The following is a 101,205-nucleotide window of genomic DNA, read 5'->3' on the forward strand; positions in this document are numbered from 1 at the left end:
AATAACAAGTACATTTGAATTAGTTAATAGGTCAAAAAGCATGGTAAGTGCAATTAACAAAACATAAAGCAGGTAAGAACATTGGAGTATTAAGGAGGCAGGTTTTTATTTTTTGACAAGGTGGTCAGAGGAGGCCCCACTAAAAGATGACATTTAAGAAAAGGCCTGACAGTGGTAAGGATGCAAGTCATTTAGCAATCCAGAGGTAAAGGTGCAAACAGCAGAGAGGACAGCAAGTGCAAAGGTCCTGAGGCAGGAGTGACTGAGTGTTTTCAGATCCAGGAAGAAAAGCAGTGCGGCTGGAAAAGAGTGAGTGAGAGGGAGCGTTGGGGGTGAGACTCAATCCTGCAGAGTCCTGTCCAGAAGCTGGATTTTGCTTTCTCACTTTGGAAATGCCTCAGTTACACAAACTTGTAACAGTCTGTGAGAGCCGACTACTAAATTTGGGAGAATTTTGCAAGCCACTTGTCAAACATCGCCATTACTAAAAATTAAACAAACTTTCAACTAAAAAATTGTATCAAACACAAAGATAATAAGTAGTCCAAACTTACTGCTTCCTAATTATCACACCACATTTTACTGCATCTCTGCCCCAGAGATTTTACGTCTATCGTGTCTGCCTGGTAGAAATACTGCATAGTGTGAGCTATTGCGTTGTTTCTTCCAAACACTGCAGTCAATGATGTCACATTGATGGCTTCAAATTAGCCATGGTGGGAGTCTTTACACCACAGACATTGGCAACCCATTCAAAGTGGGGCTGTTTCCACCCCCAGAGAGCCAGTGATTATTTCCCAGCTCATGACCTCCGTAATGCACAGATTTGGCTCATTGTTTTGTAAAGCTGCATGGTATTCCATTGCACAGGTAGGCCATATATATTTTGCTGATGAGCTCTTAACTTGTTTCCAGTCTTCTGGTAACACAGACAGCGCTTTGGTGATCTCCCACACATACGACTGTCGCCCTAGAATAAACCCCTCCAAGAAGGGCTGTGTCAAAGGGTGTGGGTGTTCTCACATGAATGCCTGTGGCCTAATGCCTTTCCATGGAGGCTGTACCAATTTCCACACCCACCAGCAGTGAGTCAGGCTGCAGACGCTTCTCCTAAAGATGCAAATTCTGCTGCTTAAACCCTGGGATGGGTTTGTCTTGCAACTGGAAGTCTGCACCATGACCTCACCATGACCCTTCATAAACTCCACATTATAGCCACCTTGGTAATCTGCTGTCTGTCTCCTGGCATGGGCCACACTCCCACCCACTCTTGTTTGCTCATGCCTTTATTTCCCTTCTCTGAGAGCTTACTTCCCAGTGCCTATCGCCACACAAACTCCCACTCATTCACTTTGGTCCCTTTCTGTTCCAAGAAGCTGAGATTCCCACTGCAACTGTCTTCTGAAAAATCAGGAATTGATTGGCTCCTCTGACTGAAAAATCATCACGTTGGTCGGCTTCAGGCATAGCTGGCTCCAGGGGCTTGAATGACGCCATGAGGCCAGTCTTAGCTTGTTGACTCTGTTCTCTTCTGTGCCGGCACACTTCGGTAGCCTCTACTTTTAGAAATCCCCTTCGTGGTCACAGGAGGCAAAGAGCTGGGAGTGGAGGGAAGGTTCCAGGCAGAGAGAAGAGCCCACAGAGTGCCAGACCTGGAGCCAGATCTCAGACCCTGGTTGTGCCTCACCAATGACCCAATAGCCACACGCCACCCTGCAGGCCTAACTCCAATGAGGGGACCCGTTCTTGCTGACTTGCTAAATTCTTCAATTGAGAGGCAGAGTGGGAACAGAGTGGGCAGAGGGCCAGTGCTTGGGCTCTGGACGCAGCTGGGTTCAAATCCTGATTCTGTTCTTTGCGGTGGTGAAAGGTTTGGAGCTAGCACGTGGGATGGTCACGAACACTGTGAATGTGCTCGAAACTGCTGAATTGTTCTCTTTAAGATGGCTAAACAGCCAGTGATGCGTTACTTACATTTTACCACGGTACCAAGAGAATGAGGTTCACGATGCTAACAAATAATAATAAGATAAAATAAAAAGGAGAGAAAAGAAAAGTCCCGGCTCTCCCACTTCCCAGCTGTGTGGCCTGGGGCAGGTCGGGCTGCCTCTCCTGTAAGTCTCTTCGTTGGACTGTAAAATGAGGTTAACAATCATGAGCCCCTCACGGGCTTGCCTAGAGGCTCAAATAGGTTAATAGATGAACAGTGCTGGGAGCAGCAACTGAGATACAGTAAGTGTTCAATAAACGTTAGTTACTGCTATTAAATCAAAATAGTGGGTGGATTGCCAAATAAAAGAAACCAGAGGGAATAGGTCACTGTCTGGTCCTGCTTTCACGGAACACTACAGGCTGGGTGGTTTATAAACACCAGAAGTTTGTCTCGCATGGTTCTGGAGGCCGGGAGTTGGAGATCAGGGGGCCAGCCCCGGCAGCGCAGGGCCCTCTTCTGGGTTGCAGACTTGTACCTTCCATGGTGGAAGGGGTGAGGGAGCTTTCTGGAGCCTCTTTGATAAAGCCACCTGTGCCATGCATGATTTGATCACCTCCCAAAGGCCTATGTCCTAACTGGGCTAGGTTTCCACATGTGAATTTGGGCGGGACACAAACATTGAGACCATCACAGGCGCAGAGTGTAGGATTCCATTTGCATGAAATGTCCACAAAAGGCAAATCCACAGAGACGGAAAGCGGACTAGTGGTGGCCGGGGGCTGGGAGAGGGGGTGGAGAGTGACTACTTAATGGGTACACGGTTTCCTTGGGAGCGTGATGGAAATGATTTGGAACTAGACACAGTGAGTGTATTAAATGCCGCTGACTTGTACGCTTCCAAATGGTTACTTTTTATGTCATGTGACTTTCACCTCAAAAACAATTTTTTTTGAATTGGCACTTTGGAAAAAAAATATGGTGGACGGTATCTGGATGTTCTTCTCAGGCTGTGAAGCCTCATGGCTTGTCTTGTTCTAGAAGCCTTGTGCCCCTCTCTCTTCCTGGCCTGGTACCCCACCTCCTCCTCTCCACTCCCCAGCTTCTCCCCTGACTCTTTCAATGATTTGCAATGAGACTTTGTGACTTAGTGTCCTTGTCTGTACCAAGAGGGGCAGGACCCTGTTGGTTTCTCGTGTGCCCTCACATTTCATGGCTGAGGCCTTCCTGGAGCCGGCGGTGGCGAGGCCTTCGGGCCTGCCCTTCCCACCCCAAACTGCGGCCCCTCCCTCCAGCTCTGGCAGGACCTTGTCCCAGCTGTTAGTCAGCGCTCAGACTGCCCCCCTGTCTCAGGCTGAAAGGCAAGTTCTCATGCCCCGCAGAGCCAGACTGCTGGCTCCACACTCCTCTCAGAAAGCGAGGCAGTGGCCCTTTAGTCCCTTCCTGGGGGACCCAGCCGGCCGCTCACAGTGTGGGAATTACTCCACACCCGGGGGCGCCTCTGGCTTCAGATGGTCTGAGGTGGCCATGTCTCCAGACTCACAATGTCCTGGTCCTCCAGGCCAGCAGCCCTCAGAGAGGACACCCCCAGGGTCACCGTGAACCGGCTGTGGGGTTCTCTATACCTGGATTTGGCTCCTGACATCCTGATGGGGCCACGTCCCTTCAGACCCCCAGGGCAGGCCTGTATCTCCTCCCATCCTCCAGAGAAAGGCCTCAGCCTCGCTCATCTCTGACTGGGACCCTCTAAAGGGAATAGCGAATCATAACGGTAACAAGTTCCCCCCCTTCCCCCAAACGCACTGATCTTATTACATGGTGAGGCCCACACCAAACAAAGGCTTTTGCCTTATGATTCTGTTTAATCCTCCCTCCGCCTCTAGGGTAAATATTACTTTCATCTTGTTTCAGAGATGAGGACATGAGGCTCAAAGGAGGAATCCCTTGCCCAAGGCCAACCAAGAAGTGGGAGGGCCGTCTCTCTATCCCTAACCCCTGTGCCCTTGACCATAATCCTATCCTGCCTCCCTGGAAGCATCAAATATCTTTCTATCCAGGTCATCCAAGCCCCAGGACACCTGTGGGATCCCCAGGGCAGGGCCTGGAGTGGTGGCTGGGCAGCTGCCCTGAGAAAGAGCTCCCACAAACTTGGCAGGATCTGCAGGGAGGGTAGCACCCAACACCCCCCTCTGGGCCTCAGAGCCCAGAAACCTGAGTTACTGTTCTACCACAAGCCTCAGGGGCACGAGAGCCTGCAGCTGGGGAACGCCGGGCGGAGCAGCCCAGACAAGCAAGCTGTTAAATAAGTAATTAGAAAGGTAGGAAGGGAGGATCTGTGCCTGTCTCCATTGCTCCAGGCTGCAGCTTCCCAGCCAGGCCAGAAGACCTAAGCAAGGACTGTGCCTCTTTCCCTTGATGTATCCAGGCATCTGTTCCCTCCTTTTCTTCCTGTTTCTAAAATGTCAGCCCACATTTCCAGGGTTCCTCCTGTCTGCCTGGCCCCGTGCAGGGCAATGCGGGGGGGCGGGGCTTCACAGTGGTTGACACCTCCTCTCCCCCAGCCCATGGAGGGGACAGACCCATCCCCAGACAGTGACCACCCAGAGCGGACAGGGCTGGGATGGAGGGAGTCCAGGGGGCTGGAGGAGACTGCAGGGACATCTGACTCAGCCCGAGGTTCTGGAGGACTCCTCAGGGGGTCTCTGAGTCAAAATCTGAAGATCTTGGTTAGGTGAAGAGAAAGGTGTATGAGAAAAAGGGAGGAAGAGATAGGACTTAGAAGCTCTGGGTGGACCAGGTCGTAGGGCCAGTAACTTAAAGAGTTTTTCAAACTGTTTTGAATTAAAGACCCTTAATGCACAGCAGAATGTATATTTTCCTTGCAACACAGTACGTGCAAATTAAAATTTCACAAAACAATGATTGCTTTTGCAATATGCTCTGATATTTAATATTTTTCTAATTAGCTGCTTGACAGCCATTACTCTATTTCCTGTCCTACCAATAGGATGACGCCTAAAGTTTGAAAATATAGGTGACAGACTGTGCTAGGAACCCCTGGACTCTGATCAAAGGAGCGGAATTCTAGAATAAGCAAAGTGTGACCGCCTCTAGGGCTGTTCATCAATATTCCCATTCTCGTCTCCTACTGGGCAGGTGGTAGGATTTTTCTTCCCTTCCTTTTGAAGTTAGCCTTGGAGGCCAAGAATCTGCATTCTAACGCGGGAAGGGAGCTGTGAGACAGGAAGTTTGAGAAACAGTGACAGAGGTGATGAACTCTGAGAGGACAGGGTGGTGCCCCCCTTGGCCATCTCTGTAACCCCAGCAGGACCCCCCACAGGGCCAGGCACTTTGGTAAAACATGTTCAGTGAATGGTTTTAACTTCAGCCTTTTTATTTCTCCTACCTGATCTGGCTCCTCCCGACCACACCAGCCTCATTTCTTGGCGGATTTCCCCTTGAATTTTCCACTCCAACCAAATGGAACTATTCTTGGTTTCATACATTTCTCACCTGTGTCCTCTGCTTATACCCTTTTCCTCTTGCTTTCACTGATCAGTTCTGACATCCTTCAAAATTCAGCTCAGATGCTCCCTCCTCCAGGAAGCCCTCCTTGACCTCTCTTCCCAGGCTGGGCTTCCCCTCTGAGCTCCTTCCTCCCAGCCCTTCTCTGGGTCATCACTGTCTGTCCCCCTACTGGACTATGAGTCCAGGAGGGCAGGAGCTAGGCCTGTCTCAGTCACGGCTGGGTTCCCAGTACCACCCACTACAGGACAGGCCACACAGAAGGTGCTCAGAAAACGTTTGCTGAACACATGGATGCACATCTGAGGGAGGAGGAGAGGCCAAATCCTCTGGGATGGAGAAGGCTGAAGCCCTGGACATCACTCAATCCCCACCTGTTGTCAGACACCAGTCTTCTCCAGGAGGATACCTTCCAGAATTATACCCATTTCACAGGTGGCAAACTGAGGCCAGGAAGGGCCTCTCTGTGCTGTGGAGTCCAGGCTTCCCACTGCTCAGTCTGATCGCCTACTGGCCCTTTTCACCTCTTTCCTGGAGCCTCAGGCCTTTTTTTTCTTTTTCCCCAGTGATGAAATCTAAATCTGGGTAGGAGGTTTGGCCGAGTGGGAGGAAAGCTGGCTGAAACCAGTTGGTATATTTTCTCCTCTAAACCTGAGGAGGGCAGGGGATGGGACACTCCTGGCCAATCTGGGACCAAACCCCAAACCTTGACCTCTTGGCCCAGACCCATTCCACACTCCCTGCAGGTTCTGGGATTCAAGAGTCCCTGAACCCTGCAGCCTCCTCCTTGCATCTTGCCTCCCTGCCTGGGCTGCTTCTTCATACCCTGGGGCCTTGATCACTGGGAGGGTTGCCAGAAGCCTCCCTGACCCCAGCCGGGCCACCTGCTACTGCAGGCCCTGAAACCAGCTGCTGGGGCCCGCCTGGTGCCTCTCAGGCTGCCTCTGCCCTGTGGGCCCTGGGACTTGAACACTCCTGGGAGGGGAGCCCCAGGCTGTGTCTGAGGAAAAGTATGGAAAAGGCCTTTTTGATTTTGTTTTAGATAAAATGTTGATCTCAAAATAATCATCACTGCTTAAAACACCCTGACTCTGTGGTTTTCCAGGCACCACCGCAGTTACTTAACACACACAAACTTGGCTCACATCCCCATGATTTCTGAGGCAGATGCTGTGACTATTCCCATTTCACAGTTGAGCAAACCGTGGTGTTCACGCTGACCTGCAAGGCCACAGCTTTCCTCTCTGAAAGCAACCACTTTGGGTAGCATCTATGCATTCTTGTGAGATCCTCAGCACATTTGAAACAGAAGCTGCCACATATCCGTCCCCATAGATGGCAAGGTGCCCTGTCCTATACACTTCCTGAACCTTAAGTTTTCCTCCCTAACAATATTTCTTGCCCACCTGATTTATTACTGAAACAGGCCCTCAGCCTAGTTCCCCATCTATCTCATTCCATTTGATGTCTCTCAGCACTCTGTTCTGTGGATGTGATTTGTTAAATGATTGAGGGAATGAATTAGTGAAATAGGTGCCCAGCTGAAGCGTTTGGACTTTATCCCAAGAGAAGATGCTGGGGCCACTCAGTGGGGTGGGGTGGGGTGACTAGGTTAGATCTTGGGGACATTCCAGGCTCTTCTAAACTCTGGAGTGTTGCCCATAGTGTTCTCTTTGCCTGGAATACTCTGTTCCTGGGCTTGGTCTAACCCCTTCCTATCCCAGCTGCAATGCCACCTCTTCCAGGAAGCCCTCCCTGAACCCCAGGCCAGGTCAAGCATCCCTCCCTGGCTCCCCTATCCAGCCCTGTTCACGATGCATCATCACTCTCTTGGGATGGGTCTGTCTTGGACACCACTGGGCCCCCTGGCACCGCCCATCTGTGCTCAGAATAAATGAGGGTCTATTGAAGGAAATGTGTCTATGTGGGAAGGAGCCAAATGCAGGGGTAGCCATGGTATCCAATAGGGGTTGAGGGCCTGGGCCAGGACCACCCTCATTACCTCTTTCTGCTACCAAATCAGTGAAATGGGAGAGTGAGGTCCCAAGGCTTAGTGGAGACAAGATACCACCATATAGCACTTCAAACAGGGCTGGAAGCTCCTCCTATTGCTGCCTTTGCTTTCCCTGGAATGTTCTTCCCACACTCTCCCGGTGGGTGGGCTCCTTCTTGTCATTCAGGTCTCACTGCAAATGTTACCTCCTTAAAGGGGCCCATCCTGACCACACCATCTCTCTCTGCCATGCAATGGCCGAGTTTTCTCCAGCACTTACCCCACCTGACAGCCCCAGTCCATCTCCTTGTGTCTTCTCACTAGAACACTGGCTAGGAGTTTCGTCTTTTCTTTTTCTTTCTCTCACTGCTCAATCCCCAGCACCTTGAAAAGCACTTGGCCTTTAGTAAATGCTCAAGTAATATTTAGAGAATGCATAGAGAATTCAGGAATTGTGCCCTCATATTTTGTATCCAGGGTCACAGCGAGCATGATTGAATTTTTATGCTCATTTTGTCTCTAGGACAAATGGGGGAACTGATGTTCAGCTGGGAAGGGGTGAAGCTGGGATCTGCACCCATGGTTGTGCGGCTCTAGGGCCCACACACTCAGTGTCCAGCACAGAACCAAGCACACCAGGCTTTAACAAGAGTTTGCTGAATGAATGTGGCCTCAGAATTCAGTGTGGGATGGGAGGTGGGTGGTGTTGAGGATGGATGGACTTGGGAGGAGAGGGTGTCTGAGAGACACAGGAGGTTCACAGGGCTGCAGCCTGGCCCCAATGCCTCAGATTCCGCAGGGAGTCACCACAAGCTCTCTAAACTCCTTCCAAAAGGTCTGGGGCTGGCAGTGACCAGGAGGGAGAGCTCACCACTAGGGCCCAGTAGCGTCTGGAGCTGGTCCGGGCCTCAACCGTATTCTTCAATAGTAACAATAATAGCAGTAACTGTAGCAGCACTACTTAACTTTAGTAAGGGCTACTCTATACCCTGTCTAAATGTTTTGAACATATCTCATTTGACCTACACAGCACCCAAGGAGTTTTGATCTATTATTCTTCCTCCCAATTTACAGATGTGGAAATTGAGGCTCGCTGAGGTTGTGTTTTGCCTGAGGCCCCTTAGCTGCTGCAGGAGTAAGCTTCTGAGGTTATCATTATCTCTAATCTTGGAGCAAGTGTGAAAACCTGAAATGTTGTCAGATAACAGGACAGGTGGGGAAGGAATTAGGATTTCAGCACTGCTATGCAGAGCAGGGAGTCATGATTGATTCACTGGAAACATCCAAGTGACCAAAAAGGATTTAGAAAGGCAGCCCGGCAGGTAGGGTTAGGGCCTCGGCAGGTAGGCATGCAACTCCCAGCCTCCCCTCAACTGTGGCCTCAAGTGACTTCCTTTTGGTGTAAGCCCCAAGAAGATCCTCTGGCCAGTTTTACTCATCTGAAGAATGGTATAAATATCAGGCCCAACCTCACCAAGCAGTTATGAAGATTCCAGTGAAATCACCCAAATGCATTTGTCAAAAATCAGCGAATGGCACTTAAGATTTGTGCATTTATTGTATGTAAATTTTACCTAAAAAGAGAGAAGAACTGTGTGCAAATATTGAACTCTGATTAATAAATGCACACGGAGTGATGCGTTTAGAGGGAAGGCACACTGATGTCTGCAACTTTGGCATTCATCAGAAAAAGGTGAATGGACAGGCGGATAGAGAGATCAATGGATAGAAATACGACATAGAAGTATGACAAAGTAATAGTAGGCTCTAGGTGGTAGGTAAATGGGCGCTGTAAAATACTTTGCTTTTTTGTACGTTTGAAAATTTTCATAATGAAATATAAAAGAAATATTCGGTGAAAGCATTCGTAAATGTATTAGCACAGTCAATTTGAATTATAGTTTTTAATGGCTGCATTGCCAATTGGGTACCTTGGGCAAAGTGGATTACAATCCCAGATACAATAACTGCCATTAATTGCTGAGTCAGAATCTGAATTGGGAACATTTATTTTAAAAATTATTAACATTTAATCTGCGTTTTACGTTAGCGGAATTGAAATTCCTAGAGGCGACAGAAGATGGAACTCAGGGAGGAGTTCCAAGGAGAAGTACATACGCAAACGAGCCACCGGCGGATCACTTGCACTTCCTGGAGATCCTTGCGATTGGGTTTAACTGTACTTTAGCAGCCCCAATCCGCCCAATTCCTTTGGCGGGAAAAAGCATCCGCCCAACTCCCCGCCCCGGGCCCCGCCCTCACCGGGCCCCGCCCCTCCCGGCCCACTTCCCTCAGGGTCCACGCACCTCCCCGGCCCACGTCCCTGGATATGGCCATTGTTATCCTTCCTTGTACGGGTGAGTTTTCCCCTCTGGCCTCAGCCCCGCCTCTCGAGCGCAGGAGTGGGGGGTGGTCTCCAAAAGCGATGCAGCCAATCAGCGCCCTGGGCCAGCCCCCGCCTTCTCAAAACCTAATCCCTGCCCTTAATCTCGGTAGTTTCCGCTAACTCTACCCAGAGCCACGCGGCGCGCGCAGGAGGTTCCATTTCGGTTAACAGCCGATACCTCCCGGGATCCCGGGCCGTATCCTTCCACACCCAGGGGACTGGCTCTCCCCTCCCGGCCCCGGGGAATTGGCTCCGCATTTCCCGGACTGCGCCTCCCGGGCCCCAGACTCGGGCTCCCGAGCCCTTGGTTTCCAGGACTCAGGCACCCCAGGTCGCCGCCTCCCGGATCCAGGCGTCCCGGATCTGCGCCACCAGGACCTGGCCTCTTGAAGATCGCCGCCGAGGGGGCGCCTTCTGCAGTCAAGAACCCCAGGTTCCAGCCTGAGAAACTCCTGTATTCCTGACGCCCAAGAAAACCCAGGGGTTCCTATCTCCCAGCTTTGGGTCGCCGGACACAGTCTGGAAGATCAGAGAGCCCCAGCGCCCAGCCTAGGAATCTCAGACACTCCAGCTCACAAGGGCCAAGGATCTTAGGGGCTGTGAACTCGTAACTCCAAGGAATCCCGAGTTGCAGCCTCCAGGCTCTGTTACTCAGCTCAGTTCTAAGGAACGTGTACGTCCTGGGAAGAACCCCCAAGAAGCTCTCAGCTTCCGGGCGCTGAGGAGTCCCGAGGCATCCGTCATGGTGGCCGATCCACCTAAGGGAAACCCCAAGGGGTTCGCGGCAGCGGAGCCCACCTCTAACGGTGTCCCGGAGTTGGTCCCTGTAAAGGAACTGGGCAGGAGGTGGCTGCTGCGGTTCCCGGGACCAGGTGCTCCGCTGCCTTCGCGCCAACCTGCTGGTGCTGCTGACGGTGACGGCCGTGGTGGCGGGCGTGGCGCTGGGGCTAGGGGTGTCGGGGGCCGGTAGCGCACTAGCGCTGGGCCCCGCGCGCCTGGCGGCCTTCGCCTTCCCGGGCGAGCTGCTGCTGCGCCTGCTAAAGATTATCATCTTGCCGCTGGTGGTGTGCAGCCTGATGAGTGGCGCCGCGAGCCTGGACCCGAGCGCGCTGGGCCGCCTGGGCGCCTGGACGCTGCTCTTTTTCCTGGTCACCACACTACTAGCGTCCTCGCTCGGAGTGGGCTTGGCTCTGGCCTTGCAGCCAGGCGTCGCCTTCGTCGTCAGCAACTCCTCATTCGGGGCCACGGACGCTGTGGAAGGGGACCCCAGCAAGGAGGTGCTCGATTCGTTCCTGGATCTTGTGAGGTCAGACCCCGCCCGCCCGGTGGAGGGGAGACGGGGGTGCTTCAGCCAAGTTAGGGATGGCGGGAGGGACTACGTGAACAGGAGGGGACTTTGGGCCCTCCAGGGCCTCAGAGGAACACGACGGGATGGATGGTGGGGGAAGCTCTGGCCCTTTGAGGGGTCAGAGTACAGAGGGTGAGGACAGATTGGGGGAAGGAGGCTTATAAATTTGGGGTCCTGGGGGTGTAAGGGCCATGAGGCTGATAGGGAACAGTCTTGGAGGGAAGAGGAAGAGGAGTGCTCAGAAGGTTTGGGAGGACATGAGAGGGGCTCTCCTGAGGGGAGGGGACCCTGGGGGGAACTTGGAAGGGGATCTTCGGGGAGCTAAGGGCTCCAGGATGGGGCTTCTGGATAAAGATTTGAGTCTAGGGTCAGAGGGCTTGGGGCCCCTGAGTAAGAAGCCGCTGGAGGATCTGAGGACATCTGAGTGACCCTCCCCCAGTCCCAGAGCTCCCCGCACCGCATGCCACCTGGACATGCCCAGGCTCCCTTCTCAGCCTCCCTTCCAGCTTCAGCTGGGCCCTGGTGGCTTCCCCTTTATTTACTCTTGGTATCCTGCCCCCTCCACCGACTTTCCATCCTATTTCCTCCCTCTGCCTGGGCTCCCCACAACTAGGCTCCCCAGAAGGGGGCCAACGAGAAAGGGGCAGATCCTTTTCCTTCTGGCCTCTGCTCCCCGACCCAAGAAAGCGCCCTCCCCGCCTCCAGCCCCGGCCTCCCTGTTTTTAGGAGGGCAGACTGCTGGGCCCACGTGGCCTTGCCTTTGAGGCCTGCTGATTCAATGTCTCCAGGTTGGTTGGGGACTTCCTGGAAGTGAGGGGGAGGAAGTGATGAGTCACGGAACTGGGTTCCCCCAGCACCTTTGGGCATCTGTGCAGGCTGAGATGAGAGACTTGGGGCAGGCTTTTTCAGAAGTTGCAACAGGTGTTGGGGGAGCACCTCCTGGCTGGGGGTGATTAGCCGGGCCCTGGCCCAGCCCTGGCTAACCTGGGTGGGTACAGGCCAACCTGCAGACAGGCACACCCACCCAAAGGCTGTTGGCATGTATAGGCTTCCCGTATGCCAAAATGGATGCAATTCATTCTTGGCCAGCCACTCAGACTTAGCTGGAACATTTCAGAGCCACAAAACTTTATAACCAACTAGCACACAGCTGGACACAGTTCCACAGACACTCATCCACAACTGTGACATCTCACACTGACACATGGTCTTAGACCAGCTGCCACACACACACACACACAACATGTACTGGCTTCCCTTTACACAAACAGCCACGCACTGACGCCACTGACTACGTCAATACATTGAGCACTGCCTAAACCCGTGTTCGAGAGCACATACACGCACCCTCATCTGCATGCATGGCCATGTACCAACACTGTCCCACGTAGCTGAACACTGACCCATAGCCCCAGCCAGATATCAACACTGTCTACCGACCCACAGCAAGAGCTGTACACCCACGTCATTGGTGAGAAGGAGGATGCTGAGTGGTTAAGACTACGCAGCCAGTTGGCCAGGTTCAAATCCCCCTGCCGCCACTTCCTAGCCAGGCAGTTTCTTCAAGGCTCCCCAGTTCACCTGGGCCTCTGTAAAATGAGGGCAATAGTGCGAACCCCTAAGAGCTGCTGTGAGGATTACATGAGTATATTGATGCGAAGCACTTACTACAGCTACTGTAAATGCGTTTGCTGTTATTTCTGTCTCAGTATGAGATCCAGAAGGCCAGTGTCTGGGTGCATTACCCGCTCAGTGGGGTTTAACGAATGCTGTTACACACCGAGTCACACTCAGACATGGTCACACACCGGTGGCCACGGAAGCACAGATGCACATTCATCACACAAACAGCCCTTTGTCGTCATCTTTCACTACCTCTTTCTAGCACACCCAGATTTTCCCCCACACCCTCCCACCCACCAGCCAATCCCCAGGGCCAGCACTTTTCTCAGCCCTCCCAGCTCTCAGGAGGAAGAGGCTGATGCAAGATGACCAGGGTATTAGGTTTGCCTCATGGGGTGGAGCTCAGGCCCCTGGTGACCCTGCCCAGCCTGCCCTGTGCAGCCAGCATTCCTCACTCCCAATCCACAATCCCTCCGGGCTGGACCACCAGCCTACTGGGGCCCTGGGAGGCCAGCTCAGACTCCCCACACTTTGCATGACCAAAGCTGGCTCAGGCATGGGTGGGGGCCATATTTGGGTGCAAATGGGACCTCTCCCACCCCCAAAGGCCAAGCAAGCCCCCAGATACTCCCTGACCTCACCCTTTGGTACTAATAACCACCCCCATGTCTATCTCTGCAGAAATGTCTTCCCCTCCAACCTGGTGTCTGCAGCCTTCCGCTCAGTGAGTCCGAGGGGTGTCCCCAAGGGGTGGGTGGTGGGGCAGGGAGCGAGACAGCCAGATGCAGCCCTGTGGTGCCTGGAAAATCACACATGCCCACATATTTACAGGCCACACTGCAGGGTTCTTGGGTGGCCTCTGAAACCCACCCATGCTCCTCATCAAGAAACAAGAATGAGTTCTGAGGCCCTCTGGGTTCTAATCCTAGCTGTGTGACCCCAGGCAAGTGCCTCTACCTCTCTGGGCCTCGGTTTCTGTCTCTGGAAAAATGGAGGTGTGAAAGTCCTACCTCAGCAGGGTTGCTGTCAGGATGAAGTGAGGTCATGTTTAAGGGACGCTTAGGGCAGGCTTTGAGCATTGTTAGTGTCAACACGGGGTAGGAGAGTCCCAGTGGCAATTGACACTGACTTTTTGCAACCCCACCTGCAGTATGCTACCTCCTATGAAGAGAGAGAGATCAACGGAACCATGGTGAAGGTGAGAGCCTAAGGAGGGATGGCGGGGCACACCCCTTGGCCCACTGCTGGGGTTTTTCCATTTTGTGGTGTCCCCCTGCCTTTGTTTGCTCCCGCGGTCTCCGATATTTGGTGTGGAATTTATTTGTTCGAAACTTTCTGCAGTCCCTTGCCCATTTCTGTCTTTTTTGCCTTTCTGGAGTCTGCGTTTGGCCTCCTCTTCCCACTCCTCACGGCCTGGCGTTGGTCCAGGCATCTCTTTTCTCCCCTTCTTACCCTGGGCCCCTCCCAGATCTGCCCAGGCCTGCCCCTCCCTCCCCCACGACCCTCAGCCTGGCAGCCAGGGTAGTCCTTTCAAAGTACAAACCTGACTCTGACTCTCCCTTGCCCCCCAAAGCCTGGTCATGCTCCCTAGTGCCCTTGGAAAAAAGCCCAGGCTGCTCCGCACCACACAGTCCATGGGACCCTGCCCTTGCCCAGCCACCTATGTCTGGCTTATTCCATTCCAGCCCCAGTGGATTTCTCTGTGTTCTTTGAAAGTTCAAGTTTCTAGGCTGTTACACAATGTTACACACTGTTTCCATTCCAGCCCCAGTGGATTTCTCTGTTCTTTGAAAGTTCATCAGTGTTTCCTTTTTCCAGGACCTTCCACCACCCCTCTTTACCTGGTTCACCCTCCAGTTGTCCAGATCTTAGCCCCTTCCTCTAGGGAGCCCTCCCTGATTCTCCTCCCCACTGCCACCAAGCTGGCATCCTTCTCTCGGTTCCTATACTCCCTAGGGTTCCCCTGCCCACTCTGGGTGGTCCCTAATGACAGGTCTATTTCCCTTGCACCTGGACTGTGAGCCTTGGGAGGAGGGAGTCCAAGGAGCTGTCTTGTTTCTGCTGGGTCCTAGCAGTACCCAGGACAGGCCCTCGGTGACTGTGTAGGCTGACTGAGTGTTGCCGTCCCCTCCCCATCTGCTCCTCACCCAAAAGTGCCTTTTGGACACGAGGTGGAGGGTATGAACATCCTAGGCCTGGTGGTGTTTGCCATCGTTTTTGGCGTGGCCCTGCGGAAGCTGGGGCCTGAGGGAGAGCTGCTCATCCACTTCTTCAATTCCTTCAATGATGCCACCATGGTGCTGGTGTCCTGGATCATGTGGTAAGTGGTGGGTGGGGGCTGGGGATGTGGGATGAGGCAAACTTCTGTCCTCTCCTAGAAGCCAAATGGCCTGCATCAAATCCAGTGTTGACCATTCCCTGGCTGTGTGACTGGGCAAGTGGCTTACCTTCTCTGTGCCTCAGTTTCCTCCTCTATAAAAGGACACTGTTGTAGTCCATAAGAGCTAAGACTGATGCTAGCCTAGCACCTTCTGGATCCTACTGGAAGATGGCAAAGACAGCCAAGCTGTGACCACAGCTTAGCTAATGCATCTCAATGTCAGAGATGTAAATGTAATCAAATGTTTGCCTTGGAGTAACGGTCTGAAATAGGGCCTACTTTATAGGGTTCCACGAAGATGAAATGAGTGACTAAGGTATAGTCGGAGCACTTTAAAAGTGCTTTAAATGCCCGGCACCCGTGAGCATTCACTTCGGCTTAGCTCTGATCGTTAGCTATGAGTTTTGTTAAATAACTTCAGATAATGAGGGAAAAGACGACATGTGCACACACATCCGACTTTACCCCTTTGCCCCTTTCCCCACTTTCGTCTCCACACAGTCTCACACCGATTCTCAGGGCCCACCCTAGATCTAGAAGGTCAGAAATCAGGAGAGGGACCAGGGTTGCTGCATTCTTAACAAATTGCACACCCGCACCCTCCCTGGTTCCAGTGTAGCTAACATCTAAGAAGCTGCAGTGTGGAATGTAGCGCTCCTTGACGAGTAAAAGCACTTACCCAGAGAGGCTGGGTCGCGGAGGCCTGGGTTCCCACCATGGTGCTGCCACTTCCCAGCTGTGTGCCCTACGACAAGTCACTTACCCTGCTGTGACTGTTTCCCATCTGGAAAATGGGGCTGATTGTACCAGGCACAAACGAATCGGAAAGTATAAAGTCCTTGGGGCAGGGACTGACCTATATAGCATGTCCACAGTAAACAATATTCGCTACGATTTATCAAGTACTTTATTTGTATAACTTCTGGGCATATCCTACTGGCCAACCAAACCTTAGCTGCACAGGTGGCTGGGAAGTGATGCCTTTCTTCTGTTACTAAGGAGAAGCGGGTTGGGAGACAACTAGCCCTCGCAATTGAGCAGTCAGGGAGGCTGTCCTGGGAAGCCTCCTGTTTGGGAGGCACGAACACCCCTGGGATCTCATCCCAGCTGAAATTTATAGATCACATATTATATACAAAATGCTTTCAAGTCATTTCAACTGGCATCTCATTCTATCCTTTCAACGTTCCTATGAGGTTGGTAGCATTAATGTCCCGGTTTTACAGACCTATTAGATTCTGTTCAATTCAACTATAGCTGCAAGAAGCTAAAATAGGAGCTCCCTCATGGGGTTGTGGTGAAGATTCAATCATGTTCAAGGGCTTAGCACATCAATAATGCTTCATGTCTGAGAGCTGTTATTAAGACATGAGCCACAGCCTTGTTATTTTTCATGATGTGGTGAGAAGATTACATTGGTTTAAGTCATACTAGCTACTATAACAAAGGAAATTAGAAAATATAAATGGCTCCCCACATGGTGGATGTTTCTTTCTCCATCATATGTTAAGTCCAAATCTGCTTAGTGACCTTCCTCCAAGTGGTGATGAAGGTGTCTTTTATCTCCCTGCTGCCCTATCTTCAAGGCGAGAGAGCTGGAGGGTGGCAGGAGAGGTGTCAACCTCAGCACACATTGCTCTGGGCACCTCCTGACTATGAGGGAGGCTGTGGTCATGCCATGTGCTGGGCGCAGTGCCTGGCCCTGGGTGAGCATGTGGTCAGAAACTGCAATCTGTCTCCTGGGTAATTAGGTATGCCCCTGTGGGCATCTTGTTCCTGGTGGCCGGCAAGATCGTGGAGATGCAGGACGTGGGGATGCTCTTCACCATTCTCGGCAAATACATCCTGTGCTGCCTGCCATGGGCCATGCCATCCATGGGCTCCTGGTGCTGCCCCTCATCTACTTCCTCTTCACCCGCAAAAACCCCTACCGCTTCTTGTGGGGCATCACGACAGCGCTGGTCACTGCCTTCGGGACCTCCTCCAGGTGTGGCCTTGGGGTAGAATAGGACAGGATTTTTAAGCCAAGGGGCCTGCTGTGAAGAAGATCCCTGAAATTTTGTATTTAGGAACATTGGATCTGGGTACAGGGACCATACTGCTCATAAGTTTCTCATAAGGTCCTGCCACCCCCAACCTCCACCCCAACCCCCACCCCAGCCGCCATAAGGAATTTCTAAGGAAGCCACTGCCTTAGAGATTTTGTCCTTCCTGAGAGCCCTCCTCCTCCCTGCCAAGGCCTGGTCCTGGGACACTAGTGCCCCACCCTGCATCCAGCCTCTGGGAGCTCCTTCTACCTTCTCTCCTGGGTATTTCAGGAGACCTGTCCCCCCAGAAACTTGGTCCTCCCCGGCAGCGACATCCCCAAGACAATAGTAATTCTTAGCTGAGGTCTGAGGTGGAGTGGGAAGGGGGTGTGGGCCAGTGAGCTCTCAGGCATCAGAGGATTTAGGTATGGATATTTGTGTGTATTTTGAAGGGTAGCAGTCTACTCTATCCCAGGGAGCCCAGGACTCATGCATTCTGGGGGATCCCTGTTCCGGCCCTGGAAAGGGAAGGCTTGGAGAGCTAGGGAGGGTTGTGGGTGGAGGTCTAGGCTGCTGGGCGGAGCCTTGGCTGGGAGCCAGCCCTGCGGGGGCGGGGCCTGGCTCCCCGGCGCCTCCCGAGGTGACTGCAGGGTGGTCCTGTTCCTCGCAGCGCCGCCACGCTGCCGCTGATGATGAAGTGCGTGGAGGAGAGGAATGGCGTCGCCAAGCATATCAGCCGCTTCATCCTGCCCATCGGTGCCGCCGTGAACATGGACGGTGCCGCGCTCTTCCAACGTGTGGCCGCGGTGTTCATTGCACAGCTCAACCACCAGTCCCTGGACTTCGTGAAGATCATTACCATCCTGTGAGTGCGGGGTGGCTGCTGCTAGTACCCCCGGCCCACCTGACCCCTCCCCCGAGAGTGGACTCAGGCTGAGCGGAGCAGGGCTCGGGTGGCAGCTTCTCCCACTACCGAGGCGTCTCCGTGACCTTCCCCGCCTCCCCCAGGGTCACTGCCACAGCGTCCAGCGTGGGCGCTGCGGGCATTCCCGCTGGAGGTGTCCTCACGCTGGCCATCGTCCTCGAGGCAGTCGGTCTCCCAGCTCATGACATCTCCTTGATCCTGGCTGTGGACTGGCTTGTGTAAGTGTGGGTTTGTGGTTCAGTGCGGGTAAGGGGTACCCCTGGGAAAGGAGAGGAGCAGGAGGTTCACTGAGCACCTCTGGGCAGCAGAGAGGAAGGAGGTCTAGAGAAAAGGGAATGAGAGCTTGGCTGTTCCAGTCAGAGGGATGAAAGTGATCTTTGGGGTTCTAAGAACCCCAGAAAGGACACACACCAGTTTTTAATAAAGTGGATACTTAGGCCAGGCTGCTTGTGTTCAAATCCCATTACCACCCTTGCTAGCTATTAGTGACCTTGGGCAAGTACTTAATCTCTCTGTGTCTCAGTTTCACCATCTGTAAAATGGAAAGAATAGTCTCTCCTTGAGGATTAGATGACTTACTACATGCGACTCCCTTGTAACAGTCCCTAGTCAGTAGTAAATGCTGCATAATTGTTAGCTATCACGATTAAGCTGTTAAGCACGTAAAAGATTAGAAAACAGTTTGGTTTCTTTCAAAAGTTAAATATAGAGCTACCAGTATGTCGCAGCACTATCACTCCTGGCTATATGCTTGAGAGAATTTGAAAACGTTCACAAAAACTTGTCCATGAAGGTTCATAGCAGCATTATTCATAATAACAAATAAACAGGTGGAAACCCTAATGTCCGTCAGTTGATGAATGGGTACATAAATGTCACATATCCATATGATGGAATAATATTCAGCAGTAAAAAAGAACGAAGCTCTGATACATATGTACATTCATGGATGACCCTTGCAACTACTATGCTAAGTGAAAGAAACCAGACACATAGGACCACATACCGTATGATTCCATGTATGAGATGTCCAGAGTAGGCAGATCTATAGACAGAAAATAGATCAGTGGTTACCTAGGGCTGGGAGAATGGGATTGGTGGGGTGGGGGTGGGGGTGTCAGTTGCTTAATGGGTTGTGGAGGTTTCTTTCTGGAGTGATGAAAAGATCCTGAAATTAAATAGTGTTGACGGTTGTGCAACTCTGAATATATTAAGAAGCACTAGATTGTATACTTTTAAGGGTCAATTTTATGGTATGTGAATTATATAGCTCCATTTTCTAAAATGGCATGCACACACTCACGCACGCACGCACGTAGTATAAAAGAGAAAGCAAAGGAAAGATCCATAGGATTCCAGTGGGGAGAAGGGCCTGAGGGAGACTTTAATGTTTCAGGGGGAAGAGGAGAGGTAGATGGGTCACCTGGGGCCTCAGCAAAAGAGAGGGACGACGTAGGTCCCAGAAGGAACAAATCTTGTGCTTTGTTGGGAGAAGGATCGTTTGGGGTCCAGGGAGGGTGGGGGGATGAGCTTCTGGGTCCAGGAGTAGAACAGGCTTCATGAAGGAGGGTGTGCTGGGGGGGAATTCAAGATTCCAGGGAGCGGGGGTGGGGGAGGTGTTGGGCCATGGCCTGTCCCCTCCCGCTCACTTCCCCATCACTCCTACCCCCTCAGAGACCGGTCTTGTACCATCCTCAATGTGGAAGGGGACGCCTTTGGGGCAGGACTCCTCCAGAGTTATGTGGATTGCACGCAGTCCCGGAGCCCGGTGCCTGAGCTAAGCCAAGCAAAGAGCGAGGGGCCCCTGGCTCTGCTGCAAGTCTCCACCGAGGAAGGGAGCCCCCTCCTCAGACCCTGTGGTGCAGGACCCGGGGGCAATGCTGACACTTACGAGAAGGAATCTGTCATGTTAACTGTGAGGAGCCTTCCCTACGCTGACCAGGGGCACTTTGAACACGGGGCTCATGAGGAAGGGTGAATAAACGGACAAACTAGGCTCTGGGAGCCCTCCCCATACACTCCAGGGAGCCGGGGTCTCCAGCCTGCTCCCTGACATCAGATCAGAGAGGTCTCATTGCTGGGATGAATGTGTGTGTGTGTGTGTGTCCAGTCTCCCCAGTCCTCAGCTCCCGTCTGCACCCAAGGGTGGAAACAGCAAGATGGAGCAGTAGTGCCCTCCATACCCCATCCTGGGAGCCTACCTGGCCTCCTGCTCAGGGCACAGGGCGCAGGGCACCTTATGGATTTGAAGGATGTTCAGACTGGTTGCTGGCTCCTTTTCTGGTTCTTTTGGTGACTGTAGCTGGTGTGTGTGTGTGTGTGTGTGTGTGTGTCTGGTTCTGTGTGTGTGTGTGTGTGACTGTAGCTGGTGTGTGTGTGTGTGTGTGTGTGTGTCTGGTTCTGTGTGTGTGTGTGTGTGTGTGACTGTAGCTGGTGTGTGTGTGTGTGTATGTGTGTGTGTGTGTGTGTGTGTGTGTCTGGTTCTGTGTGTGTGTGTGTGTGTGTGACTGTAGCTGGTGTGTGTGTGTGTGTATGTGTGTGTGTGTGTGTGTGTGTGTCTGTGTCTGTGTGTGTGTGTGTGACTGTAGCTGGTGTGTGTGTGTGTGTGTGTGTGTGTGTTTTCTGTGACTCTCTCCGCGATACTTCTCCCCCCTCTGTCCCCAGGCCTTCTGTTCCCTCCACTGTTTTTAACAGAAACACTCCCTGGAACTCTGGGGCACCTGGGGGAGCAGGACAAGTACTACTGTAACTCCAGAGGACATTTTGAGTAATAAAATTGTCAAGCATATCTCATCAGATGTTTTTAAGAATTTGACTAAAAGCACCTGCCGCACAGAAAAAACAAAACCCAAACACGATAAGTTGGACTTCATTGAAATAAACTACCTGTTTATCAAAAAACACCATTGGAAACCACAGTGAGATACCACTACTACGCACACCTATTGAAATGGCCAAAAAAATAACCAATACCAAATGCTGCTGAGGATGTGGAGCAAACGGACAGCCCGCACGTGGCTGGGGGGAATGCAAAGTGGCCCGGTCATTTTGAAAAATCACCAAGCAGTTGCTTATCAAGTTAAAATACACATGTGCCCTACAGCTCAGGAGTTCCACTGCTGGGTATTTGCCCAAGAGAAATGAAAACCTGCTCGTAAAAATACCGATCTACTACTATGTATAGCTGCTCTCTCCATATTGCCAACATTTGGAAATGAGTCAATTGCATAAACTTGGTACAGTCATACGTATGACGGAAACTGCTCAGCAAAAAAATAGAGTATTGATGTACAGCTTAAATGTATCAGATAATATTTTGAGTGAAAGAAGCTGGAAATAGTACATACTGTACATTTCCATTTATATGAAAATCTTACAGATTATAAACTGTCTATGGGGAGAGGAATCGCAGCAATGGTGACCTAGGAGGGCAACTTACTGACTTGGAGAGGGCACAATGGAGCCATCAATGATAAAGCAAATGTTCAATCTCTTAATATGGGTTCTGCTTACACAGATGTATATATTCAAGAGAATTACCCCATACACTTAAAATGTGTGCATTTTATTCTATGTATATCATCTTACAGTTAAAAATTCTGTGCAACTCGTGGTGGGAATTCATTTCCCACCATAATCACCTATGTGGAAATGTAAGAATCCCTTGGTAGCTGAACTCTGACTCCCACATCATCCCCAATAATGACGTGCTCTTTTTTTAAATCCAGAATTTGCTATTTGAATTTAAAAAACTGCTCTGCAACTGCTGTAATCCTATAGATATCCAGGATATGGGTGATACCAGTTGCAGCTCACCCATCCAAGCAGGGTCCTGCCTTGTGCACTGCTGCAGCGTGTCACACACTGCTGATACTGTCGCCCCCCATCCTCAGTCCCTAAGTAGACTTCTGCCAGGTGCCTGGAGGCACCACCAATTTCAGTCCAATTATAGATGGTGTCTTGGATATCTGTAGCATCTTTTTTCAGTTCATTTAGTTACATCTCATGATCACTGCAGTGTGGAAGGAAAATATAATTCATATCTGGTTCTGGGCAGAATCGTGTATTGCACACAAACATAGCCACTAATGAGTTTGTTAAGTGTTGAATAACAGTCATTGAGATTTCCAATGCTTTCTAGTTTTGCAAAGTCCTTTGTTATATAAGGTCTATAAGATTGTTTTAATGATGCGTGGGGAAATCAACTGGGGTTTTGGGTGGAGCTGCGAGGGCATTGTTTTCCCTGTGTAAGATACTTTCTATTTAATGCTTCCTTGGAAGTGCATTAGATTTAGATTATGAGGGATGCCTGTTTAAAAAGGTGCATACCTGCAGATGTAATATATTGCATAAATCTGTATACATAATATCTGTCCATATGAAGATTCTGTAACTGGGCTAAGTTCCACCAAACAGTACCTACCCACTTTTTTCTATGCCATTTAAAAAATTTGCTGGGCATATGCCACTAATTTGCCTAAAACACTGATCTAGGTTATACAGAAAGATTGGAACCATCCCAACCTTCCCAGGGTGGACCAGGGCTTCAGTGGCTGCCAGACCTGGCCTCCACTCAGATGTGATCACTCCATGAGGGAGCCACCTTTGTCCTGTTCACTACCATCCGCCCAGCACAGCGTGGGGCCCCGCATATAGTAGGTACTCAATATTTGCAGAATGAATGAACTGAACTCCACCTACAGAGCTGCCTGGCTTTAAGAGGTTGTCACTGTCCTCCTAGTTCAGATTCCACTTCTATCTGCCAACTCTGTGACCCTGAGCATGCACCGCTGAGTCTCACCCTCTGTTGACAATGCCTGTGTGTTACCCAAAGGCCACTGGTGAAGGTTACCTAACAGAAGGAAAACACCTGGATGGCCACTCTGGGCGGGGCTCCCACCTCTCCCTCCCTTCCATTGCTCCACCCACTCCTATTATTGCAACACTTTTCTTGCCCTTTTGAAGGAACCTGACTTGGGAGGGAGGGCGGCTCTGGCTGGTCTTGGGTTGGGCTTGGGCCTGAGTTCTGGACTCAACAGTATGGGGGGCAGGCAAGCAGAGACTAATGACTCAGCTTCATCTCTCATAGAGGAAGATCAATATATCTAGGCCTGTTGAACTGCCCTCCCAGTCTACTTTCTTTGGCAAGGGGTTGGGGGTGATCAACCCTATTGAGGTATAATTTGATACAATAAACTGCATCCATGAAAGTCAACAATTGGGTGAGTTTTGACAGATTCATAAGCTCATGAAAAACCACCACCACAACTTAGATACACAATATTCCCACCACCACCAAATTTCTTCCTGCTCCTTTGCAGTCTGTCCCACCCCCCACCCCCGGCCCAGGCAACCACTGAGCTGCTTTTGGTCACTAAGGATCAGTTTGATCTCTTCTAGAATTTCACATTACTGGAATCATAGAGTATGTAGCTTTTTGCATTCTGTTTCTTGTACTTTGCACGATGCTTTTGAGATCTAGTCATGTTCATTCCTTTCTTTTTTTTTAATTACCAGCGTATTCCATTGTCTGGATGCACCATTTGTTTACCCACTCACTGGTTAATAGACATGGGTGGGTTCCGGTTTGGGGCCATTGTGTATAATGTGTGTTGTACATAGACCTTTGAGTGGCATTTACTTTTCATAGCAAACGTTGTGTGATGACCACTACGTGGTTAGGCTATCAGTCCCCCCAGCAGCATCTGGGACACGGTTCCCCTTTCCTCCCGCCGTGCCCATTGTGAACACCTTTGTCTCTGGGTGCCAGGAGGTCCAGTGTGTCCCCAGGAAGAGCCAGGAGAGTAATAATAGGGGGCTCATGGCAGTGACATTTACCAACAGAACAGTCATCAATAATATTTCCATGTTTTACCCATCGGCATGGCCATACCAGTGCCTGGGCTGGCTTGAATGCTGGCTCTGGGAAAGTCCTCTTGGCTCTCCTGAAATGAACTACACAGATAATATAACCTGCACATGATTTTAAAAACAATCTCTACATTGCTCTAACTTTAATAAAAAGGAGAAATAACAGGATAGTCATTTATAATATGCATTTCAACATATGAATTTGTGGGGCCACCTCCCAGGACCCAAGGAGGTAGCCAGATGTTTATACCTGTAATGCATGCAGTTCTTATCATGGCTGGAAACATGGGGTATCAGTGTCTACTTACCACAAGCCATGTGAAATGTGCTTTTCCAAGATTGTTGACAATCTTCGACCAAGTTTTGAACAAAACACAATATAAGCTACCCTCATTTTTAACATGGTAGTTGCACTTCTTGGAAAATCCAGAACCTATTAAAACCTTACAAAGAGGATGTTGCATGAGGAGAAATTAGTTTCTGGGGTCAGAGAATTCTTAACCTGATTTTTCCAAACAACATTAAAATTTAAATCAGTATGCACTAGTAGGGATGTGCTGGTTAAAATACTGAAGTACTTCAGTTCTGGCTGGTTAATAGTACAAAAGTAATTGAGCAAACACTAAAATTCAATAACATATTCTGATATAAACTCATTCAAGTTAATTGGTGCAGTGGGTTTTCTGTCATCTCATTACTTCTAAATTCAATAAAGATATTGATACAAAACTATCAGACAGTACTGCAAGGGCTAGGAAAGTTTTTAATGTAACTGCTGTTAGCTGAGGGACAGCAAAGAGGAGAAAACATCAAAACACTGTTAAGAAAATTCTTTAGGCACTGATAACTCAAGTCACCTAATGGTTCTCAATCTAATGGGAAATTGCTAGAAGCATTTAATGTGGTTCCCTTATCAAATCACAGCTAAGGCATGATTATTTTATAAACATATGTATATGTTTATAGGAAATACGCAGCTATGTCAATCAAAAAAAATCACACCAACAATTTCTTAAAACAAAATCATTATAGTAACTTCTGAATGATTCATGCTTCAACTTACGTTCTTGGCAAACAATTTAAAGAAATACATATATATAGGTAGATGGTTTTGATTATTTAGAGAAAAATGTTTTAAATTTTAATTCATATATTAATTTATATTACTGTGCTAGTTGCCAAGTATTTTGAGTGTCACCCATGCGTCATAAATGTCCAATGGCACATTTTAAAACTGTATGTGACGAGGAACAATACTTCATTGTGTGGAGACACCCTGCATATCGTAAGACATCTCCATCTCTAGGCCATGCCTTCCAAGAGTCAAAAGCCCCACCTGATCACAGGGATAACCCAAATAATCCCCATTATGATTCTAGAAGGCTCCATAGGAACCCAACAGTCTCTCTGCTAGCCATTTGCAGGTTTAGTGGCTAAAAGCAGAGGCTGAGTTATAAGAAGTCAGGCTTTGGAAGTCTGAGCCTCCGGAGACTGGGCCAAATTTGCATCTTCTCTTCTCTTGTCTCCTTCTCCAAGAGCTTCACACTTCTGCAATATATCACCAATCTCTCTGCCCAAATAGGTTGAAAGAGGCAGTGACTTGCCTAAGATCACAAAGAAGGTTAAGTAGCCAAGACAGGAACCAAACCCAGCCCTGACTCCACTCCAGTGCCTCACAGCACCCCCGTGGGGTAAGCACTCATTACCCCCATTTCCGGGTGCAACACAGAGTTGCAGAGAGGCAGCCAGGGCAGCCCAGGTTCACAGTGGCAGGAAGCAGCATCACTTGGGTTGGAACCCAGGTCTCCCCCACTTCAGAACCTGTGGTCTCAAAAGCCAGGTACACACACCAGGGGTGTGTGTGGGACAAGTCATGGGAAGGAGGAAAAGTAAACAAAACCTATTTATTTTTAGTTTTAGAATGGAATAATTTAGGCCTTATTACTAACATACAGAATGATAGTAGTGTCTGTATATAATTTATAAATAAATACACACGTTGGGGGCATATGGCCCAACAGTTTTTACTCTTAGGTGCATGATCCCCAGAGGAAGGCAGCCATCGCTTTCCCGGCTGAGTGGTGTGGCCTCCCAGAAGTCCCTCTCCAAACAAACCACTGTGAGAGAGGGGCACAGAGGGCGGCTTCCGTGTGGGCTCCTAGACTGACAGGCTGGGCTCAAGTCCCCACTCTGCCACTTCTTCAGCTGTCTGATCTTGGGCAAGTGACATTACCATTCTGGCCACAGGCTCCTCATCTGGAAAATTGGAGTAATAGCAGCTCTCACCTCAGAGGACTGAGGCGACGGACAGATCAGTTCATCTGTGTGAAACACTGAGAACGATGATATACAGTAAGTGCTCAGAAAATGTGAGCTCTGTTTAACCCACCTAGCAAGTAAGCTAATGGGTTGCAGAGAACTAAAATAATGAGGTAAACCAGTTAATATGGAGTGGTTCTTAACCACAGCTGCATCTCGGAGCTCTGAACCTGTTTCCTGATCCCGAAGATGGGGTTAAAAGCAGCATGCACCTCACAGGGCTCTCCCAGCAGGGGAGGTCGCGTTCTGGAAGAAGAGGAGTAGGCATCCTGTCCAACTGGCCCAGGCAGTGGGGAAAGGCTCAAGAGATGGGAGATCTGTGAAGCAGGGGCCCCGGGGCTACTGTCGTCTTAGCCCCACAGTAGGACAAAGGCGCCCTCTAGTGGAGGAAGGAACCCCAGCGACCAAGTGTCCAGAGGGCTCTTCGTGTGCAGGACACTGATGGCACTCGCTGAATTCTAGAGGAAACAGGCACAGAGAAACTAGGACAATTGCTCAAGGCCAACAAACTAGTAAGTGGTGGAGGTGGAGTTTGACTTGCTGCAGTGCGGCCCCAGAACCCATACTTTCTTCCTCTCTTTCCAAAATTGTCCATGCCCTAGAGCCCGGGTTCTTGGAAATCTTGGACAGGGCACTTCTTTGATGTGCAGGGCTGTGCTGGGCCCTACAGGGCGTTTTGGCATATCTGGCCCGTCCACCAAATGCCAGAAGCACCAAGATAAAGGACAGCTCCCGGTGCCCGAATGTCCCCCCAACCCCAGGAGCAGGCGCTGAAGCTTCGGGCGCTGGAGCTTCAGACGCTTCCTGCCAAGCTCAGGAGTGCGGGATTGGGGTACTCGGGGTTCTCGATGACCCCCGGGCCGAACTTGAGCTCTAGGAAGCGACGGTAGTTGTTAGGCGCCTGCGCCACGAAGCCAGCAAAGGGCAGCGGCACAAGAGGCTGCAGGAAGTGTTCAGGAAACTCGACATCCTGCCGGTGGTCCAGCCACGTGTCCTTGGTCATGACCCCATTGCGTGGGTAAAAGGGCCACAGGTCCACATGCAGGTGGTTGCTCTCACTGTACTGCACGCGGAAGAAGTCGCCCTCTACGGCCTTCTCCCACACGAAGCCACGCTCGTCCACCACCGAGCCCGCCTCGGCGCCCTGCAGCTGCTCACAGTTGCCCACGTCCTCCAGGTAGATGCCGAGGTCCACGTCGTAATCCCAGGGGATGATGTCCCCGTGGCGGGCCGCGCCCAGCAGCGAGCCGCCCTCCAGCCAGTAGCGTACGCCGGCCGCCTCCAGAACGCCCACCACGTAGCGGGCAGTCTCGCGCAGTGCGCGCAGGCAGCACGGGGGCGTCCAGCGCTCCTCGTAGAGGTAGGCCGGCGTGTCACCCACCACGGTCCCGAAGCAGCGCGGGGAATCCTTGCTGCAACCAAACCACTCGAGCCGCGTGCCCTCCCAGCTCACCAGGCGGATGCCCAGCGCCCGCAGCAGCGCTGCCCGCCTTGCGCGTCCTTCACGCTCTGCCTTCCAGCGCGCATGGGCCGCGGCCAGCGGGGGCTGGCGCGCCACAGCAAAGGGCAGGTCCAGCAGGTGCACCGCCCAGCCGCGGAGGGCGGTCTGCAGGAAGAGGCTGGTGCCCACCGGCCGGGCCAGGGGCGCCGAGAGGTTGAAGAGGTCGCGGGTGCGCAGGAGCACCACGGCGTCCCCGTCCAGGGCGTCGCAGCGGAGCGTGGAGGCGGACGGGCCGTAGCGGGCTGTCCACTCCCGCAGGCTGACGTTCAGGTAGAGGCACCGGGCAGGGTTGGCGGAGGCGATGGGGGCGGCCACCAGGCGTGCGCCTCCAGCCCGGAGCACCTCCACCATGTGCTCCAGCTGGCCCGGTGCTTCGGCCCTCGCGCCGTCGGGCACCAGGGCTACATACTCGGTGGCCACGTAGGTCTCGGGGCGCGAGGCCGCCGCTGGCCGGTCCAGGGCGGGCTGGAGCAGTGCCAAGCGAACGTTGGGGATGTGGGGCAGGGCCAGGGGCGGGTAGGGGAGCGTGTCGGCTGCCACCACCACCGGCTGGGCTGGGTCCTGCTGCAGGAAGGAGTCCACCAGCTCTGGCACGGCGTTGTCAAAGGCCTCAAACTCCCGCACCAAGATGGTGACTCGGGAGCTGGCGGCAGATGCACGCCGGGGGCCCCGGGCCCGATTGTTCCTGGGCTGGTGTTGGAGCCATGAGACATAGAAGAGGACCAAGAGGTTAAGGGTGATGGCGGCTGCCAGGGCAGCCTGGCAGCGGGTGAGCCGCATGGGGCCGAAGTCAGGCCCTAGCTGGGCCTCCAGGTCATCCTGGGGATGGGAGAATGAAAGGGGAGGCTGAAGTTGGCTATCAGAAAGCCTCCTCCACCCCCTACAAGCACCCCATCATCGGCCTTGCCCTTCTCTCCCAGCTCTGGGTCCATCTGGTTTCAGCTTAGACTTCCCTTGCCTGCAGGAAGCCCTCTCTGACCTCCCATGTAACCCCTCTGGGCTCCTTTAGCCCCTAAGGTTTCCTCACCCTAGCCCACCACTCTAAACCGTTACTGCGTGGGGATCGGTTTTTGTCCCCCTGATGGATGATGAGACCCATGAGGGCAGCCCCTGAGCCTGTCTTGGTCACTGCTGGGTCCCCACTGCCACCCCTCACAGAGCCAAGTACACATTAGGTGCTCAGTTTTTATCAAATGAATCACCTTTATTTCTTATTTATTGAATCCCACCCTTCTATTTTTTGTCAATTTCTCACTCAGGTTTGGGTGCAGTTGTGAACACCCCAAAGCCCCACTTGTACCTTCTCTACCATCCCCTCCTCCAGGAAGCCACCCGTGACCCCTCCCTCCTTTCCCTCTCACACCCTGGCCTGAGCTCTAGGGTGAGGCGGGTGCTACCGCCTCCGTTACTGGCCACCGAGCCCCTTCCCTGCTGCCCCCTTCTCACTTCCTCAAATCCTGTGGCACCTGGTCATCAGTTTCCTGATGGTCAGGCAGAACCTTTGGCTTCACAAGAAAAGCTAGAAATGTTTTCTTAAATCAACATTATCCCAATTTTTAATGTGGACTACAAATTAATCTTTTTAAAAAGTGGAAAGTGGCCCGCCCTGCCCCTTTAAGACTTCCAAAAAGCACCCGCCAAAACAAAACAAAGACCACAAAAAAATACAAGAAAAAAAAAAAAAATTTTTTTTAATTTAAAAAAAAAAAAAAAAAAAAAAAAAAAAAGTGGAAAGGGTCAAACTCATAGAAACAGAGAGTAGAATGGTGGTGGCCGCGAGCTCTGGGGAGGGGGAAATGGGAAGTTTTATTTCATGGGTATAGAGTTCCAGTTTCCTATTGCAAACAAGTTATGGAGAGTGTTTGTACAATAATGTGAATATTCCTAACACTACTGAACTATACACTTAAAGACTGTTAAGAATAAATTTTGTTATGTATATTTTACCACAATTAAAAATTATTTTTAAAGAGGAGTGGGCTACATCAAAAGTGGCTGTGGGCCATAGGACGCCCAGTCCTTCCTTACACTGGCCACACTCCTCACCAACCCCCAGATGTCGCTGTCCCCTTGTCACCATCACAACTTGAATATTTGGCTGGTTTCCAGCACAAGAGGTGTAACGAACTCTCTAGGTCCTGAGCGGATGTTCAAAAAAGTACCCCCATGAAACAGGTTTCTACTCTTCCCAGAGAGAAACACATCAGAGATTCAGCTTCTTTTCCTAGCTCTAATTACTTCTGATCCCTCCTCCCCAATCCCGCAGCTCCCACCTCAACCTGGGTCCACCCAGATGACCACTCAGCCAGCCCTGGTCTCCTGACCAAAAGGCAGCCAGAGAGGGGTCTTCACAAATGTGACCTGTCCCTCCCTGCTCAGAACCTGCCATGGCTCCCCAGTACCCTGGGGAGAAAGTTTAAGTTTTATTTATTTATTTATTTTTATTTTGGTATCATTAATGTACAATTACACGAGCAACATTATGCTTACTAGACTTCCCCCATTATGAAGTCCCCACCACATACCCATTACAGTCACTGTCCATCAGCGTAGTAAGATGCTATAGAATCACTGCTTGTCTTCTCTGTGCTATACCGCCTTCCCCGTGTCCCCCTCCCTCCCACATTATGTGTGCTAATTGTAATGCCCCTTTCCCCCCTTATCCTTCCCTTCCCACCCATCCTCCCCAGTCTCTTTCCCTTTGGTAACTGTTAGTCCATTCTTGGGTTCTGTGATTCTGCTGATGTTTTGTTCCTTCAGTTTTTCTGTGTTCTCATACTCCACAGATGAGTGAAATCATTTGGTACTTGTCTTTCTCCACCTGGCTTATTTCACTGAGCATAATACTAGCTCCATCCATGCTGTTGCAAATGATAGGATTTGTTTTCCTTAAGTTTCTTATAATATTCCACAAGGTCTTGCCCATCAACTACTCTAGCTCCATCTGCCATGAGTCCTCAAACTCTATGCTTAAGCCACTTGGACTTTTCCTCAAACAGGTCTTCTTTCTAAGCCTCTGCACATTCTGTTCTTTCTACTTAGAAGAATCTCCTCCTGAATACCCACCCTTCCCATACCTCTTTTTCTCCTCCATAAGTATAACTTTTTCTCTTTTCTCTTCCATAAGTAGAACTCCTATTAATGCCTCAGGCCTCAGCTCAAATGACCCCTCCTCCAAGAAGCCCTCCCTGAATCCCAGGCTGGGCCAAAAGTCCCCTTTGGGCTCCCTGATCACAGCTCTGCCCATTCTGGCTTGGCACCGGCTGGGGATGTCTCTGCTTCAGCAGACTGCAAGACCTGGGAGGGTAGAGCCAGGGCTATCTCTAGCTGCTGCTGTGTTCCTAGCACATGGCTGGGCCCTGAAAATGCCCTTGACAAAAAAAAAAAAAAAGATGGCCAGGGTCAGGTGTCTGTGCATCTGTAAAATCCATTCAGGTCCCTGGAGCCAAACTCTACATTATGGCGGTGTGCCTGAGGCCCTGCCCCAGTCTTCCTGCCTCCTTTCTGTCTCTCTCCTACCAGGAAGGCCATCCTACCCATCTTCACCATCCCAGTCCTGCTTATTTTTCTCTGACCCAAGCTGACTGGCACTTAAGAATCTGAGTTGTACTTTAAGATTGACGTCTTAATCTTTAGATCTTTGGAATTGCCTTCTGGACCGTAGATTGATCCCTCCTTCCTTCAGGCAAGTCTGAAGGACTTGTGGGAAGTCTCCAACATGTCAGACAGTGTTGTAGGCATTGGGGACATGGCAGTGGACATACAACATACAGAGACAGAAAATGCCTGACCTCACACACAAGTCACATTATTGTTGGGGAGGAACCTTTGGAACCAAAGAATCTTGGGAGTCTTAAAAATCTTAGAATCATGGTGTTTAGGTACACAGAATCATAGAAGAAACTCTTAGATGGTTTTAGAATCTTGTGAAGACTCTAAAGAGACCATCCTTCTGTTCCACCCTCATCTGCTACAATCTGTATCTTATAGTGCCAGAAGGATCCTGTTAAAACTCGAATAGGTCCTATGCTGCATCTGTTCAAACCCTTCTGTGGCTCCCAAATCACTCAAACGAAAAGCCAAGTCTTCACTGTGGCCCATAAGGCCTCATGAAATCGGGTCCTCAAAGAACAGCAGGTATGATTGCCAGGTGAGGAGGTGAACAGACCAGAGAGGAAGAGAAAGGGATCATCTAGCGCCCTAATAAGGTGGGTCTTGGCCTTCCCAGCTGTAAGGGCTCCAAATCCCTTCACCGGGGGAACGTGGATGAAAGGTTGCTTTTGAAGGTCTGGATGTTCGATGTTTTTCTGAATCATCATAGGATGACAATAATGTCAACAATTCTAGCTGCTTGTGATATGCCAGGCCCTCTTCTAAAAATTTTACACATATTAACTTGTTTAATCTTCACATTATGATCAGATCTAAAGTTGAGGGAACTGAGGCACAGAGAAGTGAGGTCACTTGTTTAAGGTCACACAGCTGGGAAGTGGTGGACCCAGAATCTGACCCAAGAAGCTGGCTCCAGAGTTGTGCTTTCAACAGATAAACTCTGTTGTCTCTCTCGGGTCCTCTCAGCCCAACTCTCAGTCCATCTTCAATGAGTCAGAGACAGCCCTAGCCTGACAGGTGCTTCCAAAGCTGAATATAGCACATTAATTAATTCATTTGACTCATTAACTCAACAAACATATTTGTTGAGTGCCCTATGTGCCAGATCCTGTGTTCTGGGGACATGGGATGAATGAAGGCAGTCATGGGCCAGCTCTCTAGAGGCAGGAAGATGAAAACTACACAAACAGCTTACAGATAGGGCAGGAAATACCAGAAGGGGGTGTGACAGAGCAAAAATGGCGCAGGAAGCAGAGAACAGTTAAAGCTTGACTTTGTCTCTCCATTCCCCACAAAATAGCATAAGTGGATTCAGGTTCACTTCAGGCCTGGGTTCACCTGGCCTGAACTCTGATCTGGCCTGAGCCTCAGTTACTGAATCTGTAGAATGGGAATGTCATGGGCTGAGGAAATGAGTGATATGTGGGAAAGCCTTTGGGGACAAGGAAAGGGCAGTTTTCACATGAGTGTAGGTAACACTGAGGGACTTCTTACCTCCTAGGTTGCAGGCTGGGGGAGCTTCGAGGAGGTGGTTCCAGTCCAGTTCAGCTGCCCAGCTGAGGGAAGAACCAGAAAATCCCAAATCAGCTAATTTTGCATAATAGAGCACAATTTCATCTCACAAAAGTGGCAACAAGGTTGGGGAATCATTTCCCTTAAAGTTCCATAAGCTCGGGCACCATCTGGAGGCGTCCCAGGAGTGGGTGGGAAGGATGTCAGTTATCACAGCAATAAAACCATCCCTTTCTTATGAAATGTGTCCAGAAAGGTAGGGCTAGAAGTAACATAAGTTGTTACCATGACAACGTCTTCCCTAGACACTCCATCCTGAGAGACAATCCTCAAACGGCCCCTACTTTGGTGGGCGTGGTTCCTAGGGTCACTGGAAGGGGGACTGCTCCCTTTACCCTGTTAACCAAGACTAGGCCTTGACTGTTTCACACTTTCTGGTCCAGGCCCTGTAACCACAGCAATTACTTCTCATCAGGGCATCTCCTCCTCTAAATAAAAACACCTGGCTGGTTTGGTCCATGGACCTCCCACGACAGGAAAGAGGAAGATGGTTACCATGGTAATGCTAGGGGAAGGGAGAGGGTTTGGGAAAGATGCATTTCCCTTAGCGATCAGTGTCCTTGGGCTGGAGCCCTTTCTACCTGAGTGCTAGGTGAGGTTGCCATAGTAACCAATGAGCGTAGCGGCTGAGGGACCATCCAGGACTTAGGTTACTTTAGCAACCTCCTCCGGTGCAGGGACAGGAGGGGTTTGGAGCTCCATAACCACAAAGGTGGAAAGGAGGGGAGGCCAGAGTGTTCGTGGCTGGGGAAGGGTTACCATTATTACCGACCTGGGCCAGCAATCAGGGAGCATGGGGCCACTGCTGAAACCACCCGTGCGGGTCGCCCTTTCTCTCAAAGACTTATAGCGATTGTCGAGCAAAGTGGTATTTGAGTCTATACAGGGTTAGAATCTTTCTTTGGGGCAAAGCGGGAGGGGGACAGAAAGTGGCCCCTCGCCAAACCCGCCCTTCTCAGGGGCGACCCTCGCCGGCGCCCGGGGTCGCATCTGCCCTCCTCGGCGCCCGCGCTCCTGCCCCGCCCCTTCCCGGCCACCCGCGCGCGCCTTGGGGTCGACCCGGGTGGGCGAGGCGCGCGCCCGGGCTCGCTCCCGTCGCCGCCCCACCACCCCGGCCCAGTCGAGCGCGCGCTGGGGTTGGCGCGGCCGCGCAGGCGCGCGAGGAAGAGCGGGCGCGCGGGCCGGCCCCGGGGCCTCCATGATGGAGGAGCGAGCGGCCGCTGCGGTCGCTGCCGCCGCCGCCGCCTCCTGCCGCCCGCTCGGCTCCGGCGCCAGCCCGGGCCCGACGGGGGCGTCCCCGGCCTCTGCCCCTGCCCCCGGGCCCGGCCCGGCTGGTAAGGGAGGCAGCGGCGGAGGCAGCCCAGGGCCCACGGCGGGGCCGGAGCCCCTGAGCCTGCCCGGGATCCTGCACTTCATCCAGCACGAGTGGGCGCGCTTCGAAGCGGAGAAGGCCCGCTGGGAGGCCGAGCGCGCAGAGTTGCAGGTGAGCGCCGCCCCGGGACCCCCGACCCCCGCCCGGCCCGGCCCGGCCTCACCCGCCGCCGCCGCCGCCGCCATCTTGGAGCAATGGCCGCCGGGACGGCCGGGGGGGCGGAAGGGGCCCCAGACCGGCCCGGAGACGGAGTGAGGGGCCGTCCAAGGGGGGTCCTGAGCCGCCCGGGTGGCTCAGGGTGGGAGGGGGCGCCGGGGCGGGAGGGCCGTCTGAGAGGAGGGGCGCAGGGGTCCCGAGCCGGCTGGGAGCGGGACTGGGACGAGGGGTGGGAGTTAGCGGACCGGCCGCCGGGCTCCTGGGAGGGGAACCCGGGAGAGCTCCGCAGAGTTGGAAGGGTCCTGTATGGGAGTGAGCCAAGCTCAAAGGGTGCTGGAGCGCTCCCACCCGGGTCCCCGGCCAGGTGCGGGTTGGAGGTGGCGTCCCATGGGCTCCGGGTGGGAGACGGGGGGAGGGCGTTGGGGGCACCTGGGACCCGCCGAGGACAAGAGCCAGTCCGGGCGGCCGTCCTGAGTACGGGGAGGAAGTCGGAGAGCCTGGGACCGGGTGCGTTTCGGAGCGTTTGGACGGGGAGAACTGAAAGACGGCTGTGTGGGGACTCGGGATGAGAGGAGAGCCTCGAGAGGTCCCAGGGTGGAAATGTGTGCCCCTCGCTCTGAGGAGGGAACTTCGGGGAGCCCTGGCATGTGTGGCTACCGAGTGCAGGGAAGGGTTCCTGGGGTGGAAGCAGGGGCCCAGCCAGGACTTGACCTAGGAGCCTGTCCACGCAGGTTGAGAGTGCAAACTCCAGTTTTGGGGTGTGGAGGGCTGGGAGGATGGTCTCGAGACGGGAGGTGTGTGCAGGTTGTCCTGTGGAGAGCCCTGAACTGGAGTAAGAGAGACCACGCATGCCCAGTGTGAAGATGATGGGACCTAGGATGGGGACCGCAAGGAGGAATCTGGGCGTACCTGGAGGATGGCAGGGGGGAGCATTTCGTAGAGCAGGAAAGGCGGTGTGAGGAAAAATCTCAGAGGAATACTGGGGTGAGATGTGTTTGTGTAAGTTTCTGGGAAAGAACCCCATGGTTTGTGGATTATTTGGGGAAAGGGATGTGCCCTGGGATGATGTTTGAACCAGAAGAGCTGGGCTGGGTTTTGTGACCTTGAGAAGTGTGGGTCCGTTTGCGGAGAGTTTCCCAAGTAGCCTGGGCATCAGAATATAAGGATTTGAAGCGGTTCAGGCGTAGGCCAGGAGGAGGCAGAGGGTTCCTGAGCTGGGGTATTATTAGCAGGAATCAGTACCTGCTTCTAGCAACCCATCTTTCCCTTCCTGATTTGCTGTTTTCTGCCTAGTTGTGGCGGGGACCTAAATAACTGATTAGAATGTTGTCCGTAGGGTGAATAGAGCATTCCACAATTCTCCAGCCCCACTAGGGATCTTAGCTGTGTAGCAGCTGAGGCTTGGGTTGAGGTGGGAGAGGAATCCTTATGTAAGTGCCCCTGTCTTTTATGTCCCACTCTCTACTTCCAGGACTCCTTCCCAGCATACATCTCTTTTGACTACCCCACTGTGTAAGCAGGACCATGTCATTGCCCTCACTCAGGGACAGTGATAACAGCTGCAGTTTATTGAGCACATATTAAATGCCAGGCACTGTATTAAGCACTAGATAACATAGTAGTATTTAATCCTTGCCACATTCTGGGATGGTGAGTGATGTTATTCCCCTTATTATTAAAAAAAAAAAAAGACAAAAAGGCTTTGAGAGGGTCAGTGATTTACCTAGGATCACAGCCTGTGGGTGGCAGGGCCAGTCTATGGGCTTTCAGGCCTGTGCTCTATACCTGTGCCACCCAGTTCAGATGAGAAAACGGTTCCAAGGAAGCTCGGTGGCCCCCAGGATCATCCAAGCAGTCGTAGCTGACCTGGGACTGAATCTCAGTCTCTGGGACAGCACACCACGGTACCCCCATAGCGCCCACTACACCACATTTCATCTTTGAGACTTAACGAGGGAAGAGAAGTGTGTTTATTCCCTCACTTAGTGGCCCGTCTTGGAGTTCGGGAGGAACTTGTGGATAGCACCTAGTTAGGCTGTCCTTTTTCTAGGCTCTGCATCACTTACTTTGCACTTGGGGAGGATTTTTGTTCTGTTCTGTTACATTAGTAAAAATGGGAAGATCTGAGGGGAGTGTGTGTGTGCATATACATATATAAGCAAAAAGGGAAATGACCCCCCTTTCATCTCTTTCCTGTTGTGTTTAGCTCTCCTCCGCAATCGTTACTGCTATAAAAGTAGTTTAGCTCTGTGTGTGTAATATATGAGATCATACTATACGTTTCATTCTGTGACTTCTTTCACATACTCTTGTGCCTTGGTGTTCCTTTCATATCAGGGAGCTCTTGCTCCTTATTTTTGATAACTATGTTCCTCTGGATGTTTGCACCATAGCTCAGTTATTTTTCCCCATCACCAATGGCTGCAGTGAACATATTCCTGTATGATTATAAAACAGAGCGGTTGGGTGGAATAGTAGAAGAGGTGTGTTTAGAAAACGGGGATGGGTTCTGCCAAGGTGCCTCGTGTTGACACTCAGCAGCACCACTTTGCACACACCTTTGCTCGAGCACTTACCGCGTTATCGCTTGTGGTGGTGTGACTTCTCCTGTGAGATCTTTTACTCCCCACACTGTGTCAGATTTTCCTGGTGAGCTCTGAATACCTTTCCTCCAAATAGTTGAGTAGAGCTGCTTCTGGCTCAGGACCTGCTGTGCAGTCAGCGCTCAGTACATTGCGTGTGGCGGCAGAAAAGGCAGCCCCCTGTGAGGTCCTGCCAGGAGGCACCCCAGGATTGGAGCAGGGAGGTGGTGTGGGTGCAGCCTGCTGATAAGCAGGACTTGGCCAGCTGGGGAGCTTCCAAGAAGTAGGTGATGTGTGTAGTTTTTGCCCTTCAGAAACTCCCAGGCTAGCAGAGGAGGCTAATTTGCACAGGAGGTTATTAGGAACTCCACATGTTCACACACAAGTTGAGTCCTTGATTGTATGGCTCTGCCCGGGACCTGTGGCACTTCTGGGAAGGGGAGCTCTTTGGGCACAGAGGATCCCCTTGGGGAATCCAACTGGGCATTCATGTAGGAGCAGTGACAAGAGGCGCGGCGGCGGGTGTGGTGGAAGAGAAGAGAAGTGCGAGGAAGGTGCGGAACCGGCGCCTCCCTGCTTCCAGCCTCACAGGGGCTCTGAGGGACCCAGTGGGGACAGACCATTGCCAGGAGCCGCCGGAGCTCGGGATGGAGGAGTGCAGATTAGGGAGGGCTACATGGACCAAACAGGGACCCTTCCCTGGGGCCAGGACAGAAAGGCCAGCAGCGGGGTGCAGAGAGGTGTCAGCTCCCAGGAAGCGCCTGGCGGGAAAGAGCAAACAGCCGGAGTGCAGGCGGAATGTGTCCCAGCGCAGTTCCGGGGCGTGTGTTCTAACAGTCTGGGTGAGGGAGTGGCTGTGGGTAGATACGGTGAGTGGAGAAAGGTCAGATCCCAGACTTAGCTGCCAGCCCACCAGGGATCACAGGTCAGGCAGCAGAGGCCACTGGTGTTTGCGGAGTGGGAAGACTGGACACCAACACGTCCCTTTAGTGAGTTCTACCAACTTCGGACACTTCAACCACATATTTCTAGTTCTCTTTTCTCCCTCTGCCAGAAGAACTGGGACCAGGACAAGAGAGCAGAACAGGCCAACTAGCTCCTTGCACCATAATTAGAAGGGGGATTAGGGCTCATACAATGGCAAAGAGATGGAAGAGGGGAGTCTGAGCGAGACTGGTGCAGTTCTTGACTCCGCTTTCTTCCCTGACAGGTAGGTCACCAGGTGTTAGGGTCCCACCTTCTAATTGCCTCAGATCCACTCAGCCCCTTCCTGCCCCATCCTGTCTGGGGCACTGCTTTTCTCTGTGGAATCTCTGGATTGCTTCCTTCTGTGACTAGCTTTGCGCCCGCCCCCAGCCCTCAGTTCTCCACATTCTAGCTGGAATTACCTTTTTTTTTTACATGCACATCTGATTATATCCCTCCTTTGCTTTAAAACCCTTCCGTGGCACAGACTTCAAGAAGACACTAGTGGTTACCAAAGGAGAGGGGTGGGCAAAGGTGGGTGGGAAGGGAGGGAGAAAGGGATTGTGGGGTATCATGGTTGGTGTGCATGGTGTGTGTGGGGTCATGGGGAAGACAGTGTAGCTCAGAGAAGACACATAGTGACTCTGTGGCCTCTTACTACACTGTTGGACAGTGACTGCAGTGGGGTATGGGGGGGCACTCGATAATAAGGGTGAATGCAATAACCACATTGTTTTCTTGTGAAACCTTCATAAGAGTGTATATAAATGATACCTTAATAAAAAGTAAAAAAAAAAACTGTTCTGTAGCTTCCCCTATGCTCTTAGGATAAATTTCAAACTTGCCAACATGGTCTGCTGTCCACTGTCAGGCCTACAAGCTTCTCTGCCTTTCCTTACTAACCCATTTACACACTCTGATGGCCACACTAGCTTGTGAGAGTTCCTTAAGCTCACCACCCAAGTCTTGTCTCAGTCCTCTGCTAGCAGCACCCTCCACTCCCCTGGCTAACTTCTAATCAGCCTTCAGGTCTTAGCCGAACTGTCATTTCTTAACTCCCGAAGTGGGTTGGTGTCCCTTCTTCCAGAACACCCTTTGCTTCCTCACCGTGGCCCTAGTCACACGTATGTTAGTTGTTGCTGCTTGTGTCTGTCTCCCAACTCTGGAATTAAAGCTCTGTGGTGGCAGGAACCACTGGTCTGCTCCATTATCCACAGTGCCTCGTGGTCATAGGCCATCACCAGTGCTGGATGTTGAATGAATGTCAGCTTTCGGCAGGCTGGGCTTGACGCTGGGAAGTAGAAGGCTCATAACGGAAGCCCAGAGGGTAGGGAGGACAGTGAGGTCCTAACTCGGGGTTTGTGTTTGATGATTGACCTTTTCTTCTCCACCACTCCTCCTACCTTTTAAAAACAAATCACAGACAGTATATTTGATGGACTGAGAAGGTACACAGAGGACAGAAATGGAAACTTCTGAGATGTTGGTCACATGTGAGCCCATCCATCTGGCTTCAGATATTTATGTGTTGATTTAAAGTGTTAAGAGGAAAAGGTCCCATTCCATCAATGGATAGATGCAATTTCTTTTCCATACCATACCTGGTGACATATATTTATTTGTTCCTTGTCTTACACCCCACCCTGGAATACAAACCTCATCTTGTTCAGTGCTGTAGCCTCTCTACAGCTGTACCTGATTCACAGTTGGGGTTCAGTAAATATTTGTGGAGTAAATGAAATGACTGAGTTGATACTTTTGTCATACATTAATGCATGTATATCCCTTTTTATTTTTTCAAAAGGAAGCCTACCATTGCAGTTATGCCTGGGGGGTAAATTCCTAGAAGTGGAACTGCTAAGACAAAAGGAATGTGCCTTTAACATTTTTATAGATTTGGCCAGATTGCCCTCCAGAAAGGGTATGTCAGTTTATGACCCCACTGCTGATGTACGAATGTGCCTGTTTCCAGCCCCTGCCAGCGTTGGGCATTACTTAGCATGTGCTCGCTTCTCTGCTAACCTGAGGGAGACACCTGGTCCCTGGGAAAGGGCAGAGGCGATAGGCCTGTCGCGCTGCACCCCAAGTGCACAGGGGAGGAGGTCAGAGCTTATCGAGCCCCACAGAGAGGGAGAGCAGAGTGGGTGGGCATCTGAGAGGCTTCTGATAACCAATGGTCCTGGAGCAAGGCTTTGAGAGTTGGCATGGCCAGGAAGAGGTGTCTGGGGCAGCGCAGGGGCTTCTGGTGGGGCCATTGAGGTTCTCCAGTGAGCATGTGATGTGTGGGGACCGGCCCCAGGAAGATGCAGCTGCCCGTGGGGCAGGAGGCCTGTAAGCCACAGACATCCCTGCTTGGTGGGTCTCAGGGTTCAGGGGGCTCCTAGCTCGCTTGAAGTCTGGGCCCATTTCAGTATTGTAGAAGATGGACAGGCAGAATAAAAATGAGAGGAGGGAGGAGCTGGCATTTATTAGCCCTTCTTCTGTGCTAGGCCTTGGACTGAAAAGGGCTTAACACTTAAGTGGAAGGCACTCTCGTGAGCCCTGTTTTCTAGAAGGGGAAAGGGAGGCTCAGAGATAGCTGATGACCTACCTAAGATCACACAGCAAGTGGCCGAGCTGGCCTGGAGCTCAGGCTGTCCCAGCCTGGAACAGTGGAGCACTTGGGGAGAAGTCGGGGAGAGCCCTGCACTCAGGGTTCGGCACAGGGCTTCCAGAACATGGGCAGGAGCCAGGATCCCGCCTCGAAGGCCGTTGGCCCAGTATCTCTGAAAGACCTGTTGACAGAGCAGAGCAGACTAGGACTGCCCATGCCAGCAGATGGTGTGAAATGGTTGGCAGGGCCTGCTCACGTCATGGCACATCTCCCTTAGCCTGGCAAACTCCAGGGGGACGCTTGGTCCCCATGGTGGGGATTGGGTTGGTAAAGCTTTTGCCTTGGAGCGGGAGCTGAGCCGAGCCACCCACTCTTGTCCCTAAGCTCCAGAAGTAGCTTCCTACGCCTCCCAGAGACAGATGCTCTGGTAGGAATAGTGAGACACCACCTCCAGCCCCAACCTTAGGGACAGCACCTGCCTTGGGGTGGGGGGGAGCCCAGGGCTGGTAATGTCTCCCTTCCCCGCTTCATCCTTGATCCAGCTTCTCCCCAAAAGGCAGAAACCACATGAGGCCTGAGCTGGTTCCATTTTCATTTCAAGGGTTAGGAGCCCCCTTCAGCTTTCATTGTGGGTGATGTGGCAGGAGCTCTGGACACAGATCCAGCATGCCCTTCCACTGCTCCCTTGAACCCTGGTTCAAGGTCGTCATGCCTGAAGAAGTGGCTGCTGCATGTCATTGTGGGGGTAGGGGCTGGAACTGATTGTCCCTGAGGGAGGGTGGGACATGCGGCAGTGAGCCTGAGCCCTGCTGTCTTGCTGTTCCCTCTGTCGCCCCCAGGCTCAAGTGGCCTTCCTCCAGGGAGAACGGAAAGGGCAGGAGAATCTCAAGACAGACCTGGTGCGGAGGATCAAGATGTTAGAATATGCGCTGAAGCAGGAAAGGTGAGCCCTGCTGGCCTGCCCTGCCTCTGAGAAGTGGGGAAGCCAGGCATACTCCCTTCCAGCTGAGAGAGACTGGGGACCACCCAGTACTGTGTGGTTCTAGGAGTGGGATCAGAACAGGGCACAGTGGGTGGGATCTAGGGTAAGGGCTGGTAATAATATTCATAATGGTGGCGGCCTGCTGAGTGCCAAACACCACATAGTTATTGTCTTAGTTGTCCCTCCAAATAGCCTAGTGGGTACGCTGGAGGCTTCCTGAGCGTGAGGATTTAAGCGAGGACTCCTTGGGCTGGGATAGCAATCCCGTCTGCCTGCCTCTGGCGTGGGCCCTTCATGGCGCCGTCTGCGGTGCCTCCACCAGGGCTGCTTCCTAGTGACGGGCGTGTAGGCCAACTCAGCCTCAGAAGGGAGCGTGCACTGGGGGGGGCCCTGGGATTCGGGGCTTCTGTCTGCTCTTTGTCTCTTATTCATTAATCATTTGCTCTTTTAGGGCCAAGTATCATAAATTGAAGTTCGGGACAGACCTGAACCAGGGGGAGAAGAAACCAGAACTATCAGAACAAGGTACCCACCCTCTGATTCTCCCACCTGTCCCCTCCCAACGAAACTGGATGTCATGGAGGAGGGCGGAGCGGGGCCACCTCCTCTTCACTTTGCTCTGTAGAAAGCGGCCTTGGTGGACAGGGGCCGGGAGGGGTTGGCCTCACTCTCGTGCCCCTCCCCGTCAGCTGCTCTGCCAGGTGCTGTGCTGGGCCCCCAGGGGCGGGGATGGTGGCCAACAAGGCCAGTGCTGCCTGCTGTCCCTCCGTGAAATAGACACCCAGGGTCCCTTGTAGTCCAAGCTCTGGGAAAGAGGGATCAGTTCAGCAGCGGGATGTGAGAGGTGGTGGGAGGCTGGGAAGAGGCTTACTGGCTGTGGCAGGAACCAATAGTGCTGGTGGCAGAAGTGAGGGGCTGGGTGACCTGTCGAGGCCTTCAGTGCTCAGCTAACACTGATTATTGTTCTTTCGGTCAGACTCCTATCAGGATGCGAATTCACAAGGGCAGGGGCCATTGTTTACTGATGTGACCCTCGTCAGGCATATAATAGATGTCTGATAAATATTTGATGAATAAAATAAACATGATCTCATAGTCCTCAGTAAGCCCAAGAAGTGCTTTTTATCAACTTCTTTTAATAAAATTCATTTCCCAGAAGATAGAACTGAGGCTCAGATAGGCGAACTACCTGCTCAAGGTCATACAGCTGGGAAAGGGCGGAGCCAGACTTAAACCCAGTCAAGTCTGTGCATCCTCTCAAGCCAGGCCAGCTTCCCGCGTAGGAAAATAGGAACATAGTGTGACTAGGTCTGAGTCTGGAGATAGCTGGAGGGTAGTTTGAGGGATGACCAGTCAGGAGGCTAGAGATGGGGAGCTCTGAGGGGAGAGGGCAAGTTTCAGACACTCAGGAAGTGACTGCGGGATACATGACAGTGACTGACCAGGGGTTGAGGGTTGGGAAGACGGAGGAAGTGATGGGTACATAGCAGTACCCTCACTAAGACAGCCTGTCTCTTTGCTTTCCTCTCTCCAGTCTCCAATGGCCCTGTGGAGTCGGTCACCCTGGACAACAGCCCACTGGTGTGGAAGGAGGGGCGGCAGCTTCTCCGACAGTGAGTGTGCAGAGGGATGGGGAGTCATTGTGGGGGGTGCACATGTGTGCGTGCTTGGCTTGGGAGATAAGCCCGGAGACTCCACAGTCCTTCCTGTCCCTGATGGGGATACTAACCTGTCAGGATCCCTGCCAGCCACAGCCGAGCTGGCCTGTCACCCTGTGGGTTAGAGCCCTGCCCAGAGAGAGGGAGGGGAGAGGTGCTGTTTGAGGCAGACATGGGGGTGCCCCCGACTCCTGGAAGGTGATCCCAAAAGGTTATGTGTTTTTTTTTCCCCCAAAGGTAATGTTAAACTATTTCTTATTACTAAAGAGATTTATGTGTTTTAGAAAAGTTGGGAAACGGAAACACAAAACGTAAAAGTCACTCGTCACACATCTCTGTGAACATACCAAAAAACACTGAATTGCACCCTTTAAGCGGGTGAATTGTATGATGTGTGAATTATATCAATAAAGCTGTTAAAAAAATCACTGGTAGTTCCATCACCCAAGGAATGTCATGCTTCCATGAACATTTTTGGTGTATGTACATCCTGTCACTCTCATTCTGTCACTCTCTTCCGTGACTGTGCATTTGTGTGTGTATGTTTTATAAAAGCAGGGGACCCCCCCTTTGCAGTGTTCTATAGTGTAGTTTTGCTAAGTGTTGTGAAATCTTTCCATGTAAATTAGCATGTGGCATCATTTTAAGAATTATATAGTAGTCTGTTATGTGGGTGACCACAACTTTCTATAGCCATTCTTGTGAGTTTCCTTAAAGGTGTTTTTATAGAGAGCATGGCAAACATCGTGAAGTTATTTGTCCATATCCATGCTTTCCTTAAGCTAAATATCTGAAAGTGCAGTTGCTAGCAAACAGTAACACCCAGATGACTGTAGTAGGCAGCACTTGCCAAGTACCTGTTATGTGCCTGGCACTATGCTAAACGTTTTGCCCACATTGATGCCTCACATAAATTTCTGTGTGGTATAACTGCTAGGTTTTTCCTCATTTTCAGAGATGAAAAACTGAGGTGCAGAGAGGGTATCTGTTTGCATGAGGTCACACAGATAATGTGTGGAGGGTCTGACATGTGATCTCAGGCAATCCACCCCCAGAGCTCAGCTTCACCACCATACTTCCCTGCCTCTCTGGTGGGAGGAGGAGCTGGACCCAAGTAGGCACTGAAGATGAGACAGCAGGTGGAGACAAGTGCATCCCTATGTGTGAGGGACTGGGGCAGGGGCCCCGAAGGTTCTGGGGCGCCATAAACAGGGAAGGCTTCTTCTGAAGGAGCCTCCAGAGGACCAGCATGGGACTCTTATCTTATATGTTTTGAAACCACAGATAATCATAATTGATTTGTTACCCCCTTCTTTAGCTTTTAGAGCAGTCCCAGCTGGCTTGAGCTTTTTTAAACTGCAGAGGTAATACATGCGCATCTCTAGAAGTGAGTAGTGTAAGTTGCAAAAGTTCCTCTTAACATCTCTTATCTCTTTCTCCCGAGGTCACGGTTATTAAGTTCAGTGTCTGTCGTTCAGGCCTTGTGGGGGGCATACTACAGATGTGAGTTTGTGTGTGGTCTCTCCCTGCACACACATCAACACTACCAACACTCGAATGGTACAGAACACGTAACTGACAGTTTATGTTAAGCCGTTTCTCTGGGCCATCTTTCCTTGGTGCTCTGCCTCGTTTATTGTCTGCCTGGTGCCCCCATCAGTGATTGGCTTTCATTGTCCTCGCAAGTGGACATGTAGTGTGGTCCCTGCATTTTGGCTACCCGCCAGCATTGAGGCGAGCATCTGTGTGACAGCATGGTGCTTGTGCACAAAGGCTTCCGCTGAAAATGGTCTTGAAAGTGAAGCAGCAGGGCAAGGGCTACGCTTGTTTAAAATTTTGATGTATAGTCTTAATTTGCTCCTCCAAAAGGGCTGTCTCAATTTGCATCAGCCCCCCCAGTACCTAAAGAGGCTAGGAGACACCTGACTCCTGCCAGTTCTGCTTCCCTGCAGGTACCTGGAAGAGGTGGGCTACACAGACACCATCCTGGACATGCGGTCCAAGCGCGTGCGGTCCCTCCTGGGCCGCTCATTGGAGCTGAACGGGGCCATGGAACCCAGTGACGGCGGTCCCAGGGCCACGCCGGGCCCTGGGGGGCTCACTGGTGGCGAGTCACTGCTAGTGAAACAGATCGAGGAGCAGATCAAGAGGTGAGCCCTTGGGCCTGGCGGGTGTGTGCCCTCTTTCCTCCTGGTGAAGGCCAGTGTCAGAAAAGTCAGCAGAGCTGCCTGTGCTCTGGGAGTCTTTTCCTTCCTGGAACGTGCTATGGGCTTGTTTGTTTCAGAACCCTTGATTATGGGATCCGCAGATTCTGTTCTGGGTCCCCCTGCACATTTCCTCCCAAGTATCGCCTCCGTGCTGAGGCGCACCACAGCTCTTCTCTAACCCAGCCCCTCACCTGCAGCTCAGGCCTGCCTTCAGCAACCCAGAGCACCTGCTGCAGGGTGGCCCCGGGCAACGTGCTAGGACCCGTGGGGAGCAAAGCACACAGTTGCCACCCTCGGGAGCTCTTATTTGTTCATGCTTTCATCAGTAGTTATTTGGCAAAATAAATAATGCAACATTAGGTGATCCTAGATATGAGATGCTGTGAAGCAAACGAAAGGTACTAAGAAAGAATGACAGGAGAAATAATGCTGCTTTGGGTGAGACACATGGGGAGATCCTCTTCAAGGAGGTGTCTGTTGGGAAGAGAACTGCATGAAATGGAGGGTGAGCCACACAAGTAGCCGGAAGGAGAATGTTCTAGGCAGGGGAATAACAAGTGTAAAGGTTCTGAGATGTGAGGGGCTTGGCATGTTCAGGAACCAGCAGGGGCCGACATGGCTGCAGGGGAGTGAGCACGTGGGGGTTATGGTCTGTGGTGAGGCTGAAATCTCGGGAGACAGATCAAATAGGGCCTTAGGGTATGATAAGGGGATTGGATTCCACTCTAAGGGTTGTGGGAAGCCAGTGGTTTGAGCAGGGAGTGACATAATCTGATCTGTGTGGTCTGCTCTGAGGAGAGACTGCAGGAGGGCAGGTGTGGGAGCGGGAGATGCCCGTGAGGCCCCTGCAGTGTCCGGGCGAGAAGGGGTCAGCCACTCCACGGTTTTTAGGGTGAGTTGACAGGATTCAAAGGATGGCAGTGAGGGAGAGGAAAGGTGAGTGGGGATCATTCCAGAGTGTGCTCTGAGCAGCCGGGAATGTCATTGACCTTGGTGGAGAAGGTGAGGAGCAGAGCATCAAGGGGTGCCCATTGATGCTGGAGCTTGAGGGGGGCCTGGTGACCCCAGTGCAGGTGTTGAGTACCTAGAAGGTACAGCACCTAGTACCTAGCCTGGAGCCCAGGGATCCCCTGGCTTCCAAACTTAGCTCTAGTTCATCGGCACATGGGCAGTTTTTAAAAGCAGTGGTTGAAAGCCGTGGGGCCTTTGCTGTCGCTGAAGGAGAGGTTACAGTGAGGAGGTTCAGGCTGAGCCCTGGGGCCTCTCCACAGCTGTGGAGAGAGGGGCAAGGGGTGGGAGGATGCAGCAGCCAAGGAGGCCGAGGCGGGCAGCCCTCATTTTAGAAGGAGACCCTGCAGGTGGCTGGCATTCAGGCAGCGGAGCACAGAGGTGCTCTGAGGGCTGGGCGGCAGGAGGCCAGGAAGTGAGTGCTGGATTTGGACCTGGGAGGAGTTGCTCTCCACCAACAGCAGCCATAGACGTGGGCAGCTGACCAGAACTCTTCTAGAGCATCAGCCTAGGCAAAAAAAGAGGGTGTTTGCCTCTTTCTGCACTTTGAGTTCTACCCCGCAGTCTTGTTTGGGCAAATGCTCCTTTGCTAAACTTTGTCATCCAGTTGGAGACGTTAAACAGTAGGCCCAGAGGTGGAGACAAGAGCCTCCTGTCAGTGGGAAGGGTGCGGGCTCTCTGGTGGCAAGGCTGGCTGGGGGCGCCCGAGCTTTTGTGGAGTGGCCAGTTCCTCTTCCCTGCAGGCATGCCTCTGCCAGTCGCCTGGCCTGCGCTGGGATCTGGCAGGGCCGTGAGGACAGTGCTGCTGAGTCCGTGACCCTTTCTTGTCTTCTCCTGACCCAGTGCTTGCAGGAGACATGTGGTCAGGGTTGGGGGTTAGTCCTTGAACTGTGGGGCAGAGCTCTGTGAGGAAGTAGGGCCCAGTCTGTGGTCTGATGAGGGTTCTAGTTGGGGAGAGCACCTGGCAGAGGCTGGGACTGGAGCCCTGTGTGTGGTCAGGGTCAAGGCTCCTTTGGGGTGAGGATGCACTCAGCCCTGCTGAGAGCTGGGTCCAGGCTCTGGGCACCAAGCCTTGGCATCCTCCCATCGGAACCTTGCCGCCTGGCAGGACTAACATCCCCTCTGCCCCCTGTCGTGGGCAGGAATGCGGCGGGTAAAGATGGCAAAGAGCGCTTGGGTGGCTCGGTGCTGGAGCAGATTCCCTTCCTGCAGAACTGTGAGGATGAGGACAGCGACGAGGACGATGAGCTGGACAGTGTGCAGCATAAGAAGCAGCGTGTGAAGGTAAGCTCGTGGCCCCAAGGACGTCCCCTCCCCGCCCCACCTTCTCCAAGAGGACCCCCTGTTTTGTGTACCAGCAGGAGAGTACCCCTCTGGGTGCCGTCGGCGCTTCCTTATGGACTGGCCTGAATGGCCCGATCGTGTCCCTTCCGAGTCCCCATCTCCGTTCCAGCCATGCCCTCGCCTCAGCAACCTTCAGAGGTGCCTAGGTCCTTGCTGCTGGGGCCCGCCTCTTCTCCCCTCCTCCCGTCATTCTCTCCGTGCTGCCTCCTTCAGCTGCCAGGCGCCCCAGAGGCCTCTCCTGGCCGCTCGGGACTAGGCCACTCCCCACCCTGCCCTTGCGTGGCACTCTCCCTTGGGTCAGCCCGATCACTGCCAGACTTGCATCTTTTGCTGTGACGGTGGCGCTCTGTCTCCCCCAGCAGGTGGTGAGCTCCGCCAGATGGGGACTACATGGGTCTTCTCACTGTCCTCCCAGCGCCCTGAATGCATGTGTCTGGGCCCAGGGTTCAGCCTGGGTGGAGGCTAGGGCTCAGCCTGGAGCCAGGTTGGGGGCTCTGTGGGGGACATGCTAGTGTGCGAGCGTCCAGTCTGTTGCTGGTGTCCGGACCCAGGGACACTGCCTGCAGGGGAGTCCAGGCCTCAACTTGGCCTCGAGATACAGCTGCCACCACATTTCACCCCACTCCTGAACTGTCAGAGCCCTGTGCTCCTGTCATCGTGACAGTTCTGTCAGGTGTGGCAGAGTTGCATCTGTCCTCAGACATCATTTTGGGCATTCGTGGGCCAAGCTCTGTGCTGGCAGCAAGGACATGGAGACACAGACGTCTAGTCCCCGACAGGGAGGAAGGAGCCTGTGGCTTGCAGCAGGCTTATAGGTAGTTGTGTGGAGGGACGGGCACAGTGGAGGCAGGAGTGGGTGCTCGTGAAGCAGGAAGCTGCTGAAGATGGCCTCAGAGCCTTTCCTTAAACCAGCCTTCCCAGCATAACCCCATTCCTTCCTCCTCAGACTCACCTCAGATGCTCCCTCCTCTAGGAAGCCCTCTGACTTCTCCTTGCTCCCCTCCCCCAGTGGGCTCCCTCATCCTGATCTGTCCACTTGGGGTCCTCCCCATCTGGTGTTGGGTCTGCATACCTCCTCTCCTGTCCCTGCGAGGGGCCAGGTCTGTCTTGGCTTCTGCTCTGTCTCCAGCTCAACCCGGGGTCCTACCCAGATGAGGTGCTCATTGAATGCACAGAACGAAACCATTAGAATTGGGGTTACAGGAAGAAGCAGGATGTCTCCAAGTTTGGGGTCTCTGATGCTGTTTCCCGGTCCCTCCTGCTCCCCTTGGGATTTTCACTCCTTTTTGAGTTCTTAACCTCAGCCTCCTCTAGGAAACCTTCCCATGCCTGTCTGCTCCTCCAATCAGAAATTATTGCTGACTTCTTTATACTTCTTCAGGCCTTGACATCTGTCACCACACTTGTCCCAGGTGCCTCAAGGGTTGGCTCATTGCATCGGGGTCTCATGACTCCCCAGACCATCTGTCCCCACATAGCAGACCTTCAGGGACCAGACTGATTCAGAAGACCTGTTGGTGACTCCCCACGTGGCCACTGGCCTGCCCATGTAACTCTGGGCATGTGATTCTCTTTGTCTTGGCTTTCATTTCAAGGGCTAATAGTCCCTGTCTCTAGGTTGTTGAAGATTTAATTAGAACGAGCTGATGCATGGGAAGTCCTGGGCTGCACAGCCACTCACCACGCCAAGTGACCAGTGAGGTAGTACTGGCAGTCCTGGGCAGTGGTGTGGCACTGCCAGGCCCAGGCTGTGTTGGCAGGACAACCTTGCAGGGCTCCTTCTCACAGACCCTTCAGAGATGTCTGTTACCGTTCACACTCCGGCACAGCCCCGGCCCTGGCACTGCCTCTCCGCACATGCTGTCTCATCCTTGACCACAGGTCTTCTCTGGGAAGGGAAGAGGAAGGCGCCCATGGCCCATCTTTCTGGTCCTCCTGCGCAGGCCAGGGCCTGGCCCTTCACAGGTGCTTGAGTGTTGTGGCCTCCAAACTCCTACCCTTCTGACCCGGCTTGCAGGGCTGAGCCCATGGGAGGAGGTCAGCCGCATTCTCGAGGAGCTTGCAGTCTAACGCTGGCCCAGGACATGGTCCAGGCAGGGAAAGGGTTCCCTGGAAGAGGTAGTGTGTCCGGGGGGGTCCTCACAATCCCAGTGCTGGGGCTGGGGGCAAAGGGGGTGTTGTTCTTAAGCCAGCACTTCAAGCAGAACTCAGATCTCCAAATTTGAAAATTCTAAAATTCCCTTTAAGCCATCACAGTGCTGGGTTTGAGGTCCCCAGTGCATGGCCCCTGGATGATACTTTGTGTAAAATGTGGTGCTTACAGCACGAGAGGGTAAGAACCACGAGCAAGACGTCATTTTATGAGACTGTACAAAAGGTGTCTGTGCACGTAGGGAAATGCAGGCGCCGTGTTTCTCCTAAATTCACCAGTCTGGGATGGGGACCAAGCTTTGGAGTTGAGGAAAATGACAGTTTGGTTCCCACCCCCGGTTCAGACCAGCTGCGGGACATGCAGCAACCTCTCACTCAGTATTCACTTGCCCAGCATTCCCCTTCTCAGATGGAGGAACTGGGTTGTTTCATTCTGAGAGTAGTACATCCTTGCTATATAAGAGAACAAAAATTCGCCAATATGGAAAGTCATAAGGCAGCCCTGGAGAGCCCGCGGCCGGCTCGCACCGCAGAGCTGCCCTGTGCGTGAGGTGGGGCTCCAGCCTGGCGACCTGGGGCAAGGGCCTCACTCCGCTCAGCCTCCACTCCCTCAATGGTGAAATGGGAAAATCATTAGAATAATGGTAACTACTCCGGGGTTGAAGTCACATGGGTGAAGCATATTTAGTGCACCTAGTAAGGCAGAGAGGCTGGTGGTGTGTTTGATAAGTGTTTATGACCACTGTTACACCCATGGGTCTGTTCCCGCTTTAGCTGTGTGCCTCCGTACACTCGCAGACACAGGCACAGATGCGGGTGCCCTTTCCCCACAAACAGGTGGTCGTATCACTCGACCTGACTTCAAGAGGTCGGGGCTCCAAAACAAGGCTGGCCAGTGGCGCCGGTTAGGAGCAGCGTCTGAAGGCCTCCAGCAGGGGGCGCGCGGCTCCCCCAGTGGCGCTGTGGGAAGGGAGCTGGTGGCTGGGGCCGGGTGCTTCCAGGCGGGGCCAGGCAGACGGACGGGACTGACCTACCTAAGAGACCAGGTTTTAGCTTCTCCTGGCTTGTCTTGAAGAGTGGGTTTATCTTAGAGTGTGTGGGCTGGGCTCTGGGCAAGAGCCCCCTGACCTGCCTGGTTTTCTTGATGCCCCAGCTGCCCTCTAAGGCCCTGGTACCCGAAATGGAGGATGAGGACGAGGAGGATGACTCAGAGGATGCCATCAACGAGTTTGATTTCTTGGGCTCCGGAGAGGACGGGGAGGGCTCTCCAGACCCTCGGCGAGGCACAGGAGAGGGGACCCACCGTGAGCTGGGTGAGCTGAGGGCTTCTGGCCAGCCTTCTTCACCAAGTGTGGGGACACACACAGCTGCCCGCAGCTGCTTCCTGCCCCAGGGGCTCCACCGGACGGACACGCTTCCTGAGAGGAGGGTGGCCAAGGAGAGCAGGAGATCCGAGCCGCGGAGGCCAGGCCCTCACCCCTTCCCTGGAAGCCCCCCTGGGGATGCAGGCAGGCCCGGCTCTTCCTGAAGCAGGGCCTTCAGCCTGCCGTTTGATCCTCCAGATCCTGGCATACCTCGGGGGGAGAGCAGGATGAGGACCGGGAGGAAGTGCTGCATCTTCCTCCTGTCCTGCGACTCCAAGCTGCCAGGCCCTCGGCGACACTAGCATGGCTGGGGACAGAGGGTCCCGGCTCAGTATGTCCCCTTTGCCTGTCCTGCCTTCCCGAGCCCCGCTGCTCTGGGGCCAGGCGTACCAGCCTCCCACAGTTGCAGGAGAAGCTTCTGCTGGTGGGTGAGCTGGTAGGCCACTCCTGCCTCGTGCCCTGTTCCTGCAGAAAGCCGGCGGGTCAAACTCCAGGGAATTTTGGCTGACCTTCGGGATGTGGATGGACTGCCCCCCAAAGTGACCGGTCCACCTCCTGGCACACCCCATCCCCGGCCACATGAAGGTAAGAGGCCCCTCCACCCGGCCCAGTGCCGTGGGACCCATGGCACAGGGAGGCTGCAGGGCTAAGCCCAGGGTTTCTGTGTCCTTAGAGTTGAAGTCCAGCCTCTACTCTGCAGCCTCCCTGTCCCAAAAGTTCGTCTGTCTGTCTCCCTCTTTGTGTCTGTCCTGCCCTGTCTGTCTGTCCCTCCCTGTCTCTCTCTCTCCAGCTGTGATTCTTGATCTGATCTTCTCCCTCTCTCTCTCTCTTACTCCTCACCTCTCTCCACCTCTCTCTGGCTCTCTCTCTCTCTCTCCCTGCCCCTCTCTGCCCCCTCCCTCCGCTCCCCCTACCAGGTTCCTTTGGCTTCTCCTCAGACGTTTTCATCATGGACACTATCGGGGGCGGGGAGGTGAGCCTGGGGGACTTGGCAGATCTCACCGTCACCAACGACAACGACCTCAGCTGTGATGTAAGTTCTCGGGGTGCCCCAGCCCCCTGTGGCCCCATCGGGCATCCCACACAGCTCCCCCACTGGCCAGGCTCTGGCTCACTGGCCTGTGCCCTGTCCCGTAGGCAGGGTGCTGTGAGATCGTCCAGCAGCTCACCCTGTTTTTCAGAGGCTTCTGGGTGCACATGGGCGGAGGAACTTGCCCAGGCTCACTGATGGGCGGGGCCTGGATGAGTGGAGCCTATGTCCAAGTCACTGCCAGGCTGCTTCTCTCTCGGCTTACATGCGCCTCAAGTCCAGGATTCCCCCACCCCTGTCCCCCAGGGCTGGGGTCCAAGTGAGGGGGTACTCAATTGAAATACAGACTCAGGGGGCAGGGGCTCTGGGGTGGCACATGTGGGTAAAGTTTGTGCAGGTAGGAACTAAGCTGACCTTTGGAGGCAAGATGGCCTAAGCCAAAACCCAGAAGGTCAGGCCAGTCTGGTGGAATGGGGACCGATGGGGCAGGCAGTTGTTCTGGGTGAAAGACCTTAGGGCCAGTGTCTGAGCAGGAGGCCCATGAGTGGACCTCTGGCCTTCTGGGAATCTCTGAAGTGGGAATCTCCAGAGAACCTTGGCTACAGCTTTTAGCCAGATCTCAAGTGGTAGGGCACTGCTGCAAGATTAGGGCCCCGCTGTGGGGTGCTGGGAAGTGAGGCCAGAGTGGAGGCCTTCAGCAAGGGAGTGTGCCTCAAAATGTGCCCCCTTCCTGGGGAGTGCCAGCAAGGTTTACTCAAACGGCTCTGCTACCCTTAACCTCCAGCGTGGCAGTGATGGCTAAGGGGGGGGCCTTGGGAGACAGAGCCCAGAGGGGCTCATCAGTGTGAACCTCGGGGTGGGGCCCTAAGGCTTACCTCACTGCCTGCCTGCTCATCATCTTTCCCTTCCTCGGCCTCAGCCCAGCTCTCACCACCACCAGCCATGGGGCTGTGTGCAGTGTCTCTGGGACTCCCCCAGGGGGCTGTTGATCGCTCCCCAGTCTCTCCCCATTGTGTGTGCTTGTCCCCATTTCTACTCCCCGGTATCTGGTCAAAATGCCTGCTCCTTCCCTGGGAGACTTCCCTCCTGACCTCTTAACCTCTCTCTCTCTGCATCCACTCCTACCTTCCCTAAGCCATCTTGTTTCCCCACTCTAAACCCTTCCGTGACTCCCCATAGCTTACTTAGGATGAGAAGCAAATTCCTGAATGTGGCTCAAGCCAATCTTCCTGGCCTCATCTTCTGCCACTCTCCCCAGCTTCTGCATCCCAGGCCTTCTCTTGTACCCTGACTTGGCTTGTGCGGCCTCTTGCCTCAGGGACTTTGCACATGCCACTTCCTTCCTCAGTCCGTCTCCCAGTCTGGTTAAGTCCTGCTCATTTGTCACTTCCTCAGGAAAGCCTTGTTAACCCCCACAGAGGTCAGGTACCTCCTCCCAGTGTATTTTGGACTCAGCAGTGCTCCTGGTTTGCAATTCCCGTGCATTAGCAGGACGATCTGAGTGTCTCCCCGACCCCCTCTGAGCTGGGAGATTCCCAAGGAGTCAAGTTCATGTGCTTTCCCCAGAATCTAGCAGGAGCTTGTGTGGGAGAGGAGGCTGCTGCCAGGCCAGTTTATGAGGGTGCTTCACATGGGTTTGGGTGTGGGGGGGTGGTCCTGGTGGTCGGTGTCTGTGTGGGACAGCCTGCTGGGACGGACAAGACGTTAACGCAGCTGCCCCACCCCAGCTCTCTGACAGCAAAGATGCCTTTAAGAAGACGTGGAACCCTAAATTCACCCTCCGCTCACACTATGATGGCGTCCGCTCCCTGGCTTTCCACCACAGCCAGTCGGCCTTGCTCACTGCCTCTGAGGATGGCACACTCAAGCTCTGGAACCTTCAGAAGGCCGTCACAGCCAAGAAGTAAGGGCAGCACCCCAGGGGTAGAGGGTGGGGTAAGGGTATCTGGACCCAGAGGACAGGCTGGTCAGGGACTCACGGAGACACCTGGCTCCTTTCTCTGCCCACAGGAATGCTGCACTAGACGTGGAACCCATCCACGCCTTCCGGGCTCACAGGTAGGGAAGTGGCCCCCAAGACGTCTGACCCTCGGCCTCCTCACTGGCATTCTCAGGGCCGATGGCAGCAGATGGCAGGAGGCTTCCGTGCCCCTCTGTAGATGTTGGAGGAGGAAATAGATGTGTGGGGGTGGAAGTGAAGGTAGGGGACAGGCAGCCAGTGCCCCAGATGCTAAATTCCCTTTGGCCATTCCTGGGAAATGCCAGTAGAGACTGTCCAGGTCCTGTGGGGCTAAGGGCAGGGCCAGCACTGGGTTTTCCATCTCCCCCTCACCCCACCTTTGTATCCTTCAGGGGCCCCGTGCTGGCCGTAGCCATGGGGAGCAACAGCGAGTACTGTTACAGCGGTGGGGCAGATGCCCGCATCCACAGCTGGAGGATCCCAGACCTTGGCATGGACCCCTATGATGGTTACGGTGAGGGCAGCTCCCTCCCTTGCCTTCCTTTCCCCCACCCAGTGTCAGGGGGGGCCTCTGCCCACGCCTAACCCTGCACCAAGGGCTCTACGTCTGGGTGTGCGTAGAACAGTGTCGTTCCACCCGGGACCGAGCAGCATGAGGCAGGAATGGTGGTGGCGCGGAAGGCTTTCACAGAGGAGCTGGTGGTTGAGCTGACTCGGAATCAGCCCTGGCTCTGCGGTCTGGCAGCACTTGGCGCTCAGCGGTCAGCCAGTGCTGCTACATGGCTGAGCGGAGGGAGTCGGTGAGGAGGGAGTAGAGCAGGTGCGATGGGGGCAGCTAGCTGGGCTGGGTGGTTGGCAGTTGTCACATTATCCATGGGTCACCTTCTAGAGCTACGTGGAGAAGTGACCAGACTGTCACTTGTGTTCAGTGGCTGTCCGCCAACCCTCTGATACCGCTTTTGATCACACATGTGGCTCCATATCGCAGTCCTGTCGTGGCAGAGTTTAGAGGTCTGTGTCTCCCCTCAAGGAACATAACACTTTTTTCCAGAGAACAGTGCTCCTCCAGTCCCAGACAGTGTATGCTCTGGGTCAGGTGGGCTGCCACACACTGGGGGTCAGCAGGGCCCCTATGATGGTTACAGTGAGGGCAGCTCCCTCCCTTGCCTTCCTTTCCCCCACCCAGTGTCAAGGGGGGCCTCTGCCCACGCCTAACCCTGCACCAAGGGCTCTACGTCTGGGTGTGCGTAGAACAGCCCTGTGTGGACTTGGGTGACCAGGGAGGCAAAGGTGGGAACAGCCAGAGGGCTTTGGAGAGCCTGGCAAGGCTTGCACATGGGGACAGAAAAGACTGCAGGGGCCAAGAGCAGGGCTGACCTGCAGGGCCCAGGTCTCAGGGCCACAGAACCACCAGTATTCTTTTTTCTCTTAACTAAGTTCTAAAAACTATGTATCAAGCACCTACTTTGTGCCAGGCACTGTAGTGGGCCCTGGGGGGCAGCAGTGAACAGAGGGAAATCCCACCCTCTGGAGCTCCCATTCTGGGGTGCATTCAGAGCCCTAAAATATCCCAGAAGAACTAAGGGTCAGTGTGAGCAGCTTCAGGGCAGGTTCCCGCCGTGACAGCTCTGGTGGCATGCAGATCCTGGCCGTGAGAAGCTGGGTGAATGGGTAGCTCCCGCCCAGCCAGGTCTCACTGTGCTCCAGGCTGTCTCGGGTGGGGCTGGCAGCCCTGACGTGGCCCCTTTCCTCCCTTGGGTGAGTCCAGACCCGAGTGTCCTGAGCCACATCCTAGAGGGCCATGGGGATGCTGTGTGGGGCCTGGCCTTCAGTCCCACCTCCCGGCGCCTGGCCTCCTGCTCCGCTGATGGCACCGTCCGCATCTGGGATCCCAGCAGCAGCAGCCCGGCCTGCCTCTGTACCTTCCCCATGGCCAGTGGTAAGCGGGCTAGGGGGCAGCAGTGACCCTCACGGACTCGGGGGAGCTGTGTGGAGCTGGGAAGCAGGAGGGTGACTGCGGACGAGGGCCCAGGCTTCCTGACCCCCATCCCCTGCCCCCAGGGCAGAATCGGCTGTGTTAGGCAGCCTTCCCTCCCCTCTGCCCCTCAGATCACGGGATCCCCACCTCAGTGGCCTTCACCAGCACCGAGCCTGCCCACATTGTGGCTTCCTTCCGCTCTGGCGACACTGTCCTGTGCGACCTGGAGGCTGGCAGTGCCCTCCTCACGCTTGAGTCCCGGGGTAGCAGTGGTAAGAGTTGCCCCGGGGCCAGGGGCTGGGTCTCAGTGCCTCCCCAGTTCCCCCTGTGCCTTTGGTGGCCAGTGCCCAGGCAACCAAGATGGCTCCTGTGCCCCCCGCTGGGGCTCTGAGCGGGAGGGGATTGTATCCGGGCCACTGCCCCTGTGGCTCTTGGGAGGACTGAGAGGAGAGAGGTCACCAGGGACTCACCTGGCAGGCCTGCTTGGGGGCGTGGATGGGCTGTTTTCATGTCTTGTCACCCCTCCTGCCCCACCCCCAAGCAGCCACAGTGTCGGCCTGGGTGCAGCCCTGTGGCCCAGAGGGGGGAGCTGCCGGGTACCCAGCCCTCCTTCACACCTGAGTAGAGGGCGGGGGTGTCAGATGGGGTTCTTCTCTGCCTTTGCCTGGTATCCCTGAGTTCCCCCTGACATCCTTCCCTCCGCCCCCTTTCCTTCCAGGCCCAACCCAGATCAACCAGGTGGTGAGTCATCCAAACCAGCCCCTCACCATCACTGCCCATGACGACAGGGGCATCCGCTTTCTGGACAACCGTACAGGTGCGGCCTGGCTTTCCCTGCTCCCCTGCTCCTCTGCTCCTGGGGCAGGGTTGGACCGGGCTCAGTGTCAGAGTGCCAGGTGCCTATGTTGGAGGCACTCAGCGTCCCTCTAGCCCTTCCCCTTCCCAGGCAAGGTGCAGAGTGGGAACGTAACCTGCCACCCACCGTGCTCCCCTCAGGGAAATGCGTGCACTCCATGGTCGCCCACCTGGATGCTGTCACCTGCCTAGCTGTGGACCCCAATGGCGTATTTCTGATGTCGGGAAGTAAGTTGGGACCCTCCTGGCTCCTAAGGAACGTGTAACTTCCCCAGTGGGGCAAGGGAGAGGAAGAGGACTATACCAGGGCACCGGCCTGGAGGGAGTGCCCTGGGGCCCCTGAGGCTGGGTGGCAGTGGGAGGGTTGTTAGAGTGGGGCCAGAATAGGAGCAGTCACAGTAGCAGGGTCAGCAAAGCTGTCTGTTCTCAGAGCCCACTGTCCGCTATTTCCTATACCATCTCATTTAATCTGAATAACCTGTGAGGTTGCTGCTATCCCCTTTGTACAGATGTGGAAACAGAGGCTCAGAGAGGTTCTGGAACTTGATCACAGTGTAGTGGGTTGCAGGAATGAAGTTCGGCTAAATATCCACAAGCACTTTCGCACTGTTGTTCCCTGCTGTCTGTAGGCAAGGGTGCTGAGACCCAGCGCCTATGGGGCTGTGCCTGGAAGGGGTGAGGCGGGACTTAGGCAGATGGAGGGCTGAAGCTCCCCAGGCGTGCTCTGAAGGTCCATTCGGAGGCCAGCCTGCCGGCCTGCTGTGGAGAGGAGCTTTGGCTCACATCTGCCGGCACCAGACCCTGGGGGTCAGCGAGGGGTGGGCCGGGGGCGGTGCAGGGGTCCCAGTTGAGGCTGTGGACGGCGTGGTGGGCCCATCCAGTCGTGCTCTCCATTTGCCTCGGGACAGTAACAGTTTGTCTCCGGGGAGGATAGGTGAGGGGGGATGGTCAGTGAGACCAAGCCCGGGGCAGAGAGGATTTGGTGCAGGGCCAGAGTCCCCGTCCCCCAGCCCACCCACAACCAAAGGGGCAGTGAGAACTGGCCTCCGTCCTGGCAGGCCTGATCCTTCTGAGGCTTGACCCAGGCGGCTCCGTCCGGTGGCTCCTGGCCCCCAAGGCCTAGCCCCAAGGCTGCCGGCTCTTTGACCTCCTCCCCACGCCCCTGCTCAGGCAGTTGCAGCCATGCCAACCTCCTCTCAGGACTCAGGACCTTTCCCCTGGCTGTCCCTCGTTCCTGGAAGGTTCTTGCCCCTGGTATCCCCTTGGCCGTTCTGTCCCTCTGACTTGTGCTCAAAGTGCTCCTGACCACCTGGCACTGTTCTGTTCTCATGTTGACTTATTTCTCCCACTGGAATGTCCACACCAAGTTGGGGAGGGGATTTTCCCATTTTGTTCACTGGACCTGCAGGGCCCAGGACAAAGTAGGTGCTCAATAAATGCTTGGTGATTGGATGGGTGGATGACAAGTGGGGATAGAGGGTTCTTCAGGCTGGGTGTCCAATAACTGGTTGGGGAAGAGGCTTGATTGCCCATCTGACTCAGGCCTCCAGTGGAAGCCAGCTGAGGGGTTCAGGGGATGAATCTGAGCTTGGAGCTAGGGGTACTCAGTGCTGCTGGGTGAACCCCTTTGTTCGCACACCTGCACAGGCCATGACTGCTCCCTGCGTCTCTGGAGCTTAGACAACAAAACCTGCGTGCAGGAGATCACGGCCCACCGCAAGAAGCACGAGGAGGCCATCCACGCTGTCGCCTGCCACCCCAGCAAGGCCCTTATTGCCAGTGCGGGCGCTGATGCCCTGGCCAAGGTCTTCGTATGATGCCCACCTGGCCCCATCCTGGCCGCCACGCCGGCTGGGGAGTGGGGCCAGGCAGGTGGGACTGAGGTGAGGGTCTGGATGGGAGGTAGGCTTGGCCTTGGAGGGCAGAAACCTCTGGTGTCCTCCCCACAATGGGGCCCTCCAACACCACCCCTAGAGGGGCCCGGGGGCTGCCTTACCTCTTGTGCCCTGGGATCATGATCCAGTCTCCCCTCCCTTCTGTCTCCCACAGGTGACTCAGCCTCAGTCTGGAGGCCCAGAGGCCCGGCCTCTTCCCACCTGCCTTGGAGCCTGGAGGTGCTAACGGCCCTTTTCCCAGGAGGCCTTCCCCCATGGCCTGCCCGTTCAGAGCAGCCAGCCTGGAGAGCCCCCACAGGGAATCACCCTCCAGATGACCTCTGGGAGTTTCCTGTCTGCCTTGACACCTGCTGCTGGTCTCTGAGCTGCCTTTTTGGGGGGCAGCACCACCAGGGCTGGGTGTCATTGGGGATCAGCTTTTTTAAGATGCCAGAAGGTGCCAGGTTCTCTCCTTGAACCTGACCCCTCTTTATCCTCCCGGACCTGGGTGGGAGCTGTGCTGGGAAGAACCCCAGGCACCCCTGCTCCTCCCTGCCAGGGGAGACAGGAACCAGCTGGACCCCAGGTTGTCCTCAGTGGGTGGGCCGGGCATGGCCCATCCAGAAGCACACCCAGTGCACCCTCCTCCTCTCCAGTCCCTCAACACAGCTTTCCAGACACTACCCAGCACCTCCCAGGCCAGTAACGGCGTGGGAAGCAGGTGATGTCCTCCGGGGAGGTGTAGCTCCCACCTCCCCCATGGGCAGCCCCCCAGTTCTCCACGGGGTCACCTGTGGGGAAAGTTGGCCTTCTCTTGCCCCTTCCTGGGACATGGAGGTCAGTGGAGTGGGTCCTCCAGGCCCCCATAACTCCCTGTACATCTGTATAAATAAATGGGATTTAAATGGAGCCCTGCCCCCACGTGGTTATCACTGTGTGATAGTCTGTCACTCTCCTCCTGGCCCTCCACTCTCTCCTTCTATTTATTTCACTCTTTTTTGGGTTCCAGCCCCTCCAGGTTCTTGTTTATATAGCCCATCTCCTCTGCCCCGGACTTGTATGTGAAACTTGTCTCAATAAACCCTTTGGAATAAGATGGGTGGCGGTCCTGACTACTGAGGAGACTGGGGGCTTGAGGAGGCGTCAGTGGCTCTGCCTCCGTGGGTGGAGCTTGGAGAGGGGATAGGGTGGGTTGGGGTTTTGTGGTAGGGCTAGTGGGGGGGTGCATGTGAGGGGCCCAGAGCTTGGGCAGTGTGTGGGTGGAGGGACGGAAGTGGGGGCACAGGACCGAATCTCCCTGTGCCCCTCCTCTGTGTCCCTAAGCGCTCCCTCCCCAGGGGCCTCAGCAGCAACCTCGGGGGCACAGCCCTGATAAGTAGATGATGTGAAGGGAGGTTCAGCTCAAGACTTTGTGGCCCGCCCCACCCCCATATGTGATGGGTGGTGGTGAGGCCAAAGGGCTACCCCGACTACCTACCCCTCTTTCCTCCCTGCCCTACACCTGGGCTCATGGAGCAGGAAGGGAAGGCCTGGGACCTGCAGGCACAGAACACCCCAGCATCTGGGAGCTGCCCAAGGGAGCAGGTGATGCAGACACCCCATCCTTTACTGTGCACGAGTCCCTTGCTTTCCCCAAGGTGGTCCAGTCATAGTGGTCAACTGTGTACTCAGCAGGAGCCAGACCCTGTGCTGAGGTGCTTACATGCCATTTTACTGGGTCCTCACAACCACCTCAAAAAGCGGGGAGCATAGGGGTGTGCTCAGGGTTGCCAGCAGATCATCAGAATTGTATCCAGTCCTGTGTGACTCCCTCTGCTTGCTACCAGGCCACCACCTACCAGCCAGGTGTCCTTGAGCAAGTCCTGGCACCTTTGGCCTCAGCATCCTCTGAAATGGGCATGACACTGATGCCACCTCCTGGGGTGTCAAGGGCTAACCCCCCAGTACCCAGAATAGGACCTGGCCCCTAGCAGACCCCCTGAACCCTTGAGGAAGGATGAAGGCCTATGAACTGCACATTCGGGGTTAGCATTTCAATGTGACCATCATCTGTACATCTGGAAGAAGGGTACTGATGGGCAGATGGCCATCAAGTGACACCGACAGGAGCCCAGCTGTGGGCTCCATGTGGCCTTGTTTCCCCTTCATCCCTCTGGGCTGGTAGCAGCTTCCCCAGGTGGTGGTTTGGGTTCTCGCTCCAGCCTCAAGACTTCCTTCCCCAGCCCCAGCCACCCCCGGATGTGGTGACAGAATCGCTACTATACCAACCTCAGCCGCCCCCAACAGCTCATCTCCCAGCTCTCATCCCCAACGAGCCCTGCTGTTCCGGAACCCAGGTGGGCAGGTGGCCCATCTCTAATTGGGATGCCTTGGGAGCTCAAACCCGGGCCTGAACTCTCGAGGAAGGGAGTGGTGTGGTAGCAACTCGTTTGGTGATGTTGAACAAGTCAGTGTTCACAAGTTTTGCCTCTGAGGGTTCAGCTTCCTGTATGTAAACTAAATAGTAGCCACCCTTTTATTATTAGCTGGGGAGGAGAAATCAAGTCTGAATTGCTCCTGAACACGCTGGAGGAGGTGTTTTATGACAGGCCTGGCATATATAGGCCATCCATGGATACTTGCTGGATGACTGAATGAATGAACATACCCACCCACAAACTCTTGAACGCTTGAAGTGCCCCCCCTTTCTCTTTGCAATTTATAGCAATAGCCACCATTTTACTGAACTGCAGTGTTTCAGACACCAGTATAGAACCTCATTAATCCCTACAAAGATCGTCAGTCTCTATCGTCCCATCTAACAGATGGGAAACACCCTGAGAGAAGGGTAACCACCTACATGAAGTATACAGAGAGGAAGACACGCACATCTACCCAGGAGAACGATCAGTTCTCCATCAATGAAGTAGTATGGAGGTGTTGACCTCCCTTGTTACTATGGTCCTTTCAGGCACCCCAGGCCTCTGGCTCTTGGCCCTCCTCAGGGCTGAGGTGGAATGGGGAGCAGACTGAAGGGGACCACAGCCCTTCACCGCTGCCCAGTGTCTGACTCCCTGCACAGATGACCCAGCCCTGGCCTCTCCAGTTTTCTCCTTGCAACTTGCCCAACGACTCTGAACAGACTTAAGACAGCCCTTCTGCCTATCTGGAGGCCTCTGTCTTCCCATCTGTGAAATGGCCTGGAGCGTGAGGGGTTGAGGGAGAAGGGTGACGCTCTGGGAAAAGGGCGGCCGAGCCCGGAGAGCCCAGAGCGGGCTGGACCTGACGCCCTGTTTCCCACCCTTTCCCCTGCGGTGGGCGCCGGATGCCCGCCAGGCGAGACGGGCCCCCTTCCTTAAAGGGCCAGGCACCTTCTCAGCGCCGGCCCCACGACCTGTGACAGGGGTGAGGGTGGCTGGCCCCTCCCACTCCAACTCAGGGAAAAGTTAACTTTCCAGATTTGGATGTGTGGGCGAGAAGAACCAGCCCCGCTCCCCAGCCCCGCACCTCCCGCTCCAGGCCCTCCGACCCCGGCGGCGGTGGGGGTGTCGCCCCCTACTCGGAGGCGCCAGGCCCGCCTTCCCCTTCCGCCCCCGGCCCGTCGGCCAGCTCCGCCCTCTCCTTGACGTCACCTAAGCCGGCGCCGATTGGCCGACTGCGCCGTCGTTCCGGGCATTTCCTTCTGGGCTGCTGCCGCCGAGTTAAACTTTGGAAAGAGTGAAAGAGCCACCCGCGCCCTGTGCCGGGGGACCCTCCCTTCCCCCCCGCCCCCACCGCCGGTAACGCCCCCTTCTCCGCGGCCCCAGACCGAACTTTTCTCCAACTTCCGAGATCCGTGAGATTCCCTCCGTAGCACCCCGACTCACTCTGCTCATCCCCGGGGCCATTGGATCCCTGGGATCCTCTCGATCCCCGACTCAGAGACTCCTGCCCTCCATCCCTAAGGTCTGGTGAATACCCCGACCCCCCTTGTTAGTTGGATTCCCCCCCTTAGAGCCACTGATTTCTGGGATACCCCTGCCCCCTTTTCAGTTCCTTCTCTCTCCAAGGGGCCTTTGGATCCTAGGCTCTCCTGATCCCCGAGACCCCGACCTACTAGATTTTGTTTCATTTATTGGAATCTCTCAATCAGTGGCTCCCCCAAGCCATTAGATTCTTCTTTTCTGATTCCTGAGCGTCTGACCCACTAGATTGCTTTTCTCTAATTTCCCAGGGTCTCACCATCCTCGAACCCCTCCCTGCAGCCTGCCAGATTTCTCTTCCCGGATCCCCGTGATCACCGCGCTCCCGCCACCAGTTTACGAGATCCCTCAGATCCAGTGACCCGGGCTTCCTGGACTCCTCCTGCCCGATCCCGGGTGGGCGCCGGGCCCGGGCCCTACCCCCATGGCCGCCGCCCCCTCCCATCCTGCCGGGCTCCCAGGCTCTCCCGGGACGGGGTCTCCTCTGCTGCCCGGCGGCTTGGAGCTTCAGTCGCCACCACCACCCCTGCCCCAGGTTCCGGCCCCGGGCTCCGGAGTCTCCTTCCACATCCAGATTGGGCTGACCCGCGAGTTCGTGCTGTTGCCCACCGCCTCCGAGCTAGCCCATGTGAAGCAGCTGGCTTGCTCCATCGTGGACCAGAAGGTGAGGGCGCAGGTGCCCCCCATCCAGCTGGGGGATAGGTCTGGAGGATGGGGACGCCGGCAGAGGTGGCCTGGAGCCTAGGTTACGGAGCGAGGGTAAGGGGGTCTAAGCCTTGGATGACTGTAGGGTGGGGATGGGGCATTCAGTCCCCAATTGCCTCTTCACCCCCCACTGCCCGTTTGAGGGAGGCCTGGGCAGGGGTGGGGCTCCCCAGAGGCCTCTCCAAATTGCTTGTCCCTGCATGTTGTTGTTTTCTGCAGCCGGCAGGGAGGAAGGGAGGGGCCAGCCAGGTGTAGAAGAGGGGAGGAAGGGGCAGATGGGGGCAGCGATGTGGGGTGCCTCTCCCCCCCAGGTCCTTTTCCAACCTCCCATTTGGTGGAAACAGAAGAAATTGAAGCCGCCCTGGCTGTGGCGATCGGGTGACATGTGTGGGTGTGGGTGCCAGTGCTAGCTGCCAGGGGCAAGTGAGGTCTCACAGCCCAATCTGCCCTCCCCCAGACCTGAGTGTATGTGTGTGGAGGGACAGGCACATATTCAGAACCCCCAGAGGTTCTGGGGCACTTTCCCCTCTCCTCTCCTAATCACAGTGTCTCCACTCTTCCCTTTGGACACCAGGGTTAGCAGGGTTGGGGGCCTGGGGTCATGGCAAGACGGAATCAGGTAGAACTCAGTGCCTGAATACTAGAATGTTAAAAGTCAGAATAGTAGACTTCTCTGTATAAATTCTAGACTGTATAAATGTTAGGATACTAGAATTATACATTTATAAATATGCAACTGCTAGGTAATTGAACTGCTCTGCTATTAGTTCAAACATCAGAATCCTAGGTTGTAATTCTAGCATGTTAAAGTGTTAGAATTTTGGAATGCTGGGTTGAATGAAATCCTTTAATGTGAAGATATTCAAATATCAGAATACTAGTTTATCAGATTCCTAGAACATTAAAATATTAGACTACTGTAATCTAGGTTGTTGAAATTCTAAAACATATGATAATATGTTGGAATTTAGAATGGATAATCCTTTAATGTGAGTATGTTGGAATCCCAGTATATCCAAATTCCAGAATCTTCTCAGACCCCTGGAAATGAATTCTTTGGGCTTCAGACTGAGAACTGGGCCAACTGCCCCATTTTACAGACAGAGAAACTGAAGCTTAGAGAGAAAGACCTTACCCACACTCAGGGCCCAGGCAATCCTGGTCACCTGAGGACCCTCTCCCAGGAGGCAAGAACATATAGGGCTTCCTTAGATCCCCTAAACCTCAAAACTAGCAGGCCTAACTCCCATGCCCCGCCCAGCCTGCTTCTTGGGAAACAGGTGGGGGGAGGGCAGATTGTCCTCTGGGTGAAATTCTTTATCCAGTGCTCAAATCTTCAGCCTACTCCCTCGGGCCTCACCCTGGTTTTATTTTCAACCCTTTCTGTCCAGGTGTGGTAGGGCCCCTTTCCTTCCTTCCAGCCTCCGGACCTGGGCAGTTTCACTTTCTGTTCTACCAGGTTTCATTTCCTGCCCCCCCACCCATCCCAAGGTGGGGACCGGGACACCTGGGTCCTTCGGGCATTGGGTGGGGGCACCCTCCCTATCTCCAGAGCCCTAGTCTTCCAGGCCCCCTTCCCCCACCCCCCAGACCTAAATCTCCTCCTTCCAGCTTGTCCTGCGCGAGTGCTGGGCCCAGAGCCAGGTATCAGGAACAACAATAGATCCAGGAAGGAAGCTGGGGTGGTGGGGGAGTGTAAAGGAGGGGGTGCTCACTCAACCCCACCTCCACTCCCGACCTCCGGAAAATTTTAGGTGCCACCACTCTCGTTCTCCTTCCTACCGTAGCTCACCGGTCCAACCACCAAACTGCCCGGCTCGCTCTCCCAGCCCACCTGGGGCGCTGGCTCCCTGCCAGGCTGGAGCTGGATTTGGAAGGCAGCAGGCAGGAAGCAAGGGGCTGCAGGGTCTCTTGAGTTTCCGGGGGAAACAGCCCGGCGGCCCCTGGACCGCTGCTGAAGGCAGCTCTGAGCTTTTCTGTCAGCACCTCCCTCTCCCACCCCTCAGTTCCCCGAGTGTGGCTTCTATGGCCTTTACGACAAGATCCTGCTCTTCAAACATGACGCCACGTCGGCCAACCTTCTGCAGCTGGTGCACTCTGCGGCAGACATCCAGGAGGGCGACCTGGTGGAGGTGGTACTGTCTGGTAAGAGACCGAGGCCCGCTTGGGGGCGGAACCTCGAGCGAGAGTGGGGCATCAGAAGGAGGGGGTGGGGAAGTGGGTCCCAAACCTTGCTTCTTAAACTTAAGGGCCTTAAACAATGGGTCTAAGCCCTGGCTGCAACTTAGAATCCCCTCCAGGGCTTTTACAAACTGCTGCTCCGTAATGGATAAATACATCGGGTGCGTGGAATTCACACGGCACTGAACATAAATAGGGTGGAACCTAACGCTGAGGGACAGAAGCTAGACATCAGACAGTACACTGTGTAGTTCCCTTTGCGAAGCCCAAAGACAGATACAATTACTCTATGACGTTACAAGCCAGGAGAGTGGGTGCCTTTGCGGAAGATGGAGCCGGATGCCAGCAGGAGGGAGCTTTCTGGGGACTGATGTAAATTCCCATTTATCCACCAGGGATGCTGGTGACACGGTGTGTACAGTTTGACAAGTCACTGAGCCATGCACTTCTGATGTGGCCTTTTCTAGACATATGTTATATACTTTGATGGAAAGTTCAAAACGTTCTGGTGCCTTGTGCCTCCTCCCAGTGAAATGCTCAATGCAGTCAGGTTCTGTAAGATGAGATGAAACCTGGGCACCTGTACTTTCCATCAGAATCTGGTCCACCCTCTGGCCGTTCCCATTTTACCGATGGGCATGCTCTCAGCACCTTAGACCAGTCTATAGCCCTTGGTTCCTGCTGGAGGTTGGGCGTTGGAAGGTAACTGTTTTATTTGGTGGCTGTATTCCCACCCTCCCCACCTTGCATGTTCGGTGCTCAGTAGAATTTGTTGAATGGATGGATGACAATTAGAAGTTTGGATTTACGCCCCCCGAATGACCTTATTCAGGTTTTAAACATTCTTGTGTAGGCTGGCAACTCTCGTATTTTTATCTTCATCCTGGTATCTCCCTTTAATCCACATCTTTTTCATGCTGTCTCCCTGACATTTTAACTTGGCATCTCTGGGCGTCTCAGATATGGCCTAAGACAGAAATCTTGAGTTTCTCCTTCTAAACCTGCTCTTCCAGCACCTTCTAAACCTGCTCTTTCAGCAATCTTCTCCATCTCAATGAAGGGAATCGCCATTCACCCAGGTGCTCACGTCCCAAACCTTGACTACTCTTTGTTTCCCACCCCTTTGCTTAATCCAGCATCAATCCTACTGGTCTCACATTTAACACACATCCTAAATCTATTTCTTACTACCTCTGCTGGTCCAAGTTGCCATCCCCTCCTGCCTAGACCATTGCATTAGTACCTAAGTCAGATCATGATACTGCACTGCTCCAAATCCTCCCATGGCTCCCCATTACTGTTGGAATAAAATACAAACTCCTCAGTATGGCCTCGGTGTTGTCCATGATCTGGCCCCTGCCAATTCCCCAAAATCATCTCCTAACACTGTCCTCCTTACTTCCCTTGTTCCAGCCATGCGTGTCTGCCCCCTGTCCCTTGAACAAACCAAATTCCCTCCTACCTCAGGGCCTTTGCACTTGTTCTCAATGCCCACCACTGTCACTCCATCTTCTCTTTCTTGTTCTTTGGATCTCAGCTTAAATGACATTTCCTCCATTGTCTGAAATGTCCTTGTTTATTTATGTGTTTATGTTTGCTGTCTATCTCCCCCAAAGAATGTCAGCTCCCTGAGAATGGGGTATAAATCTTTCTTGTTCAAAGCTTTATCCTGAGTGTGTGAACAGAGAAGAGAGATCCCTTTCCACTGCATAATACTATGAAAAATAGCTCAATATTAGACTGAAGTTGGGGGAGGGGAATGAGAAAGATTTAGTCCAAAAAAGACACTTTTAAGATCAAAGCTAACATTAACTGAGCATTTTCTATGTGCCAGGCACTGTTTTAAAGAGCTTTCCATATATTAATTCATTGAGTGCTTTAAAAAGAGCCAGTAAGGACATACTATTATGATACTGGGCATGTTCTTTCCTGGACACCTGCTAGCTCCTTTTGGGACTTTGCCTTCACATCTCCTATTTAAAATTATGTATCTTGTGTGTTTCCCCACCTCCTTTTCCTGCTTCATTTCCTCCTAAGCACCTATTGACTTCTAGCCTACTGTATATTTTATTACTTAAACATTTAAGAGGGGCAGTAAGTACAGTGCTAAAAGCATGAACTCCACATTGGCCTGAGTTTGATTCCAAATTCCATGACCTGCTAGCTGTGTGACTTTGGGCAAGTTGCTTAACCTATCTGTGCTGCAATAGACTCAGTTAGAAAATGGGGACAACAGGGTGTACCACAAGTGCTCTTGAGAGAGCTAGATTCCTTAGTATTTTAAGGTACTTAGAGCAGTGCCTGGCACAGAGTAACTTATAGATTGGATGATTGTTAAATAAGATCATTTATTGTATTTATTTTGTCTCCTTTACTGGAGACCATCAGGGATTTTGTCTGTTTTATTCTATGTGGTGTCCCTAGCTTTGAAACAATGCTCAGTAATTATCTGTTGGGTTTCCATTTTAAAGATGAGAAAGCTGAGATACATATGTTTTTGTTTTTTCCTCTTGATGCTCAGGTAGATCAGAAACTCTGAGGGTAGGACCCAGGCATCTGTACTTTTAAAATATTTATAATCATGGTGAAATACCCATAACCTAAAATTTACCACCTTAACCATTTTGCAGTGTATTGTTCTGTTCACATTACTGAGCAACCCATCTCCGAAACTATTTTCATCTTGCAAAACTGAAACTTTGTACCCATTAAACATCTCCCCACCACTCTCCCCCCAGTTCCTGGCATAGGTGTTTTGCTCAGTGGTGGAGCTGGGATTAAAACCCAAGTAGAAAGTAATGTGCCAGTAAATGAATGAAAGCAGGGCTGATAACCTTGCATCTGAGACTGTGAGAAAGCCGGGAGGGAATACCTCCCTAGCCCCCGCGCTACCATTCACTCCTCCCTGCTGCCTGCAGCTTCGGCCACCTTCGAGGACTTCCAGATCCGCCCGCACGCCCTCACGGTGCACTCGTACCGAGCGCCTGCCTTCTGCGACCACTGCGGGGAGATGCTCTTCGGCCTGGTGCGCCAGGGCCTCAAGTGTGATGGTGAGAGACCAAGAGCTGGGGGCGGAGCCAAGAGGTGGGGCGCGGGCAGGAGGCGGGGCCAGGGTGGGACGCAGGCCCTGGAGATGGAGCCTAGGAGGCTGGGCTGGGAGGGAGAGGTGAGCGCCCGGAGGCGCAGTTTGCGGGAGGAGCTGGAGGTGGGGAACGAGGCGGGGCTTGGGAGGAGGGCGTGGTCTGGGGCGGGGCTCAGGTCCAGGGGTGGAGCTGGGAGGCGGGTCTAGGAGAAAGAGGTAAAAGCCCAGAGCTGGGCTTGGACAGAGGGCGCGGTCTAAGGTGGGGCACAGCTCCCGAGGTGGGGCTCTGAGCTTCAGGAATGCAGCAGGGCTTGGGGGAGGAAAAAGGGGAGTGCACAGGAAAGAGGGAAGACTCTCTTATCAGCCAGGAATCGACCACAGAAACAGAGCCAGTAGGAGGTCTATATTAAGGGATTTTTGGAAAGAATTGGTTTACAGGACTGTGGGTACTGACTAGGAAGGGCAGCCAGTCAGAAAGGGTGAACTGGACGTCTCAGGCAGGAGCCGACACTGCTATCCACAGGTGAGATTTCTTCATCTGAGAAGTCTCAGCTCCGCTTTGTAAACCTTTGAACTGACTGAAACAGGCCATCCCAGATTAACTAGGATAATCTCCCTCACTTAAAGTCATCTGATTGTTAATTTGAATCACATCTACAAAATACCTTTACAGCAACACCTGGATTAGTGTTTGAGTAACTGGGAATTCTAGCCTAGCCCAGTTGACACATAGAGCCGACCCCGAGAGTCCACCTTTATTAGTGTGGCAGCTAGGGCTGCCGGAACAAAATATCACAGGCTGGGTGGCTTAAACAACAGACATTTATTTCTCAGGGTTCCAAAAGCTGGAATGTTTAAGATCAGGGTTCCAGCAGGGTCGGGTTCCTGGTGAGAACCCTCTTCCTACCTTGCAAGTGGCTGCCATCTCTTTGCATGTTCACATGGCTTACAGGGAGGGGGAGTGATTTCTAAAGTATCTTCCCCAGTTCCTAGTCTGAGGGCCCCACCCTCATGGCCTCATTTAACTTTCATTACTTCCCTAAAGACCCCATCTCCAAATACAGTCACACTGCAGCTTAGGACTTCAACATATGGACTTGAGGGGGGAGGCGGGTGGTCACAAATATTCAATCTATATATAACAAGCACCCATACACATCTCCTTAAATCATATTTTTAAAAATAAACGAACACAGTCTGTTCCTTTAGCCAAGATGTCTTATGGTTAAGCCCAAGCGTCAAGATTGGCAGATCCAGTGTTACCATCACTGATGCCTCTGAGCAAGAATGCTGAGATCTCAGCTCACCTGCAGAAGAAGGCCATGCACCTAGCTATGCCCTGCACACAGCAGATGAGGACTATCCATTCTGCTATGATAATCTAAACCTCCATTGGCTGTTCAACGTGCCCCACTATTAGAGGCATATTCTTTTTTTTTTTTTTTTTTTTTTTAAATAATTATTTTTTATTGAAGGGTAGTTGACACACAGTATTACATTACATGAGTTTCAAGTGTACAACACAGTGGTAGAACATTTATATACATAATTCTAGGTTCCAGCTATCACCCTACCAGGCTGTTACAATATCTTGACTATATTCCTTATGCTATACATTACATCCCGGTTACTAATTTATTTTACCATTGGAAGTCTGTCCATTTTTTTTTTTTATTTATTTATTTTTTTTTGTGAGGGCATCTCTCATATTTATTGATCAAATGGTTGTTAATGACAATAAAATTCTGTATAGGAGAGTCAATGCTCAATGCACAATCATTAATCCACCCCAAGCCTAATTTTTGTCAGTCTCCAATCTTCTGAGGCATAACAAACAAGTTTTTACATGTAGAACAAATTCTTACATAATGAATAAGTTACATAGTGAACAGTACAAGGGCAGCCATCACAGAAACTTTCGGTTTTGCTCATGCATTATGAACTCTAAACAGTCAGTTCAAATATGAATACTCATTTGGTTTTTATACTTGATTTATATGTGGATACCACATTTCTCTCTTTATTATTATTATTTTTAATAAAATGCTGAAGTGGTAGGTAGATACAAGATAAAGGTAGAAAACATAGTTTAGTGTTGTAAGAGAGCAAATGTAGATGATCAGGTGTGTGCCTGTAGACTATGTGTTAATCCAAGCTAGACCAGGGCAATAAAACATCCACAGATGCAGAAGATTTCTCTCAGAACGGGGGGGTGAGGTTCTAAGCCTCACCTCTGTTGATCCCCAATTTCTCACCTGATGGCCCCCCTGCGACTGTGCCTGTCTTAGGTTGTTCCTCCCTTGAGGAATCTTACCCGTCTCTGGCTAACCAGTCATCTTCCGGGGCCATACAGGGAAATGTGAAGTTGGTAAGTGAGAGGGAAGCCTTATTGTTTGAAAAAGTTAGCTTTTTACTTCTTTGCATATTTATGCCCTGTGGCTTCTATGCCCAGCATTTGTCTTGAGGTATCTTTACCACTTGGAGGAATTATGATACTCGGTAAATTTGATATGAGGCACGAATTCTATTTAAGGGTTGTAATTAGGAAGGAAGAAGAAAAGCTATAGAAGTAGCAGGCGGAAGAAAACATGGGAAGATTGATTATTTCTTTGATATATCTTCTTGTAGAGTAACTTCAGCATGTACAGGTTTTAAGCTACTACTTAAATTGCACACACACATTAACATAATAGGAGTATAGTTACATAACCAAAGCATATCTGTAATTACCAGCCGTCTGCAGTGAAACCAAGAAAACCAGTTAGGCACCTTAGGCATTTGTGAAAACTTATCTATGATATGGTGGATATTGTCCAACTGAACTTGAACAGTATGAGAGAAATCAGACAAATTAAAACAACCCATTCCTGGGGACTGTTCACATGCCATATGTTCTTTTAACAGTAAATAGTTTGTAGTTGTAAGACTTTGGAGTGCTACAATTTGCACTTCTCCAAATTCTTGGTTGAGTTCCAACAGTATAGATCCAGTCCAATTTTGTTGTTTTACTGTATGCACAGGCCAGCTTAGATATCTCCTTCCTCATTCCCATGGCAAGTCCAGGAACTGGTGGGATGAGTGCATCTACAGCTGTAGCAGTGCGTGGATCTTTGTTGCGGTTTTTTGATGATCATCTTCTGGCATGAGTCTTCCAGAGAGTGCTGATGCTGGAAGTTCTCTTTCATATCGTATAGAGGCATATTCTTAGATGTTCCATTGTCTAAGGATCTCCAGCTTCGTGGTTGTTGTGCCCAAATGGAAATCTAGAGTGTTCTATACCCTATGTGCCAGATGACTTACAGTATCAACTAGGATTGTTTTTGTGCATCCCTAAATGGGCTTGTGGCATTACTTAAGGACTCTAGGGATAATAGCCATATGAGGCCTGCAGAAAATTGATTCAGTGCGTTCAAAGCTGCTATTGATACTGCATCATCCACACACCAGTCCGGGTCTTGATATCCTGGCAAGTGTAACCTTTGTCATGACACCACCCTGGTATCATCAAATTCTAATGAGCATTCTAGCATGGACTTAATTGGCCCAGCATCACAGATGATGGCCCAAGTTCTTTTGGTTCCAAAAGAGGCCCAAATGATGGTACTTAATGCCATTTGACACCTTCATATGGGAGTTTGACTCTACCTTGATACTCATACTGGGAGTCCTAGGTGAGATTCTGAAAGTCCGTGAAGCATATGAGTGGTTAAGGCCAACACTGGGAAGTGGTTGCCGTATAAAAAGGCCTCTTGCCATGGTGAAGCTATTCTTGCTGGGCCAACAGCGCCCCTCAAGCCTGCCTCTCTGTACATGACATCATGCATCTGAGACGGTGATTGTGATGAGGAATCACTGCCCTGGAAAATTTATAACAGCCAGGCTACCAGAAGATGCTTCTAAGGGCTGGAGGAATATTCAATCTGGAACAGAGAGCAGTTCTGGAATCATTTGGAATGAGCAGAGATGTATTGGAGCAAGGGTTCTGGAAGCCCTGTAGGAAATGACAGGTTGAGCTGGTTCTTTCATGGATGAGGATTAAAAAAAAGGAAAAAAGAAAAGACAATAACGAAATCAGGCTTCCACCTGGTATGATACAACCATCCCAGGTACAGCCAAAAACATGCTGACCCTTATCCTCAAAGACTGCATGTCCTTGGGTGATGTTCATTCTCCTTTGATAGTGTATAACTTAAATATCACGATGTAAAATTAATTATTATTGATATGTTAAGGGATAGGGGGATAGAAGAGGGAAGAAAAGTTTTCAGTATACATGCACATTTAGCAAACAGATACTCTTAACTAGTATAGTTCTCGGTTCTGCAGCTGGTCACATGGTTGTGGCTTCCTTCTTCCACTATCCAATCCACATTCCCGTTGCCCTCAGCCCGCACCTCACCTGCTCGTGGGTACTTGCCTGGTGGAGGGGCCCAAACCTTCATTCCTGAAGGTTCTGGGCCATTAGACGTTCTGCTTAAATTGGGTTCTTGTACTTTTCTGTTAAATTTAATCACACTACGAAGGCCCTCCCGAGGATCCACTGGATTCCAGAGCTTCAGGAGAGGAAGGGGGCGGGCCTGGCGGAGGTTGGGGTTAGGACGCGGGAAAGCTGTGTCTGTAATGGTCTGGCGCCCCCCACAGGCTGCGGACTGAACTACCACAAGCGCTGCGCCTTCAGCATCCCCAACAACTGCAGTGGTGCCCGCAAGAGGCGTCTGTCGTCCACGTCCCTGGCCAGTGGCCATTCGGTGCGCCTCGGCACCTCGGAGTCGCTGCCCTGCCTGGCTGATGAGCTGGTGAGGGGATGGATAATGGGGCGGCTGGTGGCTGGGGGGTGACGGGGCCCAGGAATGGGGCGATGCACTGATGTGTCCCTGCCATCTCACTGACGGATAGAGCCGTAGCACCACCGATCTCCTGCCTCGCCGCCCTCCCTCGTCCTCCTCCTCCTCTTCTGCCTCGTCCTACACCGGCCGCCCCATTGAACTGGACAAGATGCTTCTCTCCAAGGTCAAGGTGCCTCACACATTCCTCATCCACAGCTACACTCGGCCCACTGTCTGCCAGGCTTGCAAGAAACTCCTCAAGGGCCTCTTCCGCCAGGGCCTACAGTGCAAAGGTCAGTGGGGCTCCCGTCGGGGTACAGACAGGGTCAATACCCTTTCCCCCACTCGGAGACTTAGGATTTTAGCTGGGCTTGTGGCAGGACACAAGAATCTCAGTATTCTAATCCTTGGGAGGACGGGGCCTCAGAAGGGGAAGGTCCTGAATCCCGATGTTCTAGAACCTTTGGAATTCTAGAATCCTAGAATTTTGGTCATTAGAACTGTGGAGTTCTAGAACCTTAGAAATTTAAATTCATAAGTCACATATTCTAAAACTGTGGAAATTGAGAATTCCAGAATCATAGAACCTTGCAAACATAGGCATTAGGAATTCTAGTTCAAAGGATGCAGCTAAAGGACCGTAGAACTTTAAACTCATAAATCTTAGAACACCAAATTATAGAGTCACAGAGTATTATAACTTTGGAGCCATAGGATTTGAGAAAAGCAGAAGCCTAGAAGCATCAAATTTGAGTCTTAGAAGTCTAGAATTGTGTAGTCTTGGAACTGTGAAGTCTTAGAGTCCTGGAGATCTAGAACCTCAGACCTTTGGGTGATCGAATTATAGAATGCCAGAAGTTGAGATTCCTGAAAACTGAGACCATCCAATTCTATAATTCATTTGAACTATCAAATGCTAGAATCTTAGATGTCTAAAGAACGATAGAAACATTAAGTTCTAGAATCTTGGGATGTACAGAATCCTAGAACCTCGGAATCATCAGATTCTGGGGGCTTAGTAGTCCAGAATCGTAACTGTAGAGCCACTGAATTCTAGAGTTTAGATATATAAAACCCTAAAACCTTGGACGTCAAGGAGTCTTAGCAGTCTATAATCAAAACTATAGAACCATAGATGTGTTTAATTCTAGAAACTTGGGCATCAAACTCTGTATATAGAGTTTTAAAAATCTAGAACCATATAACCTTAGAAAAATAGACTTTTATAAAGTTCTAGAATCTTCACTGTATAGCATCCTCAAACCTTGGAATCATCAAATGGGTCTCAAACAGGGGCAATTTTGCCCCCGAAGGGATGTTGAGAGACGTATTGTTCAGGGGTGTTGCTATTGGCATCCAGTAGGCAGGAGTCAGGGAAGTCGCTGAACATCTGATACCCAGAGGAGCCCCATACAGCAAGGAATTATCCGGCCCGAAACGTTCATAGCACTAAAGGTTGAGGAAACCCTGTCCTTGAGGGTTAAAAGCTAGAATCATAGAATGTTAGACCCTATTACATTCTAGAGTTTTAAAAGATGAGGGTAATAGATATTTACACTGCTTGAACTTTAAACCCTTAGAGTCATAGGGCTTTAAAGCCATAGACACCCGATCTGGCTCTCATATTTAATCCAGCCTCTCCACAGTCAGGGAAACTGGCCCAAAGAGGGGTCGACCAGGGAAGGATCTGCCAGGTCTCCTGCCCCAAACAGCAAGAGCAGACTCTTTTGAGCCTGGGGATTAGGGGTCAAGATTCAGCCCTTACAGGTGATCTCTCACCTGTCCATCTACTTGTTCCCTGTCTTATACCAGACTGCAAGTTTAACTGTCACAAACGCTGCGCCACCCGTGTCCCTAATGACTGTTTGGGGGAGGCACTCATCAACGGAGGTAAGAGGCTGTAGACTGAGCGGGAAGGGCACGGGCAGGACTGGGGAGAGGCCCCTCTGATGCCCCCGTCCCCCCAGATGTGCCCATGGAGGAGGCCGCAGATTTCAGCGAAGCCGACAAGAGCACCCTCATGGATGAGTCCGATGACTCCGGCGTCATCCCAGGCTCCCACTCGGAAAACGCCCTCCGCGCCAGTGAGGAGGAGGAAGGCGAGGGAGACAAGGCGCAGAGGTACCCAGGGCCCACTCCAGGGAAGGCCCTTCCCCATGTCTACAGTGGGTTGACATCTCTGTATTTGCCAGGCAGCCAGCCCCCCGTCAGAACCCAGCCTCTCCATGTGGCCCTCTCACAAGACCCCTTACTCATTGTGGGAAACATGGAAACCCCAGGGGGGAAAAGTGTGGCCCCGAAACCCCAACTCCCTAGGTACCCGGGGATGCTCCCTGTGGTCCCAGAAGCTGTGGGTATTTCCCTCATGTAACCTCTCGTCCCTTCTTCTTTCCCCACCCTCAGCTCCCTGGGGTACATCCCCCTAATGAGGGTGGTGCAGTCGGTGCGACACACGACACGGAAATCCAGCACCACGCTGCGCGAAGGTTGGGTGGTTCATTACAGCAACAAGGACACGCTGGTGAGGGGCCGGGGCGGGGCCAGTGGGGCGGAGCTGGAGTTAGGGGCGGGGCCATCTGGAGGGGGCGGGGTGGTACTGGGGGCCCAGCTAGAATCGGAAGGACGGGTTTACGCGGGAGGGATGAGGGGCGGGGCAGGAGTTAGAGAAGAGGCAGGGCTGACGGGCAGGTAGGATGGGATCAGGAGACGAGAAAGTGAAGTTAGGGGAGGAGGGAGAAGGGTAGGGGTCATAGAGGAGGAATCAGAGGAACCGACCTAGAGAGGGGGTTATGGGGCTGGGCAAAGTGTCGGGTGGAGCCAGAGCTAAGGCGGGAGGAGCAGGGTTAGTTTGAGAAGAGGAAGAGGTGGGAGGTGGGGCTGGAGTGAGAGGTGGGCGGGGCCGCGCTGGAGGCCGAGCTGCAGTTGGAGGGGCGGGTTGTAGAGATGGAAGGGGCGGGGCCAGGGTTAGGGGCGGAGTTAGCTGAGGGAAGGACTGGAGCCCAAGCTGCGTGGGACGCCCCCAAGCTCACTCTCTAGAGCACCTCTCCCGACAGAGGAAGAGGCACTACTGGCGCCTGGACTGCAAGTGCATCACGCTTTTCCAGAACAACACGACCAACAGATACTACAAGGTGGGCCTGCCGGCCCCCCTGCTCCCCTAGATCTCCCGTCTTTGCCCGCCACCTTCTCTCTCCTGCTATTCCAGCCAAACGCCCGGAATCACACCCTCTCCCACCCCCTGCCTGCCGCTTCCATCCCGTCAGACTGTGGGCCCACCTGGCCGCCCTGCCTTGCGTTTGATCCTGGCCCCCCCACTTTCCAGCTGGGGAATCCAGCGCGGCTTAACCCCCCTCTCTGCACCCCACCTGTAAAAGGCCTCAATGAGTGGTCCTCAGCTCGGGGCTGGTGCCAGAATTCAGATCTACGTGAAGCAATTAGCTTAGGGCCTGGCGTATGTTAAGCTCCCAGTAACTATAAGCTTGTTATTATTACTTTATAATGAATTTATTGGGTATTTACTTGGATTGCCCACCGCCCTCCACACCAGCGCTGTGTTCCAGCCAGTCTCCTGCCTGGACGGCCGCAGCCGTCTCCTTTCGTGCTTCTGCCCTTGCCTCCAGGCTCCCCACTAGCTGCCAGAGGGGTCGATTAAAGCCGTAGTAACCCTCCACTGGCTTCCCACTGCCCTTGGAATAAAACTCAGACGCCCGTTACACTTCCTCTGGCTGGTTGCATCCTCCCCAGGGTGCTCTGACCTCACTAAGTGCCATCTCCAGCATTGCGTCTCTATCTCCTGGTTTTATTAGCTACATAAGTCTGTCTGTCTTTCATTGTTCTTTCGTCGTTTTCTGCTTCCTTTCCTCCCTCCCTTCCTTTGTCTTTCAGCACTTGTAAAAGTATATTCTTTTCCCTCCTCACAGACCCTACTTCTTCTCTCCCCACCACCCTGGGTCTCAGCCTTCCTCCTGGTCTCCTATCTCTATCCCATCCTCCCTCTGCACAGCCAGTGAGACCTGTCCCTCCCTTGCTCTAAACCCTTCCATGGCTCCCCAGGGCCCTGGAGACAAAGGCCAGGCTCCTCTCTTGGCCCATGAGGCCCTGCATGGCCTGGCCATAGCCTGGTTTCCTCATTTATTCATCAAACATGGCACACTTACTGGGAGCTGGGTGCCATCCATGTGATGGAGATATGGCGTGTCTGTTGAACACAAACTTCCTCACCCCAGGGCCTTTCCATGTGATGATTCCACCATTCCTCCTCCACCTGTTGGCCTCTTATCTTTCTGGTCTCTGCTTCAATGTAACTTCCACTTAGAGAGCCTTTCCTGACCACCCCATGTACACTGGGCCCTTCCCCACTGCCACTGGATTCTGGGTGGTCTTCTGAGGAAAGGGAGCCCCCCAGTCTGCCTTGCATCTTCACCTGTGCTGTGTCCTGCCAGGAAATTCCGCTCTCTGAAATCCTCACCGTGGAGCCTGCCCAAAACTTCAGCCTCGTGCCACCAGGCACCAACCCCCACTGCTTCGAGATTGTCACTGCCAATACCACCTACTTCGTGGGCGAGACGCCTGGCGGGGCCCCAGGGGGGCCCAGTGGGCAGGGGGCTGAGGCTGCCCGGGGCTGGGAAACCGCCATCCGCCAGGCGCTGATGCCCGTCATCCTCCAGGATGCACCCACTGCCCCAGGCCATGCGCCCCATAGTAAGTCCCCCACCCTGGGCCTTAGAGAGGATGGGCCTGGGAGGGCTTGGGTGGGGTCCCGGGGAAGGGAAGAGCCAGGGAGAAAGCAGAGAATGTGGCTTCTTGACTTGGCAGGCCTGTGTCCAAATCTCTGTTAAGCCCCGGATCTGATGTGTGACCTTAGGCATGTCACTTCCCCTTTCTGATTCTTGTCCTAGGTTGTGATGACCCCTCCAAATTGTGAGTTTGGACTTTTAAAAAAAAATTTTTTACTAAGGTTGAGTTTGGACTTTTTAATGCACACATTTACTAAGTGTCTCCCCTGTCCCTGGTGTGTGCTGGAGAGTGCTGGGGGCACACACACCTGGACCAAGACAGCCCAGGATCTGCTCTTACAGGGCTCACAGTCCAGTAAGGGAGACACACCTGTCCCCAGACAGTGATGACCCAGAATGGGCATGGCTGAAACGGGAACCAGAAGGCTGTGGCAGCTCACAGTGGGTGACTAACACAGCCTGGGTATCCAGGGGGGCTTCCTGGAGGAGGCAACATCTGCACTGAGACCTAGAAGCTTGAGGAGGACTAAGATGGGGGAAAGCAAATGGGAAATCATCTCAGACAGAAGCAAAGGATAATCAGAGTCCCAGGGTCCCACCTTCGGGAGCTCATAATCCAGTGTGAGTGACCGATGTTAATCAGATCATCCCATATGAATGACAAGTGATGTGCTCAAGTAACCTGACATGGTCCTGAGAGTGACTTCTGAGCTGAGACTCAGCGATGAGAATTTAACTAAGTCCAGATGAGGAAAGAGCATTCCTGGCAGAAGGAGTAGCACGTGCACAGGCCCAGAAATAGAGAACCTGTTGTATCTGAGGCCCAGAGAGGAGGCCAGGGTGTTGGGAATACATGGTAGGGTTGAAGGGTAAGAGGTAGATGAGGGACCAGACTCTGCCTGTTAGGTCGTGAAGGGGCTTTGGCTTCCTCCTGAGGGCACTGGGGAGCCATGGAAGGTTTTTGGGCAGGGGAAGGACAGGGTCAGGTTTGTGCTTCCAGATCCCACTGGCTTCATGGGGAGTGAATAGGAGAAAGCGGAACAGGGGCAGGTAGACCCTGGAGGGGAGGAGCGGGGACACTGGAATGGGGAGGGGACAGATGTTCAAATGGCAGAAGGACTTTGGAAATGTCTGGCTCTGGTTGGGTTCAGGGGCAAGTTCCGGGGAAGATGTTGGAGTCAGTTTGGACTTTCTCCCCGAGCCTCAGTGTCGTCCTCTATAAAATGGGATCAGCGTGCCTCCCTTGGTGCTGAGATCACAGGATGAGATGCAAAATCATTTGAGATGTCACTTCTTGAGCCCCTTCAGCCTATCGCACTACCGCTCCCACTGGCCCCACTGGGGGAGCATTTATTATTCCCATTTGCTAAATTTGGAAAAATTAAGGTTCATAGTGGTCGAGTGAGTAGCCTGAATTTGCACATTGAATCATCAAGATTTGAACCCAGTGGTCTGGCTCCAGGGGCTGCCCCTGGAATTATGGGTGAAGATAATTCTGAGCCTGGGGTCCTCTTACCGCCACCACTCCCCTCTCCCCAGGACAAGCTTCTCTGAGCATCTCTGTGTCTAACAGTCAGATCCAAGAGAATGTGGTAAGACCCCCTCTGCCCCCGATGGCCCCAAGGATGTCTTCCACCTCCCACATAGCCTCCCAGCTCTCCCACCCTCCCCAGTCTCCTTGACCCCCCATCTCCATCTGCACCCCTGACCTTCCCTGCCCACCGTGCAGGACATTGCCACCGTCTACCAGATCTTCCCAGATGAGGTGCTGGGCTCCGGGCAGTTTGGAGTGGTCTACGGAGGTAGGGACACTTTAGAGCTAACTAGAGGGGGTTCTGGGGGTCTGAGCTCCACACCTACCCTTCTGATGGGCCACATGCTCATCTCCGGTTCTGGATGACGCAGACAGCTAGATCCTGGGGGTGGGTGGTTGCAGGTCCTCCGTTGCTCATTGGGAAATGCCACCAGACTTTCTCTTGTTATGAATAGGGAGGGCAAATTCTACACGCTGATTGTCCACAGAGCTAGTTCCTAGATTCTCATTGTGTATATATCTAGTTTCCCAAATTAAAGGTTCCTCTCCTTGAAGCTCTTTCACCTTCCTTCATTCGACCTTTATTCCCAGCGTCCCTTGCCCCTCACATCTCTCCTGTGGCCTTTTATCCACCTTTACCCAACTCTTCCCTCTCTTTCTGTGGTGGGGGGTTTCTCTTGCCAGCACTGGAAGGTCCTGCCCTCCTCACCTCCAACCTCCCCTATTCCTGCCCAGGAAAGCACCGGAAGACGGGCCGGGACGTGGCAGTAAAGGTCATTGACAAACTGCGTTTCCCCACCAAGCAGGAGAGCCAGCTCCGGAATGAAGTGGCCATTCTGCAGGTGACCACTGGGGCCTGTGGTGCAGCTCTGCCTCCACCAGGGAAGGACCCTTGCCTTCTTGCTTCCTCCTTTTAGGGGCCAACTGATCCAGTCTGTGGGTAGTCAGGGAAGGCTTCCTGGAGGAGGGAATATGCATGTTGAGACAGAAGGTGTGGAGCAGGTGTGAGAACCTGTGCAAAGGTGTGGAGGAGAGAGGGAATATTAAGTCTTCTAGAAACTCAAAGTTCAAAGTTACTAGATGGTTTTTGTGTAGGGAGGTGGTGGGAATTGAGGCCGGAGAGGAGGGCGAGGCTACGCACCATGGGCTTTCTCCTGAATCTACTGGGGAGCCATGGAAGGATTTTGAGCAGGGGAGAAACAGGGTCAGGTATGTATTTCAGAAAAATCCCCTGGGCTGCCACTGGAGGGTGGGTGGAGAGTGGTAGGCCTGGAGCCCAGGGAGGTAACACGTGGGTGGGAGAGATGGGGTCAGGCCAGGGCTGGGGAAGAGGGAGGAGGGTTTAAAAGACAGAGATGTACAAAGCTTCCCATTTCTCCGTACTGCCCTTCCCTGCTCCGCAACCCTGTGCCTTCACCCGAATTTCAGTGTGTAAAGATCCTTCTGGATGCCTGGCTGTGCTGAGGGTAGGGGTGGTTCTGTCTGGGCCTGTGCGAGGTCCCTTCCTTTCCCCCAGCGCCACCCCAAAGGACGGTGCTGCCGACCTCCAGGAACGTCCTCCTCCTTCTTGTCTGCCCGCTCCCATGGCTTACCCCCAGGGGCCCTGAGTTTGTGGGTGGCCTGGGCCCTGACCACCACACCGCCCCCCCACTGCACCCCAGAGTCTGCGGCACCCGGGGATCGTGAACCTGGAGTGCATGTTCGAGACGCCCGAGAAGGTGTTCGTGGTGATGGAGAAGCTGCACGGAGACATGCTGGAGATGATCCTGTCCAGCGAGAAAGGCCGGCTGCCCGAGCGCCTCACCAGGTTCCTCATCACCCAGGTGCGCCGCCCCGCCCTGCCCGCCGCCGCCCTCCTCGCCGGGGGCAGGCGTCCCCTCGGAGAGGCCCCGGGTCCCCGGGTCAGGCAGACTCTGGGTGGGAGTCTACATAGCGGATACTCGAAATAGCGATAATAATAGAGTAATGATAACCATAATAGGAAAAACATAGAATGATAATGATTTTAAAATAATAACAGTAATAATAGAACAGGTTATAGAGTAATAATAGAAAAATAATAGGATAATAAGTAGAAAAGTAATAAAGTAATAAAAATAATAGTTATTTTTAAAAATAACAAATGATCATATTATATATTTTTCATTACTTTATATAATGAGTCAGGGTCCCTGGGCCTGACTATATTCGTGTAGAAAAAGGGAAGGGGAGAGAAGGCTCATTCATTCATCAATTAGATTGTTCAACACACGCTCCGTATGCCTCTGCTCTGTGCCTGGCCCCGTGCTGGCCAGTGCTGGGGACACAACGGTCACCAAGATAGCTCCAGCCTTCGACAGTGATCACGCAAGGTAGGCAGGACTGGGATGGGGGATGCTAATGATGATGACAGTAAGTAATGTCGTTACTAACCTTTTTTGAGCACGATGTGCCACACATTGTTTCAACTCGGATCTTCATAGCCACCTGGGTGGTAGTGGCCATGATCACTCCTATTTTACAGTTGAAGAAACTGAGGCTTAGAGACTTTAAGTAACTTGCCCAGAGTCACACAGCTAGTGGTATTTGAACCTACAATCTGTGCTTTTACCTAGCAATGTCAAACTAATACGTGTTATCTGTGTGTGTGTGCATTTTAATTGGTTTCACATATATAACGCTGTATGTTGTTCTGCCTCTTACTTTCTTCAATTTAATAGTACTTCTAGAAGACTATTCTATTTCAGTACATAGTTACATAGCAGAACTGCCTCTTTTTCTGAATCATATCCCATAATGGATATCCCCAAATTCTCCAAAAACATCATGTAAGTTGTTTTCATGATCCCACTATTACAAACAACATCTTGTGAACATCCATCTACAAACATCGTTGGGCTCTTTTTTTTTTTTTTTTGTATCATTAATATACACTTACATGAGCAACATTGTGGTTACTAGACTCCCCCCATCATCAAGTCCCCCCAACATAACCCCTTACAGTCACTGTCCATCAGCGTAGTAAGATGCTATAGAGTCACTACTTGTCTTCTCTGTGCTATACTGCCTTCCCCGTGCCCCCCCCTTCATTATGTGTGTTAATCGTAATGCCTCTTTTTCCCCTTATCCCTCCCTTCCCTCCCATCCTCCCCAGTCCCTTTCCCTTTGGTACCTGTTAGTCCATTCTTGGGTTCTGTGAGTCTGCTGCTGTTTTGTTCCTTTAGTTTTTTCTTTGTTCTTATACTTCACAGATGAGTGAAATCATTTGATACTTGTCTTTCTCTGCCTGGCTTATTTCACTGAGCATAATACCCTCTAGCTCCATCCATGTTGTTGCAAATGGTAGGATCTGTTTTCTTCTTGTGGCTGAATAATATTCCATTGTGTATGTGTACCACATCTTCTTTATCCATTCATCTACTGGTGGACACTTAGGTTGCTTCCATTTCTTGGCTATTGTAAATAGTGCTGTGATAAACATAGGGGTGCATATGTCTTTTTGACACTGGGCTCCTGCATTCTCAGGGTAAATTCCTAAGAGTGGAATTCCTGGGTCAAATGGTATTTCTATCTTGAATATTTTGAGGAACCTCCATACTGCTTTCCACAGTGGTTGAACTAATTTACATTCCCACCAGCAGTGTAGGAGGGTTCCCCTTTCTCCACATCCTCACCAGCATTTGTTGTTGTCTGTCTTTTGGATGTTGGCCATCCTAACTGGTGTGAGGTGATATCTCATTGTAGTTTTAATTTGCATTTCTCTGATGATTAGTCATGTGAAGCATCTTTTCATGTGCCTGTTGGCCATCTGAATTTCTTCTTTGGAGAAGTGTCTGTTCAGATCATCTGCCCATTTTTTAATTGGATTATTTGCTTTTTGTTTGTTGAGATAAGTGAGCTCTTTGTATATTTTGGATGTCAACCCCTTTTCAGATATGTCATTTATGAATATATTCTTCCATACTGTAGGAAGCCTTTTTGTTCTACTGATGGTATCCTTTGCTGTACAGAAGCTTTTTAGTTTGTATAGTCCCACTTGTTCATTTTTGCTTTTGTTTCCCTTGCCCGTGGAGATATGTTCATGAAGAAGTTGCTCATGTTTATATTCAAGAGAGTTTTGCCTATGTTTTTTTCTAAGAGTTTTATGGTTTCATGAATTACGTTCAGGTCTTTGATCCATTTTGAGTTTAGTTTTGTGTATGGGGTTAGACAATAATCCAGTTTTATTCTCTTACATGTAGCTGTCAAGTTTTGCCAGTACCAGCTGTTGAAGAGGCTGTCATTTCCCCATTGTATATCCATGGCTCCTTTATCGTATATTAATTGACCATATATGCTTGGGTTAATATCTGGACTCTCTGTTCTGTTCCACTGGTCTGTGGGTCTGTTCTTGTGCCAGTGCCAAATTGTCTTGATTACTGTGGCTTTGTAGTAGAGCTTGAAGTTGGGGAATGAGATCCTCCCCCACTTTATTCTTCCTTCTCAGGATTGCTTTGGCTATTCGGGGTCTTTTGTGGTTCCATGTGAATTTTAGAACTGTTTGTTCCAGTTCGTTGAAGAATGCTGTCGGTATTTTGATAGGGATTGCATTGAATCTGTAGATTGCTTTAGGCAGGATGGCCATTTTGACAATATTACTTCTTGCTTCCCAAGAGCATGGGATGAATTTCCATTTATTAGTGTCCTCTTTAATTTGTCTAAGGAGTGTCTTGTAGTTTTCAGGGTATAGGTCTTTCACTTCCTTGGTTAGGTTTATTCCTAGGTATTTTATTTTTTTTGATGCAATTGTGAATGGAATGTTTTCCTGATTTCTCTCTCTGCTAGTTCATCGTTAGTGTATAGGAATGCAACAGATTTCTGTGTATTAATTTTGTATCCTGCAACTTTGCTGAATTCAGATATTAGTTCTAGTAGTTTTGGAGTGGATTCTTTAGGGTGTTTTATGTGCAATATCATGTCATCTGCAAACAGTGACAGTTTGACTTCTTCCTTACCAATCTGGATGGCTTTTATTTCTTTGTGTTGTCTGATTGCCGTGGCGAGGACCTCCAGTACTATGTTGAATAAAAGCGGGGAGAGTGGGCATCCTTATCCTTGTCTTGCTCCCGATCTTAGAGGAAAAGCTTTCAGCTTCTCACTGTTAAGTAGGAAGTTGGCTGTGGGTTTGTCATGTATGGCCTTTATTATGTTGAGGTACTTCTCCCCATTTTGTTGAGAGTTTTTATCATGAATGGGTGTTGAATTTTGTCGAATGCTCTTTCAGCATCTATGGAGATGATCATGTGGTTTTTGTCCTCTTTTTTGTTGATGTGGTGGATGATGTTGATGGATTTTCGAATGTTGTACCATCCTTGCATCCCTGGGATGAATCCTGCATGATCATGGTGTATGATTCTCTTGATGTATTTTTGAATTCGGTTTGCTAATATTTTGTTGAGTATTTTTGCATCTATGTTCATCAGGGATGTTGGTCTGTAGTTTTCTTTTTTTGTGGTGTTTTTGCCTGGTTTTGGTATTAGAGTGATGCTGGCTTCATAGAATGAGTTTGGAAGTATTCCCTCCTCTTCTATTTTTTGGAAAACTTTAAGGAGAATGGATATTACGTCTTCTCTAAATGTCTGATCAAATGCAGCAGTGAGTCTATATGGCCCGGGGGTTTTGTTCTTGGGTAGTTTTTTGATTACTGATTCAATTTCATTGCTGTTAATTGGTCTGTTTAGATTTTCTGTTTCTTTCTGGGTCAGCCTTGGAAGGGTGTATTTTTCTAGAAAGTTGTCCATTTCTTCTAGGTTATCCAGTTTGTTAGCATATAGATTTTCATAGTATTCTCTAATAATTCTTTGTATTTCTGTGGTGTCTGTTGTGATTTTTTCCTTTCTCGTTTCTGATTCTGTTTATGTGTGTAGATTCTCTTTTTTTCTTAATAAGTCTGGTGGTGGGGAAGGAATGGCAGGCTGCTTATTGCCTTGAGGGGCTTTGGAGCAGTGTTGCCATCCAGGGGGCTAGGGCTCCTGAAGTTCCTTAAAGCTCCCAGGCTGCTGGGCTGAGTGTGCCAAGACAATTTTGTCCACCTGTTAAACCCTTGTCCCTTTAAGACTTTTAAAGCGCCTGCTTTTCTTTTGTCCCAGGGCAGCCGGCTGTGGGAATGTGTTCACAGTCTCAATCTTGTGCCTTGCTTTTCCGCTCCTCCAGTATCCAGTGCACCATGCAATGTGTGTCTGTGCTCCCAGGGCAGACAACCAGGGCTGGTTACTTAGCAGTCCTGTGCTTCCACTCACTCCCCACTCTGATTTCCTTCCTCCCACCAGTCAGCTGGGGTTGGGGGAGTGCTCGGGTCCTGCCAGGTCATGGCTTTGTATCGTACCCTTTTCCGTGAGATGTTGGGCTCTCACAGGTGTAGCCTGGCTCGTGTACTGTATCTTCCGGTCACTTTTTAAGGAAGAGTTGTATTTGCTGTACTTTCAAAATATATATGGTTTTGGGAGGAGATTTCCGCCACCCTACTCACGCTGCCATCTTGAAAATCTATCCCATCATTGGGCTCTTGTAAGAGAATTTCAATAGAAGGAATTTCAGGTAATAGGGAATAACAGGGAATGTGCTTTCGAATTTTTTTAATGTGTTGCCCAGTTTTCTCTAAAATCCGTTTCAGTCTTTGCGATCACCAACAAAGTTTAAGGGTATCTATTTTCTCACTCCTTACTAACTCTGGATAAAATAATCTTATAGATAAAGTAATAAATAAATAATTTTAAAAAATAATAGATACAAGAGTCTTATAGGTGGAAAAAATAATACTCTGTGGCTTCATTTGGCAGTTTAAAAATCATGGGTGAGGTTGAGCATATTTTCATATGTTTATTATTGGCCTGTGCTTTATGTACCATTTGCCCCTTTGCCCATTTTTCAATTAGATGATTCTTATTGAATTGTAAGAGCTCTTTATATATGATGGCCTTTTTAAAATTTTAAATATGGGGGACTTTGGACCCTTGTAATTTGTGTTATTAAATTCTCTGATTCCAGTATTTGTTTTCTTCTTTATTTCATTCCTGGCTTTTATTTGCCATACAGTTTAACTTTTGCAATATTAAACATTCCCTTTTGTGACTTTTGGGTTTCACAGCCTAACTAGACAGACCTTCCCATCTAGCTGGTCTCCAACATGATTCTGGAACTTGTTCTCTGTAGGCTGCAAATGTCACTTGTGCAGTGTTTTTTTTTTTGTCCAGACCCAGCACCCTCTCTCTCCCAAGCTATGTGCATTTGTCAGGCTGCTTTATGGGATGGGGAGAGAAATCCACTGAGGCAGGTTCATTCAGACTTCAGGTGGGAAGAGGGAACTGCCTTCCTTCAGCAACGAAGGTGGTTTCTCTTTCTGGTCTTCCATCTCATCCCCTCTTTGCCTGTGCTCTTCTTTCTTTCTCTCTCTCTGCAGATTTCTGCTTTCTGGCTCTTGCCTGCCCCACCCCAAGTCCTGTGCTAAGCCCTTTACCTCCTGAATTTGTTTAGGCCTCACAAACACCCTTTGAGGTAGGTATTACTCTAAGCCCATCTTACAGATGAGGAAACTGAGGTGGAGGGAGGTTCCTGTGTCTTGCCCAAGGTCACACAGTTAGGTGGTGGTCTGGCCAAGATTTGAACCTGGATCTGTCTAGCCTCCAATCTGCCCTCTTTGTTCACCACACCACACAAAACTGAGTGGCCCCAGGGGAGTGGGGGGGATAAACAAATGGGAAATCTGGAGAAGATGGACCTCAGTCTCCCTGTCTGTAGAATGTGGAGGTTGGCTTTCGGTGGTGGCTTTCAAATAACATTTCTGTGCTCGAAAGTCATCCAGCAAAAACAATGAGGACAAATATTTGAATTCTAAAATAGGGATTACAACATTATGCTTACATCACTCTGTACTTCCAGTGTTTTGGTATTTTGTTTGGGTTATACAGAATCAAGAAAAATTAGAGTTCCCACAGATAAATGGCATCGATTTTTATTTTTTAAAACTAGCTTACCTTGCCATCATAGAATACCCTGAAATTAACAAACATAGCAGGAGAAGCTTTATTTGACCACACACAGAAATCTGTTCACCAATAGGCCATTATAAAAATAATAACCAGTAAAAACAACAATAATATCTGGCATGTAGTGCTTGCTCTGTGCCAGACACTGTCCTAAGCCCTTTAGAGGCATCAACTCATTTAAACCTCACAGCAACCTAAAAGGATGGGTACAGTTATTACTCCATTATACAGATGAGAAAACTGAGACCCAGAGAGGGAAAGTGACTTGCCCACGGCCATAAGCTAGCAAGTTCAGAGCCAGGATTTCCACCAGGGTGAGCTAGCTCTAGAATCCCCCTTCCTCTTGACAGTATTACACTTGATACATGACACAAGTCGATGTTGAGTGTTCGTATCACTGTTTTTAATGCATGAAAAATATTTTTTTTTAGAAATTGAATCATATAATAGTGCCTCCTCGAAAGCTGCTGCTTTATTAGTAGTTCTTTTTTATCAGGAGCTTGCCACATGGCAGAGGAGCTCAAGATTTTTCCAAATCCCCTGCTCCAGTTGAGCCTTTCTAGAATTATCCAACTCCTATTTCGGGTATAATGGTTCTGGGGTTCAAAAATTCTTTGGTGCCCCAGTGCCCATCTTGAGGGGCACAGGGAGGGGCACACATGCAGTTTGGAGGGCAGGCTGCTGCAGACAGAATCGGGCGGGAAATCTCCCTCTCTTACTGGCCCCATCTCCTCGCCTCAGATCCTCGTGGCTTTGAGACACCTTCACTTTAAGAACATCGTCCACTGTGACTTGAAACCAGAAAATGTGTTGCTGGCATCAGCCGATCCGTTTCCTCAGGTCAGTTGCATCCCCTCCTGATTTTGGGAAGTCCAGTCAACAAAGGCGGTGGGTGAGGATTATATTAATCAAAATAATGTATTGGACACAGAGACTCATAAGATAACAATGGATTAAATTAGATGGAGGCTTGTTTCTCCTTCATGTAGGGTCCAGCATTTTGAAGCTCAAAAAGGAGCCCCACAGAACTGGCCCAGGGAGCCTGCTGTCTTGTTCAACACCTCTCTGTGGTGCTGCCTGGTGTTCATGGTCAGGGATACCCCCCACGCGCACATCGTGTGAAAAGATACTAGCAGGGGGAAGGAGGAAAGAAACAGGGTAAAGGAAATGGATGTACCTCTTTTCTTCCCTGAGGCAATACTCAAAAGTTGTATAAGGCACTTCTCACATCCCATTGGCCAGAACTTGATCACATGGTTGTGGCTTTCTGCAAGGGAGGCTGGGAAAGGTAGTCTTTATTCTGCGTGGCCATGTGGCCCATTAAATTCTGATTTTTTCTTATTAAGGGGAGAAGCAGGGAACAGATGCTGGGAACAGTTGGTTATGTCTTCTGTGGGTCTGTTAGGAAAAAAGTTTTGAAGATCCTCTGACCAGACCCAGTGGTAAGAATCTCCTTAGTGGCTGAGCCGGGTTGGGCAGGGCCAGTGGTGATGGTTAACAGCCACGGTTTATGGAGTGCTTACTGTGTTTAAGGGCCTTTAATTATAGGTTCTCATCTAGTCCTTCCACATCCCTGTGACGTTCTTGCTTTATTATCTATGTTTTACATTTAGTTCATTTCAAAAGCCAGAGGTTTGTTTTAGTCAACTAAAAATTATTGCGTGCCTACTGTGTGTTAAGGTCCATGCTAGGGCATTAGGCACTCGGTAAGCAAAGACATCCCCATCTATATGCCCAAGGAACATCCATCTATAGCAGTGGTTTATAGCTGGGAGTGATTTTGCCCCCCTCCTCAGGGGACAATGTTGGAGAAATTTTTGGCTGTTACAACTGTTGGGGTGGGGAGGGGTGCTACTGGCATCTAGGGATGCTGCTGAGCTTCGTATGGGGCACAGAACAGCCCCATGACAAAGGATTGTCTTCCCCTAAGTGTCAACAGTGCCGAGCACAGGAAATCTTGAGAGCAGTGATATCCACTAGAAATATAATATGAGCTGTATCTATACCTTTCTATTTTCCTATAGTCACGTTTCAAAAAGTTAAAAGAAACTGGTAAAATTAATTTTAATAGTATATACCCCAGCATAGCCAAATACCATTTTAACATGTCATCAGCATACAAGTTATTAATGAAATGTTCTTTCTTTTCATATTAAGTCTTACAAATCCAGTATGTATTTTAAACTTTGAGCACATGCCAATGCAGATGCTAAATTTTCCTGTGAGAAACTTGATTTTGTACTTCATCAAACTAACAATTGGGAAAGTAGATTGATATACCCAAGTTGTCCCAAGCATAAAGCATTTTTTAAACAGCTTTATTTAGGGGGGGGTACAAATTCCAGGAAGCGGCAACAGCCTGTGCAAAGGCCCTGTGGTGGTGGAAAAAGCTGTACTTTTTTAAAACAGCTTTATTTAGTTAATCAATTTTATAACATTTTCAATAATTATAAAAGTTTTCCAATAATTAAATCTAGGGTCAATTTTTAAATGAAAATAAAATAAAAAGTAGTTCCTCATAAAATTGCAGCAGACTCACAGACTCCAAGAAGGGACTAGTGGTTACCAAAGGGAAGGGGTGAGAGAAGGTAGGTGGGAAGGGAGGGAGAAGGGGATTGTGGGGTATCATGATTGGTGCACATGGTGTGTGTGGGGTCACTGGGAAGACAGTATAGCTCAGAGAAGACAAATAGGGACTCTGTGGCATCTTTCTACACTGATGGACAGTGACTGCAATGGGCTATTGGGGGGACTTGATAATAAGGGTGAATGTAATAACCACATCGTTTTTTTTCTGAAACCTTCATAAGAATGTATATCAATGATACCTTAATTTAAAAAAAGGAGAAAAAGAAAAGTAGTTCCTCAGTTGCACTTGCCACATTTCAACTTAGTAGCCATGTGTGGCCAGTGGCCACCATATTGGACCATATAGATCACAGAAGAACAAATATTGATCAAATTGTCACAAAAATGTAATTATATCTGTGGCACGGTTCTATAAGCTTACATAACGTGTAGCCCAGTTAGAGGGTCACAGAAAACTCTGAAGAAAGAGTAGGAGTTAGTTTTTTGGGGGAACAAATTCCAGGAAGTGGCAACAGCCTGTGCAAAAACCCTGTGGTGGGAAGAGCTGTACTTTTTTTAAACAACTTTATTTAGTTACAATAAATTATAAAATCATATATTATATACACAATATATATTTATTACATTTTAACAAATAATGTAATACATAAGTATATTTAAAATATACCAAATATATTATATAAATAAACAAATATAAAAAATCTGCAATTAACCAATTTAAAATATACAACTCAGTGGCATTTAGTGTATTCACAGAGTTGTGCAACAATCACCATAATCAATAACATCTTCATTTCCCCAAAAAGAAACCTCATGTCCTTTAGCCATCAACCTCCAATCCTGCCAACCCCCATTGCCAAAACTAATCTACTGTCTGAGGATTGGCCTATTCTGGACATGTCATATAAATGGAATATACAATAATATGTGGTTCTTTGTGACTGGCTTCATTCATTTAGTTGATGCTTTCAAGGTTCATTTATGTTGTAGCATGTATCAGTACTTCATTTCTTTTTATGGCTGCATAGTACTCCATTGGAAGGTCTGTAGAAAAGGGAAAGGATCTTAGGAAAGGGTGGTATGGCTGTCACACTGATATTTCGGTCAGGGGTTGAGGTGTGGTTGCTTTTGTAGGCAGTAGAGGCTTGGGGCTTCAAGGATTTCAAACTCTATTGGAGAGCAGTAATAATGAGCCAGAGAAGGGTTTGGGGCAGGGGAGGAACAATACATGAACCAAGATGGTAGCACAGAGGTGGTGCTGTCTGTGGACTGGTAGCAGCAGAGCAGAAGGATGAACCCAAGTCTTGCTGGCTACAAAGCCTGTCTGTGACCCTTGACTGCCTCTACAATCAAGGGAAAAAGAGGCGCGCACCTGTTACTGCCTGCTGCATACCACAGCCTACGTCTACGTGCCCCGGCCCATTTAATCCCCAGGGAAGCCTGAAAGGAAGCTGCTATTAACATCCCCCAGACTGGGCCTGGGGCAAGTTAGGTCCTGCCCTTGCGATCCCCCAGGCTCACTCTCTGTGACACTGCTCCAACACTTTACATGTATTTACTCATTCAATCCATACAACCGCCCTTTAAGGTAGGGAGGGACTTTCAGGATCTCCGTTGTGCAAGAGGAAAGTCACAAGGTGGTTAAGAGAGCTGTTCCATATGGCAGCAGTATAGGGGCAGGTAGCGTTTATTAAGCACTGCATGCTGAGCATTTTATTGTCCCGTGAACTTCACTCTCCACCTCTCGCCCTCTGCAGGTGAAGCTGTGCGACTTCGGCTTCGCGCGCATCATTGGCGAGAAGTCGTTCAGGCGCTCGGTGGTGGGCACGCCGGCCTACCTGGCGCCCGAGGTGCTGCTCAACCAGGGCTACAACCGCTCGCTGGACATGTGGTCGGTGGGCGTGATCATGTACGTCAGCCTCAGCGGCACGTTCCCCTTCAACGAGGACGAGGACATCAACGACCAGATCCAGAACGCTGCCTTCATGTACCCCGCCTGCCCCTGGAGCCGTATCTCAGCGGGAGGTGCGCGGCCTTGCTGTGGGCGGGTTCGAGGGGCGGGGATAGAGGGCGGGGCCTCGAGAGGGATGGGCCCTGGAACAGTCTTGCGCGTTAGGGGTGGAGCCTAGCGGTGGGGCGGGACCACGGGGGCGGTCATTTAAACTGGGAGGCTCCCTCAGACCTGGAACCTTGGGGTTGGGGCGGGGACTCTAGGGCATGTATGGAACTAGCGGCCAGAGACAAAGGCCTAGACTAGCCCATGTGGGTTGGAAACTATGCGCCCTAAGGCGGTAAGACAGCCACTTGGTGCCTTAGGGGCGAGCCAGCCTTGGCCTGTGCAGGGCGGGACCAGACCTGAGGAAGCCAAAGGGCTGGGGTGGCCAGGAGAACGGGTAGCTCCTCCCAAGGCATTGGCTAGGGCCTGCAGTCTTTGGGGTTATGACCCCTAATTTGTTAGCCCCGTAATAGCGGGGGCGCCAGGGGCAGGGTTGAGGAATGAAGGCTTGTCTAATTTGCTGGGCATTGGGGGCTGATGTGGGCAAGGGCCATGAGGCAGGTCCACTGACGGAGGGGGCTGTCAGTGGAGGGGTAAGGAGCATTGCCAGAGGAGGGGTAAGGCCACAGAGGGTTCCTGAAGCTGTCCAGGGAAAGGATATGTCCTGAGACCAAGGTCACACCTGGAACCTGGGAGCGAGGTGGGGGTGGGAAGCGCAGGGTTGCAAGGAGAAGGGGGCCAGGAGCGCAGTGGACATTGACATCTCTGTGTCCAGGAGCTTTGGCGTTGTGGCAGTGCAGTGGTACTGGGCCTCATAACTTGGGCCTGCTGCCTTGGGGACAGACCTGGGGAAGTTAAGTCCTGCGGCCCTGTGACTTTGGGATGCAATCAGATGTGGGGGTGAGTCAAGGGCAGGGCTAAGATACTGCTCACGGGGCGTCCTTGAGCTTTCTGGGTTGCTCAGGAAGAGGGAGGGAGATTGAGAAGACAATCACTTAGTCATAACAGTTTATTCAACAGGTACACGTTGAATGCCTACTGTGTGCTTGGTACTCTGTCCTAGGTTCTAGGAATTACTAGGGTGAGTTGGAGAGAAGGGATCATTTAGTGGGGAGAAGGTTGTTGAGTGGGGAGAAGGCCCCTAAAGGGTGTGATGAGAGCTGTTTTTTTCTAAACCAGAGTGCTGGTTTACTTGTGATCCCCAGCTCCACCCACTGTTTTGCATCTCCTCACTTGGGCCAAATGACAGTGCAGTACAGTGTGGCATCAGTGACAATCAGATGCTGCCCCTGTGGCCTCAGGGTGGGGGCTGCAGAGCTTGAACAGAAAGAACTTCCACAGGGATCCTTTCATTGGCCTGAGGGCCACTTGTTCCATTCAGGGACAGAAAAGGGGGTGACATGGAGGATGGAGGTTCCTCAGTGTGGGAAAAGGTGTCAGTGGTGGGCCAAGAGAGGTAAGCACTAACTGATGAGCATGTGGAGTCCTGGAGTGATCCTGGGGGGTCCTCAGCTTGTCCTTGGGGACCCTCCCAGAGGCCTCTCACTAAAAATGCATTGAGTATGCATGAGTGAATTTGAGTTTGGGTGGATGTGAGGGGGCCTTTGTGGACAAGGCCAATACTCAGAGGGGTTCACACAGTGAGGCCTTGTCCTCCGAGGCTTCTGATCAAGGAGAGCACCTCAGACGAGTGCTGGCTTGTCTTGAATGCCTGATACTTGCTAATCCTCCTTTTCATAAAGAACAGCCCTCAGTCCCTGGGCTGCTGCACTGGAAACCAGGGACTTTAGCTACCATCTAATAACGTTTAATTTTCATTTTATTTCTGTGGACATGCAAGTGATTTTTGGATTTCCAAGGTGATGTAAGGTTTCATTTTAAATAAATTCGTGTCATCTTAAAAAGTGAATTTTTAAAAAGAAGTGATTTAAAGCAAAATTTTCATCATTTTGCACTTGGGTTAATACTCTCATATGGTTCAAATTTTTAAATATGTAAAGGGATCTACAGTGAAAACTCTCTCCTTGACCATTCTCCCCAAAGGCAGTGGCTGTGAGGAGTCTCATGTTTATGCAAGCAAATATGTGGACATGAATTCTTTAATTTCCCCTTGTTACAAAGATGGCAGCATGCTATACATGCTGTTTTCCGATTTACATTGTCCACTTCTCTTACCTTGTCCAGTATATATTGGACAGATGAGTTGGCTTAAAGAAAAATATTAAGCAAAGGATAGTACAGGTGTACCTGTGTGTACCTATGTATGACAAAACTTGTGAAGGTGACACAGGAATGAGGAAACTGAGGTAGAGACTTGGTGAAGAGACTAGTGTATATGCTACGTGGGGGAAAACATTTGTAAAATAATGAGGAAATGGGTGGGTGAGTGATTGGTGCAGGTGAGGCTTCCGAGGCACGTGGACCAGTGCAGAAGGAAGGTCTTGTTGGTAGGCAGGCATCTAGGGTGGCCTGTTGGAGTAGGAATGGCCACTCTCCTCGCAGAGTTTAAGCTTTCTTTGTCTCCTTCCCGTGCAGCCATCGACCTCATCAACAACCTGCTGCAGGTGAAGATGCGCAAGCGCTACAGCGTGGACAAGTCTCTCAGCCACCCCTGGTTACAGGTAATGCGGGAGGAGGGGCTGAGCGAGGGGGCGGGGCAGACCCATTGGCTTGGTTGGCCATAGTGGTGGAACTAGATATCTTATTGGCAGCGCAGGTAGTGAGTTGTAAGTAGAACGTGGCTGAACCTAGGCTGGGCTGTAGAAAGGGGTGGAGCTAAGTGTCTATTGGCTGGACGGGTTGTGGAGGGTGTGGCTTCGCTTTCAGGGGTGCACCGCCTCGCACTGGCGGGGCAGTGTGCGCGCGCAGCTCAGGCCGCTGTTGACTCTGGGTCTTGGAGCCCACAAATTTACCCCTGTGCTGCCCGGCCCAGGAGTACCAGACGTGGCTGGATCTCCGAGAGCTGGAGGGGAAGATGGGCGAGCGGTACATCACGCACGAGAGTGACGACGCGCGCTGGGAGCAGTTCGTGGCAGAGCACCCGCTGCCCGGGCGGGGACTGCCCGCCGACGGGGAGCTCGGTGGGACCCTCCCTTCGCAGGACCACGACATGCAGGGGTTGGCCGAGCGCATCAGCGTCCTCTGAGGATCCGCGCTCCCTCCCCGGCTGCTCGGTGGTGCTGTCCTCCCGCCCTCCACACCATCACAGCGAGGAACTGTTGAAGGGAAGCGGCTTCCTGCCCAGACTTAATGGAACAAGTCCTGCGGGAGGAGCATGGCGGGGGTGGGAGGGGGTGGGTAGTTCCAAAGTTAATTCCCCAGCAATTAAAACGGACTCATCTCTGGCCCCGTGGCCTCGGTCTCTGGTCACATCGTCCTCTTGCATCGTTAAGTATGTTGTTCACGGAGCTGGAGTTCACCTGGAAGAAGGCGGGATGGGAGAAGGTGGGGAAGGGGACTGAAGTGGGAGGAGACTTGGAAGGAGGAGTAACTGGCGTGGAAAATGTAAAGGAGGAGGACTACCAGGGGGAAGACAGAAGCGGGGAGGCGTGGGGTATCATAAGGAGAGATGGAAGGAATGTGGCTGGAGGGTGGGGGATTTAGAAGAAACTAGTCTCGTGGCTCCTTTAATTTTTTTTATCTTGGTGGTGATACCCCTAGTCACAATTACTAATAATGACAAGGAAATTAGCACAAGTCTGGTCCATGGTAGAAACCTGATACACAGTATTTAGCATTCTCTTTTGTGATTCTCTACATACTGAAAGTGCTTATTTTCTGTGTTATTTGTTACACTGATGCTGGGGACACACTGGTGACTGAGAAAGTCCAGGCCCCTCCGTGAAGGGGTTCACCATCCAGTGGGGTGACAGACATCCCTGGAAAGTGGTGACCCAGAGTAGGGAGGGCTGAGATGGGGGAGCGCAGGAGGCTGGGGCAGCCTAGAGTAAACCTGGAGGTAAGCAGGACAGGTCTTCTGAGTTGACTTCTTTAGCTCTACTTTGGAGGCTGTAGGCAGAGGATACATTTCTCCACCTTTGACCCTAGCCCTCCAGCTGTGACCCAGACTTTTGGCCCTATAGCTGAGGGCAAATGATCACAGCATGCACTTTAACAAGTTCATAAATCTTGGCCATGCCCAGACTTATGTGCAGTTAAAGACTGTCCTGAACTGTGTTCCAGATCATCTTTTGGGTTCCCGGACCTGATTCCAATGCATGTGTGTGTGGAAGGGAGTCTTCCCCTTCAAGACACCAAGCAATTCTTGAACACCAGCCAGGGGTTCAAGAACTAAATTCTGACGCTGGCCGCCCAGAGATAGCACCAGATTCCCCAGGTTAAAAGCTCTATCCTGTAAGTCTGCCCTCCAACCTGAGAGAATCTGGGCCTGAGTACTACCTTTTGACTAAGCCCACCCACCATCTCAGAGAAACCTAGGTTCATCTTCCTAGGCTACAAGCATTCTCCAGAGGACACATCAGCAAGCCACAAGCCCACCTTTTCCCTGACCCCTCCCCTCAAAGAGCCTGCCAAAAACCCTGGCCATAAAAAGTCTTGTTGACCTGTTAAGAGACTCTCTTTCCTTTATTCTGCTCGCCAGAACAGAGGGGTCCATCTCAGGTTCAGCAAAAAAACTACTTGGACTGTTGAGTTCACATATCCCCTCTTTTTTCTTTAATCTATCCCCTCTTTCCCTTTCATAGCACCCACTCCAGATGCTGGTCACCTGTGCTTCTGCAACTGGCTACAGATGGGAGGTTTCCATGACCTCCCCTTAGGTTCGATTAATTTGCTAGAGTGGCTCACAGAACTCAGGAAAACATGTTTACAAGTTCAATAAAGGGTACAAGTTAACTGCCAGATGAAAAGAGATGTAGGGCAAGGTCCCAAATAAAGGCACTTCTGTTCTCGCGGAACTTGGGGCCTGGCTCGGTGGCGTGTGGAAGAGTGCTGGGTTACCTCAGTGCGGAAGCTCTGGCAGAGAAGCAGGATGCAGCCTTTAAGACTCTGAAGTGCTTTCAAGAACTGTGGATAAAGACCAGATATACCTGGGAAGTAAATATTTGGTCATCTGAATGACCAAATATGTATTTCTTACAACTCATTATTTAAGTTTTTATTTTGGAAGAATTTTAGACATACAGCAAAGTTGCAAACCCAGTACACAGAGTTCCCGTATATCCTTTATTCAGCTTCCCCAATATTAACATCTTACATAATCATAGTTGTCACAACTAAGAAATTAATATTGGTTCAGTACTATTCACTAGAGTACAGACTTTACAGAATTTCATCAGTTTTCCCACTTCTGTTTTGGAATCCAGTCCAGAACCCCAAATCGCATTTGGTTGTCTTTAGTCTTTTCTTGTTCTGTGACAGTTCCTCAGTCTTTCCTTCTCTTTTATGATCTTTGGAGAGCCAGGTCTTTTCTGGAATGTCCCTGGGTTGTCTGATGTTTTCTCTTGATTAGATCGGACATTTTGCATTTTTAGAAGCCTGCTTCTTTAAAGAAAATGAAATTCTTACCTATTGTCTAAGAACCAAACATATATGCTTGGATTTATATCTGGGCTCTCTAGTCTGTTCCATTGGTCTTATGGGTCTGTTCTTGTGCCAGTACCAAATTTCTTACAACTCCTTATGATTCACACAAACCCTATAAAAACAGGGCAGTATTTAGCAGCCAATTTAGGCTGGTATCGGGAGCTTCCTGTCTGGGACATCTCAATTTATATCAATTAGTCCATCTGCTGGCGGGCTCTGGAGCTGCAGCTGTTTGATTGGAGGAAGCTAAAAGGACCTCTGACAGTGAGGATCTCCAAATAAACTGGAATGCTTCTGAGGCATAATCTGAGCTAATGCTGTCAGGGAATGTCTCTTAGAGTCCATCCTGAATACCGACCGGTCTAAGATCCAGGAGTGTAGGCAACAGACAAATCCATCTCCAATGATAGACCCAGGCTAGGAAATGGATGGAAAGACTACTCAGGCCTGTCCTTTACAATCACCCTGCTTCAATCTTGGCCACTAGTTATGTTAATCTCCTGAGACCAGAAATTAGAGATGTGATAAAAAAAACATGTTAACTGGAAAAATGCCTTGGTTACAGAATTCCATGAGATAGCCCAGCAGCATACAACATAATTTAAGGTTCCACACCTTAAATTGGAGACAAAAAAGGCCATCCTAACAGGGCCCTCAGGTACCACAAATTCTCATCTTGATAGAGACACCTGTGGATACTGTGAAGGAAAGGGACACTGGACTTAAAAATACAAAAGGATTTCAAGTGTAAGATTCAGTATGCCCAAGGATTATCTTCTGGCAGACTTTCTTCTCTGTGTCCATAAACACCCCTAAACCCGTGGGGGAAATGACAATTCCCATTAATGGGCATCCTAACTTTATAGTAGACACAGAGGCCACACACTCCCCCATAAATATCTCCCTGTTACAGCCCCTGCATCCCTTTACTCTCCTTCAGTACTGAGCTGCAGTGATGATGAAATGCCACAATTTGCCACATGGTTTACACTTGTCTAAGCCACTCTCTGTCTCATTAGTCCCCCTTACTACCACTGAAGCCCCTACTTGCTTTTTTCAGACTCTGAATGCTAATTTGGGGAGGTTTGGTTTTCCCTTGCAATTCCTCTCCAATCCAATAGCTGATCTCCTCCCCTGCTCTGCTCATTTCATCTCACTCACTGACACTCAAATCATCTATCCCAAGCCCTTGCTCATAGGGACACAGGTATATAGGGACAAATTACAACTGGGTAAGTCACAAGCACACTGGTTAGGACATGACCTTGCACCCAAATGTAAAACCTTATCCACAGAACACATTTATCCCATCATTTATTTCCCTTTTACCCAGGATAAAACTGCAACTCCAGTGGCTTCTGGGCCTCTTGTGGGTTGAATTGTGTTTCCCCAAAAAAGATATGTTGAAATCTCATCCCCTAGTACCCCAGAATGTGAATTAAGATTGTTGCAGTTGGATTGAGCATTGTCCCACGTCCAACCTCAGGCACCCCTCCCAACACACCTCTGCCTTTACAGGAACCTACCTCCTCCCACCCCCCGCACATCTATGAATCAGGATTTATGTACTTCTTCCACAACTCCCCCAACGGCTCCTTCGTGGGACTCAGTCTCTGTAATCGCTGAACATTTTATGCAGTAATGACACAGTGACAACCCTCATGGCAGGACCTACCTCCTCAGTGAACTCACCCAGGTTTTCCCAGCTATGAAAATATTACTGATCCTGAGCCAACTGAGGCTGCTGACAGTTTTTCTTGGTATTGGTGGCACCACTCCTATTGTGACTCATCTCAGGGACCCAGCCTTGTCCCTGCATCTTCTCCCTGGCTTTCCCCCTTTAACCAGCATTTGTTTTCTGACGCTTCAAATAAACAGTTATTTCCATGAGTCTTGGATTGCCTCAGTGGTGCATACTTGACATACGGAGATTTGCAGATTGGTATCTACCCACCAGCTGGACTGGCTCCTGTTATTTTGCCAATCCTGTAAGCTGTTATCAGAATTTTGATTCTCTTTCATTCTTAAGCGTCACTCTTTCTCCCCTCAAACCCCCAACTCCTCACAAGCATAAGAGATCTGCCAAACCTTTCCTGTAGAGGCTGAAAATCACCACCCAGACACAAGCCAGGATGACTGTGATCTTTTCCATCAGGACCCAAAGAAGCCTTGGAACAAGAAGTCAAATGCTCGGAAGTAAACTGAGGATTTAATATGGCCTCTGACCATGTTTGGGTAACTTTTGTACCCAGATTGGGGGAGCTAGGGGAGGGATTTGTGTGCTGTAGCTGGAAGCAATTGCTGTGTGCTCAGTCTCAGGAACTCTATAGACATCATCCTCATCAGTAAGAACATCAAGAGGTCAACAGGGAAATCTGCAGAATTGGTCTCTTCACCTCCTCTTGTAACCCCCTAACTGGCTGCCCTCTGGCCTCGAATCTTGCTGTCACTCCCTTATTCAACCGTTAGCAATTCTCTTTTTATTTATCTTCCTAGGAATACCCATCTTCAAATCCCTTGTGACCAATACCCTAAGTCAGCTCCAGATCCAACCTTTTATGCAGCAAATGATTCAACTCTTGCACAAACAGCAGAGATGAAAAGCCAATGCTGACATCAACCAGACACTAACTTCAAGAAAAAGTTGTTTGAGAGTGAGCTCTCCAAATCCCCATCATCAAACCCAACCATCTCTCCATTGTTGGAAAATTGAGGCCATTTAAGGACAGTCTAGGTCTATCTTAAACAAGAGGGGGATTGAATAAAGTTAGTCTCTACCAAAGTCCAGACTCATTTTTCTCCTCGGAACTCACTAGATTGTTTTTTATTTATTTATCAGACCCGTCTGTGGCTCCTTATAGACGGAAAGCACTGCTCCAATGACAAGTATCTCACTTAATCCTCATAACAACTTTATGAGGTAGACAGCATTGTGACCCCCATTATACAGATGAGGACACTGAGGCACAGAAAGGT

The 101,205-nt window shown here is 51.5% G+C and overlaps 4 protein-coding genes across 7 annotated transcripts; 3 read left to right on the plus strand and 1 right to left on the minus strand.

Annotated features, from left to right (window-relative positions):
- The first annotated feature begins 9,888 nt into the window (after positions 1 to 9,888).
- Positions 9,889 to 20,328, plus strand: SLC1A5 (solute carrier family 1 member 5). Its single transcript, XM_036885392.2, is given in 10 exon segments — positions 9,889 to 10,674; positions 10,676 to 11,140; positions 13,487 to 13,529; positions 13,956 to 14,003; positions 14,959 to 15,125; positions 16,937 to 17,042; positions 17,045 to 17,172; positions 17,883 to 18,077; positions 18,221 to 18,355; positions 19,812 to 20,328. Coding segments are annotated over 10 exon segments (1,689 nt in total). The 5' UTR covers positions 9,889 to 10,576; the 3' UTR covers positions 20,116 to 20,328.
- Positions 20,329 to 24,754: 4,426 nt separating this feature from the next.
- FKRP (fukutin related protein) lies at positions 24,755 to 34,590 on the minus strand. 2 transcript variants are annotated; one of them, XM_036885393.2, is made up of 3 exons: positions 34,548 to 34,590; positions 32,935 to 32,996; positions 24,755 to 28,647 (listed from the first exon to the last, which is right to left on the minus strand). In XM_036885393.2, exon 3 carries the CDS (start codon positions 28,606 to 28,608, stop codon positions 27,121 to 27,123), a length of 1,488 nt encoding a protein of 495 aa, XP_036741288.2. In that variant the 5' UTR covers positions 28,609 to 28,647; positions 32,935 to 32,996; positions 34,548 to 34,590; the 3' UTR covers positions 24,755 to 27,120. The 2 variants fall into 2 exon arrangements, with proteins under 2 accessions (XP_036741288.2, XP_057349059.1); XM_057493076.1 differs by lacking the exon at positions 34,548 to 34,590 and adding an exon at positions 33,348 to 34,024.
- On the plus strand, positions 34,161 to 60,188 carry STRN4 (striatin 4). Of its 2 annotated transcripts, none has more exons than XM_036885389.2 (18): positions 34,161 to 34,495; positions 41,521 to 41,624; positions 42,115 to 42,188; positions 43,198 to 43,276; positions 45,274 to 45,471; positions 47,679 to 47,820; positions 51,185 to 51,344; positions 51,867 to 51,980; positions 52,313 to 52,428; positions 54,153 to 54,328; positions 54,436 to 54,483; positions 54,778 to 54,899; positions 56,154 to 56,324; positions 56,495 to 56,635; positions 57,082 to 57,180; positions 57,360 to 57,446; positions 58,866 to 59,101; positions 59,268 to 60,188. In XM_036885389.2, exons 1-17 carry the CDS (start codon positions 34,211 to 34,213, stop codon positions 59,033 to 59,035), a joined length of 2,286 nt encoding a protein of 761 aa, XP_036741284.2. In that variant the 5' UTR covers positions 34,161 to 34,210; the 3' UTR covers positions 59,036 to 59,101; positions 59,268 to 60,188. The 2 variants fall into 2 exon arrangements, with proteins under 2 accessions (XP_036741284.2, XP_036741285.2); XM_036885390.2 differs by having other exon boundaries at positions 34,162 to 34,495; positions 52,334 to 52,428.
- Positions 60,189 to 62,849: 2,661 nt separating this feature from the next.
- On the plus strand, positions 62,850 to 96,029 carry PRKD2 (protein kinase D2). 2 transcript variants are annotated; one of them, XM_036885385.2, is made up of 19 exons: positions 62,850 to 63,016; positions 63,285 to 63,697; positions 65,745 to 65,883; positions 68,838 to 68,969; positions 73,643 to 73,797; positions 73,898 to 74,120; positions 75,640 to 75,717; positions 75,795 to 75,948; positions 76,231 to 76,348; positions 76,881 to 76,958; positions 78,270 to 78,528; positions 80,103 to 80,155; positions 80,293 to 80,365; positions 80,833 to 80,939; positions 81,759 to 81,920; positions 88,842 to 88,940; positions 92,447 to 92,714; positions 95,221 to 95,306; positions 95,618 to 96,029. In XM_036885385.2, exons 2-19 carry the CDS (start codon positions 63,458 to 63,460, stop codon positions 95,828 to 95,830), a joined length of 2,637 nt encoding a protein of 878 aa, XP_036741280.1. In that variant the 5' UTR covers positions 62,850 to 63,016; positions 63,285 to 63,457; the 3' UTR covers positions 95,831 to 96,029. The 2 variants fall into 2 exon arrangements, with proteins under 2 accessions (XP_036741280.1, XP_036741282.1); XM_036885387.2 differs by having other exon boundaries at positions 62,862 to 63,016; positions 63,569 to 63,697.
- Positions 96,030 to 101,205: the final 5,176 nt, after the last annotated feature.

This window comes from Manis pentadactyla, chromosome 15 (assembly GCF_030020395.1).
Source record: "Manis pentadactyla isolate mManPen7 chromosome 15, mManPen7.hap1, whole genome shotgun sequence".
Taxonomy (NCBI): domain Eukaryota; kingdom Metazoa; phylum Chordata; class Mammalia; order Pholidota; family Manidae; genus Manis; species Manis pentadactyla.

What these genes read in the sequence shown, in the direction of transcription:
- FKRP (XM_036885393.2), bottom strand. Translation starts at nt 28,608, where the DNA reads ATGCGGCTCACCCGCTGCCAGGCTGCCCTGGCAGCCGCCATCACCCTT.
- STRN4 (XM_036885389.2), top strand. Translation starts at nt 34,211, where the DNA reads ATGATGGAGGAGCGAGCGGCCGCTGCGGTCGCTGCCGCCGCCGCCGCC. An exon ending in ATCGAGGAGCAGATCAAGAG is followed by an intron (nt 45,472 to 47,678) that starts GTGAGCCCTTGG and finishes TGTCGTGGGCAG; the next exon opens with GAATGCGGCGGGTAAAGATG. An exon ending in GGACCCCTATGATGGTTACG is followed by an intron (nt 54,900 to 56,153) that starts GTGAGGGCAGCT and finishes GGGTGAGTCCAG; the next exon opens with ACCCGAGTGTCCTGAGCCAC.
- PRKD2 (XM_036885385.2), top strand. Translation starts at nt 63,458, where the DNA reads ATGGCCGCCGCCCCCTCCCATCCTGCCGGGCTCCCAGGCTCTCCCGGG. An exon ending in ACAGCAACAAGGACACGCTG is followed by an intron (nt 76,349 to 76,880) that starts GTGAGGGGCCGG and finishes CTCTCCCGACAG; the next exon opens with AGGAAGAGGCACTACTGGCG. An exon ending in GTCAGATCCAAGAGAATGTG is followed by an intron (nt 80,156 to 80,292) that starts GTAAGACCCCCT and finishes CCCACCGTGCAG; the next exon opens with GACATTGCCACCGTCTACCA.